Source organism: Paramacrobiotus metropolitanus, unplaced genomic scaffold, assembly GCF_019649055.1.
Source record: "Paramacrobiotus metropolitanus isolate TYO unplaced genomic scaffold, Prichtersi_v1.0 Parri_scaffold0000101, whole genome shotgun sequence".
Taxonomy (NCBI): domain Eukaryota; kingdom Metazoa; phylum Tardigrada; class Eutardigrada; order Parachela; family Macrobiotidae; genus Paramacrobiotus; species Paramacrobiotus metropolitanus.
In genome coordinates, this window is record NW_026570321.1 from 387,013 (window position 1) to 524,072 (window position 137,060).

A 137,060-nucleotide genomic window follows, 5' to 3' on the forward strand; every position below is an offset into this window, starting at 1 on the left:
TTGAAATATTTATGGAGTATGTGTATTTTTGACGAGAAACGGGTTGCGAGTCACGCAAAAGCCGTTTGATGACGTAATGCTCAGCACGTGCCAGATGAGCGGTCAGCAGTAGTGTGCTTTGTGGGTCGCGGAGTTTTGTGTTCAAACAGTGTAGTTTTGCGCGGTGTAGAACTTGTTCACTAATTTTGATGGTGAATTATGAATCCCTCTCGTATCGGAAGTCTGGATATTCTAGCTCAGCACTTTGACAAGTTTAGTTCTGAGAAGTCTGTCGAAATGCCAGCGTTGATTAAACCTGATGCGGAAGGTTTGATTCGCAGCGGTACGAAGACGATCTTCGTCCGTCAGTACAATCGTGAAAATGACGAGAAAAGTGTGTTTGTGATTACGGTCGAGGAAGGACCGGAGGCGGAGAATTCGGAGTTTTGGTTGAAAGTTCACAGTCTGGTGGACGAGCAGTTGCAGAAAACTGCGCAGCAAGAGAATGCGGGTCAGAATTGACCAGTGAATCGTATGGAGGAAGTGTGTGGAATTGTCTTTTCGGTATTCTGTTATTTGAGCTTTCGGTGAAAGCTTGTCTGATTTTGAAATCTTTATTTTTGTGAGTTTTATGGGTTTTAAGCTTTAATTTTGCGATACAACGCGATTGGGAGAACCCAATGGTGTAAGTGCGGCGAAAACGGCGGATTGAATGCGATTTTGCGGTATTTGTTTGCAGAAATTACCTATTGTGTTGATCGGTTGTGAATTTATGGATTTTATTAGAGAATTGGTCCTTCTTCAGTTTTGAACACTTCCGAATTGAAAGTGTTCGGTATTTGTCAATAAACGTGACGTCGACGGTGTATTTCCGGTTGTTGTACAGTATAACGTACTGAATGTATCCCAGCTGGGATATTAGCGGCAAAACTTATAGAAGAGTTTAGATGTATGGAAATGCATTGTAAAAAACGCAAACCTGGGTGTTAGATAAACGTGTATACTTCCGAATCGTAAATTCTAAGTATTTGGGAAGAAAAAGGACTTCCGAGCACTATTGTGTAGTATGACACAACAAAATACAGAATCCTGTATTGTAGCGTAACGAAGAGTACTGTAGGGTGTAAATGTACGGTGAAGAACCTAGCAGTTGGGGATACATTTTGGAAATTCCAGACGGGTGTTTTCATCTGTCGGTTGTAAATTTAAGGTAGAGAACTTAATTCTCTATCATTCTAAACAAAAAGGAAGAAAAGATTGGTAGTGTTTAAGTGAGAAAGAGCAGTTTTGCAGAAATCAGTGGTGTAACGAGCTTAGGCCCAATAAAACAGCTGTATAACGATTGCGCAATCGCAAATTTGTGGTTTTTGGACTTCGAAATTTTTGAATTTGAACACTTTTTATTCCATAAGATTCTCGTCGTGTTTTGAGCAGTTTGCTCGTCTGATTTTTGAAATTTTGCACCCCATTGTGCAAGCGTATTGACTTTTGCGATGGCAGCAGCTTTTCGTGCGGATAAGAGTGGACAGGAGTTGATTGTTCCTGTTACTCGTCGTATCAGACGTATTGAGCCAGTTGAGAGCTCTATTGCGGAGAATGTTGTTGTTTTGCGAGCGGATGGCGAACCTGCTGATTCACAGCGACCTGTGGCATGTCGCCCATGTGATTTGAAACGACGACCTGATATTAGTGGCTTGGAGAGAGCGTTGGAAAAGCTCGACCTCAATGAGGAGAAGAAGGCAGCGAAGAAGCGCGAAGCAGTCACTGGAATTTCAGTGAAGTTTGGTGTCAAACGTTCAGGATTTACGGTATTTCGTCGAACCGAAGTCGCGATCGAGAATACGACCATCCATTTGAAAGGAGAAACAGCCCTGGTGAACGAGCTGGTGCGGAAACTAAACGAGAACAGATTGAAGATTCGTCGCGTTTGGCAGAATGGTCGGATTGTGCGGATTTTGGGTCCCACTTACACGGTTCCGTGGCGATGGTCGGCAAAGGTGAGGAATCGTCCGATGCAGCACTTTCGGTGGTATACGTTTCCTAAGGATCGTCAGTGAAACAGTTTCGTAACTGTGACGGATTATGGTGGTTGTTTTTAGAAGAAACCGTTTGAGAAATGAGCATTTTGGTAGTGATTTGTGCGGTAATGATTCCGGTATGATTATCTTTACTTTGTTGAATTTGTACAGTGATCTCTTTTGTTGTGGAGTATTGTTCTGAATAAACAGTCTGCGGAAATTGTACAGCGTGTGAATAAATTTGTGGTCTAATTATCGATGCGGTAGTTGGTAGAGCCAGTGTATAAACACAGTTTCCGTAAATTATCAGTGTAAAACAGTAAAATAAATCAAATTTATAGGAAATTCGTAGTGGCCGAGTGGTTAGCGAATGCCTATGGGTGAATCACCTGTTAAAATTAACAATTGAACGTTACGAGTTCGAGGCCAGTGTAGGATAATATTTTTGGGACTTATTTTTGCCGGACGTGATAAATAAGGTAGCAGAGTCGAGTAAAATTTATTAGCGTATAGGAAAACAAGAAATTGTGGAATCTGGAAGATAGCGTGGTGGTTACGATCTTCAGTGAAGTCGAGTGTTTAAAACCACAGTCACGGGTATCAATCCCAAACGATTAATTTTTTGTAGTTTACTTAGTGAATTATCGATAGCTTAGTGCAGAGATCCATGGTGACGCCGTAATGGATTAATCTCTGTGTAACTGGGATCGAGTCCTTGCTGAAATTTTATTTTTAGTATTTATTCGGAAGTAGCAGTATGTTGCAGCACGCTAAAAGAAATTACAAATTACATCAGAAATCGTAGTGTAGGGTTTCAGCAGACAATTCTACAAGGACCCGAAGTGAAAACAACAAAAAACGATAACAGATGTTAAGAGCGGTAAAATTATAGGAAAATTTCACCTTTTTGTAATTTAGCATAGGGATGTATTTTCACTTATAGCAGTATGAATTTCTGTAATTTTTAGTAAAGCCTCATTAGCGTAGTGGTAGAAGCCACGGACAACGCTACGATCACATACACTTGAGTAGTTGATATCCTGTCAGCATACGGGTCTGATCCGGTTTGAAAATCAGGATAGCGCTTGTAGGCAACTTTTTAGCCTTATTTTTAGCGAAGTCTGTAGTGTCTTATGGGTAGTAACCTTATAGTCGCAGAACATGGAAGCCTTCAAAAACAGCATTTGCTCATGTGTTCTGGAGTTCGATACTCAGCACAGTCATAATTTTTGGTAATTTTTATGTGAATTTTAGTAGGATTTATATTTGTAATTATAGGGCAGTATGTATTGATAATTATCAGCGGTATTTGGAATTGTACTTTTAGTAACTGTGTAGTTGGCGCAGTGAGTGCGGCCTACGTGATATTTTCGCATTGCACACCAAGAGAAACCGGTATCAACTCTTCAAAATAATTTTTGGCGTGTATTATTTTTCGGTGGATGTATTCTGTAATTATGAATTCGCGGAAAAGCCAGAATCTTATTATTTTAGTTGGAATTTACAGGAAATCAGTTTTTATTTTGGCGGTATATGTAAACTTCGATTTTAGCGGTATGTAAAAGTTGTAGAGCAGTGGCTCTATTGAACGAGCGCATCAGGAGTTATGACGAGAGATCGTATAGCAGAGCGGAAATTGTAGTAAAAATTCCTTTTTCTCTTATGGAGTAATTTGTGAGTATTTTGTAGTATTTTTGCGGACAGCAGTTTGTGTCAGAAAATCATAGAACATCAAAATATACTAGTACTGATGTTGGCGCCCCCCGGTGTCATCTCTCCTCATCAGTTACTAGCTAATCCAATTATATTTTCGAATGAGTATGGCAGAGTTTTGCTTTATTGACGGCGGAATATGTAAAATTCTAGCATTTATTATAGGCAGAAGTAGTAGTGCAGTGGCTATATGATAAATCTGTACAGCAGCGTTATAATGTATGTTCAAGTGTAAAAACCATGCAGTATGATTTGGAAATTCCTTTTATTGGAAAATCAGTAGGAAATTATTTTTGGGATGAAAATGCGGATTTCAGAATTTATCAAGTTATGTGTAATTGAGTAGCGGTAGTTATGACGTTTATGTGCTTCAGTATGGTCAGCAGTATGAGTCAGTATTGCGTGTTTTGAGTGGTAGAATTCTTCAGTGTTTCAGTCCGAGATTTTCAGTGGCAGATATTTGATTAAAATTATTCTTATTTGTTGAGAATTTTGTATTATCATGTCGAAGCGTGGTGATATTATCAAGCAGCACAGCGGTGCTCGAGCTCTTTTGTTTCCTGAGAATGCATTTGATGATCGCGTGAAAATGGCAGACAGTGTGAGAGAGCGTGTGATGGAAGATCTCTCTTCCAAGGTTCTCGACTGGCATGTGAAAGACGACTTGAAGAACGAACCTAATGCGGCGAAAGTGGTGGAGAAAGCGAATGTTGAGGCCTCAGTGCAGTCTCGTGAAGTTCCGAAAGAAGCAGAGAAGACGATGACCAGTGGGTCTCAGCAGTCAGCTATGAGTAAGGAAGAAGCGGACAAGGAGTTCTTTCGCAAGTATTATCGTCCCTATAACCTTCCTCAGCCGAGAATTGATCCTCATTTTCCTCATGGTTGGTAATGGACATGTTTTCGATTCTATGGAATTGTTCTCACTTAGTACCTTGATTTATCGGTGATTATAGCTTTTATTCAGAGATTTTAGAGAGATTCCTTTATGTTTGTGGAGCAGAATTTCTCAGCATTTTAGATACTTTATTGGTGGATTTAGCGGTGTCTTTGTTCAGTATTTAGTTGCGGATTTATTCAGAGGACTTATTGAAGCTGTAGTTCGGTGTCGAGTATTATTGTTTGTTCGCGGATTAAAGCGGTGATTTTGCAGTGATTTTGTTTGCTTGTCAGTTTATAGCAGTGTGTCACCATAATAACAACGGCAGTGGTGGTGTTGGCGCCCCCCGGTACCAGCAAACCTCACCATTCACTCGCCGTCTGTAACACCAAAAATCCAGTAAACACAGGAGAAAAAGTAGAATTATAGAATATGAGTAGTTATTATTGCACGACAATGGCGCGTAACCATTTGTTCCTTGTAAGTTTGGATGTAGGAAATGTGTATTGCGGCATGTAAATTCAGTAATATTGTAGTGTTGAAATTTGTAGTGTAGTGGCGTGAGATACTATCTCCATGCCTCTGTTTAGCCTTACTTTCTAAAACATTAGTAGTCGAAACTTTAGCTTTTGCAGTGAATCGTAGTATTTTTATTTCGGTGAAATTCGTAGTGGCCGAGTGGCTGAGAGATCTCGCAGTAGTTATTCAAGACGAATAGTAACAGCGATGATCGGAGTTCAATTCCTGACTTGTAATTTTTTTTTGCTTCGTAGCGTGTTTATTGTTAGTAGAATTATCGAATTTCGTAGTAGTCGAGTGGTTATGAAGTGGCGCTACAGATCTGGACATTGTCATCGGTAGCAGTATAGCCATAGTTCGAAACTCGAGCAAGTCGTAATTTTTGCATTTCGGAGTGTGTATTTTTGACATAATTATGAATAGTGTGTAGTGTCTGAGTTGTTATGCGGTAAGGTGCACAGCACAAATAACTCTAAGGCATTCAGTTCGAGTTCGCAAGTAGAGTAAATTTTCGCGGAATTATGTTTTTGGAAATTCAAGAAATATTGCAGTAAAATTTAGAATGGTATTAATAACAGTAATTTTTCAGTATTAGCGGTGTTGTAGTGTTGTAATTTTTAGTAATTTGCGTAGTGGCGCAGGGTACATGCTTTACAGATCATAGTAGTTTCTGTCAAATAGTAGGACAAGCAGGTCTCGAGTTCAACCCGTGCTAGCAGTAGAATTTTCTTTTTCCATTCAGTTTTGAGCAAACGAATGACTTCTTATTTTTAAGTAAATCGTTGGAATAGTATTATGAATCATGAAATAAGCGGAGATTAGATTGGTAAAAATTGAGAACTGTTGTGGTAATACTTACCGGAGTTGTTATAGTCAGTTATCCAGCAACAGTTTAGGGCGTAGTAATTTACGGCATTGTTGTGAAAATTCGTAGTAGTGCAGCGGTATCAGCGGTCGAGCCATGTAGCGCTAAATCTGATTTTAAACGGCTTTACTTCCGTAGCACTTGTTCGATTCCCCTTAAGGGCGAACTTTTTGCAAAACTTTGGTTCTATTTTTGTGTTTCCGGTATTCAGTAATTATTCTTATTAGTATTTACGGTGAAATCACTTGAGAGATTATGAATCTTATATTTATGGTAATTAAGCGGATAACCTTTTTATACTTCGTATTACTCAGTGAATTATTAGCGGCTTTAGCAGTAGCAATAGTGTCAGCAGTTGTACTTCGCATTTTTATTTTGATTTCGTAAAACACAGAAATTTTACTTCGTATTGAACATTGCGGCAGTATCAGAGTACGCCAGAAAAATAAAATCAAAACAGAACTTTTCACCAGTGTTCATCGTAGTTGAACAGTATTCACTCGGTAATTTGTGCAAATATACAGAATAAAATCGCAAAAGGCGATCTGAATAAAATTGAACGCAAATATACAAGACGTAAGAGAAAAGATAAAAGAAATAAAATCAATACAGCAATACAGCAGACACGGTAAAAGACTTCGTAATTCAGTTCTTCTTGAAACGCTTGGCAGCAGGAGTTTTCAGATCCAGAGATCCATCAGGTTTACGTGAGAAAACCATAGCAACCGATTTAGGCATGTCTCCACGTGTTTCAGTTCCTGGTGCGTTAGGACGCTCAGCAGTCACAGTAGTTGGATCGCGCAGCAGAGATAGCGTGTCCTCAGCAGTCTCAGTTTTCGGCAGTAGCGGAATAGGATTTGCGGCCAAGAGTCCACACAGAGGCATCGGCCCATGCATCGCAGCAGCATCGATTTTCATGGCAGTTTGACGCAGAATACTTTGTGCATCAGTTCCGAGATGGGGAATTCGTACTTCGATGGTGGTTCCTTCGCGAGCACAGCGATCACAGCCACGACTATGCTCTTGAACCAGCATTCCTGTAATGATAGTAAATCAGTAGGGAAATTTATACAGAAATTGTAGTCGTAAAATTCAGTATTAATAGTCAGAAATTGCAGATAATTAGCGGAATCATATAGGGATTAATTTTGTAAATATTTAAGCGGAAATGAAAAGTATGCAGATATGTTGTATTAATTAGTAGGGAAGTACTCGCAGTAAATTATAGGAAATTATGCAGTAAATATTTAAACGGAAATATAGAGATATAGTAAGCGGTGAAATTAGCTGTGTTTGATCTTACCGACTCCTCGAGCTAATTCGTCCGACAGTCCTTGAGTTCGTCGATCTGTCATTTCGCGGTATACGATCGCACTCACGAACTTGTCTCCTCCGATAGACGTTAGGCATCCAATTTCCAGTAAGAAGTTTCTTTCCTTGTGGTAGTACTTGATCCAGTTGTGTAAGCAGACAGTGTATGTTGTTCGGATGACGCGTTGAATCTCGAATTTCGTCATTGCGTATCCTCCTTCTTCCAGCACAGTCAGAACAGCGTTTCGCAGTTGCAGTCGCGTGGTAATTTCTTCGTTGCGATCCCGCTGAATTCGTGACGATACTTCCAGGAAACAACGTCCTTCTTTCACTCTTTTGCGTAGGAACCCAGAAGTTACAGCAGTCTCGATGTACTTGTCGATGTTCAGCATGGTGAATTCATGATGTGCGTTGTTCAATGTAGCCTTTAGATAATCAACATCCACGTAAAATCCAGAATCGGTGTGGTGTCCTATGATAGTTCGGACAGCGAACTGAAAAGCTTCGTACAGTCGCATTTTTCGCGTGTAAAAACTCGTAGTGTCACGATCGAAAATTTGTTCGATACCAACATGCAGTCCAGCAGGAGCAGTAGATAAGGAAGTAATAGCGTTTAGCATAGCGGACATTTCAGTAACTATAGGTCACGCTTTAAGGAAATGAAACGTCTCAGTAATTCTGGTAGGAAAACGTATGAGGAAACAGAACTGAAAATTTTTCGGAAGCGGTGATGACTTTTATAGGCTTATAGCAGGAAATTGTGCAGTTGTATGTGTGTATGTGTGTATCGCCCTTGTATGGCAGTGTGTCAGTGCAACTCGTAGTACGTATGTTCTTCCCATGTATTGTACGCCTTAGTACTTTAGCGCGTATTTCAGTGCAGATGTACAGTTTTCTTCTCAGAATTATGGAATTGTTAGTTTTTTGCGGTCAGATTTTCAGATTATCAAATTTTAAGTAGTAGGATATCTTTTTCCTTATTGCACGACGTGCGCCCAAACGTGGTTCAAATATGCGGAAATAACCTTCAGTTTGTGGAAAAATCAACTTTACAGTAGATTTTCGGTGTAAATTGTAGCGTATGTTTAATTTCGTGGTATGGCAGTTTTATGTACAGTGTGCTGAGAGTGATGACAGTGCAGATTTGTTGTGGTTTTTAATTCAAAGAGATACCGACAGTGTTGTGATTTCGTCAGAGCAGTGAACTCTTTTGTTGTGGTTTTTCGATTTTTGATATTTTTCGGTAATCATGCCTCCTAAAGCGATTAAGCGTAAGCGGGAAGAGAGTTCTTCTTCTTCTTCTTCCAGTAATAGCAGTTCGAGTAGTAGTGTTAACTTTGCTGATGAATCGGAAGTGTCTTTCGTTTCGATCTCCAGTATTCCTTCGAATGAGTCAGATGTGACGGAAACTCAGAGATTTTTGGCAGATGTTGATCCTTACGCAGTTGATTATATCGTGAGAGAACCTGATCCTGAAATTGGTAATCGCAGTGACGTAGCAGATGTTGAGAGTGTGCACAGCGGCAACTCCAGTGCAGGTCTCGAGAAACCAGCGGAAATGTTCGATTGTTTTCAAGAAGACGGGAAACGTTATAAGGTGATCTCTACGACTGATACTGAGAGTTTTACGACCTTGATGTCTACTCCCAGCGAAACGTATGATGACGAAGATGAATGTGCGTCGTGTTCAACTGGTCCTTTACCTAACACAGCGGAGAGATTAGCTAATTTGGCGGATGTGAATGTTGAAGTTGAGTCAGATCGCAGTTCGGAGTTTGAAGAGCAACCCATGGTGTATCACGAGAAAACTCCTCCGAAACGTGATGACAAAGGTAACATAGTCCTTCATCCTGGAACTCGTTTGTTTTTGAATGGCAAGTTGTACCATGCCGGAAAACTTATCAGTGTGAAGAAGTTTAACCATTTTGTGCGTAATATGTCCAAAGAACGGAACCGATATCTTAAAACTCAGTATTTATTTGCACATCCTGATTCGATTGAGAGTTTGAACCTGGTTGCGCAGTTGCATCGGAGAAATGACAGCGTCGTCGACTTTCCCACGCGGATGATGTTCAATGGCGGGTTATTGTATTCGCAGCATGTTGGTAAACCTTCCCCAGCAGCAGTGCGGAAGAGGCAGCGGGAAATGAGTCCTGAAATCGTTGGAATTCCTTCAGTTGTGTTGTCGCGTGAATCTTCTCCTGAAATCCCTGTTCAGTCTCGTAAGAAGCAGCAAACTTTTTGATCTTTTGTTGTCGGTTCGTATTTGTTGTGTTTTTACTTGGAATGGTGTGTAGTATTACGGTAACTACGCGGAAATTGTCTTTTGTTATTTGCAGTCGTCGCACAGGAACGGTAGTATTTTTGTGTCAGTGCTTTTCGCGGTATTTTCTAGTTTTTACCCTGGTCGTACGGATCGGTGTACTATGACGTATTTCACTTTTTATTTGTTGATCAGTGTAATCTGTGTGATGCAAGTACGAATTGCGGATGTGCGGTTGTTCAGTCATTAAAATTCGGGAGCGTGTTAGCGCTAATGCGGTTGGAGTTTTGCAGTCAGATTTCAGTGTGTGGTTTGAGAACTTTGAATTCACTTTTTATTTTTATTCGGAGATTTTATTGCGACCTTTTTCATTTATTTCCTGGTCACTTTTGCTTGGTAGTTATGGATCTTAACGCAGCTTTTAATTATATGGTAGATGCTTTGTGTAGTAATGGTCATCAGTATGGTAATCGCGGAAATTATCGTGGTCGTGGCAATAATCGGCGTATGAATTACTATCGTCCTTATTCTCGTGGCGGTTATCGTGGAAGAGGTTATAACGGATATCAGAATAATGCTCAGCAGTGGCAGCGAAATCCTCAGTATCCTTTGGCAAATAATGGCGGAAACGGTATTAACGGTGTTCAGTTGGTTGTACCGGAGAATGTACCTATTGTTGGAGCGGTTATGCCTGTTGTGAATAATCCTGGTTGGCAAGCTCAGAACACGGAAGTTGTCCAGCAGAACATGGCGGCTTTGCAGTTGAATCAGCCTGTGGCGAACGAGGAAATGGACATTAACGAAGAGAACATCGTTCCTCAGCAGCAAGGTCAGAATGTCGGTAATGCTAACGGTGTTGTTGGTGTGAACGATCAGAATCCTGTGGCGGTTGGCAATGTGGTGAATCCAGAAGTTGTGGCTCAAGTTGCTAATAATGTCCAGAATGCGATGAATGGCGGAAATGTTGCGGCAGAACCTTCTCAGAATGTTGTGGTGAATGAACCTTCAGTTGTGGTTCCTGGTATTGCGTATGTTCCTATGAATGGTGACGGAAGACCTCAATATCCTTCAATCAATCCTTCGGATATCTTTCAGCGTAACGCAGATGAAGAGCGGCGAAAACAGTCAGCAGAGCGAGCACGTATGGCGGCGGATGCTAAACGTAATGATTTGTCCGGTTTGCAGTCTCGTTCCTCATATCCTGATGTGCAGCGCAGTCGTCTTCGTGTTCAGTCTTCAGATAACCTTGTCGCTCCTGATACTAGAGCTCATCGTCGTAATAATTCTGTTGATAATTCTTCGCAGTCAGCCTGTAAACCTCAGTGATGATGTCACGGTTTGTAACTCTCTGTGTTGGCATCTTTGGTCATGATTTTGCGGTATATTGTGAATTTCTTTTCGCGTTTATATGTTCTCAATTTTTGCTGTATATACGTTCGCGAAAGACAAGTTTAAGCTCTCAGTGCAGTCGTGTGTTCAATAAACGTTCGGTGTGTGGATAAAGTATGGAAGTGTGAAGATGGAAGTAACGGAAGTAATTGGAGCAGTAATTTTGGAGTTATAGGACATTTTCCATCGTATTTTAGTCGTGCGGTATGATATGGTAAGATTTTAGGCAATGTAGAATTTCGTAGTGCATTGGCTCAGTGATTACAGTTTATGGGCAATGTTAGCGGTATTAACGGGTGCTATTACTCAGTATTACTATAGCTTGTGAAATATGATTTTGCAGTATGTAATTCGAGATTTTATTTTTCGCATAACTTCGTAGTGAATGGGCAGTTGAGTAATCGTATGAGTTCGTGTAGCCTAGCAGTGTAAATACGTCAGCGTGTTGAAGTATTACAGTACTATTTCAGACATTTGATTTCGCGGTGTGTAGTTTGAACTTTAATTTTTTTTGTGGATTTTCGTAGAATTACGGCTAGTAAGACTAAGAATGTTTCGGTAGCGGTCGGCATTTACCCTCTTCTGTCAATTTTGGGTGTGCTATAGATTTATTAACATCGCGGTATGAGAAATAGAGTTTTATTTTTTCGTGGAATTTCGTAGTGTGACGGCCTTGTAGTATTTTTGGCAGATGCAGTAGCGGCATTCTAGCTCTGTAATTCATCAATTGACTCACTCTAGCTAAAAGATTACCTAACATTAATATGCGATATGCGGTTTTGAAATTAAATTTTTGTTAAAACATGTAGTACTATGGCAGCATGGACATTCAGTATAATCTGGCAGATAAAATGCAGTTAGTGATCATTGTTTCAGAAATAGCTTTTTGCATTATGAATTTATGTAAGTATTTGTTTGCGGTATGAGATTTGGAACTTGTATGTTAGTGGCGATTTGTAGTGTTCCGGCTTATAAAATACTGGTATAATAACACCTCAGTATTTTGCCGAATAGTGGACAGATACGGCGAAAATAACCTTGTATTCAGATTTATGCAATATTCCTAGAACTTAACTTTTTCAGTTTTTGCGTACTTACCTCATCATAGTGGGTTATTAGTAACCAATTGACTCGTAAAATTTGACGCTAGTATTATCGGACTTATCTTTCAGCAGCACAGTATTAGTGTATTTGTTCAACAGCGGCATGTTTACGTTGCAGTGTGAATACCGAATATCGTAGTGTTATGGCGTGTACTTCGTACGAAATGTTCATCCTGTGTTAGTAGCACGCTTTGATAAATTAAGGCTTATGCCAGTGAAACTTTCCTTTTTTGTTGAATTATGTATGGGTTAGTAATTTTTGCTTAGATATTAGCTTTTGTAGTGGGTGTTGGCATATTTGTCAGAAGCAGCTAATAGTCGTGGTACAGTAGTATGTGGATTTTCGTAGTGTGTGCGATAGCTTATAACACACAAGTGGTCATTTTGAGTGTATTGAGCAGCAAATTGTATTGCTTGCAGAATAATCGGTAAAACTTCAGTTTTTGGTATCATTTTTGCAGTATGAGCAGTGTTAACTTCGTCAGTATAGAAATTTGTAGTGTGGTGTCCAGCTCGAATACTGTATGGAAGTTGATCCTGAACGTTGAATTTGTTCCGGTTTTGTGAATAATATCAGTAAGCAGTTGAATTTTCCTTTTTCTCAGAAAATTGATAGCGGTGTAGTATTTTTGTGCGTTCCCACCCTCCCAATCCCGTTTAAAAAATAATTATGGATGCAGCATGAAATTGGTAGTAGTAATTTTCGTGATTGTTCGTAGTAGAACGGCTCTATGAGAACGGTGCTCCTCCGGTTGCAGCGGTTTAAATCAACAGTTGTTTCCAGCATTACGCGCTTGTTGCTAATAAGCTCAAAAATAGAGTTTTGTCAGTAGAATTTTGAAATAACTTTTTGCGGTAATAAATAATAAGTATTTTTTGCCCATAACGATAACAACATCAACGATATGCGGTAATAGTGTTAGCGCTTATCGGTGTCACCATTCCACACTATTTAGTTGCATCCCAATAACCCAATTATTAATCAGTGTAACTTAGCAGTAATTCGCAGAATATGCAGTAATTTTTATCTCAGTATAAGTAACTCGTAGTCCAGTGTTTCGAATGGAATATCAACCGGTTTGATCAATGAGTCGTTATTAGCAGTGCAGCATGTGATTTTCGGTATTAATTTTTGTTGAACTTCGTAGTGTAATGGTTTTATATCACTGTATCGGCGGTCATTAAAAGCTTACTCCAGCATATGTGATATTCGCTTTAATATCTATAAATGCAGAATTTTCAGTATCTTTTTTACCTTTTGCGGCATGTTAGCGGTAATTATTAGCAGTATCGGAGTATCGTAGAGTAGTGTTCGTGTATGCAAGGAAATCGTACCAGAACCTTTCCTAATAACTTTGTGCGGTGTGTGAATTTCGATTTTAGTTTTTGCAGTACTTCGTAGTAGTTCGGCTTGTGGGTGTAGATAAAATTGAGCATTGAGCAAGATTCCTTAAATGTTGATATGCAGTAGTTCAAATTTCCTTTTTTGTAACACCATAATAACATCTTATATATCTTAACAACATCTTAAAACCATAATAAGTCTTGGCGCCCCCGTGGCCCTTAAAACTTCTAACACCTTCAGATAATTATTTACGCGGTATGTGTATGGTTAATATTTTCGGTATCGGTAGTTTGTAGTTGATCGGCTTTGTGTTGTCTATACAGATGGATGTGTGTAAAGTCTTATATAAATCCTTACTTGCGGTATTTAGAGTCTCGGTAGTATTTTTAGTAATTCTCGTAGTTTATCGGCATGTTGAGTCAGCGCGACGGTTTACGGTTCTCTTTAATCAGCAGTATGTTAGAATTAATGCAGATGTCCAGTTTCGTAGGAATTATCTTTTTGTCGAGATTTCGTAGTATATGAGCTTTATGACGGCAGTGTTGCAGGGTTATTTAAGGCTTTTCTAAAAACTTTAGTCGGTGCAGTATGTAGTCGAATTTCAGTGTTTTTGTCGAATTTCGTAGCTTAGCGGTCTTTATATCCATATCGATGTCTTCTTAATCTTCTGTAGCAGTTTAAACCAGTGTATTTGCAGTATGTTGGCGGTAGAACTTTATTTTTGTGAATCGGCGTAGGATATCGGCTTTAGTGTGTGTTTCTCATCATCCAGTTACAAGCTTATAAGACTCAGATTTTGGTGTATGTAGCGGTAAAACTTCTTTTTCGTTGAATGCTCGTAGTTAGACGGCTTAAGATCCAGCAAATCCAGACAGTTTCTATATCGTCTATAATTAGTAATAACTTTGTTGCGTTTAAACTTTAAAATTTCTACCTTGTTTTTCGATATTACCTTTGCAGTATGATTTTCAACAGTCTTTAATTTTGCGGCTTATCGTAGTGTCTCGGCTTTAATCGCTTGTAGATCTTTTAACATTGCATCTTAAGTGCAGATTTACTCTCCAGTTTCAGTAGCAGTATAGCAGTCGGTTTTAGTTTTTGTTAATTTTCTTAGTATTATGACTTGCAGTCCATCAATCAGCTCTGCTTTCACGTTCAGACAGCATTGAATTAGCAGATAAGCTTTCGCAGCATGTGCAGTAGAGTTTGTATTTTTGTTAACAGTCGTAGTGTAGTGTCTCAGTTCCCATTCCAGCATAGTGCGTTGTAGAGTGCTTTGTAGAATAGAATGATGCACAGATCTTACATTTTATCAGAGTCAGCAGCTTTAGAATTTTCAGTTTTTGTTAATTTCTGTAGTATGTTGTCAGTCTAAGCGTTTTGCATTGCGTATCGTCTGAACTTAGTATTTCCTATCAGTGCTGTATGATTAGTAACTTTTATCTTTTTAACTAGCTTTCGTAGTATAATGTCTGTTTGTTCGCTTTCTACCACGTTTCACGGTTTAGCGCAGATATAACTTTCCTTGTTGCAGTTAGTCTTTTAATCCTCTAATTTTTATTAGTTATTCGTAGTATAACGGTTGTCAGTCGTCTCATACATCCACTTTCAATACGGAATAACATCTAAATGATCAGTCTTAAAGCACTTAATGCTATAAACAACATCTTTTTTCAACATCTTTTTAAATACGATAACACCTTGGATCTCATGGACGTTCCTGCTCTCCGCCTTTCCACTTCCTTGGACTTCCGGATTGCCAGTTACGCTCCAGGATCCGATGACTTATAACACTCAAACTCACTAACAACTTACCGGACCGAGCGATGTTACTTACTTTCGATGGCACCGGATAGTCGGGATGGAATTTGGCGATAGTGCTAGATGTTGCACGCACTATGCGGATGGAGCAGATGTTACTTTTTCCTATGTCCCTATGTTCCTTCCTCTTCGTTCCACTTCGTTCCGCAGAGCTTCACTTTTGTTCCACTACGATCCAGAGAAATCTCGTTTGCGGGGGTGACGTGTACTGGCGTCCCTTAGTACACATCGGTACTACTTTACTACTTCTACCCTTACAACTAAGGCCTAGGCTTTACTACACCTTCTACGCGAGTCCTGACCCCGAGTCTCTACTTCGACTTCTCAGAAATCCCCAGCAGAGAACTTTGACCGCGACTTGCCATTTCGACGTGACCGCGCTTCGATGACGTAGCTCAACCTATTGTTCTAGTGTATTAGTTGACCTGATGTTCTCATTAGTCCACGTGTAGTGATGCAGCGGTGTGATTAGTCCACGTGTCCTCAGATGTCTCTTATTGGTTAGCGTGTAAATCCGTATTGTTCTCAGACCCGTACCTGCGCGTACGAAGAGCCAGCACTTGCGGTGCCCAGGGCTATATAAGGCGCTCGTCGCCCACACAAATGTCAAGAGTTGTAATCCCAACAAAAGTAGAGTCTTGTTACTCGATCTGATTAACTTCAGGCTTTTGCTCTGGTCTTCTCTTTCCAAGTGAGGCTGTTCAAACTGACCTCTGGGTGACCTTTCACCTATTGTCAGGGGTCATTCCTCTACTTCGTCGACGTGCATTATCATCTTCGGATAATCTCGTGACGTAACAGGCTACCCACTTGATCCCACTTGTTTGCCGTGACCTTTCGGTCCCTTCGATCTTCATGCCCTGTAGCGCCAGGTTGATGGATTTGTCATACTCATACGCTTCAGCTACCATCTAGCGTCGGACAGGTAACGTATAACTTCACGCATCCCTTGTGTTCCCTTTCGTGTCTTCTCTTTCAGCAGGCTTTCGAGTTCCGGATCCTCTTCTTCATCCCTGCATATCATCTCATACTTGTACATCAACATCCTTAACCTTTCGCTCCATGAAATACATAAGAAGTTGAGATTAAGAGTCGCTCTATTCCCCGACTGGTCGTGGTCTGGGAAGTGCATATTTCCACCGCACGTCTTTTATTTTATTTTTTCCTTATTGCACGACAGAAGCTTCTAATAAAGAAGCGATCTCGGGGGTTGCCCTTACAACGGTCTGCGTTTGGCCTTAACCAGTGAGGTGGTTAATGTGACACCTGTGGATTCTGGCTGCTGCCTTTTGTAGTTTTTTTGTCGGTATCTGTGTTTTTTGTCGGTTTCTGTGTTACATTCGCGAATGTCGTAAATCGTCCTAACTGTCAGTTATGTTTACGATGTGTTGGTTTGAAAATGTCCATCGACCGTCTAGGTTGGAATTAATAATTTTTAAAGGGTGTATTGCTTTACGAGCATCGCAACACCGTTTGCATTTAAAACTCGGACCTTTAAAGAGAAGTGCGATTGTATAGATATCGTGTACAATGTGCTCGCACATCGTACATACGCATTCTAAATTTTCAGACGCATCATTCGCATGCACAATATTAGCTTGTGCGGAAGCGCACCGTTAAAAATATTTAATCAACGAAGTGCATAATGCATAGTGCATACAGTTATCCGAAAAGTTCTTAAACCCATTAATTCGTATACGAATAATACGAGTATAGCTACAACAACAACTTTGCAACATTTCGGTCATTTCCAAAACGTAGAGTAGCCTTCTAACCGTACTTGTATATCATATGTATCATGTACAATATGTATAAGGCAATGTTAAACAAAAAAAAATTCTTATTCAGCAGTGCGATTTCTGTGAATAAAACGAAAGTAGAGATTCAAGATTGGTCTACCGTTCCTTGCGTATTCCTTGCGTTCCTTGCGTAGTTTCTAGCGCAGATCATGACAACAAAATTGCTATAGAACATGTACTGTCATGCAAAAGTAAAACAAAGATTCTGGGCATCAATTGTAACGTGTTTTGGTGAGGTCACAATTACATATTTCTGGTATTTGCGCATCTAAGTACTACTGGTCAGGATTTCACTCACATTCACACAGTGCTTATATACGACATATATCTGGGAGTTGACACTTGTGAGCTGTGACAACACGGACAGCACGCACTGTACCGCTGCATCGTTTGTTAGGCAATCATGCAAAATTCAGGGAGAAGGTCAACTGGTCAACCCAAGATATACTGCAAGCTACCCATTCGTAGTTATGGAAATTTTGCAGAACAACTCACTGCATTCGCCTGCGGCGCTCGGTTGACCATTAGTCAAAAGCAATAACTTTGCACTTTCGTGAACGCCGGATCGAGCCACCGATTGACTTATCGAACGGGGAAACGAAGCACAGTTGGTTGTATTAAATTATAGAAAAGATTATATATAAATAAACGATTACAGAAAACGTCAGTGGTTATTGTCATAAAGAAAACTGTAAAGAAAGGAGAATGTATAATGGTTATAGACCCGCAACCAGAAAACAATGCAATTAAGTGAGGGAACTCCCGAGACGCGCTTAAGGGATGTTAAGGGGATCTTGACCGATGAACTGTCCAGCAGCTATTTTCAGCTTGGTCAAACCATGTTCACGAGCCAAATTGAAATACTGCAACACGTTCTCCGTCGTTATGGAGCTGGCCATCCGACGAACGCATTCCGCACGCAGATCCTCCATATCGTACTTATCCGCGGTGTGCCATAACTCCGTCAAATTGCTCGCTTCGAAAGGCGCACGCGTGTAGGCATAATCAATCATGATCTCCAGAATAGGGTTGTTAACGGTGCGGTTTTTTACCAGTGCACCGGTGCAATTTGAAAAAATTGCGGTGCGGTTTTGAAAATAAATTGGTACAGGCGGTGCGGTTTTTGGGAAAAATCACACCGGCGCACACCGGTGCGTCTGGGTAACCGCGTTGCCGTACACCGGTTAACCACCGGTTAACCGAAGGATATAATTATAATAATTTTGTAATTAAAATAAATAATTTTTGTGAAATGACGCTGCAAACTGGGTTGAAGTGGGTTCCCGCCCACAGGGTGCACAGGCTGACGCGATCGTAAATTTGTATTCTGTAACGTGTAGACCATTTCACTCGCAATTCACATGTCTAATTACTCGAAGCTCGCTTGATACTATGGCTGCTGCAACAACCGAGCTGCCACAAGAAAGAGATTGTGCAGCACCGTGCGCAAGAGTTTGTCTTGATTTTCCACGCTCTGTAGTGTTGTTTCAGTCAATAAAACTCATAAAATAATCAGTTCTCGATATTTTACGTTTTGGAGCAGATAATGTCTACATCTTCATATTTAAACAGTTAAGGTTAGTAATGTCTGGCACGGTGCAGGCGTTGATGTGTCTTAAGCCTGGGTATCCCACTGGCTACTGCAAAGCAGTGCCAAGAAGTTGTTGAAACTGATAAAAAATAAAATCGGTAATTAGTTGCTCTTTCGGCTATTTACTTGCGCTACACCGGTGTACACCGGTGCGGTGCGGTGTGAAAAATTGCGGTGCGATTTCTGTTTTTCACCGCACCGTCCGGTGCGATTTTTCCCTTTACACCGGTAGGCTAGGTGCGGTTTCTTGTAAAAAACCGCACCGAAGGCACACCGGTGTACACCGCACCGCACCGTTAACAACCCTACTCCAGAACATCCGCACTGATCCCGTCAATCTGGCAGACTCCTGACGACTGCTCCAACATTTCGTTCTTGAACATGGCAGCGAAAACCGGTGATTGAGCCGCTAAGATTGCGCGGTGCACGGGGAATTCTTCATTGGCACAGACCAATTTGCAGTCGGACAGCGTCGGCGATTCTCGCAATCGCTGTAAATCTAGTCGGTCTTTGCTGCTTTCTCCGGTTAACTTCTCGGGATAAAAGAACAGATTGACAAATACATGGGTGTTTTGTTTCAGTCGATAATGGTTTTTCCCACATGAGCCATAAACAGCTGTGGTCAGTGACTCGAGCGACGGAGTGCCGCAATCTTTCCGAGTATATGGTGCGATCTTGCATGGTACGCCAATCCTGGAAGCAAGCGCTTTAATCGGTTTGTTTGAAATTTTTACTTGCGTTTAAGTTACAACGAATGGAATTCTTTGTGATACTGTTCAAGATATTACAGTAAATGTCTCCCTAAAGGCTTGTTTCCTATTACGTGATCGCCAAAGTCAACGCCCTGGCGCAAGGGACTACCAATACGGTGTAGTACCGTAGTACGTCCACCAAAACTTCCGTAAAGTACCCAAAGTACGGCATACCGGACAGTGCATTCCACCAACATTGTGCTAGTGTTTTTGACTCCTTCTTTAGGGCGAACTGTTGCGGTTACAACAGCTTTTCCGTCTTTCTCTGCGATCGTCAGCTCCACAGACCACACCGATGGAACAATCTCTGGATAATTTTGCTGCTCTTCAACTGCTATATCGGCCGTATAAGTCGAGTGTACAAAGACGAACTGCTCAGTGGGAATCTTGTACATCAAATTTCGTGCGGGAGTTTCACGAAACGGTGATACTGGCATGTTAGCAGGTGATAGAAACAGTGTCACAAAGCAGAGATTCTTCTACAACTCAGAATTTGACGAAGCGCGAAATACTGCGAGTGACAGGAAACCGGCTTACCGGTTTTACTGGTACTCGTACAGTCGTACAGATTTAAGAAATGCAGAGAGTCAACTTAATCGCTTGCACAGCAGAGATACAATCGAGTAAATCTGATTTTACATATGACTTTTAACAGCATGCAATCGAGAAGTTACGATTTCAAACTCCCGTTTCCCTGGTAATTTAATGTCATTCATGATATCTACAGTCCACAAGACTAAACATTTGATTTGCGGTTCGTAGGTAGAACCACAAACTGACGTGCAGGCAAGCGTGTCTGGTTTTTTGCCTAACGAGTTAAACGAAAGAAACCACACGTAATATATTTAAAGTTTTAAACGGCATCTTGATACTTAGCAACAGAGCTCCCATTACTGCAGCCTTCCTTTGGAGATTCTGAATTGCGTAGTGCGTACTTATTACAGTACGAGTACTGTATCTGTGCAATAACTACTGCATCTGCCCGATCAAGTTGTATCGCCTGTTATTTTCGACACTTGCAAGCGAACGACAAAAAATTTAAGCCAAGAATACTGTGCATTCCATCCGGTTAAAAGATAAGGTTTACAAAGTTATTATGGTAGTGATCGACTTATAATTATTATATTTGTATTATGCTTTCGGCAACGGATGCATTAGTGAGGCAGGAGGTTTTGTTTTCACCATACCTTCATCAGTTCTCAGCGCCGAAGTGCTGCTAAATGTGTTACATAACTTACTCCATTTCTCGACATATTTGTCCACTTAAATACGATTAAGTAATTTTGTTGTGTGCCGATGCCGACAGCTTTTCATTTTTGGAAAAGAAATAACAACGGAAGATCCTTCGGTAGTTCACAACTTCACATACTGAGTACATGATGCACTAAGCTGGATTTAGGTGAAAAGGTCACAGTTGCAAACGTTACGTAATAATGCCTAACAGTTCTTTAGCCAGAGCAAAGAATACAGTGGAATGAAAATGTAACGGGAGAAAATCTGCTAAATTTGTTTCCGAGATGAGCAAAAGTGAAATGGTGCACAAATGTATTTGCAAGAGTAGCGTATCTGTGCAGACTATACTGCTTACAATTAGTTCTACGTATTTCGTAAGGAACTGAAAACCCCGACTTTTCTACAACTGGTGATGCCTCGGCCCGTCTCGGTAGGGTCACTAGGGTCGTCCATTGAGCTGTGTAACGAGCACACCATGATTCTGTCGACGAGAATTGATCAGTTTCATTCGATGTTTTGATTATACCGTATACGAGTATGTAATACGCTTTTCAAATGCATGGGTACTTTTGTTAGTCTGAGTTACTTTATTAATTTTAATTTCCATTATTCAGTTTTACCTCTCTTCATGATTGTTAAGCGTACCAACAACAACTAATAAGCCTTATGTTGCTTAAGTCATAGCACAAAATTCGAGAATGTGTCCCACTGTACCACGGCGGCAGTAACAATTTGCGTACTTCTATCTATACAATCATGACGGAATTTTCTTCGGTTCGATTGAGGGAATAGCAAAGTATGCATAGTAAAGCATACAGCCTAACCGCGGGATCCGAAGTTGTGCTTGTTTATCTGGAACAGCTGATTGCAGGATGCATCGTTACAGTTGCTTTTAAACACATTATAATTCTTTCCTCCGGCCTTGATGGCATCCGACAGCGTAAAACCTGGCTTCACTTTGTGTTCTCTTCCAGAGGCCTACAAAAATGTATTGCTCTCTTATATTCTGCACAACTTGTACCGATATGTGTATATTAAATAGAACTCCATTGTACACTAGAAAAGAATATTATTTCTTTTAATTTGCCAAATTCTTGCGTGCTAATTACCTTCCAGTTGCTGGACATATGTTGAGCACTTGTTATCACCGTGTTACCGCCTTTGCCTAGCTTTCCGGGCACTTTGTGACTCAGCCAGGTGTCGCCGGATGCAGTCTTGAAAACGTTGCCGCTGTGATGAATGCCCAAGTTTTTATCTAGCCACTTCCCTCCAGGTATATTTAACGGACGCGTATGATGCTGCACCGATACCACATCATGGCCAAGTGTCTTCCTCAGTTGTCCGATTGTCAGATCCTGCACATTGCACAAGTACTCGTACAACAGATGCTTCAGAAGTCACCACTTTGCTGTGAGTATGGTTGTGCACATGTAGCGAGGGACAAATGGTATTAAGTACCGTATTCACTTAGACTGAGTTGCGTACTACCATTATGTTAGTCCATTAAGTTGTAGAACTACCGGTACTTATAACTTTACATGTAAACGTAACTGCGCTTTCCCGCATCCAAAACAACTTTTTTGTGGTTGGCGCTTTATAGTGCTAACGTCAGAGTTATTTCGCAAGAATTATTTGAGGAACAGCAGTACAGCAAGTGCCGCAGCATTTTACCTTTGAAAATACGGTAACAATCATGCAAATCCCGATGAATCCAATCAGTGTATGACGCATGTTGGCTATTATCCCGGCAAACAGGAAAGGCTAATGCCACTTTAACCAAAATCACAAGTGGTGTGCGATGAAATCTGCGCTCGCTAAGTAAAAGACGGTGTGCAAGATGAAGTGTACCAACCAGGTAAGTCTTCTCGAGTTTTAATAATGGTTTCAGGTACGAATGTGGAATCTCGAACACTTATTCCCTTATATATAGCGTTGTCCTGGAATAATCACAGTTTAGCTCATCAGTTATACGTTATACAATCGTTATTAATCAGCCCAGCATCTGATGCAATATTGGCATAGTGCGTCAACGATTGCTTATGACTTATAGTTGCTTAAGTTTTCATGAGCGGACATTGAACTGCGATAAATTTGGAATGTCCAATATGGCTATCCTGCGGATCTCTACACCGAACATTTATGTGTAAGAGCGCTTGTTTGCTCTGCACTTTGCATGCGGTCCCGGTACAAAGTACTCCTCAGTCCACTCTGTACAATGGTATTTTGTTCTTATCTTAAATACCGGCAAGCAGTATTACACGACATTCCAGTCCAGTGATGTCGTACCGGAACCTGCTTATTTCAGATTGGAGCCCAAACCGTAGCATGTTACATATATGCCGTAACAGATTTTAATTATAATATCCGATAAGGTCATATAATTATACTATTATAATATGTACTACCTACGGTGACTATACTTCACCTACTGATATACCTACTGATAGCAGCATAACACCCATAGAAGAATGCAAGTAAGCCATAACGTTTTTAGATACCCGCACCTTTTCAGTTAGGTAAGTTTGATAAGTAGTAATGCTAGGGCCACACTTCAAGTGCGATGCAAATTTCATCGAACTTTTTTCCTTCGCACAGTTCGAAGCTTTTCTTCGCACCAAAAAGTGCGAGAGGTGCGAACCGAAGAAAAAGTTCGAACAAAATTTGCTTAAAACGTCAGCACTCACACTTCATCGAACTTCTACGAAACTGAGATCTGCTCCGCCTTCACCAAGTCATGAGCGCAAAACTGACGGGATTCAGGTCGAGAGCTACTGCATTTCGGTTTGAATTTATAAATCTTAAAATTATTGTGGCAATGAGATAATCCTTAATAATTCTCTCAAGCGGAATTGAATTCCTCCCTTGAAAAATGCGTCCTAACATTCTGCCGAAAAAACGTCTGTTGTTGACCATCCTCCTGTCTAGCGTTTTGATCACGCGCTACTGTCCGTTAACGTCTGCTGTCAACGTCTAGATTACTGTCCATTACAGTTGTATGCATACGTGCTGATTTTTGTACAAAATCATATACACCTATAACCTGTCAATAAAAACGTCGCTGCACTGGCGGGTCTATAATTAAATGATTTCGTTTACAGAATTTTGGCTAGCGGTTGTTTTCAGCACGATATCGCAATTCGATATCGATTAGGGAAAAGTACAGTCAACAAAATTTTTAAAGAAACGTTGGCAAGGCATGACCTTTTATTGATAATGCATGTAATACACTTGCACATAATACATTTGCACAAACAGGTACCACTAATTATTTTATGCTATTTATCTGTTTTAGAAACATTCAGAATCACATCCGGTTGCTCGGTATTGGTCCATTCCTTCGCACAAGTGCGAAGGAGAAAGAAAATCCCCTCCCACCAAAAACGGTGCGAAGACGCTCTTCGCACTCGTTTTAAGAAAAAAGTGCGAAAGGCGCTCATTCTTTTTGTTCGATGCGAAGGATCCCTTAGAACATTTTGCGCTCACACTTATTAGCACTTTTTGTCTTCGCACTGTGCGAAGGCCTTCGCACTTGAAGTGTGGCCCTAGCATAAGCCGCTATACGACCTTATCAGGTGTACATATTGTCATAATATTACTAAACCTTAAGGTATTCCATCGACTGGCGTGACGTCACGATATGTGAAACGCATTGTCCAACGCACAAGGGAACCCCCGCGGGATCGGTGTGGTTTGAAAATTTCAGATTCATGCAACTCGTTCGTGGTATATCTCAAAAAATGCAGAAAAAAATTTTAAGTTTGGGAAACGGAAGTGGGTAAATGAAACGTTGTCAGGAACACGAAAGTTTTAGGATTACGTTCTTATCACTAGCATAGAGGTCTACGTGGTGGTTTGCCACAGACATCCCTGCTGATCGAAAATCTTTGATTTTTAACTTGTGATAAAACGAAGCAACTAAAACCTGATCAGCTAAACAAAACAAAACAATTAAAATTTGATCAGTCAATCAAAGGCATCAAACAATTTAATTTTAATCAAAACAAATGATTTTTGGTCAGCATAGAGGTCTATGGCAAACTGCCTCATAGACCTTCGTGGTAAGCAATATTTACTTTGTTCGTTAACGTCTCGTTTTCCTGACACTTTTTACTTGTCAATCTTTACTTCTCAAACTTCAAATTTTTTTCTGCGTTTTTTGAGCCATAGTACGAACAGATTCGGCGAATCTGAAAGTTTTTGCAAACACGAAAGCCGCAGGGGTTGCCCACTCTTCGCACAGGACGCTTCATCTACCGTGACGTCATCGTACAAAGTGCAAGCTCGATGGAATACCTTAAGGTTTAGTAATATTATGATATTGTACATACTGTAGCCTGTACTACATAATCACGCTCATTACGGCATGCGGGTACACTGCGGTCTTCTGCAGTAATAACAAACAACCTGATTGTCGTAATCGCCGTAATGTCATCGGCCATTGGTGCAATGTGTAAAATCGACGTTGTGAAGCATCGGATTCCGATAATATCTTACGTAGGCGTTCCATCATCAAGACTAAAGTATTCATGGAGTTATGCCACGCTATTTTTGACACCCCTGTTACAGCAATGTACGAATTGGAAAAAAGGAATTTATTCAACCAATCTACAAATGACTACGAGTACGCCTGTGCAGACATCATCCGAAGTAGTGAAGTAAAGTTAATCAAGTAGTAAAGTAATTTTGTTGATAGTCTTCGTGCGAAGAAAGCACTTTTACCACGGCCAAGTGTGATAACTTTGTTTGAACTGACTTTTATGGTCAGTTTTAAAGGCTCGAACTGACATCCGAATACGATCTTTTACTGCCCAGTGCGGACATGTACAGTGTATTAAAAGTTTATTAATTTTCATCTCCCAAGCCGGTATTTTCGCTCTATCATCCGACATCCATTGGGACGAAAATGGATTGTTATCATCCATTTTCATCCCAAATGGATGTTATTCTCGTGCCTTATATATACCGTACTTCTATTTTATCTCCTTCGTGCATCTGCACTGGTTTCAGAGGCTTGTGAGATTTTGGTTTGCAAGGTTTTCGCTGGCTGTAAAGCACTGTCTGCTCTCATTTTGTCACCGATTGCACATGATCGCCGCATGGAATCGCCTTTTATACAATTACATAAATACTGTAGCGCACGACGCCACTAAAGTACTGCATATGTGTTCATCAACCTGAACATATACTTTGTACGTACTTTTTACGCTCGGAAACATTTACAGCTTTACACAGTTTTTGTGCAATTTTACCACTGGCATCCCAACACTCCACAGCACTCTGCGTCCTGCATGTTAGGAATGTTATGGAAAAAAGAACATTTTATTTTTAGGTACATAGAGATGGCGGGCTCACTCGTGCCCTAGAAGATTCTGCGGGTTAGAATTCGGCAGTTCAAAAACATAAAGACATTTTTGCAGTCGAGCCCATAGACTATTCAAGCTGCAGCATCGAGAGTACTTTGTATTACAGATACAGTACTAGACTACTACTTCCTTGTTCATCACTCGTGTGGCCACAACGCTACCAGCCAACAGAATTTTATTAATTATTACATGCACGATGACGTTGAACTATAGTTGAACTATGTTAGCTAACATAGGAAATGAAGAACATTATGACGTAACTTAAATCGCATTTTTCCGTATAAAACTAACAATGAGCAAAAATAAGTCTGCGAAGCGCAATGGCATTCACATACAGACAACAAAAGTACTATAAATAATACAGTTCTCACCATGTTAGATCGAAGAACGTACTCGTACTCGTAAGTGGTAAATAAACACTATCGCGTTATGCGGTACTAGCAGTATTTAAGTAAACCCCGAAAGTCGTAACTTTTAAAATGGTAATAGCCGGAATCAAAACTTAAGCGGTAAAGGAAACCGAGTAGGGTACGAACCTGCGAGCCGCAAGCCAGAAAGTGAAAATTCGCCTTCTGATTTCTTCTGAGACATCCTTAATTTATGTTACAGGGATTTTGGCCAATGAACTTTCCAGCAGCAATTTTCAGTTTGGTTAAATCGTGTTTACGGGCCAAATTAAAATACTGCAAAGCGTTATCCGCCGTGATAGAGTTCGCCATCCGATGTACACATTCCTTACGCAGATCTTCCATATCGTACTTGTCCGCGGCATGCCACAACTCCACCAAATTGTTCGCTTCGAAAGGTGCACGCGTGTAGGCGAAATTAATCATAATCTCCAGAACATCCGCACCGATGTCGTCAATCTTACAAACACCCGACGATTTCTCCAACATATTGTGCTGAGACATGGCAGCGAAGACCGGCGACTGAGCGGCCAAGATGGCGCGATGCACGGGGAATTGTTGACCAGCACAGATCATTTTGCAGTCGGACAGCGTTTGCGATTCCCGCAATCGCTTCAAATCCAGCCGCTCTTTGCGGCTTTCCTTGGACGACTTCTCCGGATAAAATATTAAGCTGACAAACACGCTGCCGCTGCGATTCAGCCGGTAATGATATTGTCCACATGAGCCCTTTACAACTTCGACCAGGTTGTACAACTTGGCTCCCACACTGCGGCATTTCTCCAGCTCGATCTTATAATCGCACGATCCAGCCGTTCTGAAAAGTAGTGAGTGTATTACGTGATCCGTCTATGGTTAACATCAAACATTAAGTTTCTATCATTGCAAAAGATTTATTATGATGTTGTCACTGATGTGAGGATTGAGAGTTCTGGAATACATACCGGACAATATATTCAACCATCATCGTGCCACTGCTTTTGGCTTCTTTAGGGCTAATGGTTGCAGTAACAGCTCCATCTTTCTCCATGATCGCCAGTTGCACAGTCCACACCGATGGAAGGATGTCGGGATAATTTGGTTGTTCTTCGACAGCTATTTCGACGCTGTGAAGAGATTGATATCCGTATTGCGGCGAAAGCAGAGTGAACTGTTCCAGGGGAATCTTGTAAAACAAGATTAGAGGAGCAGGAGCTTGGCCAACGGGCAAAAAGGGCATCTTGGAAATACTCATAATAATTATTTCAGAAGGAATGAAAGAGTTTAAAACAGAGAAGCTCTTGAACTTAAAATATTTTTGCTCGGCGAAAGTTGGGATTTGGTCTGTCTTCTAAAACATTGCCATTTCGAATTCGTTGATTAAGAGTGCCGACTCAGCGGATGTTATGGGAGAGAGCGTCCAGCGCAGTGTGCACACTGCGCAGCTTTTGCGGTACGAAAACTTTGTCGGCACTATCGCGGTCTTCCTTTGATAGCGTGCGGTGCTTATGAAGGTCGCAATTTCGTGTGGTTCCGCACTGCTTTTCCAGGTTGCCCTTTGAAGTGTTGTGTCAACAACACCTTTAAAGCAGTATGTATGTTAGTATGTATCGGCAATGAATTACTGGTACAGTGATGTATTTCCGGTCGATCTGCAACTCTAGGCAGTGTACCTAGTGCGATTTGCTCCAAAGCAAAATGCAACCGGAAGTCGAAAATGATCGTGCTACCGAAAATTGAAATCGACGTCACGCCAAGGAAGCTGTGATTGGTCAGAGTTTTAGCTCGGCTCGCAAATTTGCCAGGCTAAGCATTTTGGCTGAACCTGGCATATTCTGAAAATTCCAAAAAACCGACTTTTTGGAATTTTCATATTTTCTCGTCTTCGGGGAGATGCCGAGAGTGTCTGAAATTCCAAATCTACTGTGTCGTCGTGCCGTACTCCCGTTGTCTAGCAGTTACGAATAACAATCTTTGAATTTATGTTTCTCCGTGCATATTGCTACTGCCTTTTTTCAGTCGCACAGCACCTTTACCATGTCAAACTGCTTAACTTAAAAATATTGGGAAATTCCAGTAAAAAAATGGGCGTAAATCCAATTAATGGTGCATTTTGAATTTTGCCACAAGCAGCACTTTGTCATCGCACGCGGTCTAGTAGACACAACCGGCTTTTCCAATGTGACGGGTTTTCTCTAAATTTTAAGTACTGTACTCTCTTTCTAAATATGTCCAACTCGAATCATAACGTACTGAACCGACCAATCCAACAATCTTTATGACAACCAAGAAAACTTTTCAATTTAAACGATTTCCACATTTTTCAACAAAAGCAAGAATGATCATCTCGAATACAAACATTATTAACAATTCCTGCGATTAGAACAGCATTCATGATAACTTCGGCTGTAAGAAAACCCAAAACGGAAACAAATTGTATATCCAGTACTGTTCACGACAAATGTCGACGCACTCACAAGTCACAACGAAAAGCAGCTTTATAGTTTATACACAGTAGTGTCACTGTGTCAGTCCATGGCCATGTTTAACTGATGTTAAGTGGATCTTGACCAATGAACTTTCCGGCGGCCATTATCAGTTTGGTCAAACCGTGTTCACGAGCAAACCTGAAATACTGCAAAGCGTTATCCGCCGTGATAGAGCTGGCCATCCGACGCACACATTCCGCACGCAGATCTTCCATGTCGTACTTGTCCGCTGCATGCCACAACCCCATTAAATTTGTGATTTTGAAGGGCGCACGCGTATAGGCGAAGTGAATAATCACTTCCAGAAGATCCGCACCGATGTCGTCGATCTTGCAGACTCCGGACGACTTCTCCAACATGTCGTTCTGAAACATGGCGGCAAAAACGGACGACTGGGCAGCCAAGATGGCGCGATGCACGGGAAACACCAGCACAAACCAATTTGCAGTCGGACAGTGTCTGCGATTCCCGCAATCGCTTTAAATCCAGACGGTCTGTGCTTTCCCCGGTCGTCTTCTCCGGGAAAAAGGTCAAGTTGACAAACACATGACAGTTTTGCTTCAGCTGGTAATGGGAGTTTCCGCATGGGCATTGTACATAGGCGCTCAGACCTCCGATAGCACTCCGCATGCTGCTATCCACCACCGAACATTTCTCCTTCTCAATCTTATAATCGCAAGACCCCAAAGCCCTGAAATGCAGCCAAAATACTGACTAATTTTCCGGTTACCTCTGCAGAATCATTACCATAAAGTATTCTCATTACATTTGTGGGATATATTCGCGGATTCGCTGGCCAGTAAGTACTACTGACGTACCGGACTTGATATTCAACCATCATTGTGGTTCCACTTTTGGCTTCTTTAGGGCTAGCTGATGCAGCAAAAACTGAGTTTGTGACCGTCAGTTTCACAGTCCACACCGATGGAAGGATATCACGGAAATTCGGCTGTTCTTCAACAGTTACGTATATCGACGGCGTAAGTCGGCGGTGCGCCCGCGTATTGCGGCGGACACAGGACAAACTGTTCGGCGGGAATTTTGTACAACAAAACCAGAGCGGGAGCCTGACTTACAGGCAATACAGGCATTCTCGATTATTATGGTTACCAGAAAAAGAATAAAACCCAATCCAGATTAAACGCCAAATTCAATGAAATCATGAAAGTCAAGAATGTTAAGCTTGATCAAGGTTGTCTTCGTCGGTCTCTGTGTGACTGTGTGTGTGACCGTGTTACACATAAGACTGTTCTAGCTGTTCAGAGTTCAAACTTTCCCGCATACTCGCACTGCTGCATAATATATTATGTACTGTACAGTAATTCGTCGCATATATGTAATTATGGGAGTGCGCTGAATTTTGCAGTTTGGGAGCGCGGGGCGGGAACTATGTCTGAATGAGTGCACAAAGCATACCGCTGTTAACTTGTAACGCTGTACCGTCGCCGTAAGCCGCCGCGGTCTTTCTTTAACTACGCTACAAAGCGGCCCATTTGAAGTGCTTCAGGTTGTTAAGGTCATCGTCGTCGATCGATCGATGGTAGATAAACTGGAGAAAATTAATACAATGTACTTCGGATGACGTACATCACTAGACGAAATAAATGGACATCATGTAGAATAATTTTAGTAATCTCATTACATACCATGTTGTCCCATTATTTTAAGTATCAACAGAAGCCAGCATCTGTACGAACCTGAATGCGTAATTATACGCTTGCAAAGCGTTACTGCGTCTGCAATCTGCATCATAGGAAGCACAACAAGGAGAAAACCAGCTGTGGATACTTACTCTTAGTACTATTATTTAAGCACAGGAAAAGACAAGGGAAATAATCAAATCCTCTCACACTTATAGTCCGATTAGCAGGATTAAAACCGTTAGCGATAAGGAAAGCTATGAATGATATATCATTAATATGCAAGTCTGCAACCAAACGCCGGCTTCTCCTTCCGATCAGACCAGGCTCAAGCGATGTTACGGGGATCTTGACCAATAAACGTTCCAGCAGCAATTTTCAGTTGGATCAAACCCCGCTCACAAGCAAAGCTGAAATACTGCAGAGCGTTATCAGTCGTGATTGAGTTCGTCATCCGACGAACGCATTCCGCACGCAGATCTTCCATATCGTACTTGTCCGCTGCGTGCCACAACTCCATCAGATTGTTCGCTTCAAAAGGCGCTCGCGTGTAGGCGAAATTAATCATCATCTCCAGAACATCCACACCGATGTCGTCAATTTTGCACACTCCTGACGATTTCTCCAACATGTCGTTCTGGAACATTGCGGCGAAAACCGGCGACTGGGCAGCCAAGATGGCACGATGCACAGGGACCTCTTGACCGGCACAGACCAGTTTGCAGTCGGACAGCGTCTGCGATTCCCGCAACTGCTGCAAATCCAGTCGGTCTTTGCTGCTTTGCATGGCTGACGGTGCTGCGTGAAAAATTAAGTTGACAAATACAAGGCCGTTTGCTTTCAGTCGGTAATGGGTTTTTCCGCAAGAGCCACGTACAGCGACGGTCAGATCTTCGGTAAGCAGGCTGCTGTAACCCACCTGAGCGCGTTGCTCTAATTCGATTTCAAAATCGCACGGTGCGCGAGTTCTGAAGAGCAGAGAGTATAATTAAATGGTAAGATCGGATCTTTTGTGTTTAGTATTATTTCCATAAAGCTTTTCTAAATTTAAGCGATGTGATCGCTGGTTACTGGTTAGTGGGAGTCACTGGGGACACAGTATGTACGTACCGGACAGCGTACTCTACCATCATTGTGCTGCTACTCTTGGCATCTTTAGAGCTAACTGTTGCAGTTGCTGTAGCTTTTCCATCCTTCTCCCAGATTAGCAGTTGCACAGTCCACACCGATGGAAGAATGTCAGGGTATTTCGGCTGTTCCTTAACAGCTATGTCGATGACATATCGGCAGGTGTCTTCTCCGCCGCCGTAAGGCTGCGGCGGGCAGAGGACAAACTCCTCGGTGCGGATCTTGTATAACAAAACTAGAGCGGGAGCTTCGCCAACGGGCAATACAGGCATTATCGAAATACTGCAGTTACCAAAGAAGGAATGATAAATTTTGAATCCCACGTTGGCTGCGTCAACCGCCGTGCTAGTGATTAGTAAAACAGTAATGCGAATACGGAACACTGTTAACTAACACGTTTCTTGCGACCTATGCTCGTATTTAATTGCAAACTGCCTCGGTTATTAAGAAAGAGCATTGAAAGACGTGTTATTCGAAACTTCACAACGCACTGCCGCCTTGGAATCGATTGAACGGTAACGTTACGACCCCGCCAGTGCTCAAGTTACAGCCTGTTACCGCTGTCGGTTGATGTATGTATGGTCGGCTGTCGCGGTCTCCCTTTGGCAGCACTACAATTACTACAAAAGGCCAATTGCGCCGTATGTACGATTTATTCTCGAAGTATATAATTGTATTACCTGATTTGGCTTCAGTTGAATTAAAGACAACTGAACGTACGTTAGTTAGGAGTATCTGTAGACGCCGTATGGTTTGTTAATTTTCCAATTCATTTGTTTATATTCAAATTTCAATTTCAGCGGATGTGTTGTACTTTGTATAGCGCCGATTTTCGCTAGTTTGCGGCCGCCGGTAAACTTAATTATCATAATTATAGAAAGCGCGTACTACGCTATCATGATAATTATTTAAACTACTGATTGATTTAATTTGTTCTTTTTCAAGTTATCTCTGTAAGTCTACCAAACCGGTTACATCAAAATACAGATCAGGGATGCAAAACGTGTCTGAGCGCCGGGGCCCGATGAGTGGGAGGAGACCGCGTGCCGGTCCGCCGGGGCCGGAGATGGCGACTGCTGCCCGGTGCTGTACCGCCTGTAGTGGCCCTGTACGCATGCTAGTGCGCCTTATCTCGGGGGGTATAACAGGACTTATCCTGCATAATTGACATATATAGTAGTTATGTAATATATACCTTTAAAAATGCGGAAGTTGTCGCTACGCGTACCGCACACAAAGTCACGTAATTGATAATCCATCAGTTGACTCAATGGCCAGTCCATATATGACAAAAAGCCGGCGCTGTTTGACATTAATTAAAATTATATGTAGGGTTAAAACATTCGACAAACTGTCGTAGTCGTGGTATTGCTGTAAATCTGCGATTTTAAAGCCGCGCATTTAAAAATTTACGGTAGCGAGGACATTAATCGGCACAAGCCGCGCAACCAATGCGATTCATCGCACTTTTAAAACACCTACAGAGCAACAGTGCATAATCTGCCATGTATCTGTACTATGCTTTTAGAAACAGCATGTCCCCTGTTCTACCCTGCCTATAACTCTCCGGTGACCTTTTTATGGCCAGTGGCCACCGGGTCCCGCAACCCAGATAAAATAATGGTTTCTTTCAAATTGTTCGTGTCAAGCCCTGGCATAGTTGTATCTGTATCTTTCTTTATCCTCTATTCTGCTAGACTACTATTCTGCGGTTAGCGTTATCCAGGCCGACCAGGCGGACTAGGCCATTGCCTAGTCCGCCTGGTCGGCCGTATATGCGATTCAGGTGATACGTACTGGCACGCATCACGGGCAGTGGGCAATGAATGGGCACTGGGCACATAAAGAGCCCGGGAGATTTGGTAGTTGCATTAACTGATTATTATGCTGCTGTAGACGTTGGAATGGTACACTCTTAAATTTGTTACAGATATTTTATTCCGAATTTTTATCATGGAAGCCGACTTGCATTAAACCTCAGTTTTGGTGCTTACGACTGAGTTACGAACAACATTTTATCTTCTTCATTGTTTCCCTTAACATTTTATCTTCTTCAGTGTTTCCCTTTGAACGTTTAAAAAGACTCTTTAGTCTACATTTTTATGTGAATACTCGCATATCGCTGCAGAGATATAAGGCAAGTTGGTGGTTTTGTTTGCGCTTATTAAATTTTTTGGATATAAAGCGAGTACACTGTATGTATGCAAAGTATCTGTACTCGTCGATAGTAGTATGTCAGGTAAATTCGCAACTTGTACTTTTACACTTATACAGTACTTCCACTAGTTCACGAAGGTGGCTGTTTGACATTCTATATAACTTCAAAACTACGTACGAGGCCGTCGTTTCCATCGGGATACTTAATTTGATCTTACAGTACCTGTGTGCACGTGTCTGTACAGAAACTGCTGGAGCTCGACTACTCCAGCTTGTCCATGTTCGCAAGCGTTGATCGCCGACAGGCGTTCAAAAATTGTCGATGTGCCACCGTGGTTTACGTAAATTTACTTGCTAAGAAACCAAAGCCCCTATCCTATACCCCTTGATTAGAATGACGCTTTTTTAACATAAGTATTATTACATCTGGAGTAGTAATATTATGTTAGAAGTCAATTTCGGGAATGCAGAATCACTCTGGCAAATGTTTTGTATTCCCATTGGTGTATCTTGATTCTTGTTGCACCCTGTAGCGAGCGCAGTTTAAAAACTCACAGACTGCTTTGGAACGTGTTCTGTTTGACCTCAGAATGGAAACCAAAAGAAAACCTTAGCAGTTAGAACCATAAGAAATAAGAAAACCTAAGAAGCATAAGAAAACCTAGGATTCGTAAGAAGCGCCAGAGTGGTGGTTGCGCTGGCGACAAGTTTCAACATGGTATGTACATTTTCAATGGAGATACATCACATTTTCATATCTTTAAATTTGTCAGGAGTGAGTTTCCACTCTTATAATGAATCGGTAACGTGATGTTACTACTTGGCATATATGCATATGCTTAAAAACCATTATTCCAACCATGCGGCATAAGTGCATCTGTGCCCTGTGGGCAAAGCCAAAAGGGTAAACATCGTAAACTGTATCGGCACAGAACACTGCAGGTACTGCCTGCCGTTTCCTAAAACCCGTAAACTTTCCAGGAAGAAGTATTACGCAACAGATGGCTCGGTCAAATCGTAAGCATTACCGCACCAGGCGTACCTAGAGCAGTAGCGTACCTACCGTGCCTGTTGAGTTTATGAAGCATTACGCATATTTTCTTAACCAATCAATCCTTAAGGACAAATAAAGATACATCCTCAATACACATAGATCGCAATCGCCCAGAAACGCATATAATTTTGAAGATTGCTTTTACCGTACACCAAGCTAGAATTTCACATATCATCAATACATTATCAGTTCAGTAACAGAATATAAATTACAAAAATGCATACAGTATGTAAATATTATACTCTAAATAGGTTTCAGTAAGAAGAGTCATAAATGCAGTAATGTGGAAGCACAGTACTACCAGGTCATTTCACTCACTTCCGGGACTTCACTTATAAAGAGATTAGATTAGCCATCAAATGCAAGTTTAGAAAATGTAAACACTTAAGAAATACAATACTTAGCAATGGACGCGGTGCTTTTCTTATTGTAGCTCGTAATGGATCCCAGACTAGTGTTCCCGGCATTTCGATCGCCTTTGGTTGGGAAGAAGTTCATCAACTATCAAAACACCGTTGCAGTGCAGTCGACGAAGGGTAGCTGCTGGCTCGGATATATCCTGGACATTGACGATGACAAAGTGTTGGTTGACTTTGATTCCTCCGAAGAGCCTGCACGCTACATCCCCGCATCGCGAGTGTGGCCGTTACAGTTACCGCCCAATCATGAGCATGCGTATTGCAGAGAGTATTGCAATATTTCCGTGTTCGCGGCTCTCCGCGACAAACACAACGGCCCCTGCTGTTTTCGTCCGGCCACTTTGCTTAGTTTTGCTAGCGCCTGCGAAATGTTTTTCATCCGCACGAACCTGTCTGTACCCGGAAGTGGAAGAGATGGAGCGTCTTGTATTGCAGTGGTTAATCAGTGCCAGGTAACGAGCCGGTTACCACTGGGCGAACCATCGCTGCTGACAAGAACTGATGGCGTTCTTTACACCAAGCATGAAATCCTCGTTGCCACGACGCAATCTGCATTTAACAAAACAGCAGACGCGCTTCAGTTTATTGAAATTTTTGGTGATGAGTCTTGTGGGCACCCTGATCCGGAAGAGAAGAACATCTTTTTTGGGGAACTGCCGTTTCCATCTGCGAATCGGGTCGGATCGGTGCACATTTGTTGTCGTTCGATACCAGTCAGACACCGCAACCAAAACCTGGACAGCCGAAAGGTTGCTGAGGATATTACAGCAGCATGCAGCGTGCCATAGTAGTCTGCCGATAGTTCAGACTTATGATCTCGAAGGTTTGCCAGCATCGAGTTTTAATAGAAACATTAGAAGTTACATGGGCAATTTAGCACAAGACTGTCTTTAAGCGTGGTGTATACTTTTACGATCTAAGAACTCCTTTAACATTAGAGAACGAATTTTCATTTCACTCATTCTGTACCACGCAGGTTGAAGTACGGTGCAGAAAAGCGGCACTAGCTTAATAATATTAGGCACTGCTAAAAACACAGAACCAGTAACTTAAGAAAATCTGGTATCGCGGCAGCTCTGGACCTTTAATCTAATTTTACATTATAACTGCGTGCACGGATACAATTACACACGGGTACTTGTTGGCTGGCGCCTGGCTGCACGGGTGACCTTTACAGGTCCGCACCGACGTGCTCGCTGAGTGCCCGGGAAGTCTCCACAGGTGTTGGCTGCATGCACTGACTTCTACATACTGTATACATCTATGTCTTTATTAAGTAAATTTTATTAAGTATTTTAGGCTTTGCAAGTTATAATTATTTTCATAAGCTTTTATCACACTTTATTCAACAGTGAATCATTTTTCAGTCGATTTCAAAATCATATTTTTTGGTAAGCCACTATCGAGGTAAGTATATATAGTAAAGTATATCGAGGTAAGTACTGTATAGTTAAGTTACAGAAATTTTTGTCTCCGGGTCAGCCTTTTCGCCCCTGCCGGTGACAGGAGGGAACGGTGTGACGCACTGTACATCGCTTCAAGGACAGGCCTTCAGATGACCTTCCATCGTTTTCGGCTCAAATGTTGCACTTTGCCCACTGAAGTCAGGAACTGGGAATAAGACAAAAATTAAAAATCGTGCCCCATTCCTCGTCGAAAGCGATGTTTTTAGCTTTAATCTTAAAAAACTGTTTACTTCTTGTACTTCGTATAAATTGGTTGCCTTCTTAAATATACTTCAGGATTGGAGCGCAGCTGCGGAAGTAAGGGCAAAAGACCTTTGAATACCGACACAATTTGTCCGGCTGCTTGCTTATGTCACCTGCCTCTCATACTTCTGACCGAGATCCTGGAACATCTGGATCTGCACACGCAGGCCCAAGCCATACGGTAAATTTGGTTTAAACGTCTAATGTAAATTGATGTCTTAAAAATAGGAACACTAATTCTACCCAAGCATTGTGCTGCACTATAGAGTGATTATTCTACAGAGTCTGCGCATTGTGGCAAGCGATACTGGACAATCCCTGCACAACGCATCATCTCAGTGTCTTGACCGACAACGTTCCAATCACTCAAACCGATCTGCACAACTGCTGCCCCATGTTGATGGTGTTAAACCAGGCGATCACTTCCGCCACGAAGAGTGTCACCATCACAGCACGGGCCCACGACTGGGAGGCGGAGCACTTTAACTTTCGCACAGCATGTATGGTGCTGGACGTTTTGGGAGTTAAGCGAATCAAGCTGCCGTTCCTGGTGCTTAGATTCTTCTGCTGGAAAAATCTGGACATTTTTACATTGCGTTACTACAAGCCACACTGTGGGCAACTAATCATGGACGGATGCGAAGTGGTATACGGCGAGCATTGGTATACGATGCAGTCAGACGTGTTTGGCTTCCAACCGGAGTGCGTTCGCTTGGCAGATCACGAAATGCGCTTCATAAATGATTCCCGCGATTCTAAACCCGCAGATCGTTTCCGCGTATACAAACCCGATCCTGCAGCGCTAGCGCAGTCAGTTGTGGATGGGGCCCCGATCATCATACCCCGATTAATCTGTAATTGCCGAGAAGGCCGGGCGACGCGCCAGCGCCCTACTTCTCTGCTAACAATTCCGCGCGCGCCACCCATGACTCTGGCAGACCTCTTGAACAATGGCTCCCGGAGAGTAAGTAGTGCAGCCAATCCACCCTTAGGGGTACACAGATAAATGCACGGCTGCAGAGGGACTACAATTCGTCATCTTTCGATCCCCGGAACTCATCGTGGGAGATGAAATCATGAATCCATCCTGTCAACGAAACAGACATTATTAACCTAGCAACGTTATACGAGTATTTTGTCCTCAGTCGAGTTGCTGTCGTCTACGAGTGAAAGCAGAATAAGAAGGGTAATAATAAAAAGGGTAGCAGAATAAAAAGGGCAAACACGAAAGTGGGAATAATGACGGAATTAAATGGATATCTTTTTAAACGCAACTGCCAACTGGAAAGCACGAAATTATTATATTAGCTTATTACATTAGCTTCAGTGCTCTCAATTTATTAAGCAAGGAGCTTTAAGCAAAACAATTAAACACATAAATATTTTTTTATTTTTTCATCCCAGAAAAGGCTAACTTATTTGAACTTGAAATATTGCATGTAGAACATTCTTGCGCATACGCCAAAATGTAACGAAGGTAATAGACTACAGAAGCCCAGCAGTCAGCACTAAGCAGATATTCTTCAAATTACATTACAGTAACTAAGTAAACGCAACTGTTCTCGAATTGTGGTTGCATCTTGCTGCGTTTGCTAAAAGCCGACCATTATCGCAAGATATGCGGTTTTAATTAATTGAAACCGTCTACCGTCTATCTTGTGATATATCCGAAGCACCTTAAGGGGAAAATTTACAGTCGGCAACATGTTGTTAAGTATTTTTATTGCTGATGTACGGTGACCTTTGGTTTTGAAGGATAACCTTCAACTAAGAACGTCCGATACGGTAGTTTACGCGTTGAAAAATGTCTTTCCGGATTACTTACTTTCCACAAACGAAAATTTACTGAACCCATTTTTACTGAATTTTACAAAATTTACTGAATTTACTGATCCCATTTCGTACTCGCAGCGTTTGTATTCGTAGACCACGGAAGCCGATCGGCCACACAGCTAGTGGAGAAGATCGGAAACGGCATCGCAATTGCTGCCAACCAGAACAGAATGCGCGAAATAATTTTTCGATAGAGCATCCGCTCCAAATTACAGCGTACTGAGCGTAGAATGCGATCTGCACAATGGGGATGGCGGCACTGTGGCACAACTTCCCTGGCTGCATGTTCATGTCACCTGCCTCAATACTTCAGAGTTCTGACCGATATCCTGGAAGATCTGAACCTGCACACGCAGGCCCAAGCCATACTTATTCATAGTCTTAATTTGCGCAAAATTTAAAATTTTAAGCAATTTCACTGCACTGTGTACATCGTGTTTAATCGAAAAAATTCCCCACAATTTATCGTTGATTTAATGAACCCTCGTTTCTAGTTTTTGGTTACATACAGACTTAGTCTAGCAAACCGGTTACATCAAAAACACGGATTAGGAAGGATACAAAACTGCAACATTAATCCATTTCAAGAATAAAAAATAACGATCGATACATGCATCATAAAAAAGCTGCTCATTGTCATGACAATTCACATCTAATCTCCAGCCGGCCAAAACATGCAACAATCAAATACTTTCACGGATACAGGAAGCACATCCACAGGAGAAAGAACATTTGGTCTGTAATAATTCCTTTCATCCTGACTGATTTCCGCAATATCACTTGGCAAAAAGGTATTTCGTTCCCGAGAACATCGACACACCGGCACAGTGACTTCTTAAATCTTCTTAACAAAATCCAGGCCCAACTCGGCGGGCAGCTGCACGGAATCCAGCTCGATGCTGCTGGGCGTGTAGGGAAAGACAACGGGATAAATGTAGTCGGTGTTCAGCGTGTACGTCGTCACCGGCGGCGAGCCCGGCGTGTGAACGGGCAGACCGGGAGCGTTCGGCTCTTGCCGCTCCAGGAGGCGCTTCTGCATCTTCTTCACGAATTCCGGCTCTACGCGGTCGAAGTCTTCGCTTGGCGTGTAGTTTTGTACGAGGCGAAGGATCTACAAAAAACGGTTTCGTCCAGTTCAATCTGTAGGTTTGAAAGCAAAGCGAAAGGGCGTCTTGTCATATTTCTGCTAATTCCCAACGTCACATGCATTTACGAAATAGCTACTTCTTTGCAATTCTACCATTAAGATTCACTGCTCAATTAATCAACGAACAGTATTCTTAAATAACATGGTAACAGTCAACATTTAACGGCAACGGGTGAGTACCGTACACAAACAGTGCTCTTATACAACCAGAAAACGCTCAGGAAAGCATAAGATTCAATTTCAAAATTTAAGCTAAAATTAGTAGAAGCCCAGATAAAGATCCTAATCATGATCAGAAATAATCAACCAATGAATCTGATGTCCTAAATTCCCCCAAATTCCCATACAAAACTACTGTAATTCGAAAAACGATAAATTACTGTAGCTGACAAATCGTAATTATCGAAAATACTGTTAAACTTTGCAAACTGAAATTATTTTACGCTGAGATAAAAAAATTACACGAAAGAAATAACAAGAAAATCTACAGCCCATCAGTTCATCATCACGTTGTCACCTTTATTTCATACGAGTGCAGGAAAAACACACCTGAGCATTGGAGAGGATCTTGCAGAATCCGATAATATTGTCGATATCGTCATCGCGGGCTTTCCTGGCCTGCAGCACTTGCGCGCACTCCGTGATGGCGTCCATGCCCGACATCACCTCGTCCAGGTGGAGTACGCTGGCGTGATTGCGGACCCATTCCTGAATGGCACTCACGTTGGCACTAAAAATAAATGCTCATCAAGACTGCATGACTCAAAAATTTAGCCACTCACATAGCACAAAAACAGATTAAACTCAACCTTCGAACAATTCCATACATCGGTAAATTTTGTTAGGAAAAATGGAAAGTTTAAAATCACTATCTTCACTGCGCAAAAGGTTTTTAACTCACAACTTATACGCGTCTAATATTAACTGAGTATTTCAAAGCTCACAACAGTATAACTGTTCGGTATTACGATCACACAGGAGCCAGTATTCTACAACTTATCCAAAAATTAATGTTGCTTATCCTGCTCTCAAGACGAACGATGACGCTAACTTCCACTAACTTAGCTGCGAATGCGAACAATTAACAGTGTTTTATGCAAAATCCTTACCGTATTTGTATTCCCGTCGTGAAGGTGCAGAGCTTGTTACTCTGCATGAGGACGTTAACCGAGTGCGCGGATAAGCAGTAGAGCAGCTGGCGGAAGATCTGCCGCAGCATGGCCGGATCCAGGGCGTGCTCCTCGTGGACCAGGTGGAAGAAACGGCCCAGATTGCGGTGGATGGAATGGTGACATTCCGCCGGATTCTTTGTCTTCCACTTCCTCAGGGTCTGCCCGGTCGGCTTCAGACCGACTACTGACTCGTATTCGATGATGGCTTTAGCTGCAAAGGTTATTAAATTTAGAAAACCACATTAACATTATCGCTGTCGTTTATATATTTCTACATAACTTATTTCCAGTCTCAACATCGCTGCTCGGAAAATTTTTAAAAAGCAGTGAGAAGTCAAATTACTGATGAAAATCTGCGGTACTATCACGTAAAACTAGCTGATCCAGTTGGATCAACCGCTCGTAGTTTTTGTGTATGAAAGTAAATTTACGAAAATAAAAAAAGTACTGAAGGCTAGCCTTTTTAACCATAATGAGAAAACAATGTTAGTCGGTATGTAAGTAAAACGCAAGAATGGACGCAATAGCAATTCATAACAAGCCACTAAACTACGATATATACAGTACACGATCACATCCATTGTGAACTTCACAGGTCAGTTAATTATTAGCGCATCAGATCATCAACGAAAACGCATGTAGGTAACTATAATTTAGAAGCAATTAAACAAAACCATCATTAAAAGAAACCAACATAAAAGTTCTTGTGAGCTGCAGACGCAACTTATTTTTTAATTTAGCTAAACAAAGTACAAAACAACGATTCCACAATTCTCAAATTAATGTCATCAAAATTAAATTCTCAGTTAGCATGTAGTTAGTTAAAACACTGATAATTTACTACAAGTACTCTAGAATTAATCTGAATAAAAATATCAAAAAAATAATTTAGGCGCTGTGTATTCTCTTACCGGCATCATCCTTAAGATCACGTTCCATCAGCTGCACCAGGGAACGATAAATACTCAAGCAGAGATCATGGAAGCGCTCGCGGAACACACTGAGATCAAAATTCTTCAGGCAGTGCTTGTTCATCTTGGGCGTATTATCCTTCTGGAACTTCTCCTCCCCACCGTACTGCTTCATCAAATCCACCAGCCGCAACCCGTTCAACAGCCACAACGCGAAATACTCCACGTGCTCCTTCTTTTTCTTCAGCACCGCCTCAATCTCCGTCTTCGTGGCCGACAGCAGCTGCTTGACGGCGCGCTCATTGTCCACGTGATCGGTGTAGCGTACCGCCATGAACAAGAGGAAGGCGGGTAATCCCGGCACGGTAAAAGCGGTGGCCACCGGCGGGGTGACCGAGACCACGGCGTGCACCAGGAGGTCCGCCTGCTCCACGGGGTACTCCAGGATACCCTGGAAGTCGCCCTTCTTGGAGATCACGGGCAGATCGTCGCCGTTCACGTGGTAGCCGTTGTGGGAGGATGTGCGCAGGCGGTCGGCGGGGGTGGTGCCTGTACAAACACCGATAATGGTTACTTTTATCTTGAAAGAGACAAAAAACCGTACTCACTAACGCTAGAAAATTAAAGGCAGTGAAAGTGAAAAACAACAAAATTCTTTATCAAGTCATGACCTAAATACTACTCCGCTAGCAACAAAACTATCATGATAATCTGCGAGATGCACCGGCACGCTGCTATTACAAGTCAGACCACTACACCGATTCAACACAGTATCTGGCGCTAAATTACCGTAAGTAACAGCAGAACTGTCCGCAGTTGACAACGTAGCAGGTGTATTGTCGTAAAATTTGATTCGTAATTCGTATTTTCATAAATTTGACCTATCGTTATTATCAGCAAAATTATTACCAGCTACCGAATAATACTGAAAACAAGTGAAAAAACGATGTAGTAATTCATGAAACAAAACGATAACTACCATTATAAAACCTATCTTGTGCGTCGAAATACAGTAACACGGCGGAACTTCCATCGACAGACACTAACCTTGCTGATTATACACGTAAAGCGACTTCTCCAGCGTGCGAATCTTCCTCCTTAGATCCTTATTCTCCTTCAGAAGATGTTCGTTTTGAATCATAACATGCTGAAACGACAAATCCGATAAATTACGCTCCATCTTCATGACCATCAAGAATATTCCGAAATCTAAGCGGCTCTACATGTTGCAATATGAGCAAATAACAGCAGAAGAGTTGTAAAGGATCACCATCACATATAAAAACAGCATCATTCACGCTCACGGAAGTAAAAAGTTCAAATGCCAGCCATAACTTAACGCTCCGGCGTCTGTTCGCGTTCGCCCCATTAAATTGACACCGCCCACGGCGCCGTGTCCATCAAAGTTAGCTGGTCAACTGCTGCGCTGCATTTATGCGTTTTTCGATACAAAAGATGACAAATATGTACTCACCGTGGTGTCGGTGACTAATTCGCTTATTCCATTCCGCGCGCTTTCGGCTTTGGCCATCTGCAACAGACGAAAAAAGTACGATAAATAGCAGAAGCTTTGAATAATCAAAAACCATAAATTTCTCCTAAACAAGGGACGCGGACCAATATAGTTCTTATAATTGGGTATGAAAAAACTGCTTTATCAAACTACTGCATTGCGCTGGTAAATCTGCACCGAATAACACGACTCTGAAGACCAAAAGATTGATATCACACAAGCCCCAACACTACGCTTTCTATATAAACGATCCTGAGTTACAAGCGGGGAAACCCCGCAAAATATATATTATCACTTAAAATATAGTAACAAGCAAACAAATGTTTGGTCAGAATTAGAAGCGTACGATTACTAATCATGCATAAATTTCAATTGGGAAGAATATCAAAATTCTTAATTAGAAATAATTAATTTTTTAATACAATTAAAATTCGCGTTGGAATCAAAGTACTTTCAGTTAGCAAAAATCTGGCGCTGACAAAATGTCAGCTGAGTTTGAAAAACACCGCTCACAAGCTTTCGCATCAATGTAAACAGCTCATAACGTTATGCCAGTTAGAACAAAATAAAAGCGAAAATGATAGGCAAATCATATCCACAATTTAACGGTGAACACCAGGACAGCAGCACTATTACCTTATTGACCACTGTCCGCAGGCACTGATTCTCCTTAATAAGCGCCGTGTACTGGTTGCTGAGCTGGTTGCGTCCCTGCACCAGCTGACTGGTCTCCGTCGCCTGGATGGTGAGTGCTTCGCGCAGCGAGTAGAACAGCTGATTCAACGACGATCCGTCTAAACTGCTCACATCCTCCACCAGAACGTTGGCCATCGTGCCAGCACCGTTGATGTTCAGTTCTACTAGATTCTGCAGGGCCTGGATTAGCTCTGAAAAGTAAAAAGCTATTCAGCACCTTATTGCTACATCGTTTAGCCTGTTTCTTAAAGGCTGACAGGACAAAGCCGTAACAAAAAGGTTAAACGAATTTTCTTAGCACAAGTCAACATAATCTGACATATTAGTAACACGTAAATAATAGCTGAACACGTACATAATCTCGGTCTACAGCCACTACACGACAATAATCATAACGGTATAGCAAAAAGCGGGCATCATGCCGCATGTATCTTACAATTAACCCATTTCCGGGCTAATTCAAAATTCCTCTGTACAAAGTTATATGATTTAAATTAAATACGATAACTGAAAACAACTGAACGACTCCAGCTGAAGTAGCTTACCGATTCGCTGTTCTTCGTTTAGACGTCCTTCAAATCCATCCAGCGCCTGCCGGGCACACTGCCGCAGCGCCAAATTCTCTTCCAATAAACGACGCAGCTTCTCACTGATGACTTCATCCGGTGCCGGGCGGATTTGCAGTTGATGCTTCAGTGTCTGGTTCTCGATTTTTATGTTCTGCAGCTCCTCTTCGGCACTGGTCAACTCTCCACTCAAACTTTGCAAATCCTACACCAAACATGACTGAACATCAACGAATGACAATTCAGATTCAGCAAATCGAAGGTCCGTACCAGTGCTTCGTCACCCAGCCCAGCAAAACCCGGCAGTTCGCGCATCTTATCGGGAGACAACGTCCAGTCGGTCTTGCCGCGTTTGCCCGCAGTGTTCTTCGACCGCTGCGTCGAATAGCCATCATCCTAACGGAAGAAAAAAGCTTACTCATAAAACATCCACGAATAATTTTGTTTTGTGTAACAGCAAAAAAGTTCCACTTAATATACCCCAATTTCCGGTAGCATGCCGGTGGACGCACTATCCAAACTAGCCACACTGCCCGTGCTGACATCCGACGGGCTGCGATTGTGACCGCGCCGAGAACCACCTTCCATTCTACAAAACATTTCACATTTCACAAAAGCCAGAAAATCTACACCGCCATTTGTAACGTTATAACACCCTTTTAAAATTTACTTTCTTCGAATAAAAGTACAGCCCACAATCTGATTCTGCAGGTGTGGCGCCGTTTTCACTAAATAACATAATTATCAGAGTTCAAAAATACAGACGTTCGGACTCTCAGTCAACATACAGCACATAGATATCGTAGATCAGTGGCAAAGAATGCGTCCTAGCGCCGTGTGAGAAATTGCGATTGCATAATAAGAATTACGAAATGTGAATTAGAACGGACGATAACAAAACCGTCTCCAGGTTTTAGACAAAAGTTTTTTTTTAAAAAACTAATAAAAAATCGTGGGAACTATCACTTGTTATTCGGCAAAGTTTTAAAAAAGTGTAATATAAACCCTGAAAACTATAGCACTTACTGGACGGCGAAAATTTTTAAAATCGAAAACAACAACCGTGGAAACTATAGCACTAAAAACTAGCCCTTGAGCTCACCTCAGCTGATCCTCCAGATTGGCATGTCGCTGTTTCCAGCGATCCAGATCATTGACCACCCGCTGTCGGCCTTCGCGTTCCTCCGCCACCTCCCGCTGTAGCGTCTCAATGCGCTCTTCAAACTCCCGCATCACCACGTCGCTGCGGTTCTTGGAGACTTCATGCAGCGCCTGATTCTCCAGCTTCAGTTTCTGCAGCGCGTCGGTATGCTGCTCCGCCTGGTGACCCAGCTTGGCCTCCCGATCAGCCAGGACGGCTTTGTAGTTGCTGATCTCGCCGTTTAGGGCCTCCGCGTGTTTCTGCTCGTGGGTGAGGGTTTTGCGCAGATCGTCCATCTGGTGCGCGATGGTCTGGGCTTCCAGCGCTTTCTGGTGGAGTTCGTGTTCGAGCTGTTTGACCATGGCGGCACGGGCGCGCAGCTCACGGATCTCCTCGTCCAGTTTGCGGCGTTGAACCAGTTCACCGTTCTACACAAACATGCCAACAAAAGATGTTGTCGCCTTTCTTAAGAATGACAGCGATAAACTATACAGTAGTAAAACCTGTCAGTATTTCTAACAGAGTTGTATTTAATTATATCATAAAGATATCAATATTAAGAAGGGCAGACATTTACGTATGCAATAAATGAATATTACTGTAGTGCTAGGGTCAATTCAGCGGCAACGATAGTGGCTATTTTCGCCTTCGGTGATGTACGAATTAAACAATAACGATTTACTAATTTTATTGCAATAAATAGTTTCAACTGATGTAAATTTTTTGCGCTAATAGTTCAGATTACCATGTTTAACTAATACAATGATTTCCACGATTACTTACTTTAAAGATGGCGAAGAAAACAAATAATTAGCAAGACTGCATTAGCAGATGAATTTCCTGGTCATGTTTTACGGATTTTTTAAAATTTCTGTCAATGTTTTCCTTTTGCGACCATAAAAAGCACTTTGGTTTACGGTTTACAAAAATTACCAGTTCATCCACTTTCTGTTGCAAATGAATAATCTTATTCTCCAGTCCTTTGTTGAGTTGCTTAACATGCTCGACACTGCGTGCTTCCACCTACATTCCAAATTAAACATATTAAACACATACACTAACCAAAGACGAATAATTTATCCACACGACTTATCCTACCTTGAGCGTCTTGAGCTGCTTGCGAGCCAGGTGCCGGCGGATGCAGCACTGCACCAGCACAATTCTCCGCAGCGTTTTCTGGTATTTTCTGCGCGCCAACCATCCACGCACGTGTTTCTGGATGACGATGGCTTTCTTGTGCCGTAATGCCGACATATATCGCAGTCGAGCCGCTCGTCCACGCGCCAGGGATTGCAGTAATACTGTGGCTTTGTGGATTTTCGCATAGCGCCGCCGAGCCAAAAATCCCCGTATCGCTGCTTGGATGGTGGTAGCAGCGGCAGTGCGGCGCATCTCTTGATAATGCCTGTAATTTGAAAAGTTTAAGTTACCATACTTTTACAGTGACTTACAACAACAAATTTGAAAAACTGACGTGGAGGTATGAAAAAAATTGTAAATTCATATTTTTTTCTTAGACTACACATCCAGTCGCTGTTTTAAAATGATTACTGACCTCATTATTATTTCAATAACATACATTTAATCTTAAATTATTTCACAATAAAAAAGCCTCAGCCGGCAGATACCGCGTAAATAAAATAGCAAAAGGTCACAACTGCAAACATATTCACATGATCATACCTTCTGGCAAGATATCCGCGCGCCATAGTTTGGATTTTGATCGCTATACTGCGTAGCTGCAGGAACTTCTTCCTGGCCAACCACCCGCGAATGCTCTTTTGTATGAGCAATCCACAGGCCATGCGGCGTTCTGACCGCAGTTTCTCCATGTAAGCGACTTGTCCAGCACGGAAGAATATCATGGTTTTGCCGAGTTTGTACTTATCCGGATCCGTAATCAGTTTCCGCACAATGATCTCCACGGTCTTGCGGATATTCTTCCGGTCAATCTCCTTGCTGTGGCACATGGCGCGATAGCGCAGAAAGAAATCTTTATACGTCCATCTGTGAAAAAGTAATGCGCAAATTACAGATCTGATATGAGACAAGCAAAAATTAGCCATGTCAAAAATATTTCAATTTTTCGGAAACCAAACTGTGATCGAGTCTGTAATGAAACGCTTTCGAAACAACTTGACATGCAGGTCGTATTCATCCATTATCCACTGTTCTACTGTTTCCCCATCAATAACAACAACCATTATTACTGTGTCCTAGTTTCAACTGCACAGTTTACGGGCGAAACAGGTAAGAAATAAAAAAACGCACAAATACAAATTTCTATATCTGTATCGCCCCCAGATAAATGGAAAGTTAGAAAGTGCTACGAAAAAACACGACAAAAACCGTTAAAAGACCATGATATCGACGCATAACGGATAAAAAACATCACCTAGACCGAATAACACAATCCGAAACCGTACCTGGAGGGGAATCCCGCCGCACTGATCCTAATGGTCTCTAGCACACCACACGCTCTCAGCTGCTGAATAGCCCGTTTAGGATCGAACTCAAAAGCAGCTTTCTCGTCATTGGGCTTGATACAGCGGACATAATGCGGCGTCGTCTTGGTCATCGTTGCCATCAACGCCTTCAGCGAATCCTCAAACTGCGACCCCACCGACTGCGTGTTCATCTTCTGCCCTTGACCGCTCTTCTGCGGGACGACTTTCGTCTTGTCCGGCGTCTTACCGGCACTTTCCGGGGTGTCGGCAAAGAGTTGTGCCACCAGGGTGTAATCACTGGCGCGGAGAAGGTTGACGAATTCCTCGTTCATCGTGTCGCGGTTCTTATCCAGGAATCCATTGCAGTCGTACTCTACTTTGTCGGCGAAGTGGACGACGATGAAGGATTCGTTGGAGAAGCGGGGTTTTTCGAAGTACTTCCAGGCTTTGTCGGATTTTTCGCGCTCCTTGGCGGTGGTGTACATCTTCTGCACCCAGGACTGATCGGAGCCTTTCGGAACCTTCGTACAAAAAAACATAAGGAATTAATAAAAATTGCCGTTTTCATTAATCGATACTGCGTAATATACAGTTCGAATGAAATTTCAGCCGGCTCAGTGGAAATTACGAGCGCCTTAGATCGTTAAAGAATTTGCAATCAGTACAAGCAGTAAAGTGCTAATCACGAATTACTGTATCTGACCATTCAATAAAATGCTATCTGCGTATAAATTGTCTTGCATACAGTGCAACGATACAACATCGTTCTATGCTTTTGCACACATCTTTATCGTTCTTTCCAGTTTGCAAAGCGTTATCTTATTATTAACAACTGGTTTCCGTTTTCAACAACGTTGCTGGATTAACAACATATCCCTATTGACCAGCATTCTTGATACTCATGGGTTAACGTAGGAAAGTGGCTGTCCATCCTGTCCACTAAATGCGCCTTCCGATAGCTACGTACTCTAGAGTCAAGATGTTAAAAAATCGAAATGTTCATTTTTTCAGTTTCAAAACACCCATAAACAGGTTAACATTAACTCAATGAGAAAACCTCTTTCAGTTTTAACTTAAATTCAAGCGCTCTCACACGCATACAGCTTTCCCGCTTCCGTATCTTACTTTGCATTCCTCATCGAGGAGATCCAGAATACCCAGTTTCCCTTCAATCAAATCGATGCAGGGTTGGTTGTCGAAGAAATCAATCATCACCCATTCGATTTCTTCCTTAATGTATTCCTCTTGTTCCAACTTGAATACATGGATAACGAACTGCTGTTGGAGCTTCTCGTTGACGTAATTGATACAGAACTGCTCGAAACTGTTCCGCTCAAACGTCTCGAACCTGAACGAAAGACACACACAACCTCCATTATTATCGGTTTATAGATACTTAGAAAATAGAGTATGCGTTATAAGTTACGGAGCAAAAAAGCTGCATTAATCGGTTAAATGACATGCACTATTCATTTTCAACAGATTATTGCATGGAGACAATTAATTATTTCGCAACCTGAAAATGAGTGGGATACGAGCCATTTTACTACGGCCAATGTTCAAAAGATAAGTTCGTCTAGAATCTTGACCAATATGATAAAAGAGCGACTAAACTTCGCTTTAAGCGATCGTCAGCACAGGATAACATTAAATCCAAGTAAAATCACTACAACCATGCCGTGAAATACATATTCAAATGCGGAGAATAATTACTATAATGTACTGGACAAGGTTCACAGAAAATACAAATCAACTAAAACACTAGGGAATTTTATATCAACAGTAATTAGCTTATCGAAATATTGTTGCGAAACGAAATTAAAAATCGTGTGCTGCGAAATTTCGCCGTTTTAAAAGCTGAAAAAAAAACCAAACAAGCTTTACAAAACGTACCCGTAAATATCCAGAACACCGATGAAATGGTGCGGTTGGCGTTCGGGAATGAGTTTCTTATTGACATGCGCCACCACCCAGTTGAACAATCGGGCATAGATATGCTTGGCGAATGCATCGCGACCCGCTTCCGCCTGTATTGGCACAACAAATAACAATTGCATTACTGCATTCAGTTAAATCCATTGTTGCTGGTGTGTTCGCGGCATGTAATCGCCCAGTGTGATTTGTGAAACGCAATGCCGGCGCACAAACCTCTTGCAGCTTTAGCGGCTTGATCATCTGTTCGCGTCCGGTGACCAGTTTGCGCCGCGTCAGCCACGTGCTCAACTGGTTGGCGTTGATGCCCAGGAGTTGGGAAAAAATGGCCAAATGCACATCATCAATCTAATACACAAAAAATCGAACATTTTTGGATGCGAGTAACATCTGAAAAGGCTGTCGCACAGCAATAATTATGTAAATTTAACTGTCACAAAAATATTCAGTACAAATAATCGTGAAATCATCAACCTAAACTGTGAAACGGAACGATTTAAACGCTCACCAGTACCTCAAAAAGGCTGCCGCGCTCACATAATATTTATAACGTCAAACTCAAACCACAAAAAACTCTCCAGAAGTACAGAATTGCAAAAGTTTAATATCGTTACCAAAACAAAACAGTTTGAACGAGTTAACAGGTATAGTATTAAATAAGGGTTTCATTGTCGTGAGAATCGAGGCGCCATGCTATGTGGGATGCCATTTTACTACAACCAGCCATACTAACACACCTCTAATGAATGTCCAACAAATCTACCGATCAGAGATGCACACAACCTTCTTACGGAAATTATTCGTTTTCTAATGCGGATATCTCTGCTCGGCTGTAAAAGCGTTCAGCTTTAACTTCGAAAGTCTCCGGGAACGATTTCCGAAAACTTTATTTAATGTCTTAATCTAATACGAAAATTTGCATTCTGAAATGCGGCGACTCAGTGAGGTGATATTCTTTCGCAAATGTTGTTAACAAAAGACGCTAAAATAAAAACATCAACCACTAGCGTACGCCATTACATACCTCTATGGAACATGTTTCATGATCCTTGGAAAAGAATCGAATATCACCCAAATGCAGAATGGACGCCAGTATGCGGAAGACAACGTCTTGGTCACCCTTGGGAAAGGCCAACAAGTCCAGTGCATCACAGGTCGTACGGAAATCTTCGTAATCATCCACACCGTCGATTTCCGTGTTGCCGCCTTGATTGGTATAGCGAAACTGTTCGGCTGCGCCTAAACACATTATTGGGATGACTAAATAATAAAACTAAATGTTAACAATAATAATCGCACTAAATGTTAAAAACCAATCTCGTAGACATCATGCAATGATTGTAGTAGTGGTCGAAATCTCCTAACAAAAGGAACGGAAATCTGCTTTATGAGTTTCCAAAATTAAAAACATATGTCGTGAATTGTGGAATAATATCAAGATTTTTTTGCGCTCCTTTGAAAGTGTAAAATTACAACGATGTCCCTCACTCACTCAAAAAGTTGTTAACGCGCCTGCATGCGACATGCAGTTAAACCAAAGACGATTTTGCGATCATTTTCTGCAGACATTTGCAAATTTCATTCGCAAATTCAACTGTAAAATTCTCGTGCAAAGAAAGAACGAAACGTGAGGACAATATACCTAAATGCAGATCCGGGAGATCGTTGGCGGCGGCACACAACTGATAAAAAATATGATAGTTCCTCTCTTGTGCGCTCTGAAAGACTACACGGGACTTTTCCAGCAGGTACGTCCGCATTTTCGCTCCGGTAATGGTGAAACGCTTATCGAAGTCAATCTCGATGAATTTACCAAACCGACTGCTGTTGTCGTTACGGGTTGTTTTGGCATTACCGATAGCCTGCAAAGGCCATAATTAAACCAGTGAAAAACAGCGCTGCCAACGAACAGCTGTCCCACCTCCATGATGGGATTTGTGGCCAAGACACGTTTCTCCACGTTGGTCTCCGTGGTGGAACCGTTGACGGAGGCGAAGTAACGCATGGCATATTTGGCACTTTACTGACCGTTTACCGCGCAATCTGATCAGGATCCGGTCGACGATCTTCAAATTGATACAGCATCTGTTTCAGCCATGTGAATCAAACTTCTGCACTCCGATACATAAAATAATTATAAACTACACAAACTGCTAACTCACTAAACTAACCAACTAGTAAACTTCTAAAAAATGCAGAACAGTGAGTCGAGTTTGCGGCTGCATAAATGTACAGTCTGCATATCCAAAATGCGTAGGAATCCAATACTGGGCAATCAGCACCGAATGCGTCATGTTAAGTCGAAAAAACCAAGCAACTAAACAACTTCAGCACCAAAAATTCCCATAAATGTGTAGAAAATACATGGAAAATTAAAACAGCAGAATGAGTCTCAAATCAGTTCGCAACTGTTGAAAAAAAGGCCTTTCAAAGCTTTTAGCGAGAAGCATTTAAACAGCTTTTTCAAAACGAAAGTTATTCATACACCGTTTTTGGTGGAAATGTGTATGCAGCATGGAGATGAAGATGCAAGTAGTTTCAAATAAAAACAAATTCAACAGATATTCAAAATTCCTACACTTTCAAATGACCTGTGTATTGTGGAGGTTGCATCGGCTAATATACACTGCACTACAATCATCTCAAATTACGGACGAAAAACCTTGGTGTTGGCTGTGCGCACAAGACGCCTCTCGTTTCAAAAAATTAATGTTACGTTTTCCAAAATTAAAAACCGCACCTCTCCATTTTCGTATAGGCCTCCTCGGCAATGGCGAAGATGTGGGGATCTAACTCGTCCATAGCACTGCCGCGGTACGTCTCCATGGTGTTCTGGTCGTAGATAAAGAGCTCCTGATACGGATTGATGGCCACCAGAACAATGCCGCAGTAGGTGTAGATGGAGTTGTGCTGGGTGAAGCGCACTTGCAAATTGTGCAGCACTGTCAAAATGGAACAACAGTGTATAGATTACTAACACCAGGGAGCCATTACAAAATCAGCAACACCGAACACAGCAAAAGGCATCCGTACCTGCCGGCTCGTGCAGATAACTGAGCTGCGTCAGGTCGTTGTGACCGGAGAAGATGTCGGGATTGCGCAGCGGTGGAAGATCCTTTTCCGAGCTTATCTTCAAGCTCCGCGTCTGTAGATTTGAATTACATTCCATGAGCACGTTCCCAAAATACGAAACGATCATATACAAGAAAATCTCCAAAAATGCGAAATACTGCTACGAATTTTTAACTCACTCGTGTATCTGAAAAAATCATCAAATCCCAAATCGTCAAATTAATGTTAAAAGCCATATCGAAATATGTGTCATTTAAAACAATATCGTGAGATTTGAGTTTTTTGCCAGAAAGCGGGTGAGCAGACTATAAGCACACTTCCCTACGATGGTCTTACTCTTGCAACGATGTTTGACTACAGTATTCTAATAACGTAAGTTAAAATTATCCAAATATTATCAGCAATTTACAAATCAATGAAAACAAATGCGAACCAAATAAGATACATGTTCAAAATTTAACTAACATTACGAATACACTATTTTTTTTTTAAATTGACCACATTCTGATGCAAACAGGGCGGGTGCATGATACCATAAAACTACTGGAATTTTTTTGTACAGTTGTAACATTAGTAAATCCAAATGACTTCAGTCCAAAACATAAGATCAGACGCATAAACATATACTGAATTCCTGAAGAAACATATATTAGTGCATTCCAATTTTGTACCGCAGCATCCTCCAGCCTGACATCCAGCGTCTGGCTTCCGGTCCGATAGTCCTCCAACAGAGTGGCCGTCTGCCACACGGTCTCCTCGCTGGGCACCCATACCGGCGTTCCCTGCCAAAGACACACAAAGCACACATTAATGTACCTTCCGAGCCGATGAGCAATCTGCACAAACAAGCCAGTCAGGTGGAGAAATATGCCAGAAAAAATGACGTGTCATTTGGTATCCCATAAAGGATGCCCTTGACTCACGCCTCTTCACCTGGCCACCGGTGTCAGTCAATAATCGCACGGTGCCGCCGTAATATATGTACGCAGCCAAATCATTACTTGTGTGTTTATTCATCAAGCGGATGGGTTACGCTTGGAAACGTTTGAACACGATACAAAATGTGGTGACTTGAGAAAAGCGCTGCGCGATACACCGCCGTGCTGACAAAGTGGACAGACCTACCTGTGTGATAATTTACACAGATATTTTAAGAACAACCGGGCGTTAACTCATAATATGTAAAAGTGGACACAATTTAAAATTTTTTTCAAAAATACTGATAACGTAATTATAAGGTGCAATTCAATGCGCAAAAAATGTACACAGCCAGAAACGATTCTTGGCGCAAAAAGTTAACACAACAATAAACTTGTCAACGAAACAAGAAAGGTAGTAGTACAAGGAATATTAAAAACCAACTAACTGCTCACTTTGCAATGTACTGCAACAGCGAAGACCAAATTCTGCATGACCATACAGTATTGGACTTTTCACAATCATTCGTTACGCTAACACAAGCTGGCGGTCTTTCAGTCGCAGTCATTTTACAGCTGATAATTACCTATGTAAATTTCTTCAACACAAAAATATGTACAAATACTAAAGATACATTAAGGTACATTAAGGACACTAAAATACCAAATTCTATATTGTAATTGTTTTGCTGGATAATTCTATGCAGCAAGTTTAATCATTATCAATCGCAATGAAACCGAAACCATACAAATCAAACTCGCTCTGCCTGCATTCGATCAATACTTTGTTGCTCAATGCATGAAACTCTTCAAAAAACATCTTTCAACAAGCCATAATGCAGAACGATATGGTTTCATCACATTACCCGTAGCGCACTCATATTTTGCGGATATTTTGTGCTCGACTATCGCCTCTCTTACCGAAGACTACTTAACCAAACAGACGCGACGACACACGAGCGAAAGTAATCGATTTTATGGTAAATATTCTGATAAAATTTGACAATTGTCATCCTCACTGCACATCGGTCTTCCGTGTTTGTGCTGGCGGGGATGAAATTTGTATCGACAATCGTTAATTCTATCCACACTGTGCGCTCTGATAAGAAGAGTCAATGTAAAGAGAATAAAAGTGGCGTTTTTACAGCGGCGAACGGTGTTAGCTGTAAAATCTACGCAGCCAAATAATGGCCGTATTAATCGACAATAAATGTACTGCAAACCAGGCCATCGTAACGAATAGGCTTATTTTCATCGATGATTATTATATCAAAAATTCAGAATTCAATAGAAAAAGGATTCATGCACTAATTCTGGTGGAAAACGAAGCCAAACCCCATAAAAACGAATTTGCACAGCCAACTTCCGCTACGGAAGTAATCCGCAATAAAAATCAACCTTCAAATTTTTATATAAACAGTCACTTTGCCAAATCCACAAAAAAATCAGAATTCAAATAAGTTTAGTTTTTATAAACGTGAACTGAGTTGGCACAAAAATACATGCAGTAACCAGCAGCACTGAGCAAATGCCGCACTGCGAAGCAAAAACAAGAAAAAAATCAGAAGAAAATTCCTACAGTACCGAAATTTAAATTGAATTAATTTTTAACAGCCACGACTCATAAATACTCTTTTTGTTTTCATTATTGCCTATTGAAAAAATACATCATCATTGTGGCCTTTTTAATTTCTTATAAAATTATCAGCAACCCAATATTAACCGTGAAGTTCACAAAAAAACAGATGAATAATTTCCTTGAACAAGCGAAACACGGAAGAGTCTAGCTTAATTGCTTATGTATTTCATAATAAAAATCAAAATTTTATTTGTTATACAAATCAAAATTACCCGCACTGGCAAAAAAAGCGATCATACAAAATTCCACGCACGAAAATCACAAAAACAAATCTCCTCAAGTCGGAGATTAATGAGTTAATCGTGTGCAACCAGACTGCGTCACTGATTTAGTGGTTAGTTACCTTGGAATACAGTTCCTGTGTTGTCATCGTGGCTGGTTAGTTTTGCTCTCACTTCCACATGCCACACAGTTTCCCAGCGAAAAGCCTCCCTGTGCAAAGACCATGCAGATTCTTACGTAAAACCGTCATTAGTAGACCTGGCGAAACTAATTAGTGCAATTAGCCATGTCATACATTGCGTTATACACGTTAAAGCGGAGTGCATAACAGCGAAGCGAATTACTAAACTAAATAAAATTTTACGGTTTTTACCTTGCTACTGCTTGCTTTCTGATCGCAAGCTTCACTTCATTTTCTTGAATTTGATTGTCGTGGTTTGTTTGATAATCCACAAATCCACAAAGCTGATCAACAAAAAAATCTCAGCGCAACGATCGCGTATTCCTGTACCACCAACGCGTAATCAGTGCAAATCAACAGCAAAATTAGTGTTCATGAAGGAATAAACTGCGGTTTATCCGTTTCGGTGATAATTTCCAGATGAATCGATACGAATCAAAATTCCACAGCGGAACGCGTATAAAACAGATGAAAATAAAAATTCCGATAATTTCCCAGCCGCAATCACGTTGCGAAAGGGATGATGAGGACGTCAAACGTTTGCTTATTAGACGGTCAAGTTCCAGCTGTGGTAATTTCTGGGTGTCGATCCATCGACACACAAGATAATAGTAGCAGACCACTCAATGGAGACATGCAGGCTAATAATTGCGGCAGTCAAACAAGTTTTAAATCTCTGTAAAGAGCCGAAAGAGTGACTGCTAATATGAAATGAGGTTTGTGAAGAAAACGGACCGTGAAAGAAAAACACGACGCAACAGACCAACTTTCCCCTTTAAACCGAGTGGTAAATGGCTAAATGCAAATTGAAAAATCTCACAAGTGAATACACGCCAAACAGGTTTGTTTACATGGTCCGCCCACGTACAAAGTCCAACCCACTTCCAGTACAACTGGAAGTAGACGTCCGTGCTTTGCTTTCTGAAATTTTTCGCCCAAAATTGCACAAAAATACTTATTTTAAAAGTATAAAATTTTAAAATTATTTTCTATAAGGTCCAAAAACAACCAAAAAGTCTGGAGAAGAGCCTGCACTCTTCGATTCGACAACTTCCGTTTCCAAATCCACTAAATTATCAACGAGGGATTCCAATTCCATTCGTGCGGTGCTGGTGTTGTCGTTTGTTTGCTCATTTTGGCACGTTGCGGCGGGTTTACTTTTTTGGGTTTTCCCGAAATCCTTGCGCATCCCGCAGAATTCCTCTTTTTGTGGATAAATATCACTGAATCTTATCGTTGCATGAATTGAGATGTTGTTTGCGATCCACTAAGCCGATTAGCCTGCACCTTATATGACGCCGCCGCTGAGTCATCACTCATTTCACCGATACAATTTTATGGCCAGTCTCGGGCAGAAATCATAAAGCGATAGATTATAGTGCATCCCATCCATCCTCAGGCGCTTTTTCATCCAAGCTCGCCCAGAGACGTGAGTGTTTCCGGACGTTTTATCCTGCTTTTAGATCGACAATTGTGGATTTAATCTCTTGGATGCTTGCGCCTGGATCTTGTGCTGAAAAGACGAGCTAACCAAACTGCAGGTACGAAGACTGTTTGTCAAATATTTTGGCTCGCCTCCGACTTTTGCTTCCAACCTGCTTTTTTGTGTTCTTCCTGATATTTCTGGCTTTCCTAACTTGCCATTTAACCAGTATTCTTTTTGGTATACTTCACGTTTTTTTATGCTCTTGGGCCACTTGAATTAATTCCATTTTTGTTCTGGTAATTAATTGGGTGATTTAAAACGAATTTGAATTTGTTTTATAATTTTTATTAATTACAAATATTATTGGAGCCCGTAATTGTGCCGCTGTTCGCTTTCGCAAACATTTTAATCCTTATTTTTTGTATTTTGTCGTATTTCCCGATTTTGATGGGTTACTTCGAATGATAACGATTTCAGCCATTCCATTGCTTTCAATAGAAATTTAAAAGAGCAATCCTAACGCAGTTTTGAATTTATTTTATTTAATAACTGAAATATGAAATCCGCATTTCGGCAGTTGTATCGCTTTCTCAAACATTTGACAGTTGTATTTTGTTTATTTTTTCGTATTTTCCGATTTGATAAGCTGCTCGGGACTGGGATCATTTCAGTCATTTCAATAACAAAATTTTAGTAGAATTTCGCGTACATAGATGATTCCCTTCATAATTCGCTCGCAATGCCTGATCATCGCTGTCATCATCCTGCCGCTGACCATCTCCCCCGCCATCCCGGACATCCCCGCACCCCTCCCGAAATCTCGCCAACTGCGCGACGCTCCCACCACCCCCAGCAGCAGCACCGCCCCGCCCCCGCCCGTGGTGGAAATTAACGGCACGGTGCACGTTAGTGGGATCCGCGTGGAATCCGACAACGCCAAGGGCTTCGAGCACGGCGTGGTCAAGGTGGTGGCCGACGAGGAGACGGCCATCCGGCTGTTCGGCAGCGGCTTTATCAACTCCACCTCGGTCAAGTTCACCTCGCATAGGGGACTGCGCGGGGAGGATTGTGTGCGGTATCCCACCGGGGATGTCTTTGAGCTGCGACGGGATGCGCCGGATGCGGAGACGGATGATGTGGCCAGTGCGACGGTGGTGCTGAATGAGGGCCATGAAAAACCCTGTAAGTTTCGTCGGTGCTAGGGATGGTGAACACTGAACATCAAATGAGTGACAGCTGAAAGCGGAATTCTTTTTGTGCTTAAGATATTCCGTGAATTGCCGCGAACGTGGTATAATGGCTTAACCGATCCTATTAACAGTTCACTTAGTCGTTCACTTAGTTGTAGACGGAAATATTGCAATGATACGTTTGGTGAATGTGTTTTAACAATCGAATTTTTGTTCTTGTTTCCTCAATGCTTTAGTGAAAATACTGCACGCGATTTGTATAAAAATGCATTCTGAACTGCAACATTATACAAGCTTTCAGTGACATTTTTTTAACTGTTGTAAATGCTGCAGGCGGCAAGGAGTTTGTATTTATTTTCTCGTCATGGTTGGTAATCTGTTAGTATTCTGGATTATGATGCACTGTCATTCTTAAAACATTGTATAATCAAAAATACGCGCAATCTGCAAGAAATAGCCAGTTATATTTCCTCGCATCTTTGGTTGTAGGGATCTACTACATGTGCGTGAAGCATCCCACGGAGAACAGGTGGCTGCACCAGGGCGCCGGCTCCGCCGTCCAACTGCAGGCGATTCCTAAATACTGGATACCGCTGTGGATCCAGATCCTCATCATCATCGTGCTGCAGTGTTTATCCGGCCTGTTCTCTGGCCTCAATCTGGGCCTCTTGTCACTCGATCCCACCGAGCTGCAGATTGTGGCCAGTGTCGGGGCACCGCAGGAGAAGAAGTATGCCAAGAATATCATTCCGCTGCGGAATAAAGGCAACTTTCTCCTCTGCTCCCTGGTTATCGGCAATGTGTTGGTCAATAGTACGCTGACCATTTTCCTGGATGATCTAACGTCGGGATTGTATGCGGTTATTTTCTCCACGGTGGGGATTGTGTTGTTTGGTGAGATTGTACCGCAAGCGCTGTGCAATCGGTTTGGATTGGCGATTGGATCGGCAACTCGATGGATAACATGGGTAAGTTGCTGTTAATTTTGCTGTTGCCGTCAGCAATTGTGCATCGTGGATCAAACTTTTTTATAAAATTAAAAAATATTATTTTTCAGTTGTTTAAAATTAGTATACTACTACAAAGGTGTTAGGCTGTTAATTGGACAGTTTTTTCTTTGTGATTAGGCAGTTATAGTGGATTTTTATTTATTGTTATTTTATGATACTAATTTCAATCTTTTGTTACTTTTGTTCCATGTTGAATCAAAAATAAAAGAAATAAGAGATCCTGTGTTGGTGCTTTTCTTTCTTTTCTATGGTGCTTCTCTTTCCGATTTGTTCGCTTTCTGTGGAATCTGCAATGAAACACGTGATGGTTTTTTCCGAATTCCTAATGATTTTAACAGTAGTCGGAAATAGGGTTTTATGCTGAAGATAGTCTGATATGAAATTACTGACAATGCATTTAAATAACTAGTGGTCGTAGCACTTTGGCTTACGTAGTCATTCAAGGCGTGTGATTTCTGTGGTGCCCGTGCCAAACGTTATAACTGAATTATCAGTCGAGCAAACTCTGAATATAAATTTTTGTTTAATTAGGTCGTGATGGGCATTACGGGTGTTATTTCCTGGCCGTTGAGTAAATTACTGGACGTCCTCCTGGGTCGGGAAATCGGCACGGTATACGATCGTGAACGTCTGGTGGAGCTGATCAATGTCACTAAGGAGCATAATCTGTTGGAAAACGACGAAGTCAACATCATTTCGGGAACGTTAGCGTTGAAGAGGAAGACGGTGGCTGAAATTATGACGGCGATTGATGAAGTTTATATGTTGCCGTACGACGCTGTACTGGATTTTGATACATTAGCAGAAATTACTCGCGAAGGTGCGTACCAGGGATGGTTTTAAAAAATAAAAAACTTTATGTGAATAGTGGTGGTAAAATCATCTTGCAGCACCGATATTTCGAAATTCGGTTGCCAGCTTGCCATTATGTTTTTATGTTTCCATTTTTAATTCAGGCCTGTTACTCTGTTTTACTCATTTCAACTGAGATTAGAGATTTGACAGATACTCCAGGAACCGTAGTGTGATGGCATATACAGCGCGGCGTGAGCCTTTCCCCATCGTAATGCAATTGCGTTTTGAGTATTGCAGAGTTGACTATGATCTTTTTGAAAATTTTTTACTTACGTACTTTTAGGCTACACCAGAATTCCCATTTACGAAACGAAGCGGGATAATATTGTCGGTCTGCTCAACATCAAGGATATGGCGCTACTGGATCCGGATGACTGTACTTCCGTCAAGACATTGTGCAAATATTACGGCTATGAGCTGCGCTTCGTGTTCGAAGATACCACTCTCGATGTCATGCTGCGTAAGTTGGGATGATCAGTACGAGAATTCTCTATAGTTTCTTTGAATTTTTCCCAGTTCTCCGTGGATTTGGTGTTATCGAGTTGTCTGACCCTGGAATAGTGAAATTTTAGTGTAATCGACCACCATTCAATCGTTTTTTAAATAGTAAGTGTTCTTTACTCTGTATTGATTAGCAGGGGAGTTTTAGGTTGGGTTTGGAAACATACTGCAGTTAGTGTAGTGTAATGGACATTATGGACTATGGCAGGTTAAATTAGAAAGCCTTTGCGTCTATATAAACGCAAACTATGCCAGAAAAATCAGTATTTTGTTCTCTTGAAATCATCTTTTTTATTCTGCTTAGTGGAACCGCTGAATTTTGGAACTTTTTTTTTCCTGATTTGTAAGTGTGCTGCAAATTAAAGATCGGATAAATGCTGAGAAGTATCAGCATAAAAATTGTGCTGGTGGTTGATTAATAAATGTATATTAAAAATATTATATTAAATATTTGTGTTTATTTTTTACAATATTTATTTTCTGACTTCTTGCAGAGGATTTCAAACAGGGTCACTCGCACATGGCCTTCGTTCAGAAGATCTCCAACCCCGAAGGTGGTGACCCAGTGTACGAGACCCTCGGCGTGGTCACCCTGGAGGACATCATCGAAGAAATGATCCAATCCGAGATTCTCGACGAGTCCGACCGAGATGCCCGCGGGAAGAAGAACCTGAAAAAGGACTTCACCGTCTTCCAGGCGCGTCCCATGTACACCTCTCTCATCACACCGCAACTGCAGCACGCCTCCTTCCAGTTCCTCAGCACCTCGGTGGACCGGTTCAGTGAGACGTTGATCAGTGAACACATTTTGCGTCGGCTGATCCGCCACCCGGAAGTGGCCCGCATGATCAAGAAGAAGCCCAACGAGGTGACGCCGACGTTTGTCTACAAAAAGGGCCGGCCGGCGGATTTCTTTGTGTTGGTGCTGGAGGGTCGCGTGGAAGTGCAGATTGGCAATGAGGATCTTGTGTTCGAGAGTGGACCGTTTACGTACTTTGGCAAGACGGCGTTGGGCGGCGAGTTGGGTTTGAAGCCGGAGGAAATTGCGCAATTAGTGAAAGCGCCGTTTCCGGCGTTGGCCACCGGGAAAGCCAGCTTGCCGGGGGCGCGGATCAGTTTGGACAAGTCGAAGATGACTGGTAAGACGGGCATTTTGTCCGTTGTTTTGTTAGCTGCTTGTTGAAGCGTACTAAAATTTGGAAAAATTTATGAACTGCGCATTTGTAACGCACTTTGCTTTGCTACAAGGTGCTCGTTAATTTATTCCGTTGTTGTGACTTTTTTCCTACCTGGTGGTGAACAGGGGCACTAGCGGTTTTTTCGACTTTTGACTTTCGTTAGCGAGGCTTGCGCACGGTTTATTCGTACGTTGTGTTGGCGACAATTATTTAAGTGGTTGTGCGACTGTTTTTTTACAACCGGAAACGTTCAAAAATTTTCCCTCTGTAAACTCTGCGGATTGAAAACGATTTAGTCATTTGTTGTAGCATTTTCAAGTTTACGATTGATGTAGTATTAATTGATTGCTAGCATAGTGCAGTGGCCCATAAACGTTCGTCCTTGAGCGTGGTGCACAATCAGAACTTTCTATGTTACTATTATTTGCTATGTAGTAATGCATACTTTTTTTCAGGCACCTTTACTCCCGATTTCACCGTATACGCCACATCCGACGTGCTATTTTTGCGTATCAAACTGGCCCACTACATCGCGGCCTTGCGCGCCACCGCCCTGGAACGACAACACCGCCCCTCCGGCCTGATCCCGTCCAGTCCCTCCGCGCAGAACATGCCCACGGAGATCGACACCTTCGGGCAGGAGATGGAGCGCGTCCGGACGGACGACCTGAACACCACGGAATTCCTGCCGGCCGTCACCGCTACCACTCCGACCGGCGTGGCCGCTGATCCCAACGGGTCCGCGGTCTTCATTAAGATGTCGGCGCCGCCCAGTGCGGATAATCTGCTGCGCACGCCCAAAGGTGAACGGGCGCACCGGTCGCGCTCGCGTTCCTCCTCACCGTCGAGGCGGGACGATGAACGGGATCAGCTGCTGCCGCCGGCGGGAGCACCGAAGGAAGAGAGACAACGATCGCCGAGGAAATCTCCCGAACGAAAATAAATTGACGTGATGCTATGTTTCCTGTTTTCCACTGTATTTTGTATTATTGGTGATATTTATTTTGTTATATTGCTTTGTTTTATAATAGTTTCGATGCATGTTTTTAATGAGTATTAATGTTTCTTATTCGCGTGATTATTCTGTCACTTTTGTGATTGTGGTTCTCTTCCAGATATGTATTAATCAGATGTTATTGCCTTATTGGTAGATTATTTCACGTTAGTAACCAGTACAGTGCTGTAAATAAATCTGAAAATTTGCAGTTGGTTGCGGGGCCGCGACTTGGGACCGCCTTTAATTGCGAGAGGCGGTCAGTGTGCCAAAAGAATAACAACCATAATAAATTTATGAATGAAGACTACTTTCTTCTGTCTTCAAAATTAACACAATAACAAACCGAACAATCTCGAAATTGATTCTTGTATCAGTGTACACCAATATTGTTCTGTAGTGAGAGCAGTGACTCAATGTACTGTACCTAAGTACGTACTTTGTTGCATACGTGACCACTAAACGGTATCGCATTATTTTCGCGGAATTTTGATCCAGCATGTATGTGGCCGAAAAAAACCTGATCGGATGGCGTGATAAGAGGCTTTCTCCATAAACACCCCAAACAAAACCGCCTAATAATCCTATTCTTATGGCCTGGGCCGCCTGGCCAATCAACGCTCGTACTCTTGCACCCACATGCTCTGCGCACCGTTGATAAACTGTACGTACCGCTCGTTACTCTATCCACTGTCCAGACTTCTTCGGTCAACGACTCAAGAAGCCCGCGACTGGTGCAGTATGAATTTTTTAGCACTTACTGTCTACGGGAATTTCCCGAAGAACATCGTCTTCTTTTCTCTTCGAGGGCGCTCTTGACTCACATCCCGCGCGCTACATCATCGAAAAGCGTCTAACATTTTCCTCTCTTTTCATCTCGATTCTTTCATCAAATCGGTTACAAGTTGTGTGGAAATTTAAATTCTGAGCCGCAGCCGATCAGTGTGAACGAGGTTTTCATTGTACTGTTGTTTGCACACGATTTGTTCAAGCAGCGACAAGGACCTTCTTGACATTATTTCAACAAATCTCCTTCAAACATGGCTGCCGATACGCCGGTAATGGACAGCAGCGTGGTAACGGAGACGGCCACCACAACGGTGGACACCACCACAACGGAGGCACCCAGGACGACGCCGGACGTGGTTCTTCATCATTTCGGACGCACGGCGGTGGTGCCCGACGTGTCGCCGTTTGGACTCAAATTGGAGACCTATCTGCGCATGACCAAAGTCAATTTTGAAGTAAGATCGAAGAAGAGAGCAGAGTGCCTCTCAATTTCATTATGGTTTTTAGAAAGAAGATTTTGAATATTAGGAATTTTTGAAAATCTTACTCGTGACCCTGCTTCGTAGTGCAAAATTAAAATACGAATAATAAATATAATTTTGGTGTTTAAACAGACTAAACTGAACCAATGTTTCCGTAAATAGCAATAACAGTTACCGATATTAATAATAATTCCTAATTAGACTAAGCGATAACTGCAAACAGTAACAAGATTTTTACGGTTTTTGATTTTGTTGTGATTTTTATCTTGACGAAAATTAATCATACGGATTAAATGTGCGATGAACGGTAATACAGGTGCGGCTTCGCTTTGGCACAGCATAGCAGGAAGTTTCGTGTTGTGAATTATACGACTCAATTTGCAATTCGGTATTTAACACATCAGTTCAGATTTCAATGGTCATGCCAAAAATTTGCATTCTGTCCCGAGATTGTTGTCCAATTTTGTGACTGAACTCATGCTGCTAAACAGACTTGTGTCATAGCTTTCTTAGTAACTGAGATTGGTATGAAGATACAGTACAAATATTGCATGATTCAATGGTAAATAAGTTATAAGCCATAAATTAATTTAACCATAATACCAGTTCTAAATGGAAATTATATTTACAGTAATTGCACTTGATTTGGCAAAGGTCACGCAGAAATTAAATCAGAAAATTATCAATAGCGTATGAAGTAAGTATCAGCGTTGTTTCGGTTTTCTTGATTTTGTGGGTGTGACCCGGAGTTAGATATTCTTATTCGGGAAACAATAGATTTCATGGAGTGTTTAAAGAGGGACGTTTGTTTCAGACGAGAAAAGCTTATTTGTCGTGTTTTTGTTTTTCAGAACGATTTCGCGAAGCCGCATTCGAGCAAGACGGGCAAAGCGCCGTGGCTGACGTACGCCGGACAGGATGTGAGCGATTCATCCATGTGCATTGACTTTTTGAAACTGAAGACCGGACTGGATCTGAACAGTACGCTGACGCCGAGCGAAAAGGGAATTAATCGGGCCTTCCAGAAGCTCGTGGAAGAGGAACTCTACTGGTTAGTCACACTCAATTTACATCTGCGCCGCTGTCCACACACACGGGCAGTAGCTCCCGTAATTATCTTTCCCATTATTGAATTTTTAACCTATTTTACTCTTCATTGCCTAACACTTTGTGGGATCGGTGAAATAATTCAGTGTCAGTTTTCGTGTGAAAAGTTTTGTCGTGTGATACTCACTTCTGGATCTCAGAAAGTTGCAAGCATTCAGGCCAGAAGTCGGTTTTCCCCGGGTCGATTACTGCGCGCTAACTAATAGCATATTTTATTATCACATTCTGCAATATCTACGTTTACACATCAGCGCCCTTAATCTTAATTTAATGGTTAATTCCACTAAATGTAAGCTAAACGTGTTGGTCATACCTTGAAGTACGCACAGCTCACTGTACCAGGCTAAACTTTTTTCTACTTTTAAATTTGGTACATAAGTTACTGTAGTGCAGTGGCAGAGTTGCAGTATAATGCAGTGCAGGCAAAATTTCACTGCGGCGCTTATCATTGTTTTGTTTATTTAGGGTGCTGGTGTTATGGCGCTGGAGCTACGACAAGGAGGAGACCGTGGTCAAGCAGTTCCCGTTCAGCAAACTGAAAGATCTGATCCTGCCCAAGATCATCCGCAGCCGGCTGAAGGCGCAGGCGCATGCCCATGGAATTGGACGCTTCACGGCCCCGGAAGTGATGAAGATGGGCGAGGATGATGTGACGGCCATTGGCGAGTATCTGGGTAAGTGAATTGGGGGGAGTGGATGCAGCGATTAAACGATGAGGGGTGCTAATGGAAACCGGGCGCGATAAGGCTTCGTTCTAAGTTTTAAAATTCTTACTTTGCATGATCACGGATCGGAATTGATGAGTGTTAACTTGATTCCGTTTAGATAATTTAGGGTTTATTTAAAAATCGAGTAAAATTGTTCAGAGCCAATTTATGGCGCTCAGTCAATATCAGCGTAAATTTTAGCTTGTTCGTGTTTAATCACTATTCCGTTTTACATTTTATAATAAGTAATTTATGGTTCAATATTTAGACAATTTCAATATTCGAAAACTTTGCATTGCAATTCCACCTTCGATTTAACATCGCTACTAAAAATCGCGAATAAGATATGAGCGCATTATACTTTGAATTAGTAGTACGAGTGAGACAAGTGAAGGAAATGTGATATAAAAGGCGGCAGCTCAGAGTACTTCAGCTCGTTACGCCGCGAAAAAATCCGTGGTTTTTAAATCAGTGGTTTTCAAAAATCCGTCGCTGTCGTATTTGGGTGCGTTGATATCATTCTGGATTTTCCTTACCATCTTCTCTGCGATAGTTTTGTGTTAGAGCGCAATCATTTGTCAAATTCCTTGATGAAAATATGTTATTCCTGGCGCTTCCCATCTTGTTGATTCATTCTTGTTGCGTTTGATAGGATGCAATCCACGCCAAGCTGAAGGAAATTCAACAGAAGGATAAAATCAGTGAGCACTGCGCTGCTGTTTTTAACCATCTGTGCTGCTTTCTGTTGATTTATCCGGATAAAACTATCTTTTTTTTTCTTCCTGATCAGACAAACCCCTCGTGGATTATATCTTCGTGCTGTTTGATCCGTGCAACGATGCGACGGTTCTGCGGAGTAAACTGGTGGATTTTCTGGGTGATAAAACGGATGTCTTCGTCGAATGGTGGGTTCTTCGTCGTCGTCGCCACAGTTAACGGGCAAAATCCTGACTTTGGCATTTTTCTGAAGGTTTGTTAAAGTGGTGTCACAAGTGGATAATCAAGTGACAAAAGGTATTCAATATTGAGCGATTGCTTTGCTGTACAAACCGACTGAATGCTGTGCAGTGTTCACTGTTCTGGGATTTTTTATTTTTAGTCATTTATAATGATTTATTTACAGCAGTTTTAATTCACTTAATCGGTTGATATGCAAAAAGGTGGATTTGCTGAAATTTTTGACATTTTTTTATCGCTACCCCACTGGAAAGCACTGCGTGTATCACTGTATCTGAAGATTTGATAATTATTTTAGTAAGTAATCTAATTTCAAAACTGCAATTTTCTTAAAGTGTTATTTTTGTTATTTGTTAAATTTCGTCCAGTTGACAGTTAGCTTTTGCTGAATATTCTTTTTCATTTATGTGCTGTCATCTGAATGTATCCATTTTTGATTGAGCATCGTTGTGGTCCTTCTTTTCCTGCACTACCCTAGTAATCAAAATCACTGTCGTGTTAAATATTTTTGTTCCTGTGTTGTCAGTCGTTACTGTCAGTCATCTTTGTACGGTACTCGTATACGAAGTATAGTAATACTTATGGATATTGCCTGTTTACCTCGAAAAGTCAGTTATCCATGGGCAGATCTAAATCACTGCAGTATATTATAATTTGGTCTTTTTCATCGACTGCAGCGCAATCGGAGATAGCTGGCAAGCAGTCATCTGCTGGCGCCCCGGAAGGCACCGCTGCCACGACCAAACCCACTCCCTGTCCGGAAAAAGGTAATCGCTGAATGCAGAGGAGAATGCGATGCAGAGTCTTTCACCGCGATAATTTTTTTTTCAACTTAGTTTCACTCGCATTCATTGTATAGATACATCCACCGTTCCCACTGTGAAAACGGATCCGCCCAGTGAAGCGCAGCCTCCAGTCCCGGCGGCCACTTCCGGCTCTGAATCTCCACATGTACGTTATCAAAAACGCATATTAATCAATTGAACAGATTAATATCTGAACGGGGGTCTGTTTGGGAATTATAGAAAACGGAAGCGGACAAACGGCGTGAGGCGGAAGCAGAAAACGATTGGGAATCCGATCCGTCCCGTTCGCGCCACCATCATCGCTCATGTCGGCGCCGGGAACATCGTGGCACCGCGGATCCCAACAGAGAGCAGTAAGTATTTATCGTTGCTTTTGGGAGTAGCCTGACGAAACTGACAGCTGCTGGGTGTGTTAGGCCGAAATCCGGGGTGTCGCGCATTTCACCAAGGCGGCGCGTGATGCGGTGAAGTCGGTACAAGCCGTCAGCGCCGCCCAGCAAGATGTTCCTTTGGTGGAGAAGAAGAAAAGCGAAGAAAAAGTGGTCCAACCTTAGGGTACGAAGATTTGCGGTGTTTCGTTTTGTACGAGTAGAATAAAAAGGCTGCAGAAGCAGCATATTTCTCGGTGTTTACTTTTTTATTTTGTAATCTTCATTTTCTCCTTAAAATTCTTTCTATATTTTATTTTTCTTGGCAGAAGAGATAATGGTTATTGAAGCCGATGCTATCGAGGAGGCTGTAATGGATCAGGAGGCGTTGAAATCCGACGATGAATCTCGGTAAAGAGGATTTTTTATTCTCTTTCGGATATCAAAAGTGCTGTGTTACGTCTGGTTTCTGGTCGTTGATAGTGGTCAACCCATTGCGGTGAAAATTGGTCGTGGTGGCGGCCAGAAGCGCGCACATGAAGAACGGGAAAGGGACATCCGCAGTGTCACGGCTCCCGTGCCGGCCCCCGTGGCTCCGACGCGGGCGGATTCTCCGCTGATTGTCCCGGACTACCGACACCAGGAGGAAACGGAGAAGGTCCTGGATCAGGATTCCGAAGAGTAAGTCGGCACCAACATTGTCCTCCAGTATTTTTTACAGAATAATTCCTTTGTTGTTAATTAATTTCGTCCTTATCCTTATCATATTGCTTTCACCATGGGATTGAATAATCAATCAACAGCTATCGCTTAGCATTGTTATGATTATGGTTTGCTCATTGTAATGAGAGGTGACCACAATAGCAGTTTACGATGACAGTCAGACAAAGCAGTGCTGTTCCGTTGGTAATTCGAGCTTTGGTAATTCCGTTGGTAATTCATAATTTTATAACATCTTTTTGCTGTGGGCATATTTAACGCTTTACTCGGTAAATGTTTTAAATTTTGTCAAATACTAACTTTGTTGGTCCCTGGCAGAGCAAAGATCGTTGCGTAGGCGATATTTTAATTTTGTTTTCGCCTTTCTCCTTACGACTAAGTTGTTGCCGTTGCAGAATTCCAGGGTTGCTGGTGGCTGTGCCGTCCCATTCGTTCAGCGGTGTTATCATGGGTCAGCAAGGCTTCGGACGCAATTGATGGGGCACGTTCGCCCTGCCGGAGTTCACGTGTCCGGCATCGGCCGAATAACATTCCAATCTCCTTCTCAACACGGTGGAGATTGCGATGCACTGCCGCATTTTACTGTTCGTTGACGATAGTTTTTTACAGCAATGGGCGGGGATGAAATGGATGTCGATGGACCGCCACCTGCTAAACGGATACGTCCGGGAGTCATACCGGTATGACCTGTTTCGAATTATTAATTAATCGCAATTTATTCGTTTTGGGTAATTGCTGATTATTCGTTATCTGTTTAGGCAACGATTTACCTTACTGGTTTAATTTCACAAATGCCTTTTTAACAGCTTTGACCTTTTTATTTTTAAGTCATGAAATGTATTGTGTGAAGTATTCTTCTTTTGAGCAAAGGGCAGGGCACACTACATCGAAGTTAAAATAATGTTGATCACGTAATTAGAGACTAATAAGAAGATTTTCAATCATGATTCGATTACAGTTCGTTTAAATTTGTGCGACATTTTTCACCACATGATTATCTGTTTGTGGATTTTTGCCACACTGTGCTAAAAAAGCAAAAATCTGTCCGTATTTCCATCCCGTCTGCCGGAACGGAAAACATTGTCGCTTTGGGGCGACGTGTGTGTTCGATCATTCAGGAGCATCACCGGCGGAAGGACCGAATAAACGTATGCATTTTCCCGTCGACATTTTCTAAAGCATTCTTACATTGTGATCGTTTTGCAGAAGCTCCTCCCGTGCCGACCAAAATCCCGTTCTGTATCTACGCACCGTTTTGCACGCAGCCGCGCTGCAAGCTCCTGCACAAGCAGCCAGTGGTAAGAATTCCCTATATCGTATACTCTGAATCAGTTTTTGTATTAAAGCTACTGTAATTTCTCGTGGTGACCGTGTAGGTATGCACGTTTGGCGCGCAGTGTCGCATGGGAGCCGCACGCTGCGCCTTCCTGCATCCGGAAGATCTGGCCGACGGGGGATCGACGGTCGGGGACCGGAGTGATCTGCAGATAACCGATCTGGAGGAGGACAGTGAGTTTGAGGCGGACGTGACGGGGGGCGATGCGGAGAGCGTGGAGGGTGGACAGTTCACGGTGTCGGCGCCGCATCCCGAGATGGACCAACCGGAACCCATGCCCATTTAAGAGCGCTGCGGAGGATGCTGGTGCATGGATTATAGTTGTTACTTGTTACTAATAGTGTATTATTGCATGCGTTTTGAGATGGTTTCTAAAAGAGCATAGTTTCCTGCTGTATTTTGAGCGCTGATATGTGCGATCGAGCGGTTACGTTATCATCAGTTTTTGTTTGATGGCCGCCAGTCATGAGGTACACAGTACAACCTTCACTGACGGCTAAACCAGTATTGCAGAAGTCCGATAAAAGAATTGTCACTATTGCATATTATTATGTTGTGCAGCAGTATTAGTACTACGAGTAGTTCCACAGTTATCGACAGCTTTTAGCTGCCCGAAATAATGCACAACTGTCACAACAACTGTAAGTTGCAAATATGTTTGACGTGCACAACAAGGTCTGGCTTTACTGCATGCAAGTTTGTGGATTTTTCTGCTATCCTGTTCGGCCGTCGTGCTGGAATTTTGCCTTTAATTTCTATAGCCTGTAACTGATTTGTTTGATCAGATTCAACATTTTATAACTTTTATAATAATTTTTATAATAACATAATGTAAGCCAGCAAGTTAGCACTTGGTACAGAATCATTTTTTGCTATTTTATTTTTATTTTTCATCACCAAATTATGTATATGCACTGTCATTTTGAAATTTATTATTGCAACAGTACGCGTAGCATTAGATTTGCTGTTTTTTGCATACGGATAACCGAAATAGTGTGACCTCTTAATGTTGGAACTTCTTCATTTTTTATTACTCTGAAACTTTTATTACTTTTTTGTTACTTTGGTTTATTCTTTTAAACTCTATGAAAATTTCCAAAGCTGGCCCACTGTAGTCTGTAGTTCTTTCAAAACCAGTACGGTAGCTCTTGGAGAACAAAAACAAATTCAATGGGTTAATCAGAGAAGCACTGTAACCTAGAACGTAAACCAGGGAGCGAAGACGTCCGGTATGGGAGTGTTGCATACGATTCTGAAGAAAAGCGGTGATCGTTGATGGCGCCACAGTTGGGGCAAGCCGACAGCGCCCGGTCATCACTGGGAATTCGCACCGTGCAACCAATAGTGCCACACTTTAAAGGGTTGGTTACCCCCTCCTACGCGGGAGAAATATTTTCTCAAGAAGCGCGCGAATGATCAGCGACCTGAGTAACTTTGATCATATAATTAACATCTGCATAATGCATATGCTGCAGGCCTGCAGCTGCCTCCCGAGCAAAATTGCGAATACCATTTGCCAACACAGATGGCTGTTATTACTAAAGGGCTCTTAATACTAGGGTAGCACTCGATTACAAGACCAGTGATTAACTTCTTGCGTAAATGTGCAGCGGGAATTACAGATTCACGGGTCACGCTATGCTCTATTGTATACCGCGGCCTGCCACCGGTCTTGTACACTGCAAATTGTTGTTAGCATTACTTACGTAATTTTCAGTGCACATGCGACATTCACAGAGATGACTGTGGATGTCCTGGAATGCATTCTTCTCCCGAAATTAGTCATGCAGCACAAATCAAATGCTCCGACATTATGCAGACCCGGGGTAAATATCTGTAGAAGTATATATCTCGCGTAGCATGCACCATCAGGTCCCGTCCTACGAAATCCAGGGTAACGTTGGTATCCCAGCACACTGGCGTCATCCGACGGTGTCGCGCTGGCCAGAACAGTCCCGCCCCGAAACTGCAGGGCTTTGTGTGCTTAAGACTAAGCACTAATCGGAAAGGTGATAAGGATGCTTAGACAAAATAATGCTTAAACGGTCTCGGTACGATGGAACCGGGGCTTTTGACTTCGAGGTAACATTTGACCAGGCCAGTATATGCGCTGCATGCGTGCTAGGATGCTGAAACCTGATGAATGTGAAAGTCTGTACATGCACAATCAAAGCACTTCATCAATAAACGTTGAAGAAACCGAGGTACAATGTATGCGTACAAGTCGTCCAGTATTTCCGGTTGCGGATGGGACGGATACATGAGCAGAATTTGTTGGTTTGATATGGCTTCAGCTTGGGTATACGGTAAGTACGTGAAGGTAAGATTAATCTAGCATAGCTATAATAATCGCATTGAAAGAGACAACGTTTAAAATACTGTCACGAGTACTCCTCGTGCCATAGCTTGTTTAATGCTTCCCTATATGGTGATGCTCTGTTTGTGTGTGTCATCCTTCACTGTTTCGAGCTGCTAAGTGATTTTGATCATTAGCGCTACTAATGATCATCGCTCGTTGTGCAATCTAGCCTTCGGCTAGTTTGTTTGTTTGTTTGTTGCCTTCCTGTATAATGCTACCGCTTTGTATGCTACAGCAGAGAGTAGCCAATAAAGGTCCAGCTTCCGTTGTGTCATCCCGCCACGTCAGGGCATGCCGCACAGACCGTGCCCTTAATGACAATACGTTTTTGATCTGCTAATATACATTTCCGTACTAATTTAAAATTCGATAAATACAAAACTACCGGTATAAGCACTCGTTTACTAATACATATAGATATAATTATTTTGTTTCGAGGCATAAGCTTTCAAAATGACGTTAGCTCCAAGCGCGGGCTTTTTCTTTACAGTACTTAAAATATATCTATATATACAGCCCTGGGCCAGTGCCGCTCTACAGTAGTACAGGCAACTCTACAGTAGTATAGGCAACTTCGCCAGTTGCCTATACTACTGTAGAGCGGCACTGCCTGGGCAGCCAAGTTGGGACAGTAGTAGTGTTAAATAAATTACAAGATTGTTTAACACGTAGCTTTCCTTTTTACACTTTTCTAGCATAAATTTTTATTGCAGATCTAGCAATATCAAAACCGCAACCATTTGCAGCACCAGTAGGGAGCCGAGGAGTGATTCAGGGGATATGGAGTAGTGCATGCTTATAACTGACTATAAAATATTCCCAAGCCGATATTTTTTCGTGAACTTTTTTGGAAATCGTTGAGGGACACAAAAGGTGTTCGCTACCGGCAAGCAACAAAATACTGAGCGATCAGGGTTCAAACTGACGCCCAAAGAATGTGCCATAGACCTGTATGTTATAAAGGACCCGCCGTCGAATACGGTTGCCTAGCTGACAGATCTAGGTGACCTTGAGCTGACATGTTTTATGAACAAGACATGAGTGTGTGATCCAGTTTTGGTGTGTCGACAAATATCTAACACACCCGTGGGAAAATGGAAGCGCTGGGAAAATTGCAGAAAAAACCGACAAAGCAGATCGCAAAAAAAGTTGTGGTGCTGTTTATTTCGCTGCAAGTGAGTGATTTAAGCTCGTTGTATGAACGAAACATTTAAAACTTACAATCAATGCGTTCTAAAAGAAATTTTATCAAGAATAGTTGCCTACGGCAGTCCGCGACTGCACGGTGAGCTCGAAGAGGAGGTCACTATCCATTTTGGCAGTGCTCGCGGTCAAACTGAAAAGGTCACACTGGCTTGGTTGAAATTCATATAGGTTAGACATGATTCGCAAGAGCTTAAAATGACAAACAATCTCGACTCATCACAAGTAGAATACAGCCTCAAATGAAAGTTTAAAAACATTTCGCGTGGGAAGAAGGCTACCACTGTCCACGGGTTGAGCAGTATTTTTAAGCTAGTCAGCTCTAGTTTTGACCTCACTGAAACTCGAAGCAGCTTCAAGCAAGCTCTCGGCGTAGAAACCTTTAGTGAAAAGATGTTGGACACATGGGCAACTACGTAAAAATTAAATAAGTATCTATTTTATTCACTGCAGCTGGCTTGTACTGGTAATTTGTTGAAAAAAACTGCCCCAACTTGGCTGCCCAAGGCTGTTCTTGTACACTTATACAGTACGCAAGCCTCGAGATCCACCGTGGTATGCTCAGAACGGTATGCTCAGAGCGTTCTGGAAACTGTTTCGGTATGCTCAGAGCGTTCTGGAAAACGTCCCGTTTTCAAAATGTATTCCCAGACGTACGGATGTTTCAAGGCTGTATCTCTCACAAACTTTTAGATAGCTGTAGTATGGGTGCGACTTAAATATTCTAAAGCATACTATAATTTATGGTAATATGTTACTTTTCTGCAGAAGATAAGATTTGTTTAATTCTGAGCCTGGGCATGTTGTCAGTAAACAGAAAAAACAACAAACAAAAGAATCAATAAACAACAAATGAAAACGCAATGGAAAATAGAACTTTTGAGCTCGCGATCCTTCAGTTGCTGCGATGCGTTGAATGATCTTTGCGGTTGGGTATTCCCATTTCGATGATATTTGGATTGGCGACACGAGATGTTGAGCACTTCGTCCTTGTACAACATAAGTCTTAATAAAATTCTTATACGCTGTCAACAAACCAATAAATTAATGAAAAACGTGTGATGTGGCATCATTACGGCGTGTTATGGTGCAACGTCAAAATGCGCGTCAATTGCTGCCACTGCTAGCTTAGTCAGACTGGACACATGCAGCTGTTTAAGATCAACATCCGTCCAATCGTGTGCGCTGCCGTCTGGGCGGAAACCACTATACCTGGAAAACCATTACGGCATCAACGGTCAAACTGCAGAAAGATTTACGCAACAGTTGCAGGAAGTCAACCTACAGTTGCAGGAAGTCTCGAATGTGGCTCCATTGATCCGGATACTGCAGCTTGTCCACCCAGCGTCGATGAATGGATCGTACCCGATCACGGACCGTCGCTTTAGTGGGCGGAAAACTCCTCTCCATCGCCAGCATGAACTGTCGGAGTATTCCGACATCGCCATCAGCAGAATGCAGTATCAAATGCTTGATCGTAACGGGGGTCTTTCTGTAGGTAGCTGGCGTTCTAGCCTTGGTGAAACCAGCTTCCGTCAGCAAAAAGTCGTCATAAGGAAACAGATCGAGCATATTCATAACGTCGGCGATATCCTCTACGGTATAATGACGCAGCACCAGCTGGTGACAAATGGTTATGAGGTTGGTTACATGGACGCAGCGCCACACGCCGTCGTCTTCAGCTGTCCAGTCGTACCGGTCCGATGAATTGGTAATACCGTCATGTGTCCGGCCATCGCGGAGGAGGATGTAGCGCAACTGCACCTTCTTGGCGGTTAACAGCCCCTCCACGACCTTTGTCAGTGTACTCAGGCTGGTGCCGTACACGTCATCGAGTATTGTCAGGCTTTCGGTGTGGCCGGTCACGGCGAGATCCAAGCCCCAAGTGAAGCTGTACACGGCATCGTCGCAAACAGCCGTTGGGAGATCTTCGCTCAGGGTCACGATTGAGCTGTCGATAGTGACGTGTCGGCTAGCACGATTGTCCGACAGCAGTTGTAGCCACAATGTGCACACCCTGCAAAGCTTGCTGTTTTGAATTCTCCAGCACAAACTAATCTTCTCGACTTTGAGCAAGCAAAACAGACAATTTTTCTGGAAAAATGCCTAACGGCCCAGTACCCCGGGATCGCTTTGTCTTGGAACTAACAGTATTAACATTTGCTTTATAATTTTATAATAAAATATCTAAAGTGTTTGAAATGCAATATAAATTTTAAAAAAGGAGCTGGACCTTGATTTCACATCACGAAGATCCTCATACTGAGTCATGCCGGTGTCCGGCCAAAGTTGAAGAGAACCGGTGTGTCTCATTTGGTTCGTATTAACGTTTTCTTAAGGCCAGAATTCCCATGTAGCCTTCCCAGCATGGGATTGCGCGCACGGACCGTTTCTCACCATGGTTAGCAATATTGTACGAGTTCTGAAGTACTACATTATGTGTAGAAGTAATAAAGGAAGAATGATGTTAGTGATGTCAAAACCACTGCGCAATGGCTGTGTAATGTATGTAAGGAAAGGCTTTGCAAGTTACTTCCCTTTTGCACTCTGTGAGTGTGCAGTGCAGTACAGATTATGCTGTTGCTTTCGGTCCAGTCACTTTTCAATGCGTCCGCCTATACTATCGAGTCGTTTCGTGACTAGTTACCTTTTCTTCTGTGCTTGATTATGCAGGTCCATGCTGAAAAGAATATCAGCCAGAACTGGATGCGTCACGTCACCAATCCATCCGTCAGTGTCTCCTATAATTGCACCGCCTACAATCAATTTTGCAAGATTTTCAGGGTACATTAGAGGTAAATTCATTATTCCACGCCTGCTCCCTGAAACAAGGCTAGTTTGTACCCGTACTGAATAAAATATGTTTCTCGTATTGCAATATACATATTCTCGATTTGGAAGGTAAAAAAAATCTGATCAGTGCCGGCAAACAATTTCGGGAAGCATGTGAAAATCGAGTTCTAACTTTTCTATAAAGGTTTTGACAAAAATAATTACCATTTAGACGTATTTTTAGTGGAAAGGTCACGGTGTTGCTTACTACTTATTGTTAGTACAGTTTTGCACGTTCACAGCGCACTGTTGTGTAGATCTACTTTGCTGACGGTATACATAAACATACTTGGCGTCAGGTCACGCTGAGGGCTTTGCCGTTCATGGTTCAAAATGGACGGAACGGGGTAGCAACTCGCACACGCTCGTATGAGAGTGTCTGCAGTCCATTCCGCACGTTCATTAGGATGTGTGGCATAGAGTTGGGCGCAGACGAAGAGGAACTTATCTCCGCTAATGCTGACGAAGAGACGTTCGGCAACAAAGTCGTTACAAACCGATCGGCCATCTTCATATCCCGGTAACAGCGTGGGCGGGTGTAGTCCGGCCTCATCTACGCATCTCAGAATGGCCTCCTTATTCACCACCGTAATCAGGTGAGCATCTCTGAAGGGAACAGTAAACCTGCGGTAGTATAACCCGCGGGTATGGTTAGGCAGCGGGGGCTCATCTTGAGCCGCTTCCATTTTGGCGGCAATCTGCCACAGGTGAACCACCACAAACTGGGGCGTGGTCGTGTGGTCCAACCTGACGTAGAATAAGCTTAGGCGGCCCAGTTTCGCCGTTCGCGTCAGCAGACGGGCCGGACGGAAAATGTGCGGTCCGTTTGCGGTGCTGCGCAGCGCCACCTGCACGGGGCAGCTACCCGTGGCGGCTACTTGCTGGTCCATGGAGTACCACACGTCGTAGTCATCGTTCAGAAAGCGTTGAGCTCGCACGTGTCGCGAGTGGATCCATTCGGTGGCGGCTATGCTGCAGTCAAAATCGATCAACATGAGATCGCCCTCAATATCTTGCACGTATCCCAGCCACCATTCACCAGTGTCCCGTTTGACCAGCACGGTGTTCCCGTTGTTGATTTCGCGAGGGCTCCGTGTTGGGCCTCGAAATAAGTGCGATGGCAAAATGTCCATGATGGTGTTAGTACGAAGGAAAAAGTGCTTCTTCGATATCAATCAGTAAATCGGCTTTTCACGTGCGGTTTAAACATGTTGAATAATATTCCGTTCAACAAATACAAGTCGACCGTTGGAAAAAGTTTATGTCGCCACTTGAAGAAACAGGCAGCTCTGCATAAGCAATAAAACACCCCATTAACACAATTTTTCTAGCCGACATATTTAGAACCAACTCCTTTTCAGCCGAAATAGGTACTTGGAAGTTTGAAACTATACGATAGGTCTGTTATCACGGATTAAGGTCAAGTTGCACTTCCCTATTATAGGTTGTCCGTTATTCTGTTTATTACAGTGTCCGTCTGTCTGTCTGGCGGAAATTTCTTAATCAGCGAGAACTGTTCATTGGATAATTAGGTTGGGCAAAATATCCTGCTCAAGGAGAGTGAGTACAGCCTGGACAGACCGTCGTATGCAATCAGACCGTTTACATTTAGGACAAACTTCGTTAAATGCATATTCAGTGATCGTTGTATCGAAGCAGATATTTTACCGAGCTTCAGCGGTGCTCCATCTCTGAAGCCATATTGATACCAGCAACTAAACTAATTAAACACTCAAAATGTGCCCAGTGACCCTCGTTACAGTCCACATTTCTATTTCTTAGGAAACCGGTCGCTGGAGCGCAATGGTGTAATGGCCTCTGTCTTCTTTCATGGCCATTCGGATTCTCATAAATCATAATCACAAATTCCCCATCGTACAAAAGAATCGCGTTGATGACGAGTCACCACTATAATCTTATTCCATTGCAGCAGACAGCAATAAAACTCGTAGAATAAAATTAATTTTAAAAAGTAAATTTTACTGAGGAAACAAATAAAGTTATCGACCGAAGCAAAGCGGAGGTCCTCTATGTTCAAGAAAAAGAGCGCCTTGGCTTTGGTACTGTAAGGAGGAGTGGCCTCTCCGTTCACCCGCGCACAGGCGGCTGCTAGGTTGTTTTGCTGTTTTTGCCGTGTTTTTCTCCATCTACCAGATTCTAAATCTGATAGATTCTTCAGTTGCTAGATTTCGTCGTCTGAGCTGGATGCTTTTTCCCTTTTGCCCCGCAGCAAGGTGCTGCGGTAACCTTTGATGTGTTGTATGAGAGAGCGATAAAGTGTGCAGTGTGTTGGCGTTCAGTTTCCGTTTCTGTTCGCGCACAGGGGTGAACTAGCCGTTCATCCCCTGTTAGAGTACTGAACCTTAGTAGCTACTAAGCCTTAATGGGAACTTAGCTTAAGTAGTATGTATTCAGACTTAAGTAGACAAAGGCTTATTAAATAATAGATAGTGCAACTTACTGAACTTAGTGCGTGACCGACGGACAGATTAGTGCGTGACAGACGGACCCTCTATCTAATAAGCCTTAGTCTACTTAAGTCTGAATACGTACTACTTAAGCTAAGTTCCCACTAAGGCTTAGTAGCTACTAAGGTTAAGTACCAAAGCCAAGGCGCTCTATGTTGAGGAAGATGGGAATCCTGTCAATCCGTCGGTCGTGCCCTAACCTGTCCGTCGGTCACGACCTATGCAAGACAAACCACTAGCCTTTTGGGAGATATGCCTCGACCTTGTACAAAGGACTCGCGCTTGTCCCTAGCGACGCTGTCCGTATTGTTGCTGACAGACAGTGTCAGCAAAATCAGTTGCCATTTTGTCGAGCTACTATTCACAAATTAAGCGGTACTATTCCCGGTTCGATTTCGTAAAAAGGCATTCATGGATTAGATGTGCCGAGCACCGTCAAAATACGGAGCCAGGACGGATGCGTTTTAATTGTAACAATTTCGTTGTAATTTTACGTAGTCTACGTACTCCAGACGTACCAATTAACGTCATACATTGCGCGATAACTCTACTTAAACATACTGTCGCCGTCACGTCTCGGGTCTGCACAACACACGTCAAAAAAGTGCTACCTGGCGAACCGGGATTCCCACATATACCACACATTTATTTACCTAACAAGTACAGCACAAAACCAGCCTTAAATGCATCACCTGATACTAGTACTGTGAAGGGAAGGCCTCTTGCGGCAGAAAAAAATAGTCAGTCGGTTTTATTACCAGGTGACACTACAGGCACCGCGAGAACCCCCGTTTAGTATAGGCACCCCTTTTCCGCACCCTGTTAATTAGAGTCACCCTAAATTAAAGACACAATCTATACTGAGGGCTAATTCACAAGAGGTGCGGTTTTTACAAAGATCGGAAGAGCATCAAAATGCTTAGCAGATGCGCTGAACAACGAGGAGATTACCGCGACTGGTGTCCGAAGAGAACCGGCAAACGAAATTGCGATTGCGAAAGGAAACAATAAATTTAATTCTGATAGTACCATCCGCACTGGATTTGCTGTAAGTTAGCAGATCAAGGTCACCGCCCGACAATCGGATGGAATGCTTGCTTGTGTCAGCATGCGGGTGCACTGTCTTGATACTACGCACCCATGTAGAAATTATTAACATATTCTTTATTCGAAATACATAAGCAAACGAATTAAACAGATTGTCTATGGAACACATTACCGGATGTTTCAATGTAACTAATAGAAAAACGTGTTTCAATGTAACTAATAGAAAGTGCGGCGATTCGACCTGACGGCATGACGCTTATTCCTGTCCGTCAGGGAAAGTTTGTTGTATGGGATGTCACAAGTTGGTGTACAGTAGCCGATTCCCATGTCCACGGGAGTTCGAAAAAGGCAGGAAGTGTGGCTCACCTGGCAGAAAATGAAAAACGACGGAAATACTCTCCACTGGAAAGTAGACACCTGTTCTATCCCTTAGTTGTTGAAACGTTTGGTGTTTTCGGCCCAGCTTTAAGTGAATTTGTACATTTTATGGGCCGTAAAACTCGTGAATTAACTGGAGAAGCGCGTGCTACTGCTTTTATGAAGCAACGTTTTAGTTTGGCTGTCATTAAGGGAAATGAAACTGCTGTGTCAAGTACATTGCCTTTTAACCCACGGGCGGATAGAGATTTTGGTTGTTTTTTTAATGTTTAAAATTTACAATTAAAATTTAATTTTAATTGTAAAGTAGTGTGCCCGCGCTTGCACTTTTTGTTGTTTTGGCAGCTCTTGCCCAATAAACATAGAAAAACATGTCTATAAAGAAAAGTAAGGGGTGCGAAAGGGTATTGACGAGGGTGGAGTGGACTGCCTAGACTGATTTGTTTTAATATTAGCGTACCATTGTTTACCTTAGAAGCTCGACAGGGTTCTTCATATTTCACGCTCGCATGCAGCAGTACTCCTGGAAATAGAATGAAATCAAAAAGCGAAGAAAACATGGATTTATAGTAGATACTCATGGTCTAATCATAATAAACCTTACTACCCTGCAACGTTCAAAAATTTCAATTGAAAGAATTAATTACGAAAATTCACCCTGAGTAATTTATGCTGGCCCTTAACAAAAATATTGATTGGAGAATATCAAGCATACATACTTGCAAGGACACAATCATATTCTCATTCAGCTGACAGTCTTGCATGCCTTGAAAATGCAGTTGCTGTACACCCCTTTATTATGGCGATCGCCGAGTATTTGACAAATTTACGTATGCAAGGCAGTATGATTACAAAGTATAAATTTTTTTATAATTTTTTCCCGCAACGTTTGGTGGTTTACTATCGTGCACCACAAAGGCTGTACACATATTATCGTGCCAGCGAATACATTCCCTTATGCATCATAAAAACCGCATCTCGCTCCCAAAGTTCGCGCTTGTTCTGAAATGTGGATGCAGTCAATGTGCAGCGCTTTGTATGTGTAAAACCTGTGGTAAAACTGTGTCATGGCTTCCGAACATAACGTCCCATTGATACTAAACCTGATACCCACACCGCATTACTGTGCTAGGGGGCACTATGCCGTGGACATTGTAAGCGACAACGGAACTCTCATTCGTGGGTATGTGTGTGACATGACAGATGGCAATCTTTCCGTAAAGACCATCTTCTGGGATAAGAAGACCACACGATCCCGTTTAATCGCCTGCTGGTGCGGGCGAGTGGTGGGTGACGGCACGTGGCTCAAGTTGTGTTTGCCAAGACCACCCGGAGCCAGATGGAGGCGTTAATCAGTCTCGGTCCAGACCAGCCAGCCGTATGGCAGAAAGCACGCAGTATTCAGCAAACGAGATTCAGACCGAAGGATTTCCGTTGGCTTACCTGGTGGCTACTCAAGGTTAAAGTTGGTGAGAAAGGTCAGCAGTACCTTATCAGCGTCCTTGGCCACGCGGATGCAATATCGTCTGCGGTATTGCGGAGTCGGTCTCTCGACTTTGACCCCGCAGACGTTCTGTAAGACAATCGCCCGATAATCGACTTTGCTCGCCTGATAATCTATGCCTGAGGTTCTCGCGAGGTCTCCCGATGACCTTTAAAGATATTCCCTCTCGACTAATCCTTTTGACTTTTTCGTACCTTGATATTTTTGACCGAAAACTTTTACAAAGGTAAGACAATCTTTTTCTGCTTAGTGTCAACCATGAGTAAAGACTGCCAATTTACGTTTACTGTAGAGTTTGCATTAAATGGCAATGAGCGCTGAAATCCCCGGTTTTACAATACGACACAATCATTCCCCATCGTGATTTTGATCAGGACTTCGCAGCACCGGAATTAGCGTATCGAATTCAGATATCTGTAACAAGCGCAACCAAAATCCTCTATTTAACCGCATCCTGGAGCGAATGCCTGGCGTCGCTTGTCGTACTGCTTTCCCATATGTCTGTCACACTGCACTGGCTGGTGATTGCCGACTGCCATTGTTTTTGTCTCGGCGATTTTCTCCGCTTAGATGCCAAAGCTTGGTACAAATATGTCGGAATTTTGCTGTCCAGAAAGGTAGGATGACCCTGTTTTCTTCGGATGGTTGGAGTAAAGGGTGTATTGGCCGTGACTATCTCTCAGTGGACTTTTCGTTGACCTCTGACTTTAAATACTGCTTTATAAAGAACTTGGGAGGTGACCTGCAGCTGGCCTTTTTCAGTCATCTGGACGCATGTTGCCCGCCAGTTCCAACAGAAAAATATTGCGAAATACAGAAGTATGGCGCTCTATCAATACAATCAATACACATTCACAAGAACCGAAAAATATGGAAGAAGTACTACTGGACAAATTTGTGTGCTTGCTTTACAAAGTAAGTGACCGCAGCTGCGTTTATTGTGTTCGATATTTGCGAATCGTAGGTTTTGGTTCTTTGCAGATGGAGAGTAGAGCCGCCAAAATCAATGAAATGCTTTCAAAAATTTTCACTTGACGATATTCCACGAAAAAATTTAGTGCTACAAGTGCTCACCTTTTGGGCGGACAATTTCGCTTACAAACTGAGTCTCGACTATCACGTCAAGTTATTAACCTTTGATCCAGCAGCATGGCTGCCACCGTGAAAAGCTGCAATGTGCCTGTCGGAAAAGCGTTAGGTTTGCTCATTTAAAGCTTTGAACCAATAACTTACCGAAAGGTTGTTACAGCAAAGACGAACCCAAGCCTCAGCGATACGCAGACCACCCGCACCACGGTGCTGACAGTAAAAAATGGTCAATATATCCCCCGGCAGTTCACTAGTGCGGTGAATGTTTCATGTACTTGCATCTTTTTCTGTGCTTGTGGACGTTGTGGTAAGTTTGTACGAGTATTTTTACGGTTGTACACTACGGTTTGTTCCGGTTCAGTCACTTTCTGTCACATTTTCACGGTTCAGCATTAGCGGCGCGTAACTGAAAATTCAATAACATAATGTTTACTGTTCTCATTGACGTTTTTGAGGTTATGGATGTTGGTAATATTTTTAATGCAAGTAAAACTGGTAATACTGAATGCTACTTTTTCGGCAATACTGTAACTAATTTATCAAGGAAAAGCTGCGCTGATTTTCCTCGCACGTTGACTGATTTGCGCAAGGCCTTTTTTCTCGAATTTTTTTATGTGGGCAGTTGGGCGGTGTGGTCACTGTGACCCTTTGAACGCGCATGTCGCACAAGGCTGGTGACCTAAACCATCTCAATTCCAGACATCCAGTTGTACCAATCGCGTTGAAGGCAGTGCTAACAGAAACCGAGGTCCTGTTCAGCTACACAGCCAAAAATTTTGTCTTGTTTAAAAAAAGATACCAATTTACTCGTATTTATGAATTTATTAAAAATAAATTCATTAAAAAGGTTGCTTTTAATATGAGTAACCGTGGTAGCAGAATAACAGGGTAGTGTGGTGATTTGCATTAACGATCGTATCGTTGAGATCTGGAACGGTACAGTCATCGATACCTACAAGGCTACAACTGCATCTACAGTAAGGAAGCGGACGTTATTACAAGGAGTACTGAAAGAAACTTTTAGCAAAAAAATTTTTCCGTATATACGTGTGGTCTCAATAATGTAAAATTTACCCCGTCCGCTAATACCGATTCCCGCAGGAAGACCGCGCTCTCCCCCCTCGCGTTAAGTTATAGTCTTGCCATGATCGCGATAGATTCATATAAGAATTTCGTGATGATAATAATGAATGGGATGAGGCAATAATAAATCTGTATACGATATTCTCTGCAACTGCAGGCCGCTGTGCTCATCCGTAGGCAGTACCATGCACATTCTGGCCTTTCAGTGGCGGTATCAATCGAAAAAGCCATCTAGGCAGTAGGCACTAAATACTACCCGGTCGCTACATGGCCACACCGTCCATGTCCAGTCTGTTTATTTACTGTATTTACGGATCCTGAGACTTGGGAGTAAACTCAGTAAAGTATAGCAGTATGCTTAAAGTACAATTGCTGAGCTTTTGCATTTTAAGTTTTTGTGAACTGATAATGCGTTAATGTACCACTGTGCTCACTGCCGCGATAAGTGAATGACCGAACTTATAATTAATAGGTCAGACTGTTAATAAACAACCGAATAAGTGTATGCATCTATAGTAAAACAGGTACGAGTACTGTACGTTGTACAAGCCGGTCCGGATGATGAGCACGATAAAATACAGCGAAAAACGTAAATTAATGGGTTACACCAAAACGTACTCTAGTGTAGTGGCCATCGTGCTAAGCGCTAACAGCGCGCTCAGTATGCATCAGCTGTACCTTTATGCGTTCATCAGCTGGACCGGCGTGAATAAGAATGAGTCATCCTCTGAACAGTGTCAGCGAGCACGAGCATGTTGACGAAAAACGCTCAACTGGGTTTTATAGAACCACAGCTCAGTTGCTGCTGTTGTCGTCAGCGGCAGGGAAAAACGTTGCGTGCTTACTGCCAGGAACTTGAGGTTCAGCATTCTACACTTGAATTAACATTGACCTTGTTTCGATTCTGCCGTTGTGAATCCTTAATTACAGTATCTACTTATTGGGCACTTATTGGGCTTCCTGTGCCAGCTGTTCCACTGTCTGGACAACGTTTGAGATCGTTTATATTAACGCGCTATGCGTAGTATGCGCGTATTACGTACGTGTTATGACGTACGTGTTGTCAGTTCCGTTACGTACGATGTGCTGTTCTTATCTAACGCATTTGATCGCTGATTCCATCGACGATTCTGGTTGAAGGAATGAGTCTGAAGTTTCTAACTTCAACTAAATCTGTGAGCTTGTTTCTAGCTGAAAGGTCGTGTGACTCTAGGTTAGAAGGAAGTTCATATCTCGTTCTGTTCTGTTCTGTTTGTTCGTTCGGTTCGGTTTGGTGATTAAACATTTGGGAAGTTCCTGAGTGTTTTGGTTTCGGTAACTTTCGTTAGGCACAGCAATCCGCTCGTACCTAGCGGAAGTAGGCAGTAGTACCACTTACGGAGTCCAGAGCATATTCCCACTCTACCGATTGAGTAGGTTTGGTCATCTAGTGCGGTTGTCGCGGTGCGACTTCCGCATAGCATGTCATGGCGCCCAACGGATTTTAACAGCCCCTGGGAATCTGGATCGTCTGGTAAGTGGTACTGTTTTTTCAGCGTTTTGTGTGTTGTGTGGTTGTGTTGGTTGACCGCGTGGATTCTCAGAGAATCCCGTGAGGCAAGGTTCCTAAGTGAGAACCAGGTGCTTGCCCGCAGTGACCTTAGAGGGTTGCGCGAGGCACGGTTCCTAAGTGCGAGCCAGGTGCTGGACGGGAGTCCGTATACTGTACTCGTACTGGTAATTGGTACGGTGTGTACTGAGAAGTGGTGGCGTAAGCCCTGTTATTGGTGTAGCAGACTTACATCCGGGTTCGGTGACCTGGATTGCTTGTCTGTTGTTTGTGAAGCAGTTGCAATGGATGGTACAGTCACTGAACCATCAGCATTAACCGCTGAACATGAGGATGGTGTGGAAGAGCCATCAACGGGAAAAAGTAAACCGCCCCGTCGAAGAGGGATGATTAACGTTGACGAGTTTGAAGCCATGCTGAAGAAGGCGGATTATTTATCCCCGCCTACAGTGCAGTGGTTTCTACCAGAAGACGAAAATGTTGGTGAATTTTGTAAGAAGTGGGAAATTGTTCTCCCACGTACTGGAGAATTGAGTCAGGAGTGGGTAGAATATGATCTTAATGGTGGTAAAAAACCAGGTGGCTATGATCAGTGGATCCAGGCAGGAAGGAAGATCCCCGCCCGTAGAACGATTCATCTGACCCTGCATGATTACGATCAGCAGTATGGCACTGAACTGCATGAAAAATGGATGCAGTATCTTGCCAACAAAAAGCCTGTTCAGTCAGCAGCAGATAGCAGTAAAGCTCGTCCAGGGTCGGATGTGCAGCAAAGCGGCAGTCTGCAAGCTGCAGTCAATGAGGGCAATGCACTGTCTGCCAGTGGCTTGAGGTGCGGTACTGAAAAGGATACCGTGGTAATTCAACATTTGGACCTGACAGAAATGAATAAGGTTTTGGAGCAAATTAATAATGCTCCAGATTATTCAGCTGTTGTTACTCAAGATCATGATGATAGTGATGCGGAACTGGCTGCGGTAGATAATCAGCGTATTGAAGACGCTGATGTTCACTACAGTCAGAAAGTTGGGAAAGAAAGCGATGAGTCATCAACCGCTGCCGTAGTTGAACAGTTACGTAAAGAACTGGACGCGGAAAAGTTGCGATATCATGCGCTGGTTTTGAAGCATGATGGTTTAGCTGATAAGCATAATGATCTAGTTGATAAATACGACGGTTTGGTTGATCGTCGTAACGAGTTGGCTGATCAGGTGAACTTGCTTGGCATTATGCGTACTCGAGACGCAAAGTTGATGCAGGACGCGTTCGAGCACGTAAACAAAGAAAGTGAAAAGTTGCAACTGGAAAAACGAAAGTTCCAGTTAGAGAAGGAGCAGGCGCAAAAAAGTTTTCAACAAGGCACAGCTGCCTTGAATAAAAAGTATGCGAGTTTTTTGGCTGAACAAACAGCATTTAAAGTTGCTGTTGATAAGTGGAAAGTTGATCGGAATAGTAGACGCCATTCAGTAAGAGATGACGTCAACTTTGTCCCGCATGTCGAAGCAGATCGACGCAGCGTAGTAGTGCAGGATATGGCTGAACCTGTACGAAAGCTGTACAGCGCTGTTCATAAACCTGTCTTTGTGGTAAAGGATAACCACAAACTGGAAGATTTTCTGGAGTTACGTGAGCGTGCCCACAATTTGCAGGAATGTTTGGGTGAGTCGCGTAGTCCCTCACCAACGATTTCTGAAGTTAGCACGACTGCCTTGAGTAAAATGGAAGCAAAGGTTGCTGAACTTGATCGTCGCTTAAAAGAACAGGAGGCCAAGGGCGGTAGTACTGTTTCCGCTCCGTTCGACATGGATAAGTTTACGAATGCTATGAAAGGTGCATTTAGGACGGATACAATGTATCCGGAGAAATTTGATGGGAAAACGGATACAAATAAGGTGGAACAGTTTATCCAGAGTGTGGATAATTGCAAAAACCACAACAGTTGGTCTGATGGTGACGTCATTAGTAAATGCCTGTCGCGCTGTTTTACTGGTACGGCACTTACCTGGTATCTCGATAAGTATGATTCCAATAAGATGTTGAAGTGGTCTGAATGGAAGAAAATGATCCGGGAACATTTCTCGGATGAGAAAGATTTAATGGCCGTTCGTGATAAGCTTGCTGATCGTCATTTTAATAGTGACGATACACCGAACTCGTATGTGGACTGGTTCACTACGTCGTTCAAGAAGCTGGATCTGAACGAATCTGAACGTGTGTACTACCTGAAGCAGGGATTGAAGAAGAACCGTTTCTTTTGGTTCAAGTATATGGAAGAGAAAAGAGTGGCTGATGTCGAAGAGTTTTTGTCAGAATTGAAGCTGCAGTATAAACTGCGTAATAGTAACCCTTGTGCTGTTTACTCTGATTCAAAACAGTTCGCTGGCAGGAAGCCAGTTGATGCAGATACCAGTGCAGCTAAGGCTGCTAGTAATGAGGCGAAGAAGTCCGAAGGAAGTGCAGTTGATAATGGTAAGCAGGTCACCATTAATTACGCGAAGTGGTATTTTCCAGATGGACAGCCGATATGTTTTAAATGCCATGGTGCGCATGTTGGAAAAAAGTTCACCAGTTCGGAACCGCGTAAGCCGATTACAGCGGGACCGCCGGATCAGGTGATTAAGGCTTACATGTTGAAGAAGTCAATGGGAAAGAATCCCGAAAGTAATAGTTTGGGATCGTTCTTGATGCGTAGGCCGGAAGTAAATTCTTTCACTGTGCAAGTTAAATGTGCACAAGTTGCTGAAGGTGACGAAGCTTGCAGTGGGGGCGATGCCGCCCAGGTTAAGTTCTGCTCGGTACGCCATCCGATGGGGCGCTCGCTTTGCAGTGGGGGTGCTCAGGCTCGTGTGGATTGGCGTCGGAAGCAAAGTGGCAGTGCTTATGTGAAGCGCTTGAAGTTTCTGATCAAGAATCCCGAGGCAGAGATGAGTAGGGATGAAAAAGAGATCGTGAAAGGATTTCATGTTTATCGTGGTATCGTGTACCGTAGCAAAGGCGGTAGGTACGGTAGACACCGCGTAGTCGTACCGGAAGCTAGCCGTCAGGACTTGTTGCGAGACTGCCATGAAAGCTTTCATGCTGATAATTTGCATGATTATTGGTCAGTCCGTAAGTATGTTTTGCGGAACTATTACTGGCCTGGAATGAATGCTGAATTGTGGAAAATCGAAGCACAATGTGAGCAATGTAGTGCTCATGTTTAAGTTTTGGCTGCTACGTTATAAGTCCGCTGTTCTCTTGTCGGTGGTGTACTGACAGTATAAGTTGCGTTTACTCATAACCGCAGGATTTATCAGCAAAAAAAAGGGATGCTGATTGCTGAAGTGTCAGAAAGTTATAAAAACTTGTTGACTGGGGAAAAGAAGTACTTATTAATCGAGTACTGTGTTGTGCGCCGTAGCCGCCGGTGTGGTAGCTACGTGCATGGAAACGCTGTACTGTCGTGCGGCGTTCGACTGATTTGGAAATGACTTTTGGCTCCTTTCTGATTTCTGCGTTTGAGCAGTAAAACAATCTCTGTTTGATTTTGATAACTGGATGTTTATAATCCATTTGGGATTGAATCAATCATTCGAAAGTAATTGGATAATTTAGGTGGCGTTCTGTTTGATCATTGTTAAGAACCATGCTATCGTATCGGTTCTTGTGATCTATTTGTGATTGACTGTGTTCCATCGTTTAACTAAAAGTGCAGGCTTGCAGTGGGGGTAATTGCCAGTTATTAGTGGAAATTGAATATTCACTTTTTGGTGCACTGAAGATGCTGATAATGATCGGTATTTGCCCGTTCTGATCTGTGTTTTTGATTGATTGGCTGTGGCCTGTGCTTATCGGAATGCTTGCCATTTCTGATGTAATTGGCCTGTCGGATTGCGGATCCTCGAGCTCTTCGGAGGGAGAGGATTGATAAAAACCTTACCTGGATACGAAACGTTTGGATGGACTGACGATAAAACTGGACGCGCATGGAACGAGGAACTTCGGAGGACTTGGACGGAAAACAAACTCCATCAACTTGGACCTCCATTTGAACCCCCGTCACACCCCGGATTCCACACGCGAATGATGAAACGGATCCTCTAGGATTACGGTACTTCCTGGATTTCGATTTTCTTTGATTTGGGTTTGTGTTTGTTTGTTTGCTTTGATTAACGCGGACGTTAATTCTGTAGCAGTGGGGGTAACGCGCTATGCGTAGTATGCGCGTATTACGTACGTGTTATGACGTACGTGTTGTCAGTTCCGTTACGTACGATGTGCTGTTCTTATCTAACGCATTTGATCGCTGATTCCATCGACGATTCTGGTTGAAGGAATGAGTCTGAAGTTTCTAACTTCAACTAAATCTGTGAGCTTGTTTCTAGCTGAAAGGTCGTGTGACTCTAGGTTAGAAGGAAGTTCATATCTCGTTCTGTTCTGTTCTGTTTGTTCGTTCGGTTCGGTTTGGTGATTAAACATTTGGGAAGTTCCTGAGTGTTTTGGTTTCGGTAACTTTCGTTAGGCACAGCAATCCGCTCGTACCTAGCGGAAGTAGGCAGTAGTACCACTTACGGAGTCCAGAGCATATTCCCACTCTACCGATTGAGTAGGTTTGGTCATCTAGTGCGGTTGTCGCGGTGCGACTTCCGCATAGCATGTCAATATTTGTGTGCGTAGCTGGGCGGTCATCTTTGGTCGGTACGTGAAAGCTACCGAAGTCAGTCTAAGATTTCAAATCGCCGCAATGCATATTTACGAAGACCACACCGGATGCGTCAGGCTCGGTGCATGGAATGCAGTGGACGTTCTCGTCGACGGTGGGCTCCAGTACGGTCATATTACCAATGTCGTGGAAGGGGGACTCATCATCGATTTTGGCTGTGCTACACAGCGGATGCGGTTTGTTGAATACCAGAACATTTTCAACAGCCAGACTGCGAATTTCGTACATCCTCTTCCAGGAGAGGAGGCGCAAGTACTGCTACGCCATCGACCAGACAGTGCATGGGCATGGTACTCCGGAGCCAGATTGTCCGCTTCGACGGCCAACGGGAAATTCGTAGAGGTACATTTACCACATGGCACCACGAAAGAGCTTGTGCCGTCCAGTCAAGTGCGTCCGCTCGCCCTCTCACCTACAGTTAGCTCTTTTTCATACAATCTGCGAGTACGCGAAAAGGATTTCGTTGTCCGCTCCTGTTCGTTGCCGGCTGATTTTTGGTCAAGAGGATCGCGAGTACTGAGAGAGACCTTTAAGCATTTGTTGAATAGCGAACACAAAGTGCTGTGCACACTGCTTAGCCAGATGCTCCTTTACTTGCAACGCGGCACTGACACTCCGTTGCAGCCCGATACAGTGGTAAGACTTTTTGCGATGGAAGTACAAGTATGAAGTAATCCTCGTAGTTTTAGACAAAATTCGCACAAAAAGCAAATTTATTTTAGGAAACTGGTATCAGATTCAACAGAAAGATGCAACTACTTGTTACGCATTAGATCGAATCATCGCTTTTATAAGCTTGAGTCGTGACCGATTGTCATTGGCAGGAAGCGTTGTATCTGAAGGCGAAGGATTACGAGAAAATTGGTCGTACTCCACTTTGGATACTGGAAGAAACGGAGACCAAGGAGCCAGACAGAAAACGTAAGACTTGTGGAAAGCGCAACATCGGTCTGCCTCTATCAGTTGAACTGCTGGTGGAGATCTTCCAGTCACTTGACTCAATTAACCGTTTTCGCTGCCGCCGCACGTGTGGTCTGTGGAACCGTATTCTCACCACCGCAGCTTATTTCCCGGATGTGTGTGTGGTATGCTATGCCGAGGAAGAGGACTGTTTGAGTTCCGCTGTGAATGCATACTTCTCGATGGCGAGCTGCTTATTGAAGTGTACGGACACTCATACCAAGACGCTGGTTTTCGCCCACATGGACTGGCCTCAGTTGCTGAACGCTTCGTCAGTGTTGGAATCCGACATTTGCATTCCAAAAATAATCTTCTATCACTGTTCATTTGGAGAATATAACTTTGATTGGGGGTCTATGGTGGTGGACGAAATAGCCACTATGTGTGGAACCTTTGATGCAGTTGTGTTGAAGAAGTGCCATCTGAGCGAGCTTTCGTTATCGGCAACTATACTGCAGCACTCATTCTGCACACAGTCACCAGAGCGGCTACGGGAGCAGCTGTGGGATCTTTTTGAGAACAACCTTAATCTGGAGGAACCGATTAATCAGACAGCTCTGCGGGAAAAGATCGCCAACTGTACAGATTCCTACCCAATTGTGCCGGTGAGTACCAACCGTTTGCATTTTCTAGCTTCAGCCAGTAGATTTTTGTTTTCAGCCTGCGCAACCAAGAAACCTCTTCAAAATTTTTAAATAATCTAATTTTAAGACGGTAAACGGTTTGCTCGGGTGCGGTTCATGAATAACCTTCACAAGTTGTTTTATATCGCAAACTGGTAACGGTTTGTTTGCTTGCGGTTCATTATTACGAAACCTTTTCAGATTGATAATTCACCGCTGATGCGGCATCAGATTAATGCACTTTTTTTATGGATTTTCACAGATTCTTGAGACCTTTCAAAAAATTGACCCACGTTTGTCACTGCTTATCGTGGTCAAGAATGGACGGTATCTACAATTCCCAATCTGGATGTGAACAAGCTGACAAAGCTAACGCTTGCGGCTTTGAGTAAAATGCTGGAATGATTCATTGACCAGCGGTACAGGTGCTGTAGACAAGTTTGTATGAAGAAGCAGTTATTTCTCTACGAGGTAGCCATTATAAATACTTTTTTATGTTTTTCTGGTCCTGATCGGTTTCTGAGAGAATCGCAGCAGTGGATGATTGTTCTGTCATACCGATGGTTCAAATTTAAGTGGGCAAATGCTCGTATGCGAGTACACCAATAAAACTTGTTTAAAATTGTTGAAAAACAAACCTACTTCTAATATTATACCACGTTATGTTCTTAAAACAGCTGGCTGATATCTGCTTGCGACAAGTAAACTTTGCCTGACCAAAACAAAGGTGACGAAACCGGTCTACAGATTCAGATTGAACCGTGACCGGGTGACATTGTTATGAATTACAGACCTCCGTAAATTAGTTAACGTGCTAACTATCTTTATAATGATGATTCCGTCATAAACGACAAGCATCAGGTACGGCATAGGTACGTGCGTCACTGCGCATTAATGTCCAATGTCGACTACGGCATCATGCGACACACTGTGTGTCAGGGTCAGCCGCCGCGGCAGATGGAACAACGGCATCACGCGGAAATTGCCGTCGTTGCGACGGTGTTGAATGGCTCGCCAGACGATCTCCCGAAGATCCGGCAAGGATAGCGTAAAGATAATGGGATAGATTACCGCTTCCAGCTGGTACAGCATCATCAACCAGAAGACGGTCATGGGGTACTCATCGACTGCCAGAATCGGAAGTGCCACGGCCGCCGGCGTCCAACAAATGAAGACGGTAATGGTCACTATTGTTAAAAGAAGAAAAGCTTTGCTTTCGGCTCTCACGACAGGGCTTTTCTTCGTGGTAAGATGAATGGGACTGATCATGGCTGCCTACAATGAAAAAGAGCAAATGCAGATAGTTTTAACATCCGGGAGATCATGTAAAATGCAAGCTATTGTGTATCTTCAGTTGTAGTTTTACAGAATGCAATCTTGGCATATATTGCTGCGCTTTGCTGGGACATCTTGATGTAATTACAGTACAATCATCAGAAATACGAATTTTTTGTTACAGCGAACGCAAAAATTAACATTCTGTTTACTCTTTGCAGTACGTACTGAGGTACGTAGACTTTTGTGTGCAGTGCCCACATTTTCCATTTAAAAAATTATAAACTGAAACGTAAAAAATAAAAAAAATAAAAAATATAGCCTTATCTAAAATATGGGCCATGAAAACAGGTTATCAGCGCTTTACTGATACTTAATTACAGTATATCTATATACGAGTGCATATGTACTCGTATTTAAGAACAGTACAATACATGTACCTGTACCGGCGTTGTGATGTTCGCTAGATCTTTGCGCGATTCCTTGCATTCGCTTGCGACGGAAGTAGACAACCAGTGGATACTGACCAAGCGTTACACCCAGCGTAGCGAGTGAAAGACCCATGTAGAAGTATAGCCACACTTGCTGATAGGGCGACAGTGCAAAGTTCAGAACACACCCGGCTTCGGTTTCCGGTAGTCTGTAAACCATCGCGTCCACAACAACCACCGGTACGCCGATAGCATGACCGGTGATCCAGCAACTACTACATAGGGCAACTGCAATGCATGTGTTATGACGTTGACGGTACTGCACGGGGAAAACTATGGCGCAGAACCGGCTAATGGAGATCGTAGTGTGCAGCAGAACTGCGATTCCGGACAGCGTCCAAAAGGCGTACAAATAAAAGGTGCACCAGGAACGACCCCAACACCACATTGCGAACAGGCTGTTAATGGCGTCCAGTGGTCCACAGCATATCGCAAACGTAAAATTAGCCAGAAGGAGGGCAAAGGCGTAGACGTGAAATCCACGGCAGATATGAGAGTTTGCAATGTACACCATTAGCAAACTGCCATTCAGTAGAAACGTTGAAATCGTGATGGGCAGTGATACCGCAGGAACAACTGTCCAGGTTACCGGGTTGGTTCCCGAGGCACAAACGTCGGCAGTGAAGTTGGAAAATGAGCTGTTATTCGCCATTTCGGAAGTCATAAGCCAGTCAAAAATTTTAAAGGCAAACAAAATTATTTTGGTGAGGTGCCTTATGCAGGGAGGAAAGGTCACACCCTTCGGTGCACACTTTGAACGGACCAGATTTCGCGATTTATAAGGCATGATAATTGTATAAGTTTTTGTACCATTTGTACAAACCACGCGGAGAACCGCGACACTGAAACATAACACTCGAGAAAAAATTAGTCGTTTCGAGGCAAAATTAGGCAGCTCCGTGCTTATATTTTAATGGTCACCTAGGCTCTGTGCGAAAATTTAAAAACAGCCTCCAGCCCGCATGAGTAGTCCCTGAGACAATGTTACCAATTAAACATATGTCAATGCGGTAGTTAAGATCATTAGCCGAATTTCAGGTTTACCCGAAATTATTCAACGGAAACGAGCGCATCCAGACATCGGGCATTAAAGGGTATATCATAATTATTTGCGGTGCATAATGATTCCCATGCTTGTTAACACATGCAATGTAGCCCGAATGCATTAACTGACCTAATGGTGATAGCATGGCAAAATAAACATTACGTAGTGTAGTGTTATGCCTTGGTGATAGTGTCTCTCCTAACGCGGCATATCATATTATTCACGCATGAAACAAACATTTCAGTTAACGAGCTTTCTGCGAACCAAACCACAGCAGTCTTTATGATGGGCTGTGGTACAGTACAATACTTACCTACAATATATCGTATAGTGTTACAAAGACCCATTAAGAAATTATCTAAGGTGCCACTAAGGAAACATGAAAGACCGGGAAGTCTAGAATATCGTTATCCGTACTTCCATTATATAGAATCCGTTTTTCCTCTTTGAAGACCGTCCAAGAAACCAATAAGAGTACCCACGAATGAGAAATGCTGTAATGGATTACGGGAAACAGCTTTTGCCGGGTGTTTCCTAAAATTAATGCGCAGATTCGTAATCCGTTAGGCTTTCGTGGCTGTTATACTGACGAAGATGCAGAACGTTGCACTATGCACAGTCCGCAGACAATGAGATACATAATTTTAGGTTATCAAGACAATTGTAATGTTCTCCAAAATTTGATAAATAAAAGTGGAATAGGAACGAGTATACAAAACGGGCATACAAAACTCTAGGCTTTTTTTGTCAGTTTTCGTCATTTGGACAAATGGGGCGTAAGCTGCGTAACTGTTGTGCTTTTGTCATTATGATACAGTCTTCGTTGCTAGTTTTCATAAGAGTTTTCCGGGGTATTCCGGATTCGTCAAAGATTTTGAATAACACTATCGAATTTGGCTGTTTTTTAATGCTTTTAAAGTTTGAAGCATTTTAACGCGAGGCTCCCAGCGAGCGGCTCGTTTCCTTTGCGGTAACTCATATTACGCGGTCATAAGACGACGTAACATCGTACGCACCTGAAGATACGTCAGAAAAATGCTCCCGTGGATAACCTAGATTTAATTAAATTTAAAGTTACTAAAAAATGCACCAGTTCGTTTATGACGGTTTCTGCCGTCTTGGTTTTCAATAGCTTACAAATGGCAGGTCTCTTCCTTCCGTCAAAAGGTTAATCAGAAATTTAAATTCATATACAGTAGCCGAAACACAAACACAAGCTACTGTAACGTACTAAACTACTGTAAGGGCGGGACGCTCCGCCCTCCTGAGTAGCTATTCGCTGTTTCTGGGGATTTCCACCCCGCACATTGCTGCGCTGTTTTGACGGATCTGCAACACAGTTGCACTGGCTGCAGGATCCTTCCTCGTTAGTCTGGTGTTGCTGCGCCACGGTGCGCATTAGATTCGGCAATAAAGCCTCATCCGGGTTCACCGCTGTTCGCTGTCGAGGATACGCGTGGCGCCCATACGGCCCCGCGTTATACTACCAAAAAGATAATTGTACCGTGCGCAGCCAGATGCTACAATTAAGGCGATTGGCGATGCTGGGGCACAGATTCTGCCTGTCGCCTCAAAGTGTGTCCCGTAATACTTGTACTTTTCCATTTCACAAATTCCGATGTTCCATTCTGCAGTGGTACTGAAACCGCGCTTGATACAAATGCTATTGTTTAATAATTATCCGCTAGTTAATTTTATTAGGGCCGAGGGCGTAGTCTATTCAGCTTGACTACGATAGAAGTCAAACAGAAACAATGATTTCCTGCTACCAAAATCCATTTGGACGGTTGAACTAAGGCGCCGAGAGGCGGTGAGCTTGTGTCTCACCTGTCTTCTTGCAAACCGTGCAGAGCAAACGATAGCCCGCTAATTATTAATCCTTCTTTATTAATTTTCGCATGACGTATGTACAGTATGTGGTAATGTACATACTTATCTAATAAACTCCTGCTTCGTGTTTACTGGATTGACTCAGAGAATCAGTCTTTACTCTGTCGGCAACTGGCGCCAAAATAATGCACTTAGGCCTGGGCCATTCAGGGAAGCTCAGGGAAAGTGGTGAGCAATGAGCATCTAGATGAAGTAATGAGAATCTGAAATCGCCATTTATTACAGAATGCTGCAAATGCTTGCCCAGTGCTATCGCTAATGTTAAATTTTGCATGACATATCGAAAATCAACAATTCTGCATCTTTCTGGTATTTTTAAAAGCTCAGCATTCCACATTTTTAATATGCATTAATTCGGACATATGTTTTTGAAATGAGTGTGGCATACCAGATCTCCGACTGCAGCGTTAAAAAGCCAAAATCCTCCGTCCTAAAATCTTTCGTCGCCGTATGAGACGAAATATTCCGTTGTACTGCTTGGCTATGGGGCTTCCACCGGCATGCGTATACGAAATACTGTGCTTACTGTTTTGCTCCCGCGAAGGGTGCACGGTTGCTGCAGTGTGCACGGTGTAAACTGCATCATTACTGCAGCAAATCCTGCAAGGTCTGATAATCTTTACACTGTAACGTTATTGCACATTGTCACTACGTCCCGTCGTCCATAATAATGATTTAAGCGTAATTAAGCCCAGTTTATTTACAGACCGCTGACTGGAACAACGGACATTTTGTGGAATGTTGTGTACTAATTGACACCCAGCTACCTCAAGTCAATGATTATTGTAAGCAAAACTTTAGCCAAGTCATGTTAAGTTCAGTGGTAAGTGGCAACTCGGGTGGCAACAGTCGTACTCGTTAGAAGCATTCACAAGCGGTAGGAGCTAACGTTTCTGACGAATTTGTTTCCGGACAATAACCCGTATAACCCTTTTTAATATCAAAACGAACAGAACCGTGAACGACCAAACTGTATTTGTCATGGTTAATAAATTGAAATGGATTTTAGTTACAGTAGCGATTGTCAAATTTTCACTTTTTAGATTTCCCTGCCATGGTTATGATGAATAAACTCTCCATACGAATGCAGGTGATCGATTACTTGAGCAACAGTGTACTAGTATGTAATTTACTATTACGTATGGTTATAAATGGCTACGCCTCCATAGACTTAATCTAAAAAATGATAGCTTCCATTTAACATAAAAACCAAGAACTCTGAGCAGTACTACCGCGGTACATTGAATCTCGAGAATTACTAATTAAAGCATAAATATAAATTTTGACTGTAAAGCAGTATGCCGGCACTTGCACCTTTTGTTATTTTGATTGCTGTTGAGTACTGACTATTATAAAGATGTAGATTAAAGGTAATATGGATACTCGAGTACCGGTAGTTGTGTATTTGTTGAGCGCGAGCTGGTAACACAATCAGTTTATGATTGACATATATTTTAATTGCATATAATTATTATTGTAATTTCAAGGGGTCGATTGTCGAATGGTTTGAATAAGTATTGTAATACTTTGTGTTAATAATTAAAAACGCATTAATAAAATGGACTCTTTCAATGCGATTATTATGCGTTAGTTAAATACTACCTTCTTGAACGTGTGGTATACGAGAGCTGGAGCCACATCAACCCAAGAAATTCTGCTCATGTTTCCGCCCCATCCGCATCCGAAAATATTGGACGACTTCTATGCATGCCTCAGTTTCCTCAAGGTGTACTAGCGAAGTACTGTGCTTCAGTTGGTTGCTTTTGCGTATATAATTAGGTTTCGGCATCCTCTCATCGCATCGCATAAAAAGGCATGGTCATTTATTGCCCCTCCATCTACAACGCCTGTTTCTTCGTACCGGGAGTGTCTGAGCACCATTTTGTTTAACACCTTTCCGATTAATGAGACCGGTCTTAAACACACCAAAAACTGCAATTTCGGGGCGGGGCTCTTCTGGCCAGCGCAACACCGCCGGATGACGCCGGTGTGCTGGGATACGAACATCACCATGGATTTCATAGGACGAGAATTGATCGTGCATGCTACGCGAGATATACAGATACGTACCCCGGGGCTGTGTGATGTACGTAGGAGCATTTGTGCTGCATCCCAAAGGGCGCGAGGAAGACTCTGTTTATCGTGCTTTGTTTTCAGTTGCGCCACAACGAACTGTTGAATGATTTTGAACTTTATCACCTGACACGCACGGAACGCCGAAAAACATTCCAAGACATCTACGGCTATCCCTGTGAATGTCGCATGTGCACTGAAGATTACGTAAGTAACGACCTCGCAATTTTCTCGTAGCTTGTCTCAAACCGAAACATCATAATTATAATAAAATCATGCCATGGAAACGGCACTACTGGTGCTGCACCAAGTATCTGCTATGTGATTAAGCGGCCTATTTCCGCTGTCGCCGAGGCTGTATAATTCAGTAATGACTTTTGAATTTTGTGTGGAAAACTTTACACGTACAGCATATTGAATAAATATACAAACTGTAAAAAAGTCCTGTCATTGTAACGTAGCGATGAAACTTTGTATTATGTGCGAGATATATAAAGTACGAGTAGAAACAATTTGAGTTTTTAACAATTAACAATTGTTTGCTGTTACTTCCGTAACGAACTTCCGTAACGGACACATACATTTTTGCAGTGGTTCTGAATTAAGAGGACGTACGTTGCGTTCCGGTCGAAAATATGAAAGCGTTGTAATAATATCACGTACAATTTAGCGGATTAAGCATTACAATGAACTTTTTCGGGATAAAACAAGTCATAACAGTTGCTACTCGTATATTATCGTTTTTACAATACTTATTGATCTTGAGTACTTAATTAATCTTTCTGACTGTATGTCCGTGCTTTAATTTATGGTCAGTGCTATGCGCCCCGACAACCGGGGCGCAAAGCAAATTGGCTGTGCGCCCCGATCGGGGCGCGAAGTAAAATGGCTATGCGCCCCGTCAGGACGCGCAGAAAATTGGCTGTGCGCCCCGAATATTCGGCGTAAAAAATCGTGGCTAATTATGGTAAATTTGTTAGTACGCACTCACAGAACGGTCCAAAGGTTACCAGAATATTTACCTAAAGACACGTGACCTTGAATGCGCATAAATGTTTATGGCTTGTAGGACTGATTAGAACATTATTAACAAATGAATGAGACACTTATGGGGAAAGAAATCGGATGTACTGCAATTATCGAATTTTTATCACGGTGCGGCAAATGCGAAAGTTCAGACGCTCTAGTACAGGTGCGCTTTTTGTCGGGGAGGTGCCGTTACTTCGGCGGGTGCCACTATTTTTTAAACAGTATATTTTGTAGGGGGCCAATATTTTTTGAAACCAAGAGCGCATCCTGCTCTATAGAAACTGACGCTATAGTTGGTGTAGTTACCGGGTATATGGATACATGCAATTACACAATCACTTGCCTGCAGCATCCCGGGCATGCTGCATACAATTGCTTGCTAGCAAATTAGCAACACCACCACGTTTTTGGTTACGGTCTAACTAAGTACTAGTTTACTCCGCTTGACATTTATTAACGACGCAATATGCGGCAATTTCTGGGGTGCCCTAATTTTCAAACTTAACAGGGAGTTCGAGGTGCGCATATTACAGGAGTGCCCTTAATGGGTGGGTGCCACAAATTCAGATAATTCCGTATTGACTTTTTGCGTACTGTTACTCTATCATGGCGATTTGCGCAATGGATTCGGGTCCGAAAATGCATTTCGAAAGTGCGAAGGAGAACAATGGTGTACAGGAAATGATGAAGCCGGTTTACCTGCGCGAGTATCGGGAAGGCTCTAATACCATGAATGACAAATCCAGCCACGAAAAAAATGAAAATTTTGGCGGCAGAAGTTATGTTAATAGTGAAACACAAAAAATCGTGCAAGATTATCCACTGTAGGTACAAAGTGGTCCAAGTCTTTAAAACCCTTGAAACCTTTAAAACCTTTAAAACCTTTAAAACCTTTAAAACCTTTAAAACCTTTAAAACCTTTAAAACCGCTTTTCGAAAAATCACTATCAAACTATACATTAGTAAAAACCATTAAAACCTTAAAACCGCTTTTTGAGAAATCACTGTCGATCCGATGTATTTATTAAATAAAACGTTTGGTTTTATTAGTTTTAATAGTTTTAAAATTAGATTTGGACCACTTTGTACAAGCTTGTCCGGTAATTTCTGACGAATCAGTACAGCGATTTACACAAATTTGCGTGTTACGCCAAACTTCACACTACGGCGCGCCACGCCACACCGTTTAAACACGTAACTTGCATGTGGCTGGCTGGTGGCTTGGTACACGCCATATAATTTAATGAGAATAATAGTAACTGCCTGGCAGAAGGTGGCTAGAAATTGGTCGGTGCAGTAAGCGACAATCTGACTGCGGAGCGCACTTAAGGAATTTGATGAACGTAGTGAAGTGGCCATCGTTATAAGCGCAAAATTCGCGCTAGCTGTACCTTTACGTAGGAAATTACCGGACAAGCTTGTACCTACCCTCAGATTATCGGTGTTAAAGGTTAAATACAAAAAATTCATGGCGCAGAGCAGCGTAATGCCGTGGTCACAAATAGTAATTAATTATTATATCAGGGGCGCACAGCCAATTTACTCATTTACTTTGCGCCCGGTATACCGGGCGCATAGCCAGTTTACTTCGCGCCCTGATTGTCGGGGCGCACAGCCATTTCGTTAATTTATTCCCATACCACAAAATCATGGTATAGGTACCACAAGTTGTTTTCATATTGTTTCTGCTCGTGAGAAAATATTTTTTCATGCGCATAGGAAGCGGAAATCAACCCTCTTAAGTGCGGCACTGTTGGTTGCACGGAACGACTTCCCAGTGATGACCGGACTCTGTCGGCATGCCCCCACTGTGGCGCTATCAACGCTGATCGCTTAGCGCAGTACCGGAGGTTCATGGCGGACTACCACAACACCATTCTGTATATCACAGATAAGCAAGACAAAAATGACAAAAAAACGGAACTCTTTTTGGAGATGGAAGACGCTGGAATTTTACATTCCGATGCGCATATACGCTTCGTATGCCAGCCATACCGCGGATGCCAGAAATGGCCCGGGGGAGACGAGGAAAAACTGCATATCCTGTTGCAGGAACTCATCGTATGCGTGCGGTAATTGCCATATTATAGTTCCAAACCGGTAGCATTTTCTAACAGATTTTAAAAAATTGCAGAAAGCTGTGCCCCAAGTGGGATGTATGGCGTGCTCACCATATGCTGCACACCAACTCTTATTTATTGAAAAAGGGAAATGGGGCCGGCGACTTAATTGCTATGCTCTCTTTTGCGCCCTGCAAGAGGGGATTCCAAAGCCAATATAAACGATGCCAGTCCGTTAGCGCTCGAGCTGGCCAAGGAAGCACATGAAATTTTTACAAAACTCTGTGGTGCGAACTCACATTTTGCAAATCGCACTCTGGGGCAGGTTAAGAACGTTGAAGCAAAAGTCAAACACAGGATGTTTAGCTTGGAAACAGTCCTCCGTAAATTGTCTGATAAGATTTACTTGATCCGTTTCGCCGGCAGGAAGCTCCGTGAAATTACCGGCGAATCTCGATCAACGGCTTTTCATAGGCAACGTTTAAGTCTAGCGGTAGTCACAGGAAATGCAACGGCGGTTTTGTGCACATTTAGCGCACGTTATAAAATCACTAATGACACTAACGATTTTGGATGTTTTTCGAATGTTTAAATTTTGATCATTTTACATAAGTAGTATAAATCTGCGCAGGCTTATGTGACGTGAGTACTGGCCGCTGCCGAATAAAGTCACCATTTGCTCGATCGCACCAGAGTTATGTTTTTATTTTACTGTGCGTGTTTTCATACGTGTACGTGTTTTTTATCTTACTGTTCTTGTTTTCCCGAAGTCAAATGACTAATTTACTGTAGATCAGGTATCTGTACAGCTGTGTCTTTTCTGGATCATTATTTAAATCTTTTCACATTCTGCTGATATTGAGACTCGATCTAAACAGTACACGGTCACTCCAAAGTAAATCAGGCCGGAAAACGGCATTGAAAGTGATAAGTCTAAGGTAGGTCACTGAGCATTTATCTGTTAATTACTTTTAAATCCTCTTTAAACCGGTATATTTTTATTTGGAACAGGAAATTGAATGAATTGTTGGGAGCTAGTTGTAGGGGTTCAAAGCAGTTTGTGTGGTACTGCAACGAATTATTAACTAGTGATAACATGTACAATCCGAGTGCCCACATAAAGGCATCGGAATACTCTGTGCATGATACTTGAAATTTTTAATAGTTAATTGTAGTATAATGCAGCTTGGTGCACCACCAGCGGCAAGTCGCGATGCTGCCTATATTTTTTTGTATGCGAAATGTTTCGGTCGCAATAACTGTTACGATATGCTGCGGTTATATAAGCCATGCAATCTCCTAGATTGAGATTTATTCGGATGTATTTCGTCTGTATATTGTACGTATTTAACACGAGAGTAGAGTGAGCAGTTACATACAAAAAAAGCTCTACGTATAGCCTTTTGTCCTTGCGCTGAAAATTCATTAACGGTGTATCTGTGCTGCGGAGTAACTTTCCTGCTATTAAGCGCCAACATTGAAATGCGTTTTGATGCGTTTTAATGAAAGTATTGTTTAATGACATTGCGTTTTAATGAAAGTTTCTGGAATATCCCTTCCGTTGCTGGCTTATGCAGAGTAATCAGAATGCACCAATGATCAACGGGTCATCTCCTAAATTCCTAACCTACCCTAGAATTTTAGAACGTGCACAGTATAAAACCGTTTTGCCATCAAACGAGTTTTCTGCGAATCAAACCAGTCTAAGCATTCATGATAATTTTTATGAACTGCTGCGATGCGTACCTACTGTATGTGTAAAGAAGACGCAGTGACGCGGTCACAAAGAGCCATTAAGAGTATGATCTAGGGCCGCAAAGATCCTCTGATACTATGAGATACGGTGCAAAAACCCAAAACAGTGGCAGTGAAACCCAGAACCGTATTTCCATTAAACTGAAACCGTTTGTTTTCGTTGAAGACGGTCCAAGAAACCAGTTAGAGCAAAGAGCATACAAAGTTCGTAGAACCATCGACAGACGATAGAACCATCGGCAACGATCTTGCCCAGTTTCTCATTAGTTTATCGCATGCCTGTTTCAGTCCGGTCATTTCCTTGGTCTTCATCTGTCCACCGGCATCAGTGTGCACCACAAAGAGAAGATGACCCTTATCTCGCACTTGTTTCCGTTAAGGGAAGTAAGCGGCGTATGTCGGATGGCGCAAGCTGCATGGTATCGGATCTTGTCCAGCCAAAACGCACTGTGTCTGCCTTTTGCCGCAATCGTATTAGTGCTGGGATTATTCCCAGCATGCCCAAATTGACACCTAAACGGATTCTGAATCTGCTTATTGATTCTAAAAGAAACATCTGGGAAAACTGTGTCCCATGCTCCGTTACAAATGCAACATTCCGTATTCGTTGGTAACACAATCTGAAAGCCCATTGATAAAATTTATGTTCTTTGCAGCTTCGGCTGCTATTCGTGTGTTCATTTTCGTAAGATTTCTAATATTTTTGGGAGTATTGTTGTTAGAGGGATCAGGCTTGTGGATACCCTCACCGGTCCAAAAGTAACGAGCTGCCCGACCAGACGAGCAGTGGCAGTCCGAAGCGCAACTTCCGCCGTTATAATAGCTAACCAACGGCATTACCGCTTCGGTACAAATCTCTTCGTTTCGACAAAAGATCATTCAGAAATACAGCATCTATATGACCAAAACACAATATTAAGCGACAATATTAAGCGACATGAAGCGACATTAAGCGACATGAAGCGACAATATTAAGCGATCACGGAATGTAACACCTGGGGCAGTAAATTTAATGCAATATGTTCGAAACGTGCTACTAAAATGACTAAACTATCAAAATGTTGACTGCACCGAGCGCAGCGAGGTGCTACAGTTACAAATTTTTTCTGCCTCCTCGAAGTGTGTTGCGAATATGTTAACTACAGATATTTCACAAACTCCACAAGTTAGAGATGGCAGCGGCCGTCTAAACGGCTGACCTTTCGGCTGACGGCCGGCTGACTCATTGCGGCTGATGCTCCCAGCCGGCTTAAGCAGCCGGCTTGGGATCGGCTATGGCTTGCAAAAATCCTCAGCCGGCTCTCGGCCGGCCGCTGCCATTTCTACCACAAGTTCCATTCTCCAGTGGTACGGAAACTGCGCGCTTTGCTACCGTACGCATATTATCGGTTGTAGAGCAGGAGGTAGAAAGTCATGCACGACAGCAAACACAATAATTACTATTTTCTGTGCAAACGAAGTCCAGTTGGGCGGTTCAAATAAAGCATAAGCGCCGGAGGGGGTGAGCTTCTGTTTCGGCAGTCCTGACAACCAGCTTTCTTGCTATGACCGTGCAGAGCAGAGCAACCTTCCAGACAACAGCCACTAATTATTGACCCCTCTCTATTTCGCAATGACTCGTGAGTGATATTACATCTCTACGAGGAGGAGCTACCTTGGCCCGATCAAAGGCATACGCCCGACCATAAACCGATCACTGCTTCCATGTTTGTGCAACACGGCTTACTACCCAGCGACGGCAGCCTGCCGCAACAGCATGTAAAGTTTGACCATTCGTTTATTATCTAATTCGAACACCCTCTCTCCTGTATCCTTTGAAATCTTGTTCAACTAATATTCAAAAATTTGGAAAAAAAGGAGACATGCAGATATGTTATATTTCTACCACGAGAACCATGTCAGTTTTCCGTAAATGCAGGCACTTTCTTGGACCTGTTGACCGAAGTCCTGTGCTATGTCTGTGAGAAATTCCGCCACTCGAAAGTTTCTTGGTTTGCAATGGACCAGCTCCTAACAATCTGCTTAAAATTTTCTGTTTCCGTAATATTTTTAAACATTAGTTGGAAAGTTTGAAAAGGAGTGGAAATAGCACGGGGTGTAAAAGTTTTAATGAACAACAGATGTGCGTGCCGTACGCTGCCATCGCAGGGCGGCGAAGCCGTGTACGAAACCACGTGGCTCTGCGTGTACAGACACGGGCACAGTGATCGGTTTATGGTCGCGCATATGCCTTTGATCGGGCCAAGGTAGCTCCTCCTCGTATATATAATCGCGTAAGCCTTAATCTTTGTTGAGTTCGTCAGCTCGACGCACTGATCCAAACTGGCGTGACGATGTATATTTGATAGCATTTAAAGTGTAGATTTGCCATCACAAATCAGTTTTTGAAGAAAAAGTTAAATTTGAGAGAAAACTATCAAAAACTTTGACATGCAAAGTCTATGGGAAAAGCCAAGAACCCACCACTGCTAAACCGACCACCCCATCACTGTCTCAACAGCTAATACTGTACGCTTTTTCGACAGTTTCGCACTTTCGCGAATTTCACGTCCTATAACAGATACTCACTGTACTAACAATAAGTTTATATTTTTCATCAAATTTTTGTTTTGAGAAGGAAAATAAAACGAAAGGAAGAAGGCAAACAGGGCTGAGAAATGAGAAGATTCTGGGCTGGGTACGGTTCTAAAGTCTGTTTTCAAGTACCTGACACCCGATGTGGTTTGTTTTGGCTTAACTATATACCGTAAAGAGCCTTCCCGGGCGGACGCGCTAAATTTTTCGAAATTTGCTACTTTATCGTTTTCGATAAAAAAGGCAAGGTGGTGTTCGAGAAAGGCAAGCGGGTTAATTTCGAATCTCCAGGTTTTGCTTTGAAGAACAGCAAGCAGTTTACTCCGCATCGTACGCATGGGCTATGCGAGGATATTAGCAAACCATGGTAGCGGTGGTACCATTGTTTTAAGCAAAAATTTTTTTAACAGCAGATTCGAAATCAGCGTTATTGATTCACCTAGAAAAATTTTCAAACTGTAGAAAGCACCTTTTTTTGGATTCGACTCTCTTGCTACCACCCACGGTATCTGTAGGGTGCTTGGGCCCCGGCAATCAGAATTTCATTTTGACCTTTTCCTGTTTTGAAGAATGATTTCTAGATCAGAAAAATGCACTGAAGTTAATGCTGCGGTTAGTTTTTGCTTAAGACAAATTAAGGGTACCACCGCTACCGTCGTTTGCTAATATCCTCGCGTAGATCATGATCGTACGTGCTGTTTGCAATAAATAACGTTTGATACGTACATTTTAACGTAAATCGACCACAGTGCAGCTACTGTATCTGTATTCTGTACAATGTAAAAATTATGTTCCGTTTAAGAACGGGTGGAGGGGAGTTGGATGTAGCACGAATTGCATGATATAAGTTTAAAGTTGGAATGCTTCATTATTAAATTACAAGGTACAAATAAGTTTTTCATTGTTCGCTATACAGCGTATTGGAAGGCGGAGCCGCAGGCGACGCCGAGCTGCGGCGCGAGCTGAGCTCGCGGAGCAGCAAGCATGCCAGTGTAGGGATGGCGTATAGAGTGTGTGCTGTACTACTGCGTCCGTACAGCTTCTTATCTGTTCTCTGTCTTTCCATTGTGTTCTGTTGCGTTGTGTAGACGCGGATGTGATTTCTGATATTTTGTTCTTTTGCATTCGATGTTTGATCATCTCACGCATGTGCAGCCTCAGCCGCTTGGCTTGCACGCCAGCGTCAGGGCATATTCCCTTCATGGTAGCAGATCATGTTACGATTCTACGGTGTAGCATGGTGGTAGCGTGTGCAAAGTGTGCACTGAACTAGTTGACCTTTAATGCATTTATAAATGATTGGGAACAATTGCACATTTATTTGCCGGACTCCCAAACCGCAACAGATCGGAAGGAGGAAAACCAGGCCATACGATTCCCGGGTCAAAGCAGCGGATGCTCAGCCATGCGAAAAACCGTCATGAATTCCGGACACGTCCGAAGAAGCCCACAGGAATCAACGAAGGATTGCCCATCGACGCACGCAGCCCGACTCCAATCGACAACGGATCCATCTTCCGTGCGATTGCCAACGAGAAGCCAGCAGAGGACCAGACACGACCAAGCAAGATACGTGTTTCCATAATTTTTATGCGCTGTACGAAACAGTGCCCCAAACCTCTGCCCGAATTTCCAGAAATGCTGACCTTTACATCACGCAGAAAATCGCAACACGCGCCAGAATTCTGCAGATTTCCTGGTATTACCTGTATCAGCAGTCAGCAGAGAGCGACGACCGAACAATGGAGTCTGGGTCAAACAGTCACGCGGATACAGCTCTAAAGCTAGATCCAGAATAGATCCAGGAACAGAGACAGAAACAGAATCTATCCTGCGGAGTGAGCTATGCAGTATGGATAGCGAACTACGCGGAAACACGAAACGTCGCACTGCTAATAGCTGACTTTTAATATTGAAAGTCTGGAGAACAGAAAATCAACAACTGATCGGCGCAGCTCGATCGTAAAACGTAGAGCCAATTCAACAGCGTGCAGCGCTGTGCAGCACGTGCTATGCCGCGCCCACTATCAGAACGCAAGCCAATCACAAGAGACACAACACAGACACGTAGTCCAAAGGCGTAGCGCCACAGGCGTAGCGCCACTGACGTGAACGCTAGTGATCCCGGTCTCACATGCCTCTGGGGGGATGCCGAGCTCCTGTGAGGCTGGACACACTCCCGGATCCACGAGAAGACGACGGTCGCCGGTGTCTGTGTGCGCTCAAAAACATCAAATTCTCTTAATCCGTTTATCATATCACATCAATTCCATAAGGCACAATTCCATTTAATACGATGTGAATAAAGAGATCCGATTATAAAAATACTATCAGAAAACAGATCAACAGTTAAACAGATCAACAAAAGTATTAATCAAAATGTAGACTAGGATCCTCCATTTCTGACTCGTAAAGGTCACAGGTCCTGTCCACCGTTTCCCGCACTTTGGCCCATTCCGCTCCGTTGAGCAACTTCGCGCATCCATAATGCGACTTCCATCACAATCCGCTTTGAGAATCGGGTGCGTATCAAGTACGACTTAGGAATACTGCTTCATCTTTGGAATATGGTGCGTATCAATTGTACGACTTAAAAATGAGATCCGTTAAAGGTCATGGAGGGACGTCGTGTAGACAAGCGTAATTCGCTTCCTCCCTGATAAAGGTCATCCTTTATTGAGATGATCCGTTGAGATGTGCGACTCGTTATGGGTTAATGGTCCCAAAAGGTCATGCGACTGGAATTCCGGTACGGTGACTCTCTTGGGCGGTAATGATCCCAAGGGTCATCCAACTTTTCTTCAAACTTCCATTAAAGGTCATGGAGGAACTTAGCCGATTTTTGCCGACTTTCAAGCATTTCTTCGCTTGCCCCCCTGGTAAAACTTTAAGTTGACCTTTCCGTCGCACATCCCACTTCAATATGCCTCGAGCGGCCAGAGTGCCGGCAGAGTTTACCGTAACATCTCTGATGGGGCCGGCTAACTACCGCATTAAATTAACCCCATGACGCTTCCACATTAAATCTTTTACTCTTGTTCGCCGCTTGTGGCCCAGCTTCCGTACGAGAGATCCGGCTTGATTACCGTTATTTCTCTCGTTAAGTTTTGACACTGAATCGCTTAAGGAGAGTGGCCGGCATAGTACACCGTAGCGTCTCTGATGGGGCCGGCTAATAGACCGAATCAAATTTAACCCCAATAATATTTCCACCTGTTGTCTTTCTCTTTTTCGCCGCTTATGGCCCATCTTCGTCTTCAAGAGATCCGGCTTGATTACCGTAGTTTCTCTTGCTAATTTATAACACTGAGTCGCTTAAGGAGGAGAGCCGGCTGACTGCCGTAGCAACTCCTTTGGGGCCGGCGTAATAGACCGAATCAATTTAAACCCCAATCGCTGCTCCACATGATTTCTTTATCCTTTGCGGTTCTGTGCTATAAACGCTGAAAACAACAAATACACAAATACAGTTTATGTAGACAAGTCATATCGCCCTCATATACAACACCATTTTTCATTTTTGTGACGTACCGACAAATGCCGTAGACGTCCTTTTAATAGTGTGATCCTAACGACCAACACTATTCCATTTCATTTGAATCATCTTCGCCGTCTCTCGGCGGACGTTTCTTAGTGCTTTCCGGTTGATTACGGTCAGATGTTCGGTCGACTGGTTCTGTTGAATCAACCGCCATGACCTTTTCCAGATCAACTTCTCGCTGACCGCGACCTTTCCCTTGGCGGCTGCGTTTAACCGCCTCTACCCGGTGGCGTGCGTCATTTTCTTCCAGTCGCAGTCTTCGGTTATTAGGGTCGTCCGCCAGTCGCCGTTGCACATCAGCGAGGTTATCGCGGAGTCGCTGGTTTCTTAGGCCGCGTCGTCCTATCTGGTTAGGGGCGCGTTCTGGGCGTCGGTCGCCTTTATTCACCAGAAATTCGTTGATGTAGACGTCTACTCCGTCCATTGGTTCAACATAATCGCTTCCCATAGTATCTTTGATCTTATTAATCCGCTCTTCGACCTGGGAGGCATGGCGCTGTGTAAGGTTTCCCTTTTCCCTTCGTGTCCTACACTTTTTCAACGCCTTCCGAGCCGTGTGGGCTATTCCAACATGTTCCATAGGCTCTCCCAACTTAACCACGTGAGGTCGGAAAAGTGGCGGGATGTCGTCCTTCATTGTGTTGGAAACCAACTGGTTCTGTGTTTTATAGTGTGCCAATCTCGCAGCGAAGACCTTCTGCCCCATCCTTTTTGCGGCATGGTCTGTGGGATCCACCTGTAATCCGATCGATGCTCTAGCTGCAAGTAACTTGAAGGCCGGATTCACATGTCGTAGAACGAATTGAGCCACATATTCTTGTCGTTCATCATAGTCTGTGTAATAAAATTGTGTCATCCCGACTGGGTCAGTCGTGTCCAATGGCACATCCAATAGGCTCAAATCCAGCAAACTGTGTAATCCATTTCGTCGGATGGGGAGATAACAATCTCGCGCAGAGTCACGAGGAATGTATAGTCGACGAAAAGTTCCTTCTTCCACTCCCCTCTTAATCTCTCTCGCGTACCCAGAATCGAGTAGGAATTGGCTCAACTGTCTCAGAATTGTGCCAATTTTGTTGGCTTCAACCGAATCCGGCTCAAGTCCAAAGTATCGACAAATTTCGACCGTTTGCTCATCGATATCAGTCGTCTTATATTCCATGTCAATACTTTCTGGTTGTCGGTTATTAAATCTGGAGTTTAATCGCTGATCCCCTTGGCGACGATTATCCGGTTCGCCTTGACCTTCCAGTTCGCGTCGGTCTGCTGATGCTGGCTGCGACGGTTCATTACTCGTCGATGAAGCCGGTTGAAGGTCACTATCCAAGATTACATTTCGTCGGTGGGTCACATTCTCTTGAGACGTGGTTTCGACAACTGAGCCAGTACCTTCCATCGCGTCATCTTCTTGTACGGTACTCACGATGGGATCCACTACATGAACCACTGACTCCACCCGCTGATACTTTGGGGGTGAATCTTCCCGTTCAGTGCTTGATGACCTTTTATTTGCGCCCGAGTCAAAGGTCGCGTAGAATGCAGCCCTCTGTTGCCATCTTTTATCGCGTGGGTCAGGCGTTCGATTTCGCGTATGTTCGCGTCTTTTATCCCATGACCTTTCGGGTGTTGACATCCTGACGTTACGATTACGGAAAGCAACTTCCGTCGGCACCTGATGTCCTTCCTTTTCAGGTTCTGTACGGAATGTCTCCGCACGCCGTTTGTCTTCACGTTCTCTGGTCGCTGCCAGTAACTTCGTTGTGTCGATCTTCCTCTGAATGCTCATCTCTGTTACTTCGTCGCCGTGGCGTACCCATCCTCTTCCGCCGCGGTAATCCCTGTCGCGGGAACGTTCGCGTGACCTTTCACGGTGGTAGTCACGTGTCCTTTCACGAGAGTGTTCACGTGACCTTTCGCTCCGTCGTTCCGAAATCCGTTCATGTTCACGTGAATGTCCGCGTGACCTTTCTCTATGCGGAGGCGACCGTGGCCGTATGAAGCCTTCATCCCGTTTGAAGCTTCTGAGTGCTTGCAGCACATCGCTTTCGGTTCGGCGAGATTTACGTAGGTCATCCATACGTCTTTCGACTTCCTTCTTTATGTATGGTGCCGGCGCGAACCCGTCTTGCAGTCGTTTCTTCTCCCGCAACAGCATTTTGAATATCTCGTCTGACATAGCGGCTGGATCCTTCGTTAACGTTTCAATTTGAATGATAAGCGACTGTCGTACGAGTTGCATTTCGTCTTCATTAAGGCTGGCCGTGCCCGTAGGTGCAACTAAACTCGATGTGCTGGGCAGCCCCTCTCGTGCGGCCTGTTCACTTGCTCTCTTATTTTCCGCATTAATTTTCGCGCGGATTTCGTCTTCCATCTGCTGAGCTCGCATCTTCGCTTGGTCTTCTTCAAATTTCTTCCGATACGCGTCTGTCTGTGGACACTTCAACGGCTCCAAGGTGTCATCCCAACCAGGTTCGTTGTTCCGGATCGCTTCCCGGTAGCGATCCTCGAGTAGCATTCGCTCTTCCATTGGGATGCTGCCGTAGTTCCTTGCGCTTATCAGATTGCGGAAGACATCCAGGTTCCCGCGTTTGGCTTCCGAGACTCCAACAAGTGCGACAATATGTGGGTCATCCAGCTTGTGAATGCATGCGTAGCACGGAAATTTCTTATCAACCTTTTTGTTATTACGTAGACAGTCCGGACACTTTGGATTGTAGCCCGTAAACCGATCGATGTCTGCCGCCGTTCCCGTACGTTTAGGAGTGGCTTGACCTTTCTGTGCCATTTTTCCGCTTCAATCTGTAATTACAAAACAATCCGTCATATTAACTTTTCCACGTTAATCCTTCCATTTCCTATCCATATCAAGGCTTTTCTATCATTTTTACGCCTATTCCGTTACTGAGCTGAGACTTTCCTAGCTCCTGCTGCCTTTTTCTATCACTGTAACGTGGTGACCTTTCTCACGTTATCAGCACTTTCTGACTACTGTGACCTTTTCTATTAGTCCTAGTACTGCTTTCAGTTGACCTTTCGTAACACTTTTTCGCTTTCGTTTTAAACTGTTTTATGCTTTTTCTGTAATATGCAGGGTTCATTACTCGCTGCATACTACACTCGATTAGTTCACTCGGATTCTTTCATCGATGGTTTATACGGCTTGAAATCGATTCGGCCATCTGGCTTAATATGAAGCACTTCGTCCGCGATCAAGGCTTCAACGGCATTCTTAATCCACTCTTTATCGCTTTCAATATTCAAATCTCCCAATTCGTAATTGACGGCCATGAAGTTTGAAAGGTCATTCCATGACGCTCCATTGGTACCGCCAATGGCGTCCAAAGCCACGTCTGTGATGGCTATCTTCCAGGCCTCCAGTTCCATTTTCAGTCTGGGCGTTCGTTCCGTGCCCTGTTTCGGAAGGTAGTAGACGACTTTGTTGTCCTTGTTGTATTTACATCCCAACTTTCCTTCCTTATATGCTCGTTTCAGAGCCCGTTCAGTCATATTAAGTGACGACCTTCCGTTCGTATTTATCGCCACTTGTCTTTTCAGGTCTGTCCCAAGCATTTCTTTCTCCCGAATAATCTGGAGTGCGTTCTGGACTTCGTTCCATGTACGATTATTCACGTCCAATGCCGGCCCTAACATGTAATCTGTAGCCTCCTTTGCCGGTGTACCGCTACTTTTCTGGGAGGATGTCGAGTCCGTTGGGTCAGCCGTCGCTGTCTCGTCGATCCTCAGCTTTGCCAGTGATCCTGATGATGACCCCGCCGATTTTGGTTCGGCTGTCTTCTTCTCCTCCTGTGGCAAAGTCTCTTGACCTTTTAAATCGCCGACCGACTTCGATCGTTCCTTCTCAAAGACGTCCTTTAATGGTATGAACAGTGATTTGTGAAACACCTGGCGCGCCGAATCCGCTTCAGCTTCTGCCGCTGCCTTATCCATCGGGAGCATGACCTTTTCTTTCTCCCGTTTATCTGAAGTTTCATGAATTTTTGGTTGATCATCTGCGGTAGTTCCAGATGTTTCTTGACCTTTCGGCTGTTCGCCTTTTTCTGTCGCAGGTCCAGACGGAGCCGTTGTTGTAGTATCGTCATCACTTCCCGATTCCGAGTCCATTGGGCCTTTTGTCTTCGATGAAACTGGGACCTTTTCCATATCCGATCAAGGCTTCAACGGCATTCTTAATCCACTCTTTATCGCTTTCAATATTCAAATCTCCCAATTCGTAATTGACGGCCATGAAGTTTGAAAGGTCATTCCATGACGCTCCATTGGTACCGCCAATGGCGTCCAAAGCCACGTCTGTGATGGCTATCTTCCAGGCCTCCAGTTCCATTTTCAGTCTGGGCGTTCGTTCCGTGCCCTGTTTCGGAAGGTAGTAGACGACTTTGTTGTCCTTGTTGTATTTACATCCCAACTTTCCTTCCTTATATGCTCGTTTCAGAGCCCGTTCAGTCATATTAAGTGACGACCTTCCGTTCGTATTTATCGCCACTTGTCTTTTCAGGTCTGTCCCAAGCATTTCTTTCTCCCGAATAATCTGGAGTGCGTTCTGGACTTCGTTCCATGTACGATTATTCACGTCCAATGCCGGCCCTAACATGTAATCTGTAGCCTCCTTTGCCGGTGTACCGCTACTTTTCTGGGAGGATGTCGAGTCCGTTGGGTCAGCCGTCGCTGTCTCGTCGATCCTCAGCTTTGCCAGTGATCCTGATGATGACCCCGCCGATTTTGGTTCGGCTGTCTTCTTCTCCTCCTGTGGCAAAGTCTCTTGACCTTTTAAATCGCCGACCGACTTCGATCGTTCCTTCTCAAAGACGTCCTTTAATGGTATGAACAGTGATTTGTGAAACACCTGGCGCGCCGAATCCGCTTCAGCTTCTGCCGCTGCCTTATCCATCGGGAGCATGACCTTTTCTTTCTCCCGTTTATCTGAAGTTTCATGAATTTTTGGTTGATCATCTGCGGTAGTTCCAGATGTTTCTTGACCTTTCGGCTGTTCGCCTTTTTCTGTCGCAGGTCCAGACGGAGCCGTTGTTGTAGTATCGTCATCACTTCCCGATTCCGAGTCCATTGGGCCTTTTGTCTTCGATGAAACTGGGACCTTTTCCATATCCTGACTGTCGGACATATTACAGTGGATCTGTCTTTCCGGCGGTATTAGACCGACTCTCGTGTATCGGATCGGGTGTCCTCTATGTGCGTTTGTCGTGGCAAGGACGTTCTGTTTAATCAACTTTGGCAATACGCGTTCGGTTGCCGTGTCGATCTCCTTTATCATTCCATTTCCGTCGTTCCAAACTGCGTTGATGTACTGGCTAATCCGGTGACTCGTTGATCCTAATGGGCTTGTCATTCCCGCGATTGCCCTTTCCACTCGCATTGGGACCGCTTCATTCGGAGTTGTCAGCGCCTTATCCGAACTGGCTGGTCTGAACAACTTGGCCTCATACGAGAAACTCGGGTGCTTCTGGATAAGTTTTCCTGCGTTCCGTGCGAATTCCAATACGACGTCAAACTTCTGTTTAGTAAAGCTACGACGCTGTCTCTTCAAATACGTCTTCAGGCCTGATTTAAATTTGGATGTCACCGATGCTGTTCTTATTCGTGTGAAATTCTTCTCCGCTCCGTTATACGCTTTGATTATTTCCTCGACCGTGTTCAAATTATCATCATCTGGACCATCAAATTCTTCATCCTCTGTAAAGTCCAATTCACTCTCTCCGTCTGGTTCGGCGTAATTGATCATTGCCATTGCATCAACCTTCATGGCTGTTTTGACCTTTCCTTTCGTCTTAACGGGCTCGCTCTTTGCTTTTTGCCCTTTATCCAAGGCCTCCGCTAAGCTTCTTGGCTCAGTAATCCTTGATCGTGTCGTTTTCGAATCTGTATGTGACCTTGCACTGACCGTCGAAGTGCTTGGAAGGCTCACTTCCGATGCCTCCGATTCACGCGACGTCTCCCGTTTCGCTTTTTCGCGAGTCTGTTTATCCTTGCGCTCCTTTGGCGTGGATGCGGAGATGACAATGGGGATAGCTTGTTTCACCGCTATGACCTTTCCTTTGAGTTTTGATGGCTCTGCTGTAGCCGATTGAATAACTTTCTTTGACTTCGTAGGTGTCGATGACCTTTCTTCAACTTCGCCAACTGACTCGTCCAATATCTCGACATCATGCGACGCTGGTTCATCTCTTTTCTTCTTCCCGGTGCTTATGCTATCGCTTTCGTCACCGCTCTTCTTCTTCTTATCTTCTTCCTCCTGTCGTTTCTTCTTATCTTCTTCCTCCCGTCGTTTCTTGAGGAAATCGCCTTTCTTAACCTTGTCACGGTTCATGGCCTCTTCCAATCTGGGCGCTTTTCTCGGTTTGACTTTTGAGGGCTTGACCTTTAAGGGCTTTTTGTGCTTGTCGGCCATTTCTTCGTCTGAGCCTTCTTCCTCAGGTGGGTTATCGTCTTCCGTCTCTGGTTCGTCGTCACCAGGTGGATTACAATGGCCACAGTTTGGTTCATCACACTGAAGGTGCTCATGACTTCCTTGGGCAATCTCGAATACTCTTTGTAGAGAGCGTCTGGCCCCTCCTATTTCAGTTACATTTGCCGACGTGCCCGGCGCCTCTTCCGTCTCTCCGGCTCCGCCTTCTTGTGCCGGGGGATGAATTTCCAAGTGTCTTGTCTCTTTCGGAGATCCCTGTGAGGCGACCTCCCACAAAGGGTTCTTCTTAGCGTCGTAAAATACCGTTTTGTACGATCCGTCTTCCATTCGTCTTGTGAGTCGGAAATGTGCTCCATCGATTTCCGCCCGATGCCGCATCATGCTGATCAGTGTACTCGCTTGAACCACAGCGTCTGTTCGGTCGCTCTCAGGTATCAGATCCCATAACTGCTCAATCGCTGCCTGATTCGCGTTTCGGGCGCTCTCTTCTGACACATCCCATGGGGCATATGGAACCGGGTCTCCTGTTATTGGATCGACTATCACTGCAGTTATGGTTTCCACAGCTTCTCCATTACCACCGAAAAGTCTGAGGGTGACCTTTCTGCTTGTCGCATCTGTATATCTCAGGACCGACTCATAATCATCTGACGATCGTTTCTTCGGGTCTGGATCCGCCGTCGGTTTTGAGCGAGTTCTCTCTTTGATCAACAGTTTGCCATCCGTTGTATATGTATATGCCAAGTGGTCATCATCTGTGCCCACTTTGATACGGATCCATGCATCCTCTTCGGTTGCGACTTTAGATACCACGTGCTTCATCATCTGAACGATAACTCTCGGGTTATGACGTTCTTCTGGAGGAATAAACTGTAGCGCCTCATTGACTATCGTTTTTGACTCTTTTCCAATGGCATCCTTGACTGACCTATCCGCGAGGGGATTATACGAGTCAATCTCTTTGTTCGTTTTCTTATCGACTATTCGTGCAGTGACCTTTCGTTCTCTATGATCTTCCCCAGTGTACTTGGCCGTGAAACTTCTACACTTCGGGAATCGAATCTGACCTTCCGTTCCTTTCGGCGTGGGTGGTACACTCTTTCTACCCACTGGAATCGGGGCCTGTGGCTTTGCCGGCTCAGCTGGTGTTGCTTTGCTTTCTGTGGGCTTCTTTGTTCGCTGCCCTTTCTTATCGGTTTCTTTTGGGCTTGTCGTCGGTGACCTCACTCTTTTTCCACTCTTCGTGGTGCCACTGGATGGTTCTGTGACCGAACTAGTACGTCCACGTGCTGATCCTGCAACCGAGCTGGCCCGTGACCTTTCTGCTCGTTCCGTTAATACGGCATCAATCTTCTGCTTTGTGGCCAAAAGATCCTCGTCCGTCATTTCGTCGACTGGGGCGTCTTTTTCAACCATGGTTTTAGATGGTCCCTCGGCGCTGGTAGTCGGCATCTGTCTCGCTTCCGGGAACACTTTTAGGTACCTAAGAATCTTCTCGATAGTCGAAGGCCATGGTCTACCGTTTAGCGACGGGTGGTATTGCCACATCGATGCAACTTTTATCGCGTATTCCCTGCGCTCTTTTTCGATCAGTTTCGTTTTTTCCTTCAGCGCGATATGACATGGTTTGATGACAGCTTCCAGACTAATCAGCTTTCCATACCATGCGTGTTCATCTTCAACTCGCATATGAATTCGGTAAAGTTCACGACACTTTCGGTTTAATTCCCGGATAGCTTCTAAATCCTTTTCTGTCAGTTCGTCGTTCTTATCCGGAATGATATTTAAGCGTGCATCGTCCTCTCTCAGATCCAAAGGAAGCTTCGGTGCGTATGCATGTATCGACGGTTCACCTGGGGGCGTAAGCCGTAATCCGTCTGGTCCAGTCTCGTCCAAGTTAGGCCCCAGTGACGGTAAAATTCCTCTCGGTCGCCTATTTCCTCTGTTTGGCGAATTGCGATGTAGACGCTGCACACCCAGTTGCTGCGGTGTCCTCATACGAGGCGCTCCTATGTCCGATAGTGCCAAGCTTCCGGTCTCCGGAAAAGGCGGTAGTATCGGAGATGACCTTTGTGATCGCGGTGGAGTTCCGCTGAATCCACCATGTCCCATAAATCGACTCGGTGTGGTCTGTTGCGGTGGCGGCATCAACATTCTGGCCGGTCCCATCGGTGGAGTATATGATCCTGGATACGGTTGATAAGGGGCGGCGACCGTTGCTTGTCCCGAATACTGGGTTCCGGCAGGTGAGCCGTGGTGCACCCAGTTAACCGTATCCTGGTAGCTCGTCTGCTGTCCTGGATCGTGATACACATAATACCCTGGACTGCCGTAGTAACCTCCTTGAACTGTTCCGGGTTCATTCTGGGCCGTTCCCGCTGATGACGTCGATCCTTCACCATATGAAGTGTCATAGCCGTATTCACCTTCCATTCTTATAGGTGTTGATGCTTTTAGTGGGTTTCCAATACTTTCCGAGTCTGAATTATCCGAGTTTTGCCGTTCCAATCTTTCCATTAACTGTGCTTACCTTCTATAAAATGAAACAATTAAGGTTAACTTTTTTGCACAGTGGTGACCTTTCTTTTTCCTTTCAACTCTTATTTTTAAATTATTGTGACCCCTTATTTATGTCTATGTGGTTATTTGTTCTCTCGTCCTTTAGTTATCCGATCAAGAAGTTCTTTTTCGGCTGCATCCTCAGGTTCGCCTTTTTGGGTCAATAAGTCCGTAGGGGTCGGTTTCTTTTTCTTCTGTTTGGCTTTCCGCTCGTTAATTGCTTTCGCTATATCACGGCCCAATTGTTCAGCTTTTGATTTGACCGCTTCTATCTCCTCTTCTCTCTTTTTTATGAGGTCATTCTCATTACCGGTAACAGTGCGTGGTTCGAAAAATTCGGGTCACGCTCTGACATCTCAGCGTCCGTACGCTGTTTCGAAAGGTCATCCTTATCTTCGGTAGCAGTGCGTGGTTCGAAAAGGATTGTTGCAGGTCCTTTTGGAAGTACGCTCTGGTACTTTAGAGGTCGGTTCGTTGTCTTGTTCCAGTGACCTTTCTGCCAAATTACCAGCCTCCGCGTTCAACTTGATTGTGACTGCTGTTTCGAAATCCTTATCCTCTTTCTTCTTTCTTCCTCTTTTCTTTGTAGGTTTGTTTTCTTTTTCCATTTCAGGTAGCGGAGGTGGTTCGAAAAAAGGTTCTTTTTGAGGAGTATGCTCTGCGCCCTTATCCACTTTTTCCTTTTCAGGTAGCAGAGGTGGTTCGAAAAATTGATTGGTACCATTTTTCGAAGCAAGCTCGGCTTCTTCCGTTTCTTTTTCGTTCATCGTTCGTTGCGAATCTTTCTCGTCGGGTAATGGCGGATGCCACGGCTTTAAGCGATCAATGGAAACCACTTTTAGATCCGCTTCCTTCTTCGGATTCTGCTCGATGACCTCCGCCTCGTTTGTTCGCGGGAAGCTAAGAATTTTCCACACTTTATCGTACTTCGACTTGAAATCCGACTGATTTTCTTTTTTTCCTTGTTTAGTATCTTTTGGAAGTCGTATAAGTACCAAATCGCCCACCTTGAAATTCGGCTCCGATTTCTTCTTATTATAAATTTCCGCATTTTTCTCATATGCGTCTTTAATGTTACATCTCGCCACTTCTTCGGCAAAGGTCAAGTTCTTTTTCATGGTCTCCACCCATTCGTCTGGAGTCCCATAATCATCGGGTATATTCGTTTTTGTAACCACATCTTCCGGCATTGTCATTTCTCTGCCGTGTAGCATATAGTATGCTGAATATCCCGTTGTGGCGTGCACGACTCTGTTCATCGCCGAAATAACATATGGGAGATACTTGTTGAACTTTCTTTCGTTTCCCGCTTTCAGGTACTGTGCCAGGCCATCCGCAATCGTTTGCATCTGTCTTTCAACTTGGCCTTGACCTTCCGGATGATACGCCGTTCCAAATGTGTGTTTAATTTTAAACACATTGGTGACCTTTGCCAAGACTTCGGCTGTAAAGTGTCGTCCGCGATCCGTATGCAGGATGTGCGGTGCTCCGTGTACCAATATCACGTGCTTCACGAACACCTTAGCGAATTCTTTAGCCGTTGCTGTTTTCATCGGTACCGCGATCACGTATTTCGTCAGTTGGTCGATAAATACCGCTATGTACTTGTATCCACGTTTCTTCGTCGGTAACAAAGGTCCTTTCAAGTCAGCATATACTCGGAAGAACGGATGTCCCACTTTAATCTCTTGCAATTTTCCAGGTGGACATTTCCTCGGTGTTTTACGGAACTGACATCCTTGACAGGCGAGTATGTAATTCTTCACGTCTGTACTCATCCTGTCCCAGTAATATCGGAGTCTTATTGCTGACAATGTTTTCTCAAATCCCAGATGTCCCGCTGCTTTCTCGTCGTGCAATGCGTGGATTATTGCTCTTCGCATTGACAACGGAACAACATATGACCTTTCAAGTTTTCCATTTTTATCCTTTACTCGGTATAATATACCATTCCACAACTGGTAATGCACTTCAAATTTCGATCTTGTTTCCGCGTCTGGTAGGTGTTCCAATTCGTCTATGATCATTGCCAGATGGGGATCTTTCAACTGTTTATTCCGCAATTGCAAGTTTGAGTCATCAACCTCTTCTTCGTCACCTTGCAGGTTGACAATGCGAACTGTCGCTGTACTGAGTTCATTCCAATCCTTGATGACCTTGCATCGTGGTAACGGTTTATACCGCTTTTTCGCCTGTTTTGGGAATCTCAACAGTTTGATTGGGCATTCGTTCAACGCTTGTGCCACTTTGTCCGTTTCCCAAAGGTCATCTCTATTCTCCGCTCTATCATCAAGTCCCGTGACCTTTCCATTCTGCATTTGAGATTCCGCGTCAAGTCCGGTGACCTTTAAGTCACTAACGGCGGGCAACCAGCTTCTCACTCGGTTCACTTTTGCTTCGTTTTCAGCCGACTCGTTCGCCGTAGCTGAAGTGACCTTTAATCGTTTCTCCCTCTGTTCCACCATCTGCAGGAACAGCTGTCCAACTTCAATTGCCGGTTCCTTCGTATCAAACTCCTTCTTGTAATCCTCGAAATTCGGAATCTCATCAAATTCTTCTTCGTGACACGTCGGACCTTCAATTGGCGCTCTGGATAACGCGTCCGCGTTGTCACAATATTTTCCCGGTTTGTATTCGATTTTAAATTGGTGACCTTGTAATGCCATTGCCCATCTTGTCAAGCGTGGATTCATTCCAACTTTATTCGTTTCTGACCTTAGCAAGTTGGTCAGCGCCTGATGGTCCGTCCTTACGGTGAACTCGGCATAATCGATGTACGGCTTGAATTTCCTGACAGCGAACACTACTGCCAGACATTCCCATTCTGTTACACCGTAATTCTTCTCCGCTCCATGTAGGACACGACTGGCGTACGCGATCGGATGTCCATCTTGTGACAGCACGGCTCCGATTCCTTCTTTGCTCGCGTCGCATTCAATGACGGTCGGTTTCGCGGGGTCAAACTTTGCCAGTACTGGACCTTCACACAACAACTTCTTCAAACTATTGAACTCTTCTTCATGTACTGCAGTCCAGTCCTTTTTCACGTGTTTATCTTGTCTCAGCAACTCATACAAGTGGCAAGTCTTCTGTGCGTATCCCATTATGAACTTGCGATAATAATTCGCCAGTCCAAGGAATGACCTTAACTGCCTTTCTGTTTGAGGCCGTTTGAACTCTGAGACCGCGGTGACCTTTTCCGGATCCATTCGAATTCCATCTTCACTGAGTATGTGACCCAGGAATCCCATTTGTCTCATTCCAAATTCGCATTTCGTTGGCTTAATCGTGAATCCCGCTTCCACCAGACTCATTAAAACATTTCGCAGATTCTGCATGAAAATTTCCCAAGTTTTTCCGGCGAAGATCACGTCGTCGATATACCCGAAAACGCAACCCTTTCTTTTCGCTTTCGAAAGTACTTTATCCATACACAATTGAAACGTTGCTGGTCCGTTGCATACGCCGAATGGCATTCTTTTAAATCGGTACATTCCATCTTGTGTTACAAAGGTCGTCTTGTTGATTGACGCTGGATCCATTGGGATCTGCCAGAATCCACTTTGTAAGTCCATTTTTCCGTAATATTTGTTGCCTGCGCACGCGTCGAGCAACTCATCCGGGTTCGGTAGCGGGTAGTTATTCTTTCTCGTCAGCTTATTAAGCATGATGTAATTGACACAAAATCTGGTTCCCATTGTTCCGTCGCCATTTTTCTTTATCGCCAATACGACTGGAAAACTCCATTCGGCGTCTGACGGTTCAATTACATCTTGTGCTAACATCTCTTCGATGTGCTTCGTTATGAACTCACGGCCTGTCCAACTCGTTCTGGCCGGGTTACATTTAACTGGCTTCGCGTCTCCCGTATCGATTACGTGAGTGACCCCTTTCACATCTCCATATGGTTTCTTTGATGTGGGTAAGACCTTCCAGAATTCCCAAAACGCGTTGTACACGTCGTTTTTCTGCTCTTGAGTAAGGTCAGGTCCCAATTTCAAGTTTTGAATTATCTTTGTAAGTTCAGCTTTCGTGGTATCGTCCACCTCCGGGTCCTCGAGTACGTTCTTTACTGTCCCGGCGTTGACCTTTACATTCTCCATATGTTCATACGGCTCAACGTATCCAAGAAGCTGATTTTTCTTCACGATCCGATATTTGCTACTATGATTGGCAATGACGATTTCGAAGTATTTTCCTCTGTGATCGGTCACTCCTGCCAACGGTTGTACTTCAGTTTCTACTTGTGGGACCGGTGTGAACATCAGCTTGTTTTGAGCCGGGGCATATTTTCCCATCTTGACCTTTACGCGTGTGCAATTTGACGGTTTCAGTTTAATTCGTTGGTCACTGTAGACTTTGATCACGTCTTTGGACATTCTGGCTTTTTCCACTTTCAACCTTCTAACTTTGATATCCTTTTCTTTGAGCTCATCTACTTCGTCATCTTCATCCAAGTCCATCAAATCTTCTTGCTCCGAAAGGTCACTTACACCTGAATCTTCCGAAGTTGTTGAATTGTCACTTGAACTCGTCCACTCTGAATCCGAATTACTGCTCTCATATTCTTGTGCAGTGGCTTGACCTTTGTTAGTCATTTCGAGTGGGCGCTCATCAACTCCTTCGTCTTCCGATGAAAGGTCACTTTCACTTTCCCGCGAATCGCTAAGTTTTTTCGCTTTCGAATTTTTGAGCAGAGGTTTGTCCCCTTCTTTTGCCTTTCGCCCGTTTCGTGCGGCGACTCTTGGGTGACTCCTTGCTACCCGAATTCTCGTTGGTGACCTTTCTGATTGGTCGGAGTTTGACCTTTCTTCGTCCGATTTTGACTTTTCCAGTTCATTTATTTCTTCGCGGCTCGTTAATGGCTTTTCGGTCAACTCGACCGGCGGACATTCCTCACCGTTATCGAGTGACCTTTCCCGTTTTTTGCCTCAGTTACTGGGTTTTGCTGTTCATTGGATATCCTTTCAACTTCTCTTTAAACTTCTTCCACATTTCGCCCCTCTCCGTTAACATCTGTGCAATGTCGAAGGCCGACTTTGAACTTTCTTCCGTTTCATTCGATTGTCCTTCGGCTATCTCTTGAACTGGTTCCTCTTTCTCTGCTTCTTTGACAGTCCCTTTATTGGCTTCATCCCGTTGAATTGTTTCGTAACCTTTAGGTCGTTTAGGACCGACGAAGATGCAATTTGCCATCAGTTCTTCGGTGACCCATTCATCATTCGGAATCGTTTCATACATGCACCATGTATCGCCACCTCGTTCTGGGTAGTCCACTCCGTCTGGATCTGGTGCAAAGGTCACCTTTTTCTTTTGCATCAGTCCCGGTGACCTTCTTCTCCGGGTTACTTGTAATTCTCTCATGTCTTTGACATCAAATGTGGGAATTTCTCTTTCAAATTTATCCCAGTATTTCTCGAATACTTTTTCGTTTCCCTCTTTTAGCGCGTTGTAGTACACTTCAAGTGATTCGTAGACAGGTGTACCAAGTCCTGCCGGGAAGATGATCGTTCTCCCTTCACCTTTATACATGTGGTTCACACGGAAGTCCCAAAAAAGGTCAACTCTCGCTTCTTCCCACATTTCTCCTTCTTCGGTCATCTCTTCTATCTCTCTTTCAAATCTCTTTTCGGTTGCTACCGGATCAAGGGGATCTTGGATTCCTTTCTCCACACGTTGCAACCAATGGTTTAACCATCTGCCTCTTCCAATTATAAAACTTTCCACGCATGACAACCACGTTCGATATCTATTCCAATGATACCGTTCGATGTGTGGTTTCCACATTTCGTTTGTCCGCATGATGCTTTTCGCTTTCTTTTGGGCATGACCTTTAAGGTCTGCTAATGCGGCATTACATCTTGGCCATTCGGAAGGGTCATCTTGAGAGGCATTTTCACAACATTCCGCGCATTCCCATTGTGGTTGCACTCTGCACGGATCCTCAAAGTAACCGTGGTGACAACTCCCGGCTCGTTCTTCTGGAGTTAATGTCCTTTGACTCGCTTCAGGTTTAACCTGTTCCTGTACTGTGGTATCTTCCTCACATTCGATTGGAGTCACGCTTTTATCCTCAGAGGATATTTCAATGACCTCTGGTTCTTTTTCTGTTCGGTGACCTTTCAATTGTTCGAGTGCCTTGTCGCGGATTTCGCCTGTAAACATCTGTTCCTCTTCAACTATTCGTTTCAAAACTCGTAACCTTTCACTCTTTTTATCCTTCCCCACTTTAGCCGTCTTTATTTCCAGTGCCTCTGGTACTGGGATAGGCTTTGCCCACTCCATATCTGGCACAAGAGATTGTTTCGCTGCAACTGCCGCTTCTTTCTGTGTGGCAATTATCTCTTCAATCGTTGGTGACCTTTCGGTAGCAGGTCGTGGTTCGAAAAAGGGTTCCTTTTGAGAATCACGTTCTGTTACTTCCTCTTTGGCTTCATCTGGTAGCCTTTCATTTTGGATAGCAGATCGTGGTTCGAAAAGGTTCGAATTACGCTCTCGTTCCAAGTTCTCAGTTGCTGGTGACCTTTCGTCTTCCTTTCCCAGTGCCTCTGGTACTGGGATGACTTTTCCGACTTTTCCATTTTCATTTTTCGTTTCCAGTGCCTCTGGTACTGGGATAATTTCTTCCTGCTGCACTTTTGTCATTCCCGGTGCCTCTGGTACTGGGATGACCTTTTCTCTTCCCTTCTGTGCCAGCAAGGTCCGATTTAATGTCTTTTCGATCTCCTGCTGGATTACTTGCAACTGCTCAAATGGTGACAGTTCTTTTCGCGTCATCTTTTTCTTTTCGTTTCCCGGTGCCTCTGGTACTGGGATTAGCGCTTTATTAACAGTTTGAGCCCTTTCCTGTTTTGCAAGTTCGGTGACCTTTCCGACTTGTACTTTGGCAACTGGTTTTGGGTCATCTTCTTTTTCTTCTTCACCTTCATTATCCAACAGTACAAATTTCTTTTCCAAGAAGTCGAATCCCAGTAACACTTGTACGTCGTCACACTTCGGTCGGACGTAGAAGGAATGTTCGCTTGTCTTCTTTCGTAAGGTCACTGGTGCTACACAGTAGTGCGTCACCAGGAATCCTGACGTTCCGCTAATTCCGTTAATCTTCACCAATCTATCTGGTGGCAATGGGAGCATATGAAGTCCATTCTTCTCGCAAAACGGTTTGCTGATCAGCGACGTCTCAGCGCCGGTGTCCAACATTGCGTTGACCTTTATGTCTCCCACTTTCACTTCATGTGTGTATGCTTCAATTCTCTTAGGCAATTTTCCGTTTTGAATCTTCAGTGTGTGAATCTTACATTTCACAGGGATAAGCGATACTGGTCCTGGATCCATATCGGGAAGCACTTGTCCTTTTGCTGGAGTGCTATGACCTTTCAGTATCTCGCTCAACTTATCAATCCTGTGTGGAACGTTAGTCCGAACATCGTAATATTTTCGCGGCTTTTCTTTATCTGTTCGCTTCTCTGTAGCCATTTTATCACCGGTGACCTTTTCCACCTTCTGCACTTGCTCATTTGCTTTTGTGCCATCCATGTGACCTTTAGTCACTTCATTTATCGTCTGATGGATCAATTCCTCTTTACGGTTTTCATTTCGCTTATCTCTCAGCTTCTGAATGACTTCGCTTGTTATTTGGTCAGCTCGCTTCAATTCGTCTTCTTCGCTATCTTTCATCTCATCTGGTGACCTTTCATATGTAACCATGTCATATCCTTTTTCGGTCATCCATTCGATCACCTTCGCGGAGATTTCATTGTTCGTTTTCGTCTGATCAATTTGTGAAGACATTCCGTCTGTTCGGGCTGGTGACTTGTCATTGGCATCCTTTTTCAGCGCCTCCGATAAGTCCCGTGACCTTTCAACTGTGTTACTCTGTTTCGTTTGCGCCATTTCATTTGACCGTCCTTTTTGTTCATTTTGCGCTAAGTCCTGTGACCTTTCGTTGCGCTTCATGACAAATCCGCCACCTGTCAGCTTTTGTATGGGGACTTTTTCTCCGTAATTCGGCGGTTTATCCTGTGGCGGGGCATTGCGTGAATGATTCCAGTCAGCTAATGTCTTCTTATATTCCTCTGGATTGAATACTGGGATGGGGTTCGGTGACCCTTGCGCTGGTTTCCCGGTAACCAACTCTTCTAGTCGCTTTCTTTCACATTGCGTTCGCAACTGTTGCATGTCCCAGTAGTCCTCTTGTGACATTTTCGCTTTCTGCTTTGCCTTCGGCGTTACGGGTATCCACATCCCGTGATTCCCATTCGGTCTGTAGGCCACTTTTTGCCAGATTTCCTTCCGTTGCAGCGTTATTGCATCTACAAGTGAGTCATCGGAGTTCTGTGCCATTTCATTATTCTTTTGCTGCGCTGTTCGCAGTGTCAAGTCTGTTTCTTGACCTTTTAACACGACGCTATCGCCGTGACCTTTGGCGTTCACACCTGCTCCGTGACCTTTCGCTTGAACTTTTCCAACAGAAGGTGACCTTTCATCTTTACTAATGACGGTGATATTCTGCTTAATCCATTCTTGCCTTATTCGCTTCTCTTCTTCGTCTTCTGAACAATTCCAAAACTTTGGCTTCGGCTCCCCGTTACAATCGCAACTTGGCTCATTCGCCTTATCGTTTTCTGCCAAAAATTTTCGGAATTTCGCGTGCTGCTCGTTTTCTTCTTGCGCAGTATCGTTCTGCGGTTTCTTCTGATTAAGCAGCGCCTGTTTAATCTTTGCGTTCCGTTGTGCGCGTCGTTGCGCTAACACTTCTTCGCTGCAATACGGTGACCTTTCATTTTGCTGCACTTTTTGCAGTGTCGCGCTACCGTCACGACAATTTCCACTCGCAGTACCATTCTGCGGTGACCTTTGGTCCCGTTGCGCGCTTCCACTCGCAGTACCATTCTGCGGTGACCTTTTATCCACTTGAACGTTTCCGCTCGCAGTACCATTCTGCGGTGACCTTTCGTTCCCTTGTACTGGTTTCCCGATAACCAGTCCGTTTTGCTGCTGTGACGGCATCCATATAGCCGTTCCATTTCCTTTTTGCGATGACGGCATCCGTATAGCCGTTTCTCTTTGCTGTGGCGGCATCCATCTAGCCGTTTCTTGTGGTTGCGGCATCCATATAGCCGGTCCATTTTGCTTTTTCGCTGACGGCATCCATATAGCCGTTGCAGTGGTCACGTTCACTGCAGTACCATTCTGCAGTGGTGACCTTTCCCTTTTATCCGGTGGTTTAGGGTCGGGTCGATCAGTAGGCTCACCGGTGCCTACTGATCTTGCCCGTTTCCCTGAACCGGCGCCCCTCCTTGTTGCGCGCCCTGCACATTTCCCTGCTGTTGATCATTCACCGGGCCGCCTCCGTTTGGCTGGCCACCACCCTGTTGGTAGTTTCCGCCTCCATTTCCACCGCCTCTGTAATTTCCGCGGCCATAGCCTCTGTTCCTTCCTCTGAAGCCGCCGCGGCCGAAGCCACCACGGCCGTAGCCGCCATTCTGGCCACCGCCATTTCCATTTCCGTAGTTTCCGTTGCCCTGCTGGTTCTGAAAGTTTGCTTTCGCCTGGTACCATTGCGTGATCAGGTCATATCCATTTGCGACCGCTTGGCGCCAACCACCGAGCCCGCGCAGTCGTTGCCACTCGTTGAAGGCAAACAGGTTTGGGTTCTGTTCCGGTGGTGTGTTGGCGAATTTGCATCCCTGGGTCTGGTGGTTGCCATACATACAGTATTGGCACATCTGAACGTTGTTCGCCACCCATCCGTCAATCATTTGGAACTTGAATTCTGTCCGTGACCCTTGATTCTGCTGGTAGTTCTGGTTTCCTCTATTTGGCTGAAAGTTGCCTTGACCTTGACCTTGATTCTGAAAGTTTCCTTGGCCTCCATTCCAGTTTCCATTCCCATATCCATTTCCGCCAAAGTTACCGTTACCCCTCCTTGTTGTGGTAACCCGACATTCATGGGGACCATATTCTGTGGTGCAGGTGGGGCCACATTCTGTGGAGCCACATTCTGGGCTACTGGTCTCACTTGAGCTGCTGCCTGTATCGCCGCCACCATCGCGTATGTTATCGGTTGCCCCGTCTGACTGTCGATAAAGGTCACCTTTTCGGTGACCTCTCTGACCGGAGTCTCCACGCGGTACTCAACCGGCTGCTGGGCTGGCGCAGCTGCCATTCTCTGTTGCGGCACGTTTTCAACTTGACCTTGGCGGATCGTCACGTAATCCTGGGTGCGTTGACCTTTTGGCGCCTTGTATTTCTCTTCACCAGTGGCCCAATGTCTGAAGAAATCTTTCACGTCTGTTGGCGTCTTGCACTTTTGCATGCGCAGGGCTTTGTAGAGTTCGTTATCCCCTCTACATCCTTCAATCAGGAAACCCACTGCTTGTTTCTCTGTGATAATCCGTTTTGCTTTGAATCGCATCATCGCCTGGTAATACTGGTCAAGTGATTCTTTTCCGAGTTCGAATTTTCTTGCGTAGGCCTCACGTAGGCCTAAGACTTCTTCATCCCGATCTCCGTATTCGTCTTTGAATTTGTCCATCCACTCTGTGATTGAGTATTCAATCCGGTCTTCTGCTGCAATGTCCTTTTCCCCTTCGAACCAAGTTTTGGCAGGACCTTTCACCGCGCTTGCTATCTCAATCATGATTTGGTCGTCCGTCAGCTGGTAAGTCCTTTGGGTTTCTTTCACCAATCGTGTCCACCCACTCACTGTGTCACGACTGCCGTCAAAGGTCATGAGGGGTGTTTTCCTGGCCATCGAGTTGAGTGCTTTTGTCAATTGTACCGCTGTGTTGGCTGCTCCCTGGTCCTCGTCTTCTTCGCTACTCTCATCATCATTGTGAGTTCGTTGCGCCTTCCCATAACGAGACTTCCTTGGACGTTCCTGCCGGCTGGGGGGTCTGTCTCGTCGTCCTTCGTCGATAAACACATTCGTTTCAATGTGCGGGGGAAATTGTGAAGGTTCACCTCGACTCATATGCGGGTAACTTTCCGAAGGTGGCTCTTTGTCGTCTTTGACCTTTTCGCCATCTCTTTCATTTTTAACACTCCCCTTACCGGTGCCGGTTCGTAGCGGCATCTCAAAGTGGAAGCTTTTGCCCGTGCCCGTTTCATGCGCCTTGCTGTAACTGGGCGGAGGGGACTCCACTGTTGCCGTTTTAACTCCGTATTGTAAGAGTTGTTCATCTTTATGCTTGTTAGACGTCTGAAGCGCCTTGTTCTCATCTTCCAATCGTTTAGTTCTCAGTTGAAGTTCTTCTCTTTCCCTCTTTAGATCAGAATTTTCCAGGTTGACCTTTCGTAAGTGTTCCTGCAGTTTAAAAGACTCCTGCTGGGTGACCTTTTCATTTTCCCGTTCCATTTTTTTGATGTGCTCGACCAGCTCACTCGTTTCATTTTCGAGTTGCTGATACTGCTCAGCGGCTGATCTCAGCTGATCCTTGATTGCGATCAACTCATCATCTTTTGCCAATGCTGTGGTGGTCATCTCGACGAGGTCAGTGTTCAGCTTTGCAATCTCCTGACTCTTTTGAGCGACCTGTTGTTGCCACTCTTTGTCCTTCAACTCCAATGTTGTGACCATCGTGTCCAGTCGCCGTGCTTCCTTCTGCCATTTGAGTCCTTCCTTAGTGATCTTTTCAATGTCTTCTATGACCTTTTCATTCTCCTGGTTGACCTTTTTGATTTCTTCTTTCAGGCGTTCTCCTTCAGTAGCTGTGATGTCTCTTGCCTCTCGCATCGCTTTGATTGCATCATTGCGCAACTTCTCAGCTTCGTCCGCCCGTTCCTGATGACCTTTCGATTCTAGTTGTAGAGTACTGACTGTTTCCTCCCGTAGCTTCAGATCATTCCTTAGTTTGAACGTCTCCGTTGCCAATGTCGTTAACCGTTGTGTGACCTCTGCGAATTTGGTCGCGTATTCGTCCCGTTTAGTTTCAGCTTCAGTGACCTTTTGACGCAACTGGTCGCACTCGTCCTTCAATTCCGCCAAGTGCCGTGACCTTTCTGCTGATTCCTCTGACATGCTTTCATTAAGGTCACTGACAGCGAGATGACCTTCCATTTCTCTGTCATCTGCCATCTTTAGGTACTCTTCTGCAATTTCCTTTTGTCGCTCATATTTGACTTTCCGTCTGCGGAGCTCTAGGTCACCCTGTTGCTGTTCCAATTCGAATAAGCGAGTTTCGAGTGTCGATAATCTGTCTCGATATTCCTGTTTCGCTTGTCCGCCTGACGTTCTGGCTCAAGTTCATTTTCCAACCGTCTCCTCGTGGACCCTGTTGCTGTTCCAATTCGATAAGCGAGTTTCGAGTGTCGATAATCTGTCTCGATATTCCTGTTTCCGCTTGTGCGGCACATCAAGTTCATTTCCAGCTTTACGCGTCTCTAGAGTTGACGTGGGACTGTTTGGTGATGGTCGTACCCTTTCCATTCTGTGTCCGGTCAATTAAATGTTCGGGATATCCTTAAACGGGGTCATTCTTCAGCTCGGTCAGCCTCTTTCATTGCAGTTTGAAAGGACATATTCATCGTTGCGTCATCATCTGTGAAGTATGACTCGTTGGATTCATCTGAGACCATTGGAGTTGCAAAAGGTCATCGTCCGCGGTCTTATCGTTCAGTGAAAGGTCATCCAATCCCAGTTCAGCTAGTTCCTCTCCGGTGACCTTTGTCTTTTCCATTTCGATTGAGTCAGGTTTACATTTTTATCCTGCTCGTCCGTTCCGCTAATGGTAGCATCCACTGTGATGCCCCATTGCTTCCACTCCTATTTCTGTGGACTTTCCTCCCCGGTGACCTTTATCTGGTTCATCGGATGACTTCCCTTCCCGCAGATGCGGGAGTATCCTTTCCGTCGCTGGAGCTCTCCTCATTCTGTGAGCTCAGCGCCACTGGTATGTGCTATCACTGCCTTTGCTGTCTTTTCTTGCAAAGGTCACAGCCGCTCGGGTCTGTCTATCATGTCCGACTGGACGCGAGAGCGACTTGTATTCCTTCTTATATGGATCAACTGCGCTTTGTTGTGATCCTCGGGAGCTCCTGCTTCCCTGACTGCTGGTAGATGTCGGTTCCTCTTGTTCTTTGTCCATGTTGATCGGATAACTTGGACGCTCCTGCAATTGTTCTCACACACGTTATTGTATGGTTTATTCAATTTCCTAAAGGTCACTTTGTACCTCCGAAATTTTCTAAGTCCTTATTAAAGGTCACTTTTCGACTGAAAAATTTCGACTAAGTCCGTTTAAAGGTCTTTTTCGGTAAAAGTTCGAGAGATTTGCCCTAAAAGGTCACTTTCGGACAAAACTTCGAAACCGTTTTTACAGTTTGAAACACGTTAGCAAATGAAATCCTACAGCTGCTGATATCGCTGTATCACTATTCACTTCAATTTCGCTTTGATAAAGGTCACCTTTCGTCAGTTTCGGATCACAAGGTCCTTAAATAAGTCTTAGGACAATTCAACTTTTTAGTAAGGTCACTTTTCAGGTCAAAAGTCCTGTTCTGGTCTCAAGGTCACTTCCTGACTCAATTCAACTCAAAAGGTCACTTTCCAGCTCAGTTTCAAGTTAAAGGTCAATTTCCAGCTCAATTATATCAAAGTCACTTTCTAGCTCGACTTTGGTCAAAGGTCACTTTTCCTTTGTCTGAACTCAAAAGGTCACTTTTCGTCTCAATTATCTTATCTCAAATCAAATCTCCCATTACAGCTAGAGTTCAGCGGAAAATCCCCATTCGGGTTGTTTACTTCATTCTGATTGGTCCGCTAGCTCAAAATATTCAGTTCAAATTTCGGCCAATCACAGCTCAGATAACTGACCAATCACGTTAATCCGTTAAAAATTTTTATCTGCCTGACGTCACGGTCAACGGCCAGACATGCGCGCCGCGTGCAAAACTCCGCCTACTTTTACACTCAGCTCAGTACGGACCAATAAAAATTGCCAATTTTACCAACTAGCCAATCTCGTAATTATTAACGGTTTTCTACCTGTTAACCGTCCGTCCGTTCCGCGTTCCACGGGGAAATGATCCAAATGATCCAGATTCTTCTTCCACTATCCGTTCCCGCGCTGCCGCCGGTTTTACCGTAACGGTGGTGCCGCACGCTTTGGTAAGTTACTGTGCCGGCTGACTGCCGTAGCAACAGTAGTGGCGCTCTACTCCAGTTTGGAGGAGTCTGATCGGTCTTTTCCGTACGCCCCTTTTGGCGCTTCGCCGCTTGTGGCCCACGGCTTAGGATTCGCTGAATCCTTGCCGAGTAACAGTGACACCAGTGTAGGTCTTCGCTGAAGACTCTACACCGAGAACACCGGCGACTGAACTCTTGACTCTTGCACAGCTAAGGAAACAGTACGGTTCTTCGCTGAAGATCCCGTACCGAAAACCGAAGCTGGAAAATCCACGTCAGATGAGGCAGTTCACCGCTTGTGGTGTGCGCTTTGCTGTGAGTACAGACCTGTGCCTTACTGGTCGAGTTCCACATCAAATAACAGGCCAACTTTGCCTGACACAAATCAAATCAGAGAACCGCTGTCGGCTCTGCTACCATCTAATGGTAGATCCAGAATGGATCCACAGACGGAGACAGAAACGGAATCTATCCCGTGGAGTGAGCGACACGATCTGGGTCGCGAGCTATGCGGAAACACAAAACGTCGCACCGTAATCGCTGACTTTTAATAATATTGAAAATTCCGACAACAGAAAATCAACACTGATCGGCGCAGCTCGATCGTAAAGCGTGGAGCCCATTCAACAGCGTGCAACGCTGTGCAGCACGTGCTATGCCGCGCCCACTGACAAAACACAAGCCAATCAGAAGCGAGACACAACACAGGCCATAATCCAAAGGCGTAGCGCCACTGACGTGAACGCTAGTGATCCCGGTCTCACACTCACTTGCTATCGCTTCGGATACGGATACGGCAAGATTTTCTCTTCGCGTGCTCGTTTGATTTAACTGTGTTCAGTAGAAGCGGTAATACAAATCCCCGACTCAGTTTTGTCAGTTTGTGCGTTTATCAGTGTTGTAGATATCGATGATAATTGGATCTGTGTCGGACCGTTGTAAAACGTTTTAACTTTTACTGAGACATAATTCGGTTGGTTCCTGCATCTTTAGACGTATTTGGAAATAATTGCGGAAGATGGCATCGGGTGCGGACCGTGCGGGTATGTCAGTAAACTAAGCGCACGCTTAACCGCGCATGTGCATACAGTCCGGCATTCGAACCGTCAACGCTTCCGTGTTTACGAAGAAGTGATTCAGCCAGCCGCTGATTTTATTGCTATTTCCGCTTCGTTCGCTTACCATCTCTATATCCTACTAATTAGGTTCCTTGCTGTAGGTACCAGCGGGATGTCGTCGAACCCGACGATGGAACCGCGGCAACCAGGAACTGAGGTTCGGTTGGTTCTTGTGTTCAAGCACGCCCTGACGTAAGTGCTACCGCCCCAAGGGCGTGGAACAACTAAGGGGAATTTAACTGCGATGCCAGCCTCCTGTACTTGCTGCCGTCACCCGGCTGGAGTTTTACGTTGTGGCTAAACATGGCACTTATGTACCGCGCCTGATTTAACCATATCTATTGCCGTAACGTCACAATCCAGGCGGGCGACGGCAGCAAAATCTGGCCTCAGCAGTTAAATTCCCACTGCATAACACCGTGCGCTAGAAATCTGTTAGAGGTCGTCGGCTTATTCGACGATTGACCACCATCACCCATTACGGACGGGTTCGCGTCAGACAGGCTTTCCGTTCTCTCGTTCACTTACGCAACTGACCATACCCACAAAACGAATAGTTTTTAAACAATTTCTGGCGTTCGTTAACACTTATCTGCCGTTTTTTTATGTTTTCTTTAACCACTGACTGTATATTGCAGGCACGTGGCTGGACAGGGTAAATTTAGCCAAGAACTGCTGGACAAACTGCAAGCGGTAGGTGAACGTCTTTCTTCGTTGTAATAAATGCGCTTTGTTGTTGTGTCGTCGTTATTGGAAGAGACGAAGCAGACTGCAGACGTATCAATTTATCGACGGGAAAGGTCGCGTTTCAGATTCTGGCGACCCATAATTTTACCAATCAGTTCATCGTAATTTGTAATGCAGTCAGATTGTAGCGTTGTTGATTACAGGATGCTGTTTTCTGTTTCCAGGTGCAGAAGCGAAAAAGCCTCATGTTGGAGGTGGATCCGCGTGGTATCAACATCGCCGACGTCAAGGCGTTTGTTCATGAACTGCAGATGACGGATCTCGGTCCAGGTTCGTGCATGCGAATGTAGCCTGAACGTCGTCAGTTTAGCGCAATACCGCCTTTCTAAAGCTATAAGACTACTGCTGCCTGTTATTTTTATGGCGTGAATATCGTTAGTTTTGACTCCACTGGATGCTTTTTAGATGGCGGTGATATTGGAGAAGAAAATTATTTTGGACACGGTTTCATCTCTGAACTGATCCAATGGGGCGTTTTAAAAACGGTACGACGTATTTCCTCCCTTTTAGTTGTAGTATACTATTGCCGTCTATCGGCACTATGCATAGGATTTTTTTCAACCGTTATGGCCAAATACGAGTATAATCTGGTTTTTCTGTTTCTACCATAGAACCGTGTATAGTACTTTACTTTCGGTCATCACAGGTGGGCACCGCCTACAGCCTCGAATACACCCTTCTCCCGGCCGAAACATCGCTTCCCATTGCCGTCGACCAACAGAACGGCCTGATGAAGCAGGCAGATCCCGCGGGCGGTCGCCAGACTACTCCGCCACCGGCTCCCATCCTGCCTTCCAATCCCATCGTTTCCCTTCCGGAACCTTCACCACCTTCCCCGGAAATTCCCGTACCCGTCCGCGGCGTTGATGTGCCGAGTCCACAGGGTTCCAGTGCGGCCACGCCATCAGACGGCAGTATTGGCGCCCGCAGCTACGCGCAAACGACGTCGTCCACAGGCAGCCGGTGCGAAGAAGATCCTGGATTCAGGTAGCGCCCTTCCACTACCACCCGCCGGGATGGGAGGAGAACCGGGTCCGAAGCGGCGATTAGTGTGGGTGCCCCCGGCAGTACCACGAGTGGCGGCGCGCGGTGTCTCCGTCGGCCAGGTCGAATCCGGGAGGGAGTGTTGCTCCAGTGCATGTGTTCATGGATACGGGCAAATGGCCAAACGGTAAGGATGAGTGCCCGCGTTTGCCGTATTTCAGCACGTAGCATGTAGCGACTCCCTACTATCCATACTGAAGTCCTTTCTTAATTATTATTATTATCGCACCGTATTGGCCAACTCTTTTAGTGGAGATATCTTACCAGCTACTGGAAAACGTTTTTTAGTTAAATTTTATTCGCTAGAAAAATCAGAAAAATTTTTTAAGTGGGTTTGGAAATTGGAACGAACTGGAAATTTTTGACAACCATTTTGAAGTATGAAAAATTCGGTAAATTTTGCTAATAAAGGTAACTGTACGATATGTTACCATTTGTTCATTTGCATTCATTTTCTGTCTCGTTAGGCCCCATGGACAATATCCCAGTGCCCGTGGGTTTTCCGGTACTGCAACCGAAACCCATCAATCCGCAGCAGCCTAGTGTTCAGTTGGTTCCGGTGCCGACGACGGTGGCAACGAATGCCGGTCAGCGGTTCTGCATTACCACGCGGCAGTTGGCCCTCATGTCGCAGCTGGCTGTTGGCCATCGCAAGGTCACCATCACTTTCGAGGACGAGGCGCGGTAACGATGCAGACCGTGTGCGTGGAAAATCGTGCCTGATCAGGATTGTTCCCTATGCGAATCGTCAGATCTT

At 43.6% G+C, this 137,060-nt stretch overlaps 13 protein-coding genes across 21 annotated transcripts; 5 read left to right on the forward strand and 8 right to left on the reverse strand.

Annotated features, from left to right (window-relative positions):
- Window positions 1-17,281: 17,281 nt before the first annotated feature.
- LOC129597178 (uncharacterized) lies at window positions 17,282-20,133 on the reverse strand. Of its 2 annotated transcripts, none has more exons than XM_055494641.1 (3): window positions 19,520-20,133; window positions 18,903-19,286; window positions 17,282-17,978 (listed from the first exon to the last, which is right to left on the reverse strand). In XM_055494641.1, exons 1-3 carry the CDS (start codon window positions 19,780-19,782, stop codon window positions 17,942-17,944), a joined length of 684 nt encoding a protein of 227 aa, XP_055350616.1. In that variant the 5' UTR covers window positions 19,783-20,133; the 3' UTR covers window positions 17,282-17,941. The 2 variants fall into 2 exon arrangements, with proteins under 2 accessions (XP_055350616.1, XP_055350614.1); XM_055494639.1 differs by having other exon boundaries at window positions 18,919-19,286; window positions 19,520-20,132.
- A 1,012-nt stretch (window positions 20,134-21,145) lies between these two features.
- LOC129597202 (uncharacterized) lies at window positions 21,146-22,529 on the reverse strand. The gene is made up of 3 exons (XM_055494669.1): window positions 22,250-22,529; window positions 21,688-21,933; window positions 21,146-21,556 (listed from the first exon to the last, which is right to left on the reverse strand). The coding sequence occupies exons 1-3, from the start codon at window positions 22,307-22,309 to the stop codon at window positions 21,398-21,400; spliced, it is 465 nt and encodes a 154-aa protein (XP_055350644.1). The 5' UTR covers window positions 22,310-22,529; the 3' UTR covers window positions 21,146-21,397.
- Window positions 22,530-25,926: 3,397 nt separating this feature from the next.
- On the reverse strand, window positions 25,927-27,567 carry LOC129597197 (speckle-type POZ protein-like). The gene is made up of 3 exons (XM_055494664.1): window positions 27,293-27,567; window positions 26,681-27,165; window positions 25,927-25,937 (listed from the first exon to the last, which is right to left on the reverse strand). Exons 1-3 carry the CDS (start codon window positions 27,565-27,567, stop codon window positions 25,927-25,929), a joined length of 771 nt encoding a protein of 256 aa, XP_055350639.1.
- A 1,112-nt stretch (window positions 27,568-28,679) lies between these two features.
- On the reverse strand, window positions 28,680-29,853 carry LOC129597207 (uncharacterized). The gene is made up of 2 exons (XM_055494674.1): window positions 29,635-29,853; window positions 28,680-29,507 (listed from the first exon to the last, which is right to left on the reverse strand). The coding sequence occupies exons 1-2, from the start codon at window positions 29,655-29,657 to the stop codon at window positions 28,973-28,975; spliced, it is 558 nt and encodes a 185-aa protein (XP_055350649.1). The 5' UTR covers window positions 29,658-29,853; the 3' UTR covers window positions 28,680-28,972.
- Window positions 29,854-30,784: 931 nt separating this feature from the next.
- Window positions 30,785-31,901, reverse strand: LOC129597198 (speckle-type POZ protein-like). Its single transcript, XM_055494665.1, has 2 exons — window positions 31,567-31,901; window positions 30,785-31,424 (listed from the first exon to the last, which is right to left on the reverse strand). The coding sequence occupies exons 1-2, from the start codon at window positions 31,854-31,856 to the stop codon at window positions 30,785-30,787; spliced, it is 930 nt and encodes a 309-aa protein (XP_055350640.1). The 5' UTR covers window positions 31,857-31,901.
- Window positions 31,902-39,207: 7,306 nt separating this feature from the next.
- LOC129597166 (unconventional myosin-Va-like) lies at window positions 39,208-57,099 on the reverse strand. The gene is given in 26 exon segments (XM_055494622.1): window positions 39,208-39,867; window positions 40,453-40,633; window positions 41,013-41,286; window positions 41,987-42,535; window positions 43,034-43,133; window positions 43,461-43,517; window positions 44,136-44,386; window positions 44,741-44,966; window positions 45,032-45,157; window positions 45,242-45,350; window positions 45,864-46,330; window positions 46,836-46,925; window positions 47,001-47,307; window positions 47,586-47,909; window positions 48,329-48,870; window positions 49,475-49,697; window positions 50,243-50,376; window positions 50,498-50,629; window positions 51,306-51,520; window positions 51,924-52,143; window positions 52,203-52,324; window positions 53,017-53,223; window positions 53,315-53,426; window positions 54,025-54,135; window positions 56,253-56,341; window positions 56,505-57,099. Coding segments are annotated over 25 exon segments (5,382 nt in total). The 5' UTR covers window positions 56,280-56,341; window positions 56,505-57,099; the 3' UTR covers window positions 39,208-39,591.
- Window positions 57,100-57,443: 344 nt separating this feature from the next.
- Window positions 57,444-63,773, forward strand: LOC129597163 (unextended protein-like). Its single transcript, XM_055494613.1, has 7 exons — window positions 57,444-57,853; window positions 58,452-58,920; window positions 59,418-59,896; window positions 60,470-60,758; window positions 61,077-61,253; window positions 61,789-62,433; window positions 62,928-63,773. The coding sequence occupies exons 2-7, from the start codon at window positions 58,452-58,454 to the stop codon at window positions 63,413-63,415; spliced, it is 2,547 nt and encodes an 848-aa protein (XP_055350588.1). The 5' UTR covers window positions 57,444-57,853; the 3' UTR covers window positions 63,416-63,773.
- Window positions 63,774-64,253: 480 nt separating this feature from the next.
- LOC129597179 (failed axon connections homolog) lies at window positions 64,254-68,416 on the forward strand. 4 transcript variants are annotated; one of them, XM_055494642.1, is made up of 7 exons: window positions 64,254-64,710; window positions 65,589-65,788; window positions 66,310-66,518; window positions 67,204-67,252; window positions 67,342-67,521; window positions 68,186-68,275; window positions 68,368-68,416. In XM_055494642.1, the coding sequence occupies exons 1-4, from the start codon at window positions 64,507-64,509 to the stop codon at window positions 67,245-67,247; spliced, it is 657 nt and encodes a 218-aa protein (XP_055350617.1). In that variant the 5' UTR covers window positions 64,254-64,506; the 3' UTR covers window positions 67,248-67,252; window positions 67,342-67,521; window positions 68,186-68,275; window positions 68,368-68,416. The 4 variants fall into 4 exon arrangements, with proteins under 4 accessions (XP_055350617.1, XP_055350620.1, XP_055350618.1 ...); XM_055494645.1 differs by having other exon boundaries at window positions 67,342-67,456; window positions 68,368-68,410; XM_055494643.1 differs by lacking the exon at window positions 68,368-68,416 and having other exon boundaries at window positions 67,342-67,565; window positions 68,186-68,196.
- A 393-nt stretch (window positions 68,417-68,809) lies between these two features.
- LOC129597180 (uncharacterized) lies at window positions 68,810-71,268 on the forward strand. Of its 4 annotated transcripts, none has more exons than XR_008691529.1 (8): window positions 68,810-68,869; window positions 69,012-69,093; window positions 69,166-69,363; window positions 69,798-69,954; window positions 70,012-70,082; window positions 70,161-70,550; window positions 70,609-70,700; window positions 70,779-71,268. XR_008691529.1 is itself a non-coding variant. In XM_055494646.1 (8 exons), the coding sequence occupies exons 5-8, from the start codon at window positions 70,024-70,026 to the stop codon at window positions 71,022-71,024; spliced, it is 537 nt and encodes a 178-aa protein (XP_055350621.1). In that variant the 5' UTR covers window positions 68,810-68,869; window positions 69,012-69,093; window positions 69,166-69,363; window positions 69,798-69,954; window positions 70,012-70,023; the 3' UTR covers window positions 71,025-71,268. The 4 variants fall into 4 exon arrangements, 2 of the variants coding, with proteins under 2 accessions (XP_055350621.1, XP_055350622.1); XR_008691530.1 differs by having other exon boundaries at window positions 70,361-70,550; XM_055494646.1 differs by having other exon boundaries at window positions 70,012-70,081; window positions 70,410-70,550.
- Window positions 71,269-89,844: 18,576 nt separating this feature from the next.
- Window positions 89,845-93,110, forward strand: LOC129597203 (uncharacterized). Its single transcript, XM_055494670.1, has 3 exons — window positions 89,845-91,588; window positions 91,777-92,517; window positions 92,798-93,110. The coding sequence occupies exons 1-3, from the start codon at window positions 90,974-90,976 to the stop codon at window positions 92,888-92,890; spliced, it is 1,449 nt and encodes a 482-aa protein (XP_055350645.1). The 5' UTR covers window positions 89,845-90,973; the 3' UTR covers window positions 92,891-93,110.
- Window positions 93,111-99,214: 6,104 nt separating this feature from the next.
- Window positions 99,215-102,414, forward strand: LOC129597199 (uncharacterized). Its single transcript, XM_055494666.1, has 3 exons — window positions 99,215-99,322; window positions 99,394-99,516; window positions 102,058-102,414. The coding sequence occupies exons 1-3, from the start codon at window positions 99,215-99,217 to the stop codon at window positions 102,412-102,414; spliced, it is 588 nt and encodes a 195-aa protein (XP_055350641.1).
- A 6,868-nt stretch (window positions 102,415-109,282) lies between these two features.
- LOC129597181 (uncharacterized) lies at window positions 109,283-133,432 on the reverse strand. Of its 2 annotated transcripts, XR_008691531.1 has the most exons (3): window positions 133,254-133,432; window positions 110,259-113,067; window positions 109,283-110,170 (listed from the first exon to the last, which is right to left on the reverse strand). XR_008691531.1 is itself a non-coding variant. In XM_055494648.1 (2 exons), exon 2 carries the CDS (start codon window positions 113,051-113,053, stop codon window positions 110,309-110,311), a length of 2,745 nt encoding a protein of 914 aa, XP_055350623.1. In that variant the 5' UTR covers window positions 113,054-113,067; window positions 133,254-133,432; the 3' UTR covers window positions 109,283-110,308. The 2 variants fall into 2 exon arrangements, 1 of the variants encoding a protein (XP_055350623.1); XM_055494648.1 differs by having other exon boundaries at window positions 109,283-113,067.
- LOC129597200 (golgin subfamily A member 6-like protein 22) lies at window positions 113,063-131,345 on the reverse strand. The gene is made up of 3 exons (XM_055494667.1): window positions 130,419-131,345; window positions 129,347-130,343; window positions 113,063-113,067 (listed from the first exon to the last, which is right to left on the reverse strand). The coding sequence occupies exons 1-3, from the start codon at window positions 131,343-131,345 to the stop codon at window positions 113,063-113,065; spliced, it is 1,929 nt and encodes a 642-aa protein (XP_055350642.1).
- Window positions 133,433-137,060: the final 3,628 nt, after the last annotated feature.

Excerpts from the sequence above, each read along its gene's own strand:
- LOC129597178 (XM_055494639.1), bottom strand. The coding sequence starts at position 19,782 with ATGCCAGTATCACCGTTTCGTGAAACTCCCGCACGAAATTTGATGTAC. Across the intron at positions 19,287-19,519 it reads TTGGTGGAATGCACTGTCCG|GATTGGCGTACCATGCAAGA; the intron begins GTATGCCGTACT and ends GCTTGCTTCCAG. Across the intron at positions 17,979-18,918 it reads CTGCCAGATTGACGGGATCA|CGAGCAATTTGACGGAGTTA; the intron begins GTGCGGATGTTC and ends CGCCTTTCGAAG.
- LOC129597202 (XM_055494669.1), bottom strand. The coding sequence starts at position 22,309 with ATGCGTCATACACTGATTGGATTCATCGGGATTTGCATGATTGTTACC. Across the intron at positions 21,934-22,249 it reads TTGTTACCGTATTTTCAAAG|GATCTGACAATCGGACAACT; the intron begins GTAAAATGCTGC and ends TGCAATGTGCAG. Across the intron at positions 21,557-21,687 it reads ATATGTCCAGCAACTGGAAG|GCCTCTGGAAGAGAACACAA; the intron begins GTAATTAGCACG and ends ACATTTTTGTAG.
- LOC129597197 (XM_055494664.1), bottom strand. The coding sequence starts at position 27,567 with ATGCCCTTTTTGCCCGTTGGCCAAGCTCCTGCTCCTCTAATCTTGTTT. Across the intron at positions 27,166-27,292 it reads ATGGTTGAATATATTGTCCG|AACGGCTGGATCGTGCGATT; the intron begins GTATGTATTCCA and ends ACTACTTTTCAG.
- LOC129597207 (XM_055494674.1), bottom strand. The coding sequence starts at position 29,657 with ATGATGGTTGAATATCAAGTCCG. Across the intron at positions 29,508-29,634 it reads ATGGTTGAATATCAAGTCCG|GGCTTTGGGGTCTTGCGATT; the intron begins GTACGTCAGTAG and ends GCTGCATTTCAG.
- LOC129597198 (XM_055494665.1), bottom strand. The coding sequence starts at position 31,856 with ATGCCTGTATTGCCCGTTGGCGAAGCTCCCGCTCTAGTTTTGTTATAC. Across the intron at positions 31,425-31,566 it reads ATGGTAGAGTACGCTGTCCG|AACTCGCGCACCGTGCGATT; the intron begins GTACGTACATAC and ends TCTGCTCTTCAG.
- LOC129597163 (XM_055494613.1), top strand. The coding sequence starts at position 58,452 with ATGATTCCCTTCATAATTCGCTCGCAATGCCTGATCATCGCTGTCATC. Across the intron at positions 59,897-60,469 it reads CAACTCGATGGATAACATGG|GTCGTGATGGGCATTACGGG; the intron begins GTAAGTTGCTGT and ends TTGTTTAATTAG. Across the intron at positions 61,254-61,788 it reads CACTCTCGATGTCATGCTGC|AGGATTTCAAACAGGGTCAC; the intron begins GTAAGTTGGGAT and ends GACTTCTTGCAG.
- LOC129597179 (XM_055494642.1), top strand. The coding sequence starts at position 64,507 with ATGGCTGCCGATACGCCGGTAATGGACAGCAGCGTGGTAACGGAGACG. Across the intron at positions 64,711-65,588 it reads TGACCAAAGTCAATTTTGAA|AACGATTTCGCGAAGCCGCA; the intron begins GTAAGATCGAAG and ends TTTGTTTTTCAG. Across the intron at positions 66,519-67,203 it reads GGCCATTGGCGAGTATCTGG|GATGCAATCCACGCCAAGCT; the intron begins GTAAGTGAATTG and ends TGCGTTTGATAG.
- LOC129597180 (XM_055494646.1), top strand. The coding sequence starts at position 70,024 with ATGAAATGGATGTCGATGGACCGCCACCTGCTAAACGGATACGTCCGG. Across the intron at positions 70,082-70,409 it reads ATACGTCCGGGAGTCATACC|GATTTTTGCCACACTGTGCT; the intron begins GGTATGACCTGT and ends TATCTGTTTGTG. Across the intron at positions 70,701-70,778 it reads TCCTGCACAAGCAGCCAGTG|GTATGCACGTTTGGCGCGCA; the intron begins GTAAGAATTCCC and ends GTGACCGTGTAG.
- LOC129597203 (XM_055494670.1), top strand. The coding sequence starts at position 90,974 with ATGCATATTTACGAAGACCACACCGGATGCGTCAGGCTCGGTGCATGG. Across the intron at positions 91,589-91,776 it reads CGTTGCAGCCCGATACAGTG|GAAGCGTTGTATCTGAAGGC; the intron begins GTAAGACTTTTT and ends TGTCATTGGCAG. Across the intron at positions 92,518-92,797 it reads ATTCCTACCCAATTGTGCCG|ATTCTTGAGACCTTTCAAAA; the intron begins GTGAGTACCAAC and ends GGATTTTCACAG.
- LOC129597199 (XM_055494666.1), top strand. The coding sequence starts at position 99,215 with ATGACGCCGGTGTGCTGGGATACGAACATCACCATGGATTTCATAGGA. Across the intron at positions 99,323-99,393 it reads GTACCCCGGGGCTGTGTGAT|TTGCGCCACAACGAACTGTT; the intron begins GTACGTAGGAGC and ends CTTTGTTTTCAG. Across the intron at positions 99,517-102,057 it reads GCATGTGCACTGAAGATTAC|GAAGCGGAAATCAACCCTCT; the intron begins GTAAGTAACGAC and ends TCATGCGCATAG.
- LOC129597181 (XM_055494648.1), bottom strand. The coding sequence starts at position 113,053 with ATGGCACAGAAAGGTCAAGCCACTCCTAAACGTACGGGAACGGCGGCA.
- LOC129597200 (XM_055494667.1), bottom strand. The coding sequence starts at position 131,345 with ATGGCAGATGACAGAGAAATGGAAGGTCATCTCGCTGTCAGTGACCTT. Across the intron at positions 130,344-130,418 it reads TACAATACGGAGTTAAAACG|ATGCCGCTACGAACCGGCAC; the intron begins GCAACAGTGGAG and ends TTCCACTTTGAG.